This window comes from Anolis carolinensis, chromosome 2 (assembly GCF_035594765.1).
Source record: "Anolis carolinensis isolate JA03-04 chromosome 2, rAnoCar3.1.pri, whole genome shotgun sequence".
NCBI lineage: Eukaryota > Metazoa > Chordata > Lepidosauria > Squamata > Dactyloidae > Anolis > Anolis carolinensis.
In genome coordinates this window covers 210,831,448-210,960,390 of record NC_085842.1, presented here as the reverse complement: position 1 = coordinate 210,960,390, position 128,943 = coordinate 210,831,448, and the positions used below count along the sequence as shown (strand labels likewise).

General features: G+C 42.6%; 4 protein-coding genes and 1 long non-coding RNA gene across 8 annotated transcripts; 2 read left to right on the top strand and 3 right to left on the bottom strand.

Annotated features, from left to right (window-relative positions):
* Positions 1–25,456: 25,456 nt before the first annotated feature.
* LOC134296519 (uncharacterized) lies at positions 25,457–28,436 on the bottom strand. The gene is made up of 2 exons (XR_010003300.1): positions 27,925–28,436; positions 25,457–27,413 (listed from the first exon to the last, which is right to left on the bottom strand). It is a non-coding gene; the product is annotated as an uncharacterized LOC134296519 (long non-coding RNA).
* A 357-nt stretch (positions 28,437–28,793) lies between these two features.
* On the top strand, positions 28,794–36,503 carry abt1 (activator of basal transcription 1). Of its 2 annotated transcripts, none has more exons than XM_003216660.4 (4): positions 28,794–28,918; positions 31,321–31,690; positions 33,398–33,573; positions 34,941–36,503. In XM_003216660.4, exons 2-4 carry the CDS (start codon positions 31,372–31,374, stop codon positions 35,277–35,279), a joined length of 834 nt encoding a protein of 277 aa, XP_003216708.2. In that variant the 5' UTR covers positions 28,794–28,918; positions 31,321–31,371; the 3' UTR covers positions 35,280–36,503. The 2 variants fall into 2 exon arrangements, with proteins under 2 accessions (XP_003216708.2, XP_008101790.2); XM_008103583.2 differs by lacking the exon at positions 28,794–28,918 and adding an exon at positions 28,928–29,002.
* Positions 36,504–40,889: 4,386 nt separating this feature from the next.
* espl1 (extra spindle pole bodies like 1, separase) lies at positions 40,890–94,422 on the bottom strand. Its single transcript, XM_008103584.3, has 31 exons — positions 94,316–94,422; positions 90,630–90,718; positions 87,031–88,146; positions 85,897–86,001; positions 83,704–83,824; positions 82,181–82,317; positions 80,343–80,536; positions 76,213–76,455; positions 74,722–74,866; positions 67,008–67,164; positions 65,778–65,917; positions 64,477–64,611; positions 62,086–62,205; positions 61,147–61,318; positions 60,022–60,150; positions 57,836–57,992; positions 57,034–57,143; positions 54,607–55,754; positions 52,456–52,888; positions 51,042–51,197; positions 50,661–50,883; positions 49,983–50,170; positions 49,354–49,481; positions 48,903–49,025; positions 46,496–46,651; positions 45,951–46,124; positions 45,413–45,517; positions 43,802–43,917; positions 43,393–43,476; positions 42,534–42,692; positions 40,890–41,431 (listed from the first exon to the last, which is right to left on the bottom strand). Exons 2-31 carry the CDS (start codon positions 90,708–90,710, stop codon positions 41,230–41,232), a joined length of 6,657 nt encoding a protein of 2,218 aa, XP_008101791.2. The 5' UTR covers positions 90,711–90,718; positions 94,316–94,422; the 3' UTR covers positions 40,890–41,229.
* An 11,408-nt stretch (positions 94,423–105,830) lies between these two features.
* Positions 105,831–106,761, top strand: LOC100566213 (pseudouridine-5'-phosphatase-like). The gene has a single exon (XM_062971646.1). It carries the CDS (start codon positions 105,883–105,885, stop codon positions 106,651–106,653), a length of 771 nt encoding a protein of 256 aa, XP_062827716.1. The 5' UTR covers positions 105,831–105,882; the 3' UTR covers positions 106,654–106,761.
* A 6,079-nt stretch (positions 106,762–112,840) lies between these two features.
* Positions 112,841–119,249, bottom strand: mfsd5 (major facilitator superfamily domain containing 5). 3 transcript variants are annotated; one of them, XM_003216661.4, is made up of 2 exons: positions 119,104–119,249; positions 112,841–114,711 (listed from the first exon to the last, which is right to left on the bottom strand). In XM_003216661.4, exon 2 carries the CDS (start codon positions 114,660–114,662, stop codon positions 113,304–113,306), a length of 1,359 nt encoding a protein of 452 aa, XP_003216709.1. In that variant the 5' UTR covers positions 114,663–114,711; positions 119,104–119,249; the 3' UTR covers positions 112,841–113,303. The 3 variants fall into 3 exon arrangements, with proteins under 3 accessions (XP_003216709.1, XP_062827715.1, XP_062827714.1); XM_062971645.1 differs by lacking the exon at positions 119,104–119,249 and adding an exon at positions 118,533–119,078; XM_062971644.1 differs by lacking the exon at positions 119,104–119,249 and adding an exon at positions 115,040–115,061.
* Between the last annotated feature and the right edge of the window lie 9,694 nt (positions 119,250–128,943).

Below are 128,943 nucleotides of genomic sequence, written 5' to 3'. Positions count from 1 at the left end.
ATACACTTATCTCATTGGTTTTGAACAGTTTTACTATAGCCCATTTTGCATTAGGATTGCCCAGTGATTGTGGACATTGATGACTTGATGCTAATCAGAGATTATACCTGTATCCATCTCCAAGATCCTTCATGAGAGACATATGATCTAGTTATGATCTGTCTCCCAATCAGACCCCCTTAAGACCCACCTTAAAAGCCAGGCAGCTGCACGAAGGAAATTATGTAGTGCTGGCAAGAAGGGCATTGAAGGAGTGAGGCATCCAGCCACTTCCCACCACCAAGTTGCAGTGAATCTAGTTTACAACTAAATGGGTAATATATGCATAACTCAAAGATATATACAGTATTTCTTCAATTCTAATACACCATTGAATGTATGAAAAAGCTTTATGTATATATTAAAATGTATCCTATTTTTAGAAATGTTTATATGGGGGAAAGAGTGCCTTGGAATCAAGGAAATACAGCATTACTAATAAATTGATTGCAATATATGGACTGGAATTCACTAATGCAATTATGAATGCATAGCCTAGAGCAGTGGTTTTCAGCCTGTGGGTCCCCAGATGTGTTGTCCTTCAACTCCCAGAAATCTGGCTGGGATTTCTGGGAGTTATAGGCCAAAACACCTGGGAGGCCACAGGTTGAGAACCATTGGTCTAGAGTTACATATTCATGATTGGTTCGCACTCATGATCCCTGCAGAGTCACTGCTTTAGGGAATATGTAGGGATCATGAAAGTCCCCCGGTCTCCTCTTACTAAGCAGCAGCTGCTAAGATCAACAAGGGTCTGTTCCTCTGTTGACAGGTCATCAGTTGACTAATGTTTTCCCCACCCATGAGTGATCTCTGTTAGAGGACCCAGTTTCTAACCTATTGTAATGGAAATTGCTTACAGAAATAGTGGGAACATTAGTCCACTGCTTCTCTGTTGACAGAGGAAAAGACTCCCACCAATCACAGCAACTGCTGTCTAGTAAGTGTAGTTGAAGGGTCAGGAAAATAAATGCTGTGTAACTATCTTGCAATGGTAATTAATAGAGAATTGCAAGCATTGCAAGAATCATCAGATTATACTGTTGGGAAAAACCACAAGGATAACAACAACAACAACAACACTTTATTTATATTCTCCCCGAGGGGATGCAGAGTGGATTACAATATATAAACGAACACAGGCAAACATTCAATGCCTAGTTACAAATGAAAGTACAGTGAAACACAAATACACAGACAAAGGCAAAGGCTTCTCCTTTCATTTCCTGCTCTGGAGGAGGCGATTGTCTCTGGCTCTGGGGTATGTGCTCTTCTCTGTTTCCAAGACAAGGAGCCTGCATTGTCCATAGACACCTCCTGCTTGAAGCGTCTTTTGCCTTTTCCTGCCAAAGCGGTACCTATTTATCTACTCAGCAGCACAAGGGTTCAACATCCGCCATGCAAGAACCAAAACATTAATATAGTTGTGTAATGCTATTGGTGTACATGAAGAGTGAAGAACAGTTCTCTAGGTATTTTCCAGTACAACTCCCACAATTTTTTAACTAGGTTGGGCTGATGAGAGTTGTAGGCCAAAATATCAGAAGGATCAAGCCTTCCTCACTCCTGTCACACATGGTGTTTTATGGCCTTCCACACATGATGCGAATGGGGGTGTTTTCCCTAAGTGCGGTATGTGTGGAAGTGGATGGTGGGATTTTATTTGGGTTCATGGTGGGTGGGAACGTGATAAGGAATGAAGGGATTCAACCAGGCATAGGCAAACTTTGCCCCTCCAGGTGTTTTGGACTTCAACTCCCACAATTCCTAACAGCTGATTAAACCCTCTGCTTTCATTGTCTCGATTCTTGATGCAGATATCCTCCCTGTTCCAGATTTATAAGAACACTTCTTTAAAAAAATAAAAAGTAAGAGGACTTACAGTGGCGCATTTAATATTGTGTTGTTTCTTCATAACTTTCAGCTATGGGAGACACCACTGTGGGTTGGGAGTGAGGGGAAGAAAAAGGAGAGAGGAAAGTTACACAGAAAGAATATTAGATGGTGACCTCTGAATTGTTTTAATGAAAAATATCAAAAGAACAAAGCATTCAGAGACACTCTCTGAGGATTTTCTTTTTCAGGCGCCTCTCAATGTACAAGAGGATTTCATCCTTGGCCCTTAGAGAACATTCAGCAAAATGGTCCTCTGTCTAGCTTCTCAGTTTCTAAATACACTGGGGAATTCCAGTTGCAATGGCAAGAATCTTTTCAATTCCGGTGGCAGGTGATGTCTCTCATATAACTAGGGCAGGTATATTTAGTCCGGCATTTAGTCTGAGCCTTGAAAGAGCTATTCAAAGTCTTAGATTCTGAACTTCAGAAAGTGCCTTTACTGTTCAGACTCAAACCCAGAGTAGGTTCACTGCCCCTTGATGTAGGCGCCACCAGCCACAACTACTCCATACAAGTTAAGATCATTGGTTTTGGGTCTTACTTTCTCCATTTCTCCTATTTTTTTTAGTTTCATGGTGTGATTCTACCTATCTCTGAGGAGGTCAAGGCAGCATGAACCAAAAATTATCTCAAGAGAACTTCTTTTCCAGGAGCCTTTCTTTAAATGTTGGTGAGTTCTATAAGAATAATCCATAAAATGTCTCCCCTTATTTTGTACCTTTCAATAAGGTGCAGAATTTCTCAAGGTCTTTTGGTTGAGCAGTTTCACTTGGCAATATATAGTGCATAGCATAAAACAAAACTAAGAGGCTATATGTATTCTTCCTCAGGTTTCCTAAGTTTCTTAACCATCTGTTCTGTAGTTTCTTTTATGATGCATATACACTGTAAGGGAGCCATGGGGGAACAATGGGTTAAACCCCTGTGAACTATTAACCTGAAGCTTGGGTCGCTGACCTGAAGGTTGTTGGTTCAAATCCGTAGGACTGGGTGAGCTTCCATCTGTCAGCTCTAGCTTGCGGAGACATGAGAGAAGCCTCCTAGTAACACATCCGGGCATCCCCTGGACAACGTCTCTATAGACAGTCAATTTTCTCACAACAGAAGTGACTTGCAGTATGTTCTCAAGTCACTTCTGAAATGATAAAAAAATCTACACTGTAGAATTGACATGGTTTGACACCATTTTAGCTGCCATGACTTAATGTTCTGGAATAAAGGAACTTTTATATTAGCTTCTCTGCCAAAGCGTGCTGCTGCTTCACTAAATTACATATCTTATGATTCCACAGCATTTAGCCTAGCAAGTTAAAGTGGTGTCAAACTACATTAATTCTACATTGTAGACACACCTTTAGCTTTAAATAATCATTTTAATGTGAAGATAACTGATTTTAGTGTTTATGTATATTTATAGTTTATGTCCTGGCATTGGTTTGCTATTTATATGTTGTGCTCCGTCCTGGGTCACCTTCGGGATGAGAAGGGTGGAATATAAATGTTTTAAATAAATAATAAATACATTCATTTTTATTGCTGCCAACTATCCTTTAAAATGGCAAAGGCTGGCAGAAGTAGTATGCACATACAACACTATTGAGATAGATCTAATGGGCTCCACAGCTTAAAAATAAAAAGCTAAAGTTACATTTGAAGGTATGAAAAAAGGTAAGAGTGACTCCCAGTGAAAGTATGGCCTCCTGGAAAATAAAACTGGTAAAACATCTAAAGTCTCATTATATCAAAGGAAGAAATAAATAAAATAAAACAAACCCTGCTGAACAAGGTCAGCAGTTTACTAAAATTCAGCCAACTGAACTTTCTTAGAGCAATTAAATTCAGGGGGAAAAATCCTGAAAATGAATGGTACAACTCAGAACAAAACAGTATTCCACATTGTCATCTTGGTGCCCATCCCATATAGTCTTGAGTGAGGAGGACAAGAAAGGTCATTCTGAAGCCAGGTGGAAAAAGTGGAAAAGGGATCAGAAGGAAAACAACGCAGGGTTGTAAAGGAGTTCAAGGAATAACAGGCAGGTGGGCTGAGAACAGGCATCATCTGGGAGCTGAAAATCAGATCTATGCCACATGCGGTGCCAAAGTTTTGCTTAAACCACACCCATTAAAATTGTGTCCTTTTCTCACCCAACACAAAATGGTGTTGTTCTTTTATTACTTCTCTTCTTTTGTTAGTGGTAACTGGTGACTTTCATGACAGTGGGGTATGTATTTAAAAGAGCTTTCCAAGGTGCTGAAACCATTATATCTTTAAAAGGTTCTGCACCTTGGACTGCTATGCTAAATTTCTTTTCCGCGTACGTTACAGCACTTTGGATTGCCATCATCACTTTGGATCGCTATCAGATGAATACCCAGAGAAGACTCATGGTTTCGCTGATGTGGGGTCCATCAGCTGCCACTGCCTTCTAACCCTATGGCCATATTCAAATATTTTGAGCAGTAAATGACAGCGCCATCCAATATATGTTATCCTGAAGGAAGTCCCACTGGGTTTCATAAAGATTATTCCCAAGCAAGCATGCCCAGGATTGTTAGTTTGAGAAGGCCGGGTTGAACAAAAGATTTCACACAGAAATGGGAATATGACTGGGTATAAAGGCAAAGCAACAGGGAGACACAAAGCTGAAAGATAGGGTCCATCCAAGGCCCACCTCTCTCAGTGAAACTGCACAGCACTCAAGGCTAAACAGTAAAGTTTAGCATTTGAGGCAGAAAATCTCATCACTGTCTCTGTATTTGTTGCCTATTCGTGATACAAAAAAGTTGCTGCTGATTTTTCATCGTACTTAACAGTAAGGCTAGTTCTGCTATGTCAAGATGACAGGACTTTGTGCTGGTGATGGAAAGGGACAGGTTATCAAGAATCAGGTTCTGTGGGAAATGGCATACATATTAACTTTTTTTCGTGTCAGGAGAAACTGCAAGTCGCTTCTGGTGTGAGATAATTGGCGGTCTGCAATGACGTTGCCCAGGGGATGCCCGGATGTTTGATGTTTTAACCATCCTTGTGGGCGGCTTCTCTCATGTCTCTGCATGGAGCTGGAGCTGATAGAGGGAGCTCATCCACGCTCTCCCCGGGTTGGATTCAAACCGGCAACCTTCAGGTCAGCAACCCAACCTTCAAGTCATTAGTCCTGCTGGCACAAGGGTTTAACATACCACCACCGAGGGTTCTTTAGATATTAACTTGTATAGAAAGAAAGGGATTCTAGTTTGGCTCTGAAGCAATATGCCTAGATGGTAATGGAAGAGGTGTACTATTTTTTTACTGGGGTTTGAACTACTACAGAGTTATCTCTCTATGCACTTTGAAAGAGAGTTGGGTGCTTTCTCTTTTGGGGAATTTTCTGGAGATTCTTTGTCCCAGCACCACAGCTCTCCCAATTTGTGAATTACTTTGTGTCAACACCAGCTGTTTGGGATACCATTTAACTGAGAGGGAGAGTGAAAAGCAATTGCATTAATTCATCACTTAAAACAGGGCATGAATGGGATCTGTTCCAGGGCTAGAATCTGCCTGGCATTAAAAAAATATTTATAATTATCTACTCATCCATCTCCATTTCAATCCCAGTTCCAAAGTTCACTTGTGCTTTCACTTCCGTTGCTCCACATACAAATCCCGTTGTTTACCTGGATTCTATTTACATTCTTACTTGTGTACTTGCTTATCTGCAGTGAGATATACGGCATTCTCAAGTATATGTATGCAACAAGGCACAGTAGGATGTTTTAGGAACTGCCTTCCCTAAAGAGGTTAAAGATGGGTATCTGTGAGTTTTCCAGGCTGTGTGGTTATGTTCCAGAAGCATTCCTTCCTGACGTTTCGCCCACATCTATGGTAGGCATCCTCAGAGGTTGGGAGGTATATTGGAAACTAGGCAAGTGAGGTGGAATGTCCAGAGTGAGAGAAAGAACTCTTGTCTGTTGGAGGCAAGTTTGAATGTTGTAACTGGCCATCTTGATTAGCAGTGAACAGCCTTGCAGCTTCAAAGCCTGGCTGCTTCCTTCCTGAGAGAATCCTTTGTTGGGAGGTGTTAGCTGGCCCTGATTGTTTCCTGTCTGGAATTCCCCAGGTATTTGAATGTTGCTCTTTATTTACTGTCCTGATTTTGGAGTTTTTTTTAATACTGGTAGCAAGTTTTTATTCATTTTCATGGTTTCTTTCTGCTGAAATTGTCCACATGCCTATGGATTTCAATGGCTTCTCTGTGTAGTTTGACATGTTAATTATTAGAGTGATCCAGCATTTGTGTGTTCCCTAATAATATGCTGTGTTCAGGTTGGTTCATCAAGTGCTCTGCTATGGCTGACTTCTCTGGTGCCTTTCATGTTCCTCAATTCATGTTTGGGCATCACTGCCTGTGATGGTCCCTATGTAGACTTGTCCACAGCTGCATGGTATATGGTAGACTCCTGCAGAGTTGAGAGGATCCCTCTTGTCCTTTGCTGAATGTAGCATTTGTTGGATTTCCTTAGTGGGTCTGTAGATATCTGTTCATTTTAACACCGACTTACCTCACTCTGTATGTTGCAAATGACTTTCCTTTTGTTTTGTAATTGCCTCCAAAATGTGGATTTCTGATAGCTCAGGCACTGAAACTTTGCAGGAATTGCATGCTTCGAGTCCAAATAGTTGGAAATGTACATTTTTCTTATTGAGGGATTTATCCCTTAGTCAACATACTAGGCCCACTTAATAGAATTAATGGTTTTGGATTTTACTCCTTTCAGGGTTTTGCCTCTCCAAAATTGTCCTTCTGGTCTATATCTGTGTGTATTTATTTTTTAAAATAATGTTATGAAGTGTTGTGGGGACATAAATCAGAAGAGCAGCACTTTGGCGCAGCGGGTTAAATTGCTGAGCTGTTGAACTTGCTGACCAAAAGATTGGTGGTTTGAATCCAGGAAGCAGGGTGAGCTCCCATGGTTAGTCCCAGCTTCTGCCAACCTAGCAGTTCGAAAACATGCAAATGTGAGTAGATCAATAGGTACTGCTCTGATGGGAAGGTAACAGCGCTCCATGCAGTCATGCCAGCCACTTGACCTTGGAAGTGTCTACAGACAACGCCGGCTCTTCAGCTTAGAAATGGAGATGAGCACCAACCCCCAGTGTCAGACATGGGGAAAAACTTTACCTTTACCTTGTCCTTTATATAAAATGGCAGAACTGAGGTTTGCTTTTTGGATTTTTAAAAAACGTTTCAAGCTCTGGGTGGTTGAATCTATGGATACAGATCCCATAGATATGGAGGGCAGAATGCATATAGAAAATTGGGGGCCTCATCATGATTCATTCTAGAAAAATAATTGGCAAGTTGGAATATGTGATATCAATTTCTTTCAGCATTTATTCCTTTTTAAATGCAGTTTTATATATATAATCCTTTTCTTCCAATTTGGGGACTCAAAACAGCTCCGAACATGAAAAAATAAGCAATACCTAAAGGTACAATACATATATTAGCAAAATATGATTAAAGACATTAACATATTTCAAACATACAACAACAAAATTACTATAATTGCTTATATATATAATGCCATCAAATGTGCATGCCACTGTATAATAAAACAAGCACAAGTAATGGGTCCTGCCAAAGGCTTGTATTCCAAAATATTTGTATGCATACATATGCACACAGAGGGAAGGAGCAATAACAATCACAAATCCGTACAATATAACTGAAAACAATTTTAAACAATTTTAAATCGGTGGGAGCACGGCTTCCTCAACTCATTAAAAGCTGCTTAAGTCAGTTGCTAAATGTCCAATTGAGTAAAACAGAAGGCAAACAAGAGAGAAGGAAATTCCAAAATACATAGTCACTGCCAAAATGGTCCTTCTTGGTGTCCTCACTATTCATGTCCATGAGGTGCTGGGACTGAAAGAAGGATCTTGCCTAAAGATCTGAAGACTTGAAGGCCTGAAGCAGCCTGGACTCTTGTCTACATCAGTGGTTCTTAACCTGTGGGTCCCTAGATGTTTTGGCCTACAACTCCCAGAAATCCAAGCTAGTTTACCAGCTGTTAGGATTTCTGGGATTTGAAGGCCAAAACCTTTAGGGACCCACAGGTTGAGGACTACTGGTCTACATCATATTGGTTTTTGTAAATCATAAACAGTTACCATAATAGTTTGATAGCCAGAGAAGGTGCCATCAGAAGGAGGAAACTTGCACACCCTCTGTATTCATCTGAGGGAAGGGCGACTAGCACAGGCGGGTACAAGACATGGCACATGTAGAGTCAACACTGGTGGCAATGGTTTGGATCTGCTGAAATTTCTGAACACTGAGGCTGGCCTCAGATGCCTCGCCTCTAGTTCTCATGGCAAGAGGAAAGGATATCAGGACACTGATGCTCTCATTAAAAAGCACGTACATACAAACATTTTTAATTAATTAGACATAGTCTACTTACTTACTTAGGCAATCCCTCATTGTCTGAATATGATGGCCTTCCAAGTTCTTCCATGACATCCAAGTTTTTTTAATGTGTGGAAATTGGTGCACAGCTGATCAACACACAGTCTCCACAGAGTGAGGATCCCAACCAGTGGCATGGTTAACACGACAACAGTGGCATCTCAATCTGTTGCAGCCTTCTTCCTTCATAGCTATTGTAACATGTACCATGTTATCTTCCACCGGATCCGCCACTGAGGATTGTGCTTGGTCTGGAACCTCCTCTACCCCCCTCCCCCCCAGAGTACATTACTCCGGTGTTTATTCCCGCAGGTTTACTGGAACACCCTCACCACGATAAGGTGACAATCCATCAAGGGGTAACATATTTAAATGGCACACTGTGTGTAACTGTAGTTCAGGGCTTACTATGTCACACTTAATGGCTTCCCTATGCACTGCCCCTTGAAACATCATCTTTGCAACTTCAACCAGACCTGATAGCTCTAATATTATAAGATGGCATCCTTAAGCCTCAGGTTTTGGCCTTAAGATCTCTGGGCCTGGGACAGTTTTGGCAACCCTAACAGGAATGGAAACTGCTATCTGGAGGAGGGATGATTTCTCAAATGCATAGGTAGACAATTATAACAATAGACTAATAGTTTTGGACTGAACAGAGCCAAATAAGACGGATCAAGAACAGATAAGCATGTATACAATCACCAGACCCTCCCAATTTTATTTTCAAGAGAAGAGAAGAAAATAAAAAACATTGTGTTTTACAGGCATGACCTTTTAAGAGACCACAACCTTTTGGAAAACCAGAATCTCCATAACCTTTTGGATAAAAGTGGCATTCACAACCATTTGAAAATCATAACCATTTGTAAAAGTATGATCTTCCAGAGAAGAGCAAGAAACTTGTTTGAATAAATCTTCTCTTCAGTGGTATATATCTTTATGTACTTATGCAAGGCAATTTGGCTTTTCAGTTGTTAGACTGATAGCCTAGTTGTCTCTGATCTGTTAGGATCAGAAATTATGTCAATGCACAAAAATATAGCAGAGTTTCAGAAATGTTTCTTTTCAGTGACCAAAAAACATCTATTCTCCCATAAAATATCTTGTTTCTATGTCATGCTATCAAGAGAGAAAAATAAAGTAGACTTCATTAAACATAATATATTTGGTTTACTCACAACCTTCACGTATTCATCATTCAAGTACATAACTTGTCAATCCAGCTACAGATAGGTTTGAAGTGGTTTCTCTGTGCAGATAACACAGGGCATCTTTCATATAATCAACAGCAACATGAGTTTGCTCTTAACAGTTCAAAGTTTCATGGCGTCTCTGTGTCCTAAAATGGAGTCTGAGCTCTGAGTAGTCCCAGATGTGATCATGTGGTCTGCAGCTCCTCCCACAACCTCAAAAACATAGAATAAAGGGAAAGCTGCATACCAAAACATACATATACAATACAGTAAGCAAACAGAATCATATACAAAACCAATTACTACTATTCCTTTGTTTTAGATGAGATAAAAATGTTTTTTTTTCTTATTTTTCTTTTCTTTTCTTTAACATCATTTTGTGTATTAGACAACGATGGAAGAAGCTAATAATATAAGATGTTAAAAATTGTCCCTACCTTATATCTATTCCCACACGCCTCCCTATTTCTTTTATTTTATCAATAAAATTATATATTTTAAAAATAACAGATAAGCATGGTAGGTTCTACTATTCATACAACCACAGAGTTATAAGGTCTTCATAGGCCATCAAGCCCAACCCAAGCTCAGTTTAGGACCTCCAGCTAGACCACCCCAATAGATAGCTCTTCAACCTATTGCTGAAACCAGAAAAAGAGATCTTATCTTCTTCCTGGGCAATTGGTTCCATTGCCAAACCATGCAGATTATCAAGATGTTTCTTCTAATGTTCAATCAAAGCCTACCCTTCTATAACTTCAGACCATTAGACTTGGTCCTACTTTCTGGGGCAGCAGAGAATAAACCTGGACCTTAATTTCTCTAATAACCCTTGAGATTTTTAAAGACCGCACACATGCCACCCCCTCAATTTTTCCTAATATGTCGCCTTCGGCCAATTAGTCTACATCGTATTATTTGTCGGCTGCAAAACTGGACTAATTTCACAGGGTCTGGATTGATTTAAATGTTCATGGTATCTTAGGTCCGTTCCACACAGCTGAATAAAATCCCACATTTTCTGCTTTGAACTGGGATATATGGCAGTGTGGACTCAGATATCTCAGTTCAAAGCAGATAGTGTGGGATTTTCTGCCTCGATATTCTGGGTTGTATGGCTGTGTGGAAGGGTTCTTAGTCCCCTTCACTGATGGCAAAGCTTTCAAGAGACCGTGGGTCACCTGAGTTTCTCTGAGTTTCCTTCCTTTCCCCTCCCTTCACCTTTCCCCCAATTAAATCATCCCTCTTAATTACAATAAAAGCCCAACTGTTTACCCAGCTCGACATAATTAATATTTGCTGTGACCAGGGTTGCAAGCTTGGCTTTGCTAGCAGCCAGGGAGTTTGGGATGGGATTTGCCTGTATTAGCAAGGGAAGAGACAGCTGTCTCACTTACTGATACAGGGTTGGGGAGGTGAGGGGGGGCTGGATTAAAAAAGCAAAGGCCTGGAATTACACTGAATGGAGCCGTGCAGGAGCGGAGGGGAAATTATCCGCACAAGCACATCCTAGTCACAAGCCTAATTGAAACACCCATTATTCCTTATTACAAAAATATTTTTGGCTAAAGTGACATTCCCCCACCCCAAACCCAACAACTTCTGCATAGTGTGGTGTACTGGTCTGAACCACTGGACGACAACTATGAAGACTTGTTGAAATCCCACATTCAGCCATGAAACTATTGGGTGACTTTGGGCAAGTCACATACTCTCAGCCTCAGAGGAAGACAAAGGCAACCCCATCACTGAACAAATCTTGCCAAGGGCATCTTGTCTTCCAGGTATTTTAAACTTCAGATCCCATAATCTCTAACCACCGGCCAAAGTGGTTGTGGCTGCTGAGAGCTGAATTCCAAAGCATTTGGAGAACCAAAGTTTAGGAATTCCTAAGGGCAAAAAAGAACCTCACTTTTCAAAATATAGAAACCAGCCAGATGGGTTCTCAAATCTTTGCTTAACTATGGCGATGTGAGGGCACTCTTTGCTATATCTGAGGGTTAGCAAAGCTAGTGCAAAGGGATGCAAATGGAGACCCACAGCATATGCAGAGTGTAATCCTTTCCCAGTCCTAAAGGGAGAACCTGACCTAAGTCATTAACCAAATCAATGAGGAGTCTTCTAAATAACAATAGGTCAGAATAGGTGGATGTCCAATGAATTCCTCCAGGTTGCTGAATCTGTGGATGCAGAGAGACGGTTTTATGATAAAACAAATCCCTTTAGGGTCTCAGTATCAACACAGGGAGACAGGAGAGCAGGCATCTTGGCTGGCTGGTGCTAAATAAAGTGGAGCTGTAAGAGCCACACACTTCATTTTGAAATATATGTACTAATCACATTGACTGTCTGTTTGCAGTGGCCACTTTCCACATTTCCCCTTCTCAATGGTTGGTTTCTGTCACTAAGACGATTTTCTCTGACATGCCGTCTCCTCCCAGCACCAGTGTTCTTTGTGGGTTCCCCAGACATAATCCCATGTCCCCATCACAGCCATTTCCCGCCACATATCCACTCAGATGTCACGCAGGATTATGACCTCACATGAGGAAAGCAAAGAGTAAGAACTCCAGGATAATGGTAATCCTTCGGCTTCTCCTCCAATGAAAGATATTGGTGGCGATGGTAAATATTAGTATCTTGCTATTCACATGAAGGGGAAGCTGGGGTGGTGTGAGATTGATGGATTTATCTTTATGCTCATTAAGTAATGCAAAGTGCATAGCAGGAAGCAGAACTGTGGTGTCTGGATCCTGCAACCAGTCTGTAGTGACACAGAAAAAATCATGTCAGTCTCTTGTCTTTGTTACTAGAAGCCATCTGTAAAGTATTTTAGAAAGTGAACAATTCACATGTGGCATTGGCTAGGTCTATTGGGCCATCCCATCACTTTGCATGAAATGAGTATGTTCTGAAAAATAGCCACCAGTCTTTGCAATTGCAGTCTGCGGGAAAGACGGGAAGTAGAGTGCAAGTGAGCTACAATTCAAGACTAATGTGTTTGTCATTAAAGATTTGTCTTTGCATTGGAAAAGCTTCTGAGAAAGTCCTGGGTTTCCTAACACACACTACAAACTCTGCTGCTTTACTACTTGGAATAAAATCTTAAAAGCCAGGGTCCTAACCTCAACCATATTTCTAGTTCTGCTAATCCAGAGCTTCTTGTTATTGTATGCCTTCACATTGTTTCTGACTTAGGGCAACTTGAAAGTGACTTATCACAGGGTTTTGGGGGGCTGAGAGTACATGATTCTCCCAAGGTAACCAAACAGGTTTCCATGGTTGAATTGGGAATTGAACCCTGGTCTCCATATTTGCAATCCAGTGCTCAAAACAATATGTCATGCTGACTGTCATTGCAGAACTACATAGATCCATAGAGTTTTGTCTCATCGTCTTCTTATCTTCTGATTTGGATTCAATCTTCCTGTCTGGCCCAATCAATTTCTATACCCTGAGTTTATCTGAACTTCAGCATAATGCAGCAGCTGCGACTATCCCTGGTTAACTATTTCAGCACAAGGTGGCCTTTTGCAAGCCATTGTGCCTCAGCCCCACGGGGATAATAACAGTGACCTACTTTACAAGGTAGTTGTGAGGATTATTGGAAGAATGTATGCAAAGCACTGCATAAACATGGAGTATTAATATGCCTTCTCAGCTTGTCGAGTCTGCTATAGCAGGTCAATGGTGATGGGGAGTTGATTTAGCCAGCAAGCTGACTCATAACATTTGGATTGAATGCATCCAGGAATTTGTCTAAGTGACACCAGACACTGCATTGTGTTAAGCTTCCGTTTCCCTCTAAAAAAACCTAACAGTGTGGAAAGGCTTGAGATAAACCGCAGTTGTGTAGTCTGGGATTTTTCCCCCTATTGCTTCCCCACTTTCTGGTTGATGCCAGACATGACCATGTCCTCAAATAATGCTATTCTCTCAACTTGATCAATGGATTTGCTCTCTGCATGATTTTGCAACAGTATACATTCAGGGTGCGGAGTAGTAGCCCTCCAGATTCTGTTGGACTCTAACTCCCAGAAGCCTTAGCTAGCATAGACAAAGGTGATGAAGGCTGGGAAGAGCGGCTCAGTAACATTCAGAGGGCCATACATTCCTTGAGAAACTGGGAATAGGCAATTACTTCTTTTGGTGTACTTTGCTTTTGGCTTGCTTATTTAAATAATGAGCTATAAAGTTTGCACACAACCGAGCCTGCCATTCACCCAGGGAATTAGAAAAGCCGACTGGCAAATTTCCAAATCTTTATTTTAATCCACCAAGTGTCAAGCATGGCCTTAACCATCAAACAAATAGATATTGACAGGTGGTCAGCCTGATAGCCACTAGCAAGAAGAAATGTCATTATTCCACCTCAGGTACCAAAATCTGTTGCTCAATGTGAACTGTTTTCCAGAAAACCTGCAGTGTTCAAGTGACCCACTTCTACTTTCTATCAGGAAGTCTTATTGTTTTAAAAGTTTACCTGGAAAAGAATTCCAAAAGCAGTACCCAGGCATTGTTTTTCTTTGAGCCCATAAAAGGCCCTTATTGAAAAAACTTTGAACATTGGTACCCTTTAGCTTCTTCATTTCCTTCTGTGTCTCTGGCTCCCTAGTTTTTACTTTGAAGTAAACATTACATTGCAGCATTCATGGTGCATATATATATATATATATATATATATATACTCATATGGCGCCTTTTTTGTAATTTCTAAATCCTCTTTCCACATTGTTCCCTGTCTCTCAATGTAGATGACACCCTGCATTGGTAGCTCCTCAATCAGGGAGGTGGTGAATCCATGTTGGGTTATATTTTAAACTTTAAAGTAGCTAGCTAGCATCCCACATGTTGAATGTTGAAGGAGCTCTCCAAGGTCCTGTAACTACAGAAGTCTGGAACTTGAGGCTTTCAAGGGAGGCTGACTTGAATTACAAGGTCTCTTTTAGCAGACACCTGGGACTAGTAACTAAAAGTTTGGGAATATGCTTAGTCTGCTCTACTTCTCATTGCCTGCAGCAAATCTCATGTGATCCTATAAGAACTGAACTTGCCATGCAGCATGGATGGGGAACTTTGCAACTTCAAAAGTTTTGGTCTACAGTTCCTATTTGTTTATCCAGTACAGCTAGCAATATGGAATTATGGAAACTGTACTTGAAAAAATTGAAAGACTAGAAGGTTCGTCATTTCTACTGTAAAATATATAGCAGGAGTGGACAATTACATGAGGTGCAGGGACAGTTTTTCTGCCATGGACATCCCATTGGTGACCAGAAGTGACATTTCATCATTTCTGATCAGCATTTTGGGTGGATTTGTGAGTCAGGGATCAGGGTTTGCAGATGGACAAATCAAATGGGCCCCAAAATTTTAAAAATAGATGCCTCAAACAATTTTGGGGAGAAATCCCACATAGAGAATTCAACTTGCAGAAACATAAGCATGACCTATGATTTGCAGAAACATAAGGATGTGCTATAATTTAGTAGGGAGCCAGTGTGGTCTATGGGAGCCCACTGGGTGACTTCAGCATGTCACACTCTCTCAGCCTCAGAGGAGGGCAAGAGCAAAACTCTTGCCAAGAAAACCTTGTGACAGGTTCACCTTTTTTTGGAAATGACTTGAAGGCACACAGTAGCACAGGTCCTTCACAAAGGAAAGGACCCATGACCTATATACGGTACATTCCCAGACCGCCAGCCTGGGTAAAATGTTCCCTTCCATGATCTGTCTTTTCTTGGACCTTTAATAAGAGCAAGACAATGTCTGCAAAGAGCAACTGAAGTGAACATGGACTCACATGCCTACACACAGAGAGAAGATAGATTCATTCCTTCACCTTGATTTCCTGTTAATTGCTGTTGCTTGGATCCCTGCTTGAGTTTTGAAGGACTGTGGTGTCATTAATATGCATCTCAGTGGGATATAAGGTCTCCTGCCTGATTTTCATCTGTTAGCAATGGCAAACAAAGGAGGAAAGGGGTATGGAAAAATGGTTGTTGAGCTCCATCTAGTGATAGACAAGTGTATAGTTATTCCTGTCTGCAGGAATTTTTCTTTTAATCACCTGCCTCTTCACATATTCAGAGGTGGGCATTCAGCAGCCCTCTTGATGTTGAACTGCAACTCCCAGCAGTCAGAGACAACATTGCCTGTAGTGTATCGTTCCAGCCGAACAACTTCTAGTGAGCCAGCCAGTCCTGATTTCATACACGTTGTTTTGAAGTTACACATCCCTAAATTCCTTATGTGTCCTTAAGTCACCTGTTGAGTTATGGTGACCCTGTGAATTTCCCAGGGTTTACTTAGGCAGGGAATATTCAGAAGTGATTTTGTCAGTCGCCTCCGCTGAAATATAGCCTACAACGCCAAGGATTCATTGATGCTTTCCCATCCAAATACTGCCCAGGGCTGACTCTGCATAGGTTGTAAGATCAGATGAGATCTGATGTCTTTAGGGTATTTAAGCCTCTTTTACACAACTGATAATGGTACAGGTGGCTTGTCCTCTTTTTCCAGCTGACCATCCAGATTGACAAGGGTGTATATATATTTGGTGTTGCATTGTTTTAAATTTTTATATATTGTATTTTACTATGTTATTTAATTATTTTAACTGTTTTATTCTTATTTTATTGTATTATGATGTACTGGTAGTGATCCTATCAGTTGTGTAAGCCGCCCTGAGTCCCCTCGGGGAGAAGGGCGGGGTAGAAATATTGGAAATAATAAATAACTATTCTGCAATATGGACACCTTCATTCCAGTTTTTGCATTAAAAGAGATCCCTCAGTCCATCTACACTTGAGCTTATCCCTTGTTGCTAAAACCCCCAAATTTCCATTTGCCTCCCGAATTTTGTCCCCAGGCTCCTGATGAATCTTTTCTCTGAACGCATTTTGCTGGCATTGTTTTCATGACCTGTGTTGGTATGCCAGTTGTGCCTGTCTCCAATGACTCATTGACATGCAACAGTTCCTCCACTTGTTACATTTGACTTATCCCTGGAAACGCAGGAGATCTCAAAGGCAGATTCCACTTTGGTTGGTATGATTTCATTAAAATGCAAATTTAATTGTACTGCACACAGAGAAATACCACTGAGATTGGCGATGGCCAACTAATCATCTGAAGCTGCCGCAAAATTCTTTTGTGTTTATTGTCCTTTTTTTTCCTTTGGAAACCTGAATAATTTCTTTTCTCCTGTGGATTTCTCCCCTCTGCATAAACCCTTGGCTGTTGCTATTTATAGACATGCCTGTTCCAAGAACATCACACCAGGGCTGCATTTAATGAGGACCTCTGTAGTTTCATGATCCTGCTTCAAAGACTTTTTTCCCCATGCTCCATTTACTCTCATTTTTAGTTTTAAAAAGACAAAGAAAAAAGAATATTGCCCTTGATCCTCAAGCTCTTGATGTCCATGAACAAGGCTTTCCAGTTTTACAACATGGCTTCCATTCATTTTTCAATTACTTGCATTTCAATGAACTGGATCTGATTTGAAGCTTGGTATCTTGGCATTGCAGCCCAAACTATTTGATATAATTAAATTAAGGGAGATGTTACCTCAACCTGGAAATGAAGCGCTTCACAATGGTCCCTTTGTGTCACAGTGAAATATTGCAGTGTCAGATAAAGAGATCTTATGGATCTGGAGGTCTTTAGGGTATAAAATGTTTTGTTGCCCAGAGGTGGCATTTACCCTCTCTCAGTGGGCGTGTATAGGCTACAAAATTGGTATTATAACTAAAGAGAAATTATTTTCTCACAAACTTCGGAAATCCTGTGAGCAATCAGGGGCTTATGTAGTTTAATCAAATGTTCCCTAGACATTTGGTATCAGTGATGCACATTTTTATGAACTAAATTTAGAGGCATATAATTATGTCTCCTGAGAGGTAGCCTGGTTTAGTGGTTTTGATGTCAGACTAGGACACTGGGCTTGAATTCCTGTTTAGCCATGGAAGCCCAGTGTATGACCTTGGGAAAGTCATACTCTCTCAGCCTCAAGAAAATATCCACAGAATAAATCTCGCCAAGACAACCCTAGGAAAGGGTTACTGTATATTGGAGTTGTCCTGAAGGCACATAACAAGCACACAATTTTGTCTGCAGAGGTTTATTTCAAAGCAACAATGAGTCTGTGAGCCTGAGGACCAAAATTTCAAAAGATTTCAGCATTTCAGTGGTTGGTAAAGCTTCATATCCTTACTACTTGCAATGAAGTCATATGAGGCCTCTTCTACACTGTCATATAAAATCTGGAATATTTGATTTGAACTGGATTATTTTACACTGCTATATAATCCAGTTCAAAGCAGATAATCTGGAATTAATATGGCAGTGTAGAAAGGGCCTAAGAAACACGTTAGGATGCTAGACTAGAGGAAATCATAGACAAGCTGGTAAACATGAGACCAGTTTGAGATGCCAAAATAGATTGGTTTGGTTCCAGGTACTGAGGAATCTTATCCTGATTTCAGAGTGTGTAAGAATTCCCTGTTACTAAAAGAGTAGAGATAGGAAAGAAATTTTCCTGGAGAAAAAAACTTTGTAGCACCTATTTCCTCCGAAAACCATATACAAGTCTGGCACAGTGTCCTGGTGAAGCAAAAGAAGCAATCAAAATTAGGTGTCGATTTATAAATCATGCAGTTGAATTTGTATGTAAGTTGGAACAGGTACATTTTAAAGTGTAACTCCACTATATATATACACACACACACACACACACACATGTCAGAACCCTGCTACTAGAGCCTGGATGTGGCTCTGAGTTTCAGGGTCACTGACATTGATAAGACACCTGCGGCTCAGGACTTGGAGAAGAAACGGCTGCTGGACTTGGCGGGGAATTTGCGCGGGGTTTTACTGAGCGGGAAGAGACTGTTCAAATGAGGGGGAGGGTATATAAAGGAGGGTTGGCCGTAGTATCCCATTCTTGGCTTTTCTGATGTTCATGTTTCCTACAGTAAAAGTTTCTGGTGATATCACAGAGAGTCTTGTGTGTTCATTCAGGAGCGGCTGTGGTGAGCTGACACTAAGCCAAGAAATACGGACACCATCCCGCTGTAGCGGTGAGGTGTAACATGCAAGTGGAGGATGAAGAGCTCTTGGGCGCAGGAGGAGGAAGGTCGGAAAGGGCCACTCCCGAGCCGGACGCTGAGTTCCACCAGCTGGCGGCCCTGGCGTCATCCACCGCTTATGCCCAGCCAAATGGGGTAACCCAGAGGCGTGGAGTGGTGCGGGGAGACAGCACCAGAGGAGAGGAAGGTTCACCTTCCCCAGGCCCACAAAGGATGGTGTTTCTGGAGGAGAGGATGTCGGCGATGGAGACCACCCTGGCAGTGATGTCGAGGGCGATGGAGCGCCTGGCGGTTTTGGCGGAGCCGGAGAGAGGAAGGGAACTTCGGGCTAGCTCAATGTGGGACGTGAGCGTGGGAAGCAGCCAGGGCTTTGCAGACCTCCCAGCACCGAAGGGAAGGGAAATGCGAAAGGAGCCCGGTGCCCGGCCCAAGATCCAAACAAGCCTGACGCGGGTGGAGGAGAGTGACGACGAAGGGGAAAAGCCTCCGAGAATCCCGGCTACGCTCCCAACTGAGACCCTGGTGCCCCTGGCGAATGCCGGGCGTGGCACAGGGCCAAGAGAAGCAGCAGCGGGGCCCACTGGTCCGCAAGGGGGCTTGCGACGGGCGGAGAATTGGGGATTGCCACCACAGGGACCCCTACCGAGACGAGAGGAACTAAGGATCGAGTTTGGGGGAGAGTCCTCTGAACTGGATTTTTTCCTGACCACGGTGAGGGGCTATATGGAGGACAATGCTCACACTTTTAGAACGGAATCCAGCCGGGTACGGGCCATTGGTGCAGTGTTGAAGAGGGGAGCGGCCAGCTGGTACGTTCAACTGCACGCGCGGCGCGACCCATGTCTGGGGTCACTCCGACGCTTTATGGGGGCCCTGGAGACCCGTTTCCGAGATCCACTGGAGCAGATCCGGGCGAGGGAGAAGTTGAAGACCGTCTCCCAGGGGCAGAGGTCAGTATCTGAGTATGCGGAGGAGTTCCAATGCCTCGCTGAAAAGGTGCCGGAATGGTCTGCAGTAACAAAGATAGAACTATTCAAAGAGGGTCTCAGGCGGGAGATCCTCTCCTGGGCGGTGCATCGTGATGAGCCTGACACACTGCGCGGATGGATTCAGCTGGCGGGGCGCATCGAGACATCGCTGGCCCAGGCGAGGAGGCACCGAGGAGGGCTACAGCAGCGGCCGCAGATGAAAGAGGGGAGCCGGAAGGAGGGATCAACCCCAGCCGGGAGGAGAACGGAGCCGACAGGGAACGTGAGCACCAGCAGGAGGGGCTGCTTCGTGTGCGGCCGTTTGGGCCACAGGGCTGCCGAGTGCTGGCAGAGAAAAGGGGAAGGCGGAGGCCCGCCCAAACCAAGAGCCGTGGCAGGGAAACGCGCCGAGGAAGAACCACCGATGAGGCACCACTCGGGGGGGTTGGTAAGTCAGGACAAAGCCATGATAGTGGTCCCCATTCAGCTTGAAAGTGGCAGCAAACAAGCAACCTGCAAAGCATTTGTGGATTGTGGATGTTCCAGGAACATCATCTCCCCTGAATTAGCCGAGGGATTGGGATGCGAAAGAACGAACCTAGAATCCCCAATAGCTTTTTCGCAGTTGGACGGATCCACAGCATCGGGATCATTAGCTAAGTACAGTGCCGAAGATGTAAAGTGTAAGATAGGGAGTTGGGAAGGAAAGGTGTCATTTGTGATATCACAAATAGCCAGCTATAATGTTATACTAGGCATGCCGTGGCTGGGGCAGGCCAACCCGCAAATCAACTGGGAGGATAAGAGCATGATCTTCAGGATGAATTTGGAAGAAGGGAGCCAGGAAGGGGAGAGGGAGCCAGGGAAAAGGGGGGAGGAAGACTCTATCAGAATAGCAGAACTGGCAGATAAATTACCCCCAGAGTATCGGGATTTTGTGGACGTGTTTGATGAGAAGGAAGCAGACAGTTTCCCACCGAAGCGGAGAGTTGAAGTGAAGATAGAGCTAGTCCCAGGAGCAGAGCTTCCCAAGGCAAAAATATACCCAATGTCGGCTAGGGAAAAGGAGGAACTGAGAAAATACATTGATAAAAACCTAGCGAGGGGTTTCATAGAGCCTTCAAATTCCCCTCTAGGGGCGCCTGTGTTGTTCAGGCGGAAAAAGGACCAAACGCTGAGGCTCTGCATTGACTACAGGGGCCTGAATGCAATCAGTTCTGTAAATAAATACCCCCTACCCTTAGTGAAGGACTTGATCGCCCAGTTATCGGAGGGACAGATATTCACTAAATTGGACTTAATTGAAGCGTACCATAAATTGCAGATCAAACCAGAGGACAGGTGGAAGACGGCCTTCTCCTGTGCATTCGGATTATTCAATTATCGTGTGCTCCCCTTCGGTTTGTGCGGCGGAGGTGCCGCGTTCATGCAATTAATCAACGAAGTGTTGCATCCATTGTTGTACAAGGGGGTCTTTGTTTTTTTAGATGACATATTGATAATATCTCGGACTAAGGAGCAACACATAGAACTAGTCAGGGAAGTCCTGCAAAAGTTGAGAGAAGCAAAACTGTATGCGAAGCTTGCCAAGTGCGAGTTCAATAAAGACCAGATAGACTTTCTGGGGTATAGGATTTCCTCCCAGGGAGTGGCGATGGACCCTGCGAAGGTAGAAGACGTGAGGGGGTGGGAAGCCCCCAAAACACGGAAGCAGCTGCAATCCTTCCTAGGGTTCGCAAACTTCTATAGAACATTTATCAAGGACTTTGCGCGCCTCACTTTGCCATTAACGGATTTGTTAAAGACTAAAGGCAGGGGAGAAACAGCCAAAGTGAAGGCCCCAGGGGCCAAACTGACATGGACAATAGAATGCCAGGAAGCTTTCGAAGCCCTTAAAAAGCGTTTTACTGAGGAGCCTGTCCTACAGCACCCTGATATGTCTAAAGCCTTTGTATTACATTGCGATGCATCAGACCGGGCATATGGGGCAGTTCTGCTACAGAAAGACGAGGGGGGGAACCTGAAGCCATGTGGCTATCTGTCAAAAAAGTTTAGCGATACAGAAAAAAACTGGCCAATTTGGGAGAGAGAAGCCTTAGCTATTCTAAAAGCACTAGAGTGCTGGAGACACTTTCTGGAAGGAAGTGGAACACCGTTTGAGGTGTGGACTGATCATAGAAATTTACAGTATCTAAGATCCCCTCGTAAACTATCAGCGAAGCAAATTAGATGGGCCCAATATTTCAGCCGTTTTGATTTCAGACTCAGATTCTTCCAGGGGAAACATAACATACTCGCTGACGCTCTCTCTCGGATGCCTCAGCACGGGGGAGGAATTCAGGAATCTGAAGGGAGCCTATTCCTAGATAAGCAATGGGGCCTGGCAGTACTAACTCGAGCACAAGCGGCCAAAGAAAACAAACGTACTGCCATTTCCACGGGGGGAGGAGAAATATGGGAGGAAGAGTTGAAGCGAGCGTATGGAATGGACAAATGGTTACAAACTAACAAAGAAAAGGGAGAATTGTGTGGGGATTTGGTGTTTGTAAATAAGAAATTGTATATCCCTGAATGTTTAAGACGAGAAATGTTAAGGAAGTACCATGATAACAAAGGTGCGGGTCATCTAGGCCCCACCAGGACTATTAAACTGTTGGCCAGACAATGCTGGTGGCCCGGAATGAGGAAAGACGCCAGGGGGTACGTCACGCAGTGTGAATTATGTGCAGAGGGAAAAACACCACCGGGGAAGCCCCAGGGGCTATTGCAGAAGGTGGTGGAGCCCATGAGGCCATGGGAATGCGTAGCCATGGATTTTGTAGGCGAACTACCCCCCAGCAGAGGCCACAGATACATTTGGACAATATTGGACCTATTCTCAAAACAGGCACACTTTGTGGCCCTGCCAAAACTCCCTTCAGCTGAAAAACTTGCTGATTTGTATGTGAAGCATGTATATCGCCTACATGGGTGTCCCGACAAAATAATTAGCGACCGGGGAGTCCAATTTACTGCAAAATTTTGGGGAAAATTCTTACAGCTGTTAGGAGCAGAAAGGAACCTGAGCTCGGCCTTTCATCCCGCGACCAACGGGGGGGTCGAACGTACCCAACAGACACTGTGCCAATTTTTAAGGATGTACACCAATTATAGACAGGATGATTGGGCGGACCTTCTACCGTTTGCTGAGATGGCTTTTAACGGGGCCGTACATTCGGCCACAGGTCGTGCCCCATTCGAAATAGTATACGGACAGGAGGTGGCACCTTTCCCCAGGCTACCCGAGTGGAAGGAAGGGGAGGGCCAGACCGACGAGGAATGGCCGGCCAAAATCAAGCAAGGGTGGCAAACCGTGGTAGAGGCATTGCGGGAAACACAAAAGAAGTACAAGCTCTTTGCGGATCGTAGGCGCCGAGAGGGGGACAAATTGGGCGAAGGAGATCTGGTTTGGCTGAGCACAAAAAACCTAAAATTGGGATTCCCATCCAAGAAATTGGCTCCACGCTATATAGGACCATTCAGGGTAGCAAAAAGAATAAACGAAGTGACCTATGAGCTGAGGCTACCCAAGGACCTAGGAAAGATACACCCGGTATTCCATTGCAGCCTGTTAAAAAAGTATAAAGGAACTCTGGACGGCGGAGAACAATAGTTGTGTTTAATCTTTTCCTTCCAGGATGAAGGGGAGGAGGACGCCATGTCAGAACCCTGCTACTAGAGCCTGGATGTGGCTCTGAGTTTCAGGGTCACTGACATTGATAAGACACCTGCGGCTCAGGACTTGGAGAAGAAACGGCTGCTGGACTTGGCGGGGAATTTGCGCGGGGTTTTACTGAGCGGGAAGAGACTGTTCAAATGAGGGGGAGGGTATATAAAGGAGGGTTGGCCGTAGTATCCCATTCTTGGCTTTTCTGATGTTCATGTTTCCTACAGTAAAAGTTTCTGGTGATATCACAGAGAGTCTTGTGTGTTCATTCAGGAGCGGCTGTGGTGAGCTGACACACACACATATGGATAGCATAGGGAAGGGTTAACCTCTCAAATAGACTACTGCAATGCACTCTCCATGGGGTTGCCTTTAAAGACTGTTCAGAAGCTTCAAGTAGTCTAATGGATGGCAGCCAGGTTCCTTAATGCACTGGTGTTCAGGGAACACACAACTTCCCTGTTGCGTCAGCTCCACTGGCTGCCAGTCTGCTACCGAGAACAATTCAAAGTGCTGGCTTTGGCCTATAAATCCCTAAATGGTTCTGCTCCAGCTTACCTATCCAAACACATCTCCCTTTATGAGCCAGTTAGAGCATTAAGATCAGCCGGAGAGGTCCTGCTCTCAGTCCCGCTGCCGTTGCAACTGGCAGGGACAAGAGACAGGGCCTTCTCGGTGGTGGCTCCTCAGCTGTGGAACTCCCTCCCCAGTGAGATCAGATTGACCCCCCTCCCTCTTAGCATTTAGGAAGCATGTCAAGACCTAGTTATGCAAGCAGGCATTTGGCGATTGACAGAAATATGGAAAAATACCCGGGATTGATGCAATGGTTCAACAGCAGTATGTGTGAAAAAGATATTGGACAACAAGTTAAACATGAGCTAACAATGTGATGCGGCAGCTAAAAAAGCCAATGGGATTTTGGCCTGCATGCTACCCCACTATTTTGCCTTGTTTAGACCACACCTGGAATCAGACTGTGTCCAATTCTGGGCACCGCAATTGAAGAGAAATGTTAACAACCTGGAATGTTGTCTAAAGGGAGACTAAAATGATCAAGGGCCAGGAGAACAAGCCCTATGAGAAGTGGCTTAAATAACTGAGCATGTTTAATGTGTTGTCGAAGGCTTTCGTGGCCAGAATCACAGGGTTGTTGTGTGTTTTTCAGGCTGTATGGCCATGTTCCAGAACTATTCTCTCCTGATGTTTCGCCCACATCTATGACAGGCCTCCTCAGAGGTTGTGAAGCATGTTTAGCCTGCAGAAGAGAAGGCTGAGGAGGCATGACACTATGTATAAATATGTGAGGAGAAATCATAGGGAGGAGGGAGCAAGCTTTTTTTTTTCTGCTGTCCTGGTGACACAGAACAATGGCTTCAAACCACAGGAAAGGAGATTTCACCTGAACATTAGGAAGAACTTCCTGTGAGAAGAGCTGGGGTGCTATGAATGCGATTTCCTGCTTCTTGGCAGGGGGTTGGACTGGATGGCCCATGAGGTCTCTTCCAACTCTACTATTCTATGATCATCAGTGGAATTCTTTGTCTCAGAGTGTGGTGGCGGCTCCTTCTTTGGAGGCTTTTAAGCAGAAACTGGATGGTCGGAGGTGCTTTGAATGTGATTTTCCTGCTTCTTGGCAGGGGGGACTGGACTGGATGGCCCATGAGATATCTTTCAACTCTATGATTCTATGTTTTATGTTGTGTCTATGATTGCTATCAGTTGTATAGTTTTAATGGTTTTTATTCTATTGTTATATATTGTTGTTTGCTATTTGATGTTTATGTATGTGAGGCGTTGAATTTTGCCATTGATTATGCTGTGAACTGCATTGAGTCCCCTCAGAGGTGAGAAAAGCGGTATATAAATCAACAAATAAATAAATAAATAAATAAATAACAACCCTATGGTGTTTGTTTTGCTGTCTGTGCCTCTGTTCAGAAGATTTTACCTTATTTTCTGTCCCTGTGTTGTCGACCGCATTTCTGGGGGATCGGGCCCCTTAAGGAGAGAGCCGATCCGGTCCTGAGAGAACGGACCTTGGCGGAGCCAATAGGAGAATATGAGCCGCAATACAACCTGGAGCCGAAATGAAGAAGGTCCGCCAAAGTTGAAGGAAAATCCGCCAAGGAGTCTTTATTGAGCGATTCAGCTGAAAAGGACACTAGTAGCGATCATTCAGCCTACTAGCGTACCATATATCCAAAATAAAGCCATATTTATACAATGTTTCGGTCTGACAGCCCCTTGAATTTCCCGCCCCGCTCCCCCGCCCATCTGATCGCGGATAGGCTAGAGTGTTGAACGAGGCGGGCTTTCGTTTCCCGCCTTGCTCCGCATGGCCCAATAGGAAGCTGCTTTTTGTCTCTACCCGGGCCAATCAGGAAGGGGAAGGCGGGAGTTATTGGAACAATGAAGTGACAGGGCAGGAAAGATCAGATTAATTCCTGTCCGGCCGATTTCTAAAGGGATTAATGACAGCAATCAAGGGTTCCTGTCACGTATACAGATTTTAGATATGCCTTGGGGTGTCAGGGGGGAAGTGGTGATGGGTGTTGATGAGCCAAAATTGACAGGCTCCACAGGGCGCCTTCCTGAGGTGTCCTGGAATTTCCTTAGGATGAGATATGACAATGTTTGCCTTGGGGGCGAATCACCTTAGGACAACACTCCGAATTCAGTGACTCAAGCCTTATATTGTCCATGCAATCTGAATTAGATTGGGTTAAACTGTGGCAGATTATCCTTTTGTTTTTGGGAAGGGAAGTCTGGGTCATAGGATCTGGGGTTCATGTTGGGGTCAAAATATTTCCCATTTGATTTCATGATTTGACAAATTATATGAAATAAAATGAAAAATAAAATAAAGTTGGAACATAAACCCAGCTGGGAAAAACACATATCTTTCAGGGATCCCAAAGAGTACAAATACATATAGGCAGATAGATAGATTTCAAGGAAGTAAGGGAGAATCCATAGAGGTGGGTTACATTGCATAAAGGGGAATCATGAATGATATAAACAATTTGAAAACATTGGATAAACACGAAGTTCACAACATCTGGGGAACCCAATATGGAAATTCATAAAAGTGGAGTTTTAGCAGCATGATTTCACAATTCATGAAGTTAGCCCAACGATTAGAAATTCATACAACAGTGATTCATGAGGATGTCCAGGTACATAGAATATGAAAATTCACGGATACATGAGGAAAGGAGTCCATCTGTGGTGGAAGGAATTCATAGAGATGACATGGGGAAGGGGCACATGTGGGTTGCAGTCTTTGGAAGTATAAGATTTCATAAGTCCAGGGATAGGTCTGGGGAAGAGTGTTCTTCTCCTTCATAAAATTATGAAGGTATGAATGAAACGTGGAGGGCACCCGTCCAGGCACCCTCCTGGCAGCTGTAGAGAGGGTGAGAGTCCTTGGAGAACTATGTCTCCCAGCGGGAGAGCGATCCCCCCATCCCCAGTTCACAGAAAGGGGCCAGGGATCTCCTAAACCATCCCGCGGGTCGCGGGGAGAGGAAAGTCCGGGCTTAGGCTACAAGAGAGCAGCCCGGCTTGAAAAGAGCAGTCGGTTCCGTTTGACAGTCAGCTGATGAGGTGCCGAGAACTGGACCGATTTCGGTTCCGTTGGTGGTCTTCGAGTCAGGAGCCTTAGAAAGGGTTAGGACTAAAAGAGGAGCGTTCTAGGGGTAATTTTGATAAAGATATGAGCCGATTTGTATCGTCCGCCGTATTAATCTATGGCGGAGAAGCCTCAGCCAGAGTTAAAAGGACGGACGGGTTAGAGAGAGAGAGAGAGAGGATTTCATGCCAAAGAAGGAGTCAGGGAAAGACACAAAATAACCAGATAGAGAGTGTTACTGCTAAAATAAGTGCTACTTTTATTGGGGGATTTGTTACATAGTTCAGGGAAGGGGAAAGTGAAGAAAAAAAGATCTTTTAATAATAGTCTGCTGCGGTCCCGCTCCGTTCCTTTTGGTGATGGATCTGCGGAACTCTCCGCTGCGGGTTCAAATTAATTTGAAAGCCGGGGTCTCGGTCATCACCTGTGATTGCTAGATTTTGAAGAATCCAGGATTACTAATCAAGGTTCAGTGGAGATGCCTTTTCCCCATGATAACTCTTTCAGGAGTGAATTTCTCCCTTCCAAGGGGTAGATTTCTCTCCCTTCCTGTTGTCCCAGCATCGTTCTTAGCTATGAGTCATTTGTAAGTCAGTTGTTTATAAATAAATAATAAAACTTTATTTATATACTGCCCTATTTCCTCAGGGGACTCAGGGCGGTTTCCAACATAGCAAAGGAAACCATACAACTCAAAACTATAGAACTACTTAAACATAATACGAATAATGAACATTAGTATACAAAACATACAATTCAAAACAACCACAGCATTAAAACTAGTAACGAAATACTCCATAATTGGGCCAAGATATAGTGACCAGGGGGTTCAGCGTTGGGGTGGCCAACTATAAGGTGCGAGGCAGGTCTAGTGCAACAGTATGGCATATTTGTAACTAGGGGACTGTCTGTGATCAGTGAGTATATCATTTATATTCACTTACTTTTTCTCTATTCCTTTTCCTCCATTAATTTAGGATAGAAACATTCCTCCTTCCATATTATTTACTTTACAGCTTCCTTATACTCGTACCACTAGCTATGCTGGGTAGGGATGATGGGACTTGAAATCCAAAACTTTAGTGTCAAGGTTTGCCAATCCCTTTTTTAAATTACTACATCATGAATGAATGAATCCATTGAGTTCCTCCTTCTGCTTCCATTGTTTTCTCATATCCATTTGTCAAAAGTATTTCTAAACTACCATATAACAGTTTCGAGCAGGCATGAGCAGACTTAGGCTCTCCAGGTGTTTTGGACTTCAACTCCCACCATTCCTACTAACTGCCTCAGGCTCCTTCCTTTTCCTCCTCAGCCGCTTAAGCCTTAAGTGAACGGGGACTAACAGTGGCAGAGAGGAACTGGCGCATGCGCCTTCGGAAGACGAGGGAACCGTTGGGACTGTTAAGTCCTCGCGCATCAACATCAAGCTCGTGATTGGACGTTATCCACAGTCGTCTTTTCACCAGCCAATAGATAATGAGTAACCATAGACTTATTCAGAGAAAGAGTGACTTTGCACGTGTTATGACTCCAAGTAGTGTCTGAGTTATGGCGAACCGACCGAAGGGTTTCCTTGGGAATTTGCCTTTCCCTTCGTCTTCCTTCCCTTGAGGCTGAGATAGTGTGATAATGATAATGCCCCAAGCGGGGCCTCGAACCCAGCTCTTCAGAGTCACAAGCTCAGCGCTCAACCCACTGCACCATCCAAGTTCCCAATCCTCACGCGGCATTTAGAAGTGTGTTAAAGTCAATGGGGATCGCTCTCTGCAGTGTGCTGCGTGCCTATCACTCTTCCTGACATCGGAGCCTCGCGTCACTCTTTTTTTCCTTGCTCTGCCTTTTGCGGCAGTGGTCGCCAAGTAAGGTTGTCGTAAACCGTGGTTTCCTTGACGGCTGAGAGCAGGCTCGACGAGGCGTCTCTCTCTCTTTGGACGGGTAAGTCCACCTGCATCCGAAGTGCAATAAAGGGTTTGGATTTGGACCCCTGGCCAGCTGTGAACTGGAGCAGGGAGGAAAAAGGTCTGAAGGGAAAATGTTAAGTGTTTTTAACCTTTGAGTTTATGCCACGATTATTTTTTGGGTTACTGTGAGTTTTCCGAGCTGTATGGCTATGTTCCAGAAGCATTCTCTCCTGACGTTTCGCCCACATCTATGGCAGGCATCCTCAAAGATTGTGAGGTCTGTTGGAAACTAGGCAAGTGGGGTTTATATATTTGTTGAATAATGTCCAGGATGGGAGAAAGAACTCTTGCAGTTGACCACCTTGATTAGCATTATATGGCTTGGCTACTTCGTGCCTGGGGGAATCCTTTGTTGGGAGATATTAGCTGGTTCTGATTGATTCATCTTTGGAATTCCCCTGTTTTTGAGTGTTGTTCTTTATTTACTGTCCTGATTTTAGAGGTTTTTTTTAAAAATACTAGTAGCCAGATTTTGTTCATTCTCATGGTTTCCTCCTTTCTGTTGAAATTGTCCACATGCTTGTGGATCTCAGTGGCTTCTCTGTGTTAGATTGGTTCTGCAGACTAGCCATAGCAGAGCACTTGATGAGCCAACCTGGACACAGCATATTATTTGAGAACACAGAAATGCTCAATCGCTCTAACAACCACCATGCCAGACTACAGAGAGAAGCCACTGAAATCCACAAGCATGTGGGCAATTTCAACAGAAAGGGAGAAACCAGTATTTTTAAAAACTCTAAAATCAAGACAGTAAATAAAGAACAATACTCATAAACAGGGGATTTCAAGGCATGAAACAATCATGGCCAGCTAACACCTCCCAACAAAGTATTCCCCCAGGCAGGAAGCAGACAGGCTTTGAAGCTGAAAGGTCATTCAATGCTAATCAAGGTGGTCAATTGCAACATTCGCACTTGCCTCAAACAGGCAAGAGTTCTTTCTCCCACCCTAGATATTCTACAGATATATAAACCCCACTTCCTTAGTTTTCACCAGATCTCAACCTATGAGGATGCCTGCCATAGATGTGGGCGAAACGTCAGGAGATAATGTTTCTGGAACATGGCCATACAGCCTGGAAAACTCACAGCAACCCAGTGATTCAGGCCATGAAAGCCTTTGACAACACAGTTATTTATTGGTTTGAAATGTCCATTTTCTCAAAAAGGGACATCCTGTTTTAATAAGGGATTCTTGCCATCCATAGCTATAAGGGTCAAGTTTTCCAATCCTCAAATAAGGGGCACCATACGTATCTATGGGCCCTTCCACCCAGCCATATAACCCAGAATATCAAGGTAGATAATCCGCAATATCTGCTTTGAACTGGGTTATTGAGTCCACACTTCAGATATCATATGTTTAGCTCTATCTATATATAGATAAGGGATAGCTGGCAAGCCTGATCTGTCATTTCTTGTGTTCACTATCTAGTTTGTATGGTAGTACGGGTTCTCTGTCTGTGCCATCCATGATGCATTATAATAGTATTATCTAGATTGTGGAGCTAGAAAGTACAATACAGGCAGCAGGGTACCCTTCATTTTTTCCATAGTTAGGGCAAGAGGCTTTCTGGCTTTGTCCACGTGTGTCTCAGGCCCCATCTACACTGGTATATAAGGCAGCTTCAGAATGTACTTTGACTGCATTGAATTAGAATATATGAGTCTTTACCGCCATATAATGCCGTTCAGTGCTTTTAAACTGCATTCTGAGACTGCATTATATAGCAGTGTAGATGGGATCACAGAGTCCTGCTGTCTCATACTTGTTCAATCAATGCTGAAGGTTGGCTATTTGTGTGAGAAAGTACAGCAAACATATCAAAGTAACAGGATATATATATATCACACACACATATACATACCGTGTTTCCCCGAAAATAAGACAGTGTCTTATATTAATTTTTGCTCCCAAAGATGCGCTAGGTGTTATTTTCAGGGCATGTGTTTTTTTTTCCATGAAGAAGAATTCACATTTATTGTTGAAAAAAATGAACATTTATTATATACTGTACAGCAGTTGTCACCACAAACCAGCATAACCAGACAAACTGAATCCTATCAAGAATTTCTTGTTACTACCATTATTTCAATGTACAACAATCTATGATATGTACATTTACCAATCTTGCATGCTCTGGTGTTCTGTTTGGCAGGCATGCTTTCAAACAAAAACTTTGCTAGGTCTTAATTTCAGGAGAGGCCTTATATTTAGCAATTCAGCAAAAGCTTTACTAGGTCTTATTTTAGGTGATGTCTTATTTTCAAGGAAACAGGCTATATACATACCAAGACACTAGCGATGTGGAGGGGATTAAAATTGGGTATTGATAGGATTTATTCCCTTGATTGTTTATTCTCTTCCTTCCAGTTGTGCTACCCATCTCATACAACAAGTTTTAATAATAAGATTAATAACAGGATGGCTGATCAAGGTATAGAGGAGACTCTGCTGAGTCCTGCAGGTGAAGATGCAATAAAGGACAGTGATGAGGAGAGAGAAGTGCCTGTGACAGAGAACATTGAAGGAGAAGATGATCCCTGGGATCAAGATGTTGCCTCGCAGGACAAGGAAGGAGAAAGCAATGCTCAAATGGTTCTCCCTATTGAAGCTGGTGCCAAAAAAATTGTGCCTGGCATCATTTACCTTGGTCATATCCCTCCCCGCTTCCGGCCCCGACATGTCCGGAACCTGTTGAGCGTTCATGGTGAAGTGGGGCGCATTTTCCTACAACCTGAAGGTGAGCTGGAGAGTGTGCATTAGGGAGGAGTAGGGCGGTCTTAGTGTACATATGGATGGAAGAAGCAACCTTCTACAAGCCTCATATCCTAGTTATTTGTCATGTATATAATTCAGATTGCTTACTATATGTAAAGTAGAGTCTCACCTATCCAAGCTAAACGGGCCGGCAGAAGTTTGGATAAGTGAATATCTTGGATAATAAGGAGGGATTAAGGAAAAGCCTATTAAACATCAAATTAGGTTATGATTTTACAAATTAAGCACCAAGACATCATGTTATATAACAAATTTGACAGAAAAAAGTAGTTCAATACGCAGTAATGTTATGTTGTAATTACTGTATTTACGAATTTAGCACCAAAATATCACGATATATTGAAGACATTGACTCCAAAAATGGCTTGGATAATCCAGAAGCTTGGATAAGCGAGGCTTGGATAAATGAGACTCTACTGTATATGATTTAGTATGCAGTTTTTCCTTAACTCTGTTGTTTGAGATTGTGAGAGGGACTGCAGACCATGTGGGAGAGTAGATGTTTCTTTTGGGCAACTGAAATAATACTTCTGAAAATCTGCTATTTATTTTATGTATTGGCATATCTTTGTTTCTAACAGTTCAGAGAGATAACCAGGTATATCAGTCTAACCCCTGAGAAACCCAAACTGCCTTGCATGAATACTAATGGAAATTTACCACTAAGGAGAAGATTGACTCAAGCGAGTTTTTAACTCTTCTCAGGAAGATCATACTTTACAAAAAAGTTATTATTCCAAATAGTGTAAATGCCAACTGATCTCCAAAAAGGGCCATGCTTCCAAATGGCTATGGAAATTCTAGCTTTCCAAAAGGTTATGATCTCTAAAAAGTCATGCGTTTCCAAAAGAAGCAGAATGTGCAAGACATGATGCATGCACAGGTGCTCAATAGGGCCAGGTGTTATGAATGCAAAGGTGAAGCGCTTTGTTGAATGCAGTCTGTCTTTTGAATTGGGATCTGTATGGAGAAGTGGATGAAGAACGAAGAGACCCAGGTAGAATCATTTGCTTTAAGATTTCTTACATGGGACAACACGCATTTTGGTGCCTCAAATGTCAGCTCTGTTTCTGGGTATGTTTGGCCTTCTAATTCCAGAAATGGCACCAGTTTTCCCCCATCAGCTATAGTTTTTGAGTTACAGTACATATGCCATGTATCAATTGCTTTCTGCTCACCTATAGAAAACCATGATAATCATATCTAAGAAACTAGAGCTGATGCAGTCTATTTAATGCAACTTTCTGAATCAGTGTCCCAAATAACCCCAGAAATAGGCCTAAAAAACCAAGACACAAAGAAAATTGTGTTGTTGCTGGGCTGTGTTATTGAAGACATTCTGACTGAAGGGCTAAACAATTCTTATCTCCTCAAAGTTTAAAGAGTTTCTCTTGAATGAGTTACTCTTAATTTCTTTGATTTGTTTTGATATTGAATTGCTTTGCAATCTTGTAGCCGGGAAAATGCTGTAGAAATGGCCTTGAATAAATAATCAATAGTAGGCATATCTTCCATTTTATATATGGAAGATACAGCAGCTGAGTTACAGTGACATATCCATAAGTCAACAGATTTAAAAGTTTGACCTGAGATTCTAAGGTCTACTACTCCCAAGACTGCACAACATATAACCAATTTCTCTCTCTTTCTTTCTATCTCCCTCTCTCAGAACGATTTATACGAAAGAAAAAGAAGAAAGCTGGAAGCAATGCCAAGAATTTCACAGAAGGCTGGGTTGAATTCCGGGATAAACGTGTGGCCAAATTGGTTGCTGCTAGTTTGCACAATACACCTATGGGTACCCGCAGGAGGAGTAAATTCCATTATGATCTCTGGAATATGAAGGTGTGTGTATGTATGTGTGTGTTTGGGGAGAGGGAGCGTTGGGAGCTGCTCATAAGGATGTTCAGATTTTCCCTCTCGTCCATTCTTAATTTTTCCTATAACATACCAACAACAACAAAAGCATTCTTGGTGTCTTGGTTTCTAGGGTTATCTGGAACTCTTATTCAGAAAATTGCATTGGATATGCTACATTAGTTCTAGTTTATATAGATTAAGGGGACATGACTGTTTGATGGTGCCTGCATGAAGTGGAGGAGTTGGAATTTATCCAGAAGATGGAATAGCTCCTAGCCTTGCATTGGTCTTTAACATTATTTTATGTGGCATATGTAGTTAAAATGTTTCTTTGACAATACAGTGCTCATATTTAATGATGCTGCAATTAGATATCTTGCCCATTATATCCTTTCTAAGAAAAGCAAACAAATAATGGGTAAACTGAATATGTTTTGGAAGAGCAAGAAATTGCTACCATATGGGCTTCTTCTCAGAATTATGTTAATTTCTTAGCTCTGTTTCGACTCTTCTTGATAGGAGTAGTGGAAGAGCCTTCTTTGGAGGCTTTTAAACAGGTTGGATGGCCATCTGTCAGGGGCACTTTGATTGGCTTTTCCTACATGGTAGGGAGTTGGACTAGATGACCCATGCAGTCACTTCCAACTTTAAAATGCTATTATCCGTCATATGATTCTAGTAGGCACATTTATCTGGGAAAATCTTATTGGTCTGGATGCCTTTTGATGCAGTTCTTCTCAACCTGGGGTCCCCAGGTGTTTTGGCCTACAATTCCCCAACCAGTTTACCAGCTGTTAGGATTTCTGGGAGTTGAAGGCCAAAGCATCTGAGGATCCACAGGATGATTTCCCTTCAGAGCAGGATATTAGACCAGAAGCCGGCTATGGATGGGAATAAAGATATTAATGGATGGGCTACTCTTTTTCCTCTATTCTTGATGAAGTGAAATACCATTCTCGGCAGAGATGTGGTCTGTTTGCTTGCTGATTGTGTCTCAATTTAGGTCAAGGGCTGCAAGAAATTAAATGGAGGACCACAGATTGCCTACCTTTTTTGTAAAAACATTACTACCAACTGTTATAGTCTAACTAGTTATGGAGAAAGGGCCCATTTTACTTTGGCCCCTAGACTAATGCGTGGAGGACAGTGACTTCTGAGAATACGAAAGCTGTCCTACTCTTGGTTACATTATTTCCATATCTTATACCAAGGATGGGCAATGGTGGCCTTCCATACCTTGTTAGATTGCTCTGGCCAAAGCCACAATTTGCCCAGCCTTGTTTTAGACCATAATGTGGTGTTCTTTGAAGTTTCATGAAGCCTTAAGCCATTTCCTCATCTCTTGCTCCTAGTACTTGCACCGCTTCAAATGGACTCACCTGAGTGAACGGCTCGCATATGAAAGACAAGTGCGGCAGCAGCGGATGCGTGCTGAGGTTTCACAAGCCAAGCGCGAGACTAATTTCTACCTCCAGAATGTAGAGAAGAGCAAGCACTTCGCAGCGAAGGGCAGTCAGAGAGGACAAGAGGAAAAGAATTGGGGCTTTGTCCAGCGCCGTACTGAGGAAGAAATCCAGACCAGCAAAGAGAAGAAAGGTCTGAAGCAGCAACTGGCCCGTGCTGCTGAGATACAGCAAAAATCCCAGTCGAACAGTTCCCTGTTATCCAAAATCTTCAATGTCCAGCAGTAGCAATGGCTTGCTTCCTATCCTGATTTAGCTTTGGCAAGTTGAGGAGACTTAAGACTTCCATAGATCCTATGAGAAGTAAAAATGGTCATGTTTTGTTTGGCCCATTTTATGTATACACTGTGATCTACATTTACTGGTCTTTCTGCTGTGCAGAGCCTCTCTTGCCAGGCAATGACCAGAATTAAAGGTTTCTCTTGTTGGGATTAGAGTGAACTCTTTTGGCCTTTCCTTTGGTGTCTGGAGTTGGTCTGTTGCATCCTGGAGCTAAAGCCATAAAGGACTGTGGCTGTATAAGGCAGATGACTCTGAAGGGGAACTGAAACGTATTAGGATCCAGTTGCTTATACAAACCACAGATTTCTAGAAAGCTAAGGGTGAGGGTTAAATAAAATGGTCAAAGTTTCTTTCCCAGAGTTCCTTGTGGTCTGTAAAATACCAAAACACATTAGTCTTTACCTCTCTTTGGAAGACTGATCCCAAATACAGTAGAGTCTCACTTATCCAAGCTAAACGGGCCGGCAGAAGCTTGGATAAGCGAATATCTTGGATAATAAGGAGGGATTAAGGAAAAGCCTATTAAACATCAAACTAGGTTATGATTTTACAAATTAAGTGCCAAAACATCATGTTATACAACAAATTTGACAGAAAAAGTAGTTCAATACGCAGTAATGTTATGTTGTGATTACTGTATTTATGAATTTAGCACCAAAATATAATGATATATTGAAAACATTGACTACAAAAATGGCTTGGATAATCCAGAAGCTTGGATAAGTGAGACTCTACTGTACTGTTAAATGGGCAATATCAAACATCAATGATAGGTGCTGTGAAGATGCTAAGATAGTAAGTGAATATGCATCACTGGATGTTTTAGATGGGGTATTGTGAGCTGCAGAACCACCAAAAAGTCAGAGGTACGATCCTGGGAGCGGGAAGGTAACAGCACTCCATGCAGTCATGCCAGCCACATGACCTTGGAGGTGTCTACGGACAAGGCTGGCTCTTCAGTTTAGAAATGGAGATGAGCACCAATCCCCAGAGTCGGACATGACTAAACTTAAATGTTAGGGGAAAACCTTTACCTTTATCTATTGTGTAATCTGCAAGGAATATTATAATAGAACATATTTTTCTCAAAAACTGTATTGCATTCAAGATTGCTAATTTTCCTAAAATATTGTTAAAAACATGTTTATTAAATTAAAATTTTAAAAAATGTTTTTCATCCTGTTTATTTCAGTTGTGAAATATCTGGAAATTTGGAGAGCATTTTTGAAAGAATTGTGGGAAATTTCTAATAGAGTTGTTTTTTCAAGGAGGTACTATAACTGATTAAAAATATCCAGCCTCTATCTGGTAATTTAATCCTTGGTTGATAATACAAGCCATGATCAAGGGACTGGACCACTATAGAGACGGCTATAGTATTTGGAGAAGTGGTTTGAGTGTTAGACTGGAGATCAGGCTCGAATTTCCTGCTTGGCCATGAAAACTCGAGCAGGGAATTAGAGCCTGATCAGCCTTGGGCAAGCCATACCCTCTTAATCTCAGAACTTTATGATAGGGTCACTGTTGGGTGGTCATAAGTCAACAACAGTGATGAGATATAGAGATGGAAGGGGTTAAAATGCATCAATGGGATTTGCCTGCAGACCTTAAAGGTAAAAAGAAGCCCTTGGTCCACTATCCACGAGTACCTTAAAATGTGACTACTTGCTATCTGGACATGTAGGATTGCTTAATCAGACCTGGTTACACAGTGCCTGGGATTCAACCTTAACTGCACCATCCGCTCTGTAATACAAGAGAAGTAAGAGGTCCTCAAAAATCCTCTTTCTTGCCTAGTTGAATTGGTTAAATCAGAAGGCCTGGAAATTTTGAGATTTCCTATGGACGAAAAATGATGGTGTATAAGGATGCTTGCATCCCAAATCAACATAACATTTGGATCCAGAAAATTTGTCCATGTATCTCAGTGAATTGTTTTCATCATTGTGAAAGAATACAATTTGCATTGCTGGGAAGCAGATATTTGATTAAATGCTTCAGGAGAAATTGAGGCATGCTCATATACTATGAGATAATTACAAGATAGCCATCATGGATAAAAAAGTATGAGCAGATTCTCTAATCTCTCAGGCCATCTCAGTAATACGGCACCTCCCTGCCTCTTACCTGTTGAATATATTGTACTTATATGCCACACCAGAAGTCTGCGTGAAAAGTAATTTAGGAATATTCAGATTGTTTAAAAAAAGACTGAAGACAACATAATAGATTTGGCTCCCTTTCTAGCGTTTCATGGGCTGTCTTTTCCAAACTCCTATTGCCTAAGGAATGGAGGTGAGGGACCCTACTGTGCCAAGCAGATTCTTACTGTGTCAAGAGAAATCACAGACACAAACTACACTAGCATACAAGGAAACAATTCTATGAACCTCACCTCACTGATAGTTTTTATTCCTTATTATTCGACTCCTTTTAAATAAATTAAAATTAAAAGCTACCTCAAGGATAAGAGTAGAGCAGTGATTCCCAAAGTGGGCGCTACTGCCCCCTGGTGGGCGCAGTAGCAATCCAGGGGGGCGGTGATGGCACCTATTAGGACACGGGGCCAGGGGAAAGGCGAGGCCTCTTCCCAAGTGCTGGAGACAGGGCTGAGCACCTGAGGCATCTGTTAGGACACGGGGCAGAGCTAGAGGAGTGGGTGTGGCTTCTTCCCAAGAGCCCGAGACAGGGCTGAGAATCTATACCTCTCCTGAGGCACTTGTTGGGACACAGAGGGCGGAGCTAGGGAAGGGGGTGGGGCCTCCTTCCAAGAGCCCGAGACAGGGCTGAGCCTCTATACCTCTCTTGAGAGGCCTTTTAGGACTAAAGGGTGGGACTAGGGGCAGGGGTGGGGCCTTTTCCCAAGAGTGCGAGACAGGGCTGAGCCTCTGTATACCTCCCCTGAGGCGCTTGTTAGAACATGGGGGTGGGGTATAGAGATTCAGCCCCGTCAGGAACTTGGAAAGAGGCCCCACCCCCTGTGTCCTGGCAGGTGCTGCAGGACAGGGTTAGAAGCTCAGCCCTGCCTCAGAGCTTGTAACTCCTGCCATCCCAGTCCTGGCCTCCCATTTGTGGCTCTGCCCACCTCCCCCTCCAAGCCCTGCATCTTGGACTAGGGGAGAGGCTCAGTCCCGCCCTCTTGAGCAGGAGTCAGGCCTACCCCTCTAAGCCACGCCCCCCTTTCCAGGGGGAGCTGAGTAATATTTTTCTGGAAAGGGGGCGGTAGGCCAAATAAATTTGGGAACCACTGATTTATACTTTTATGTTTGTATGAATTATTTAAGTTTTATCTTTGATTATTTTTGTTTGTTATTAAGTTTAAAGTTAGGCTGCCTATATATTACTTGATACGATCTGTTTTGTGGTAACTTGCTTCTATGTTTTCCCTTTTTGGCATTGAATGTTTGCCATATATGTTGGAAACCGCCCTGAGTCGCTCCGGGAGATAGTGGTCTACAAATAATGAATAATAATAATAATAATAATAATAATAATAATAATAATAATAATAATAATAATCTGGCTGGGCTGCTCCTTAATGCTCATTTTCATAGCAAACCTAGATGTCACCAGCTATCTACCATAAGGGTAGATAAGTTAGGTACCCTAACTTAAGTAAGCCCACACAGAATGCTCGGCAAGGTTTTATTTTGTTTTTATTTTTTAAAAAACATTGTACAGCTTACTGTAAACCATAAAAGACTGAGGGTCCTGGCATCTTGGTTAATGTACAGGCAGTCCCCAAGTTACAAATAAAGATTCTGTAGATTTGTTCTTAAATCAAATGTGTATGTAAACAGGTAGATTTTTTTTAAGTGTAACTCCAACCAAATATATATACCTTTTGGATAGATAGAGAAGGGTTAACACCCCCATGGTGTTTGTTTTGCTGTCTGTGCCCCTGTTCAGAAGATTTCACCTCACTTTCTGTGACTGATAATTGGATTCTGAAAAATTTGGCTTGTGGAAACAAGGATTGGTGAGAAAGCTTCATGGAGACCCCTTTTCTCCATGATAACTCTTCTAGAAATTTCCCTTCCGAGGAGTAGACTTCTCTCACTTTTTGTTTTCTCACCCCTGTTCTTAACTAGGCATTGGGTGAGCCTCTCCCCTAGTCCAAGATGCAGGGCTTGGAGGGGGAGGTGGGCGGAGCCACAAATGGGAGGCCAGGACTGAGATGGGCGGAGTTACAAGCTCTGAGGCAGGGCGGAGCTTCTATCCCTGTCCTGCGGCAGCTGCCAGGACACAGGGGGCGGGGCTAGAGGAGGGGGCGGGGCCTCTTCCCAAGTGCTTGACGGGGCTGAACCTCTATACCCCACCCCCATGTTCTAATAAGCGCCTCAGGGGAGGTATACAGAGGCTCAGCTCTGTCTCGCACTCTTGGGAAAAGGCCCCGCCCCTGCCCCTAGCTCAGCCCTTTAGTCCTAAAAGGCCTCTCAGGAGAGGTATAGAGGCTCAGCCCTGTCTCGGGCTCTTGGAAGGAGGCCCCACCCCCTTCCCTAGCTCCGCCCTCTGTGTCCCAACAAGCGTCTCAGGAGAGGTATAGATTCTCAGCCCTGTCTCGGGCTCTTGGGAAGAAGCCACGCCCACTCCTCTAGCTCTGCCCCTGTGTCCTAACAGATGCCTCAGGTGCTCAGCCCTGTCTCCGGCACTTGGGAAGAGGCCCCGCCTTTCCCCTGGCCCCGGCCCTGTGTCCTAATAGGTGCCATCACCGCCCCCCTGGATCACTGCAGCGCCCACCAAGAAGGGGGCGGTAGCGCCCACTTTGGGAATCACTGGTATAAATTCATCAATAGGTAAAAACATCTAGATAAATAACCTTTACAGAAAAATGAGATTTGCCATAACCAGCAGGCTGAAGTAAATTCCAGTATCTAGGCAAGATTTAACATATCTAGGTGAGGATGTAAGTCAAGAGGTGTTTTACACATTAAACATAAATCACAGCACCAATGGCCTGTTTTACATCCCACAGATTCTAAGATTCCCCCTCTCAATGTTCTACAGCATTTGAGGAAAAATAATAGGAGTGAAAAATCATTTTTCCCTGCTCCTGAAATGATCAAGGATTTGGAATTCATGGTTTGAGATTCAACCAAAACTAGAAGTGGCTACCCAGTCACCACGAGTTTCCATTTTTCACAAGTTTAAAAACATTCTTTAGAACCTCTAGGACTGGTGCAGCTCATGAAGGATTCTGGAGAAAATATCTAGCCTCACCTCACCAAAACTACCTGTTATGAAATCAAAGAAAGTAATGCTTAAAACCTCTTGTTAAAAATGAAAGCAATAGACATTGTGCTAGCCTACCCTGACACAAAATCACGTCTTTTGTTATTTTCATTCCAATTTTTAATCCCTGTTATTCTTTTCTCACTTTCCTTGATTGAATTTAATGGCAAGACTGGAAATGTTAGCAAAAGTAGATTGGCCAGGACAAAATCAGTGATTTAAATTTAGAACTAGAAAGACAGCAATCAAAGATTAGATATAACTTCTCAAGAATCATAGGCCAATGATAATAGTGCATGATTCATGTGCAAACACACAGAAGGGGAGATTTGCTTTAAACTTTATTTAGGCTTTGAAACATTAAAATTCAAATAGCTTTTAAGAAACATTCATAATACTCTCTGAAATTCAAAATTTGTACATTGTGCAAATATTAAATATTTGAAAGAGCAGCCTAGGCAGAAACATTTTATCTAAAAACAATATAGGCCTTCAACAAAATATAGCCATTTTAGTGATCAAAATAATTTGCTTAGGGCACATTTTTATCATTTCTCTCCAAATGCAGTTTGCAGTTAAGGTACTCAAAAGTCAAGAAAAGTTCATCCAAATCCTTCCTAACCTCTCCCATCAGACTCCAGAAATCAGGTTCTTCTCATCTTTGCTACTGTAGAAAAACGGGGAGTCCATAGGCTATGGGAGCAGCACCAATCATGTATTTGAGTCTGGGTGCATGACGTGACTGAATGATGTACTGGAGCAGAGGGGCTCCAGAGCCTGCCTTCAGCCAGTTCTTTAGAAGAGCGTGCATGAACCGGTCAATGTCTCGGTCAGTCACATCCCATAAATTGCCCAGCACAAGGGGACTAGAAAACAAAGGGCAGGGGAAAAAGAAGACATATTTATTCTATTGATATCCTGCCTTTCTCCCACAGTGGGACTCAAAAAGACTTACAATGCAAGCTAAAACATAATAGCTAAAGAATTATGTGGTGCAAAAGTTATAGCATTAAACAAGTAATCCATCAAAGATGCTATTTAGCAATTTAAAAATAAAAACCAGATTTTGACTTAACAGCACATCCATATCTGACTACCACAACCAGTTAAAGACTGAAGACCTGTTTCAGTAGTAAGGACGTTGCCTCTTGGCAAAAAGAGGATAGAGAAGAGATCAACCAAACTCCCCACAGGAGAGAGTACCATAGACTAGAAGCAGCCTCTGAGAGGACTCTTTCTTGTGTGTTCATGAGACAAGCCTTAGCGGGTGATCAGACAGAGAGAAAGCCACCTATTGAATATCGTAAGACTCAGGCAGACTCATATAAACAGACATGGGTTCTTGAAATAGCCTGTGTCTAAGCCTTATAGACCTTTAAATATCATATCCAACACTTCAAACTGTGCCTGGAAAGAGATCACTATCTAATCAAGCTCCCGGAAAGTAAGGCAAATACACTCGCAAAGGTGGAAATTTCCATCTTCTCATTTAAGGTATCACAGTGTTTAAGGACAAATCACTTGTGTTCTAGACAACAGGAATAGTTTGATTCTCCAGCATTAATCTACTGGAATGCAGGCTAAAGTGGGGAACCACATCATGCCCAATCCCCCTATGCCAGTGGTTCCCAACCTTTGGGCCTCCAGGTGTTTTGGACTTCAAACTCCCAGGAATCCCAGCCAGTTTACCAGCTTGTTAGGAACTGTGGGAGCTGAAGTCCAAAACACCTGGAAACCCAAAGGTTGGGAACCACTGCCCTACGCATATACGTACTGGCAGATAATGTTGTATGAGATCTCCCTCCTCTAGCATGCATAAGATGAGGAAGGCATTCTGTATAACAGTTTCATTTTTTTCACATCACTCTTCGCACAACAAGTCATATAGAAATCACTGCCCAAAATTTATAGGCCTCATAGGGGATTCCAGATTAGAGGGGAGAAAGACTGACAGGCAAATCAACTTACCATCCTGCCATGAGGAACCTGAGGACCGCACCAGTTCCCTCCAGATTGCCTTGCACTGCAAGGACAGCACTGCTGCATCCAAAGAGAAGAGCCACAGACCTGCAGTCCATTTTAAGGATGGAGTCTACAAAACGTGCACCAGCACCATGCCCAGCATAACTAAAAGAAAGAGCAAGAACAAAACCCAGCACATAAAGAGGAGCAGCTTGATTGTGAATTAATTCCAGCCCATATTTAGGATATTCTTTAAACTCTGCCTATTTGTACAGTGAAAAAAATGACTTGCCTCCCTAAACATTTTCCCTCTTCCCTTGAATTTCAGCCCGTTGATTTGAATGAAGCCTGGGGGCAAGGACAACTCTCATTCTGAGTTTTCCACAATTTGAATAGGGTAGACGCACAATAAATACCACTAATGAACATGCAGAGTTTTCTAGGTTGAATTCTCCTTTTTAAAATATAAAATGAAGGGTATTATAATGCCATTAAGTTTGCTGTCATAAAGTATAAATGGCCATACAAGTGAAATTTCATCTGTTTTTGTTTTTACCATGTGATTTGGTTTTGAAATCTTATTTTCACAAAACCACTTTCTGGAATTTCAAAACTTCAAAATAAAATAGTGAAAGGACAAGGCAGCATTCTTCAGGCGGAATACTGATCTGTAACTTGGAATTCTTTCCTTCTTGCTGCTTTGGTCAATTTGTTCTCTAAGAACTGCAATGGTCTTTGTGAGAATACACATCTCATACGCTTCGGAGATGTTTGGCTTTTAGGCTTCCCCAATCCATCACGCAAAAAGCATTTCCTTTCATTTTCTTCATCAGCTTAACTGTGAGTTCTATTAAAATATACTCACATGTAGAGATCACGTTCTTCAAGGGCCAAAGGTACTTGGTCTGGAGCAGGAGTCTTTCCCACAACTCCAGTCCATCCAGGTTCACTGCCAGGTAGGTGATCAGAAGGAGAAATATGAGTCAGGAAGTGCTAATTTGTTCAGCTCAAGAAACTCCCCAAATGCCCACCTACAACGGAAACAAGGCTAGGGAGCTGCCTTGCATACAAGGTATCCAAGACCTTGCCATCGAATGTGCAAAATGACTTTGCTCTGGAAAACTGGGATTATTTGCACTACAGTTCCCAGAATCCTCAGGCCTCTAACACAAATGACTATATAACAGGGAAATTCTGGACCATAATCCAAAAAGCAGCATTTTAAAATTCTGTGAATATGTACATACATTGAACATGTGTGTGCAAACACATACCTCTGAAACCACTCATCAAACAACTTTGCTGTTCCTGGGAGGTTTCCATGAGGATTCAAGATGTAAAAGGTCTTGGTGCTATTGACGCCACAATTGAGGATTGCCTCTTTGCGATACTGTTGAAAGGGGATCAAAGAGTTGCTTTATTAGTTGAGAGAGACGCATGGACTCAGGATTTCAACCTGGAAAGATTTTCACTATCCATGGTCTGTATCTGCGGAGCAACAGTAGAAAACAACTGAAAAAAGAAAGCACACAATGATGTGAAGTGTTCCTTCATCTCAGGTGTCAGTACCATAAAAGGCTCGGTGCACTCCTCTAGTAATTAACAGCAGACTACACTGATCCAGCTAAACCTTTGTGCTGGCTCTACACATCACAAATGGAGTACAGAATCTTGCTTATATTTAGTATCAATTTATTGGTCTTCTTGCCAGACATAGAATTCCAAACAGAATCAGAACTAGAACATAGGAGTGGAACTAAGTGGTAAGTGGATAAGGTATTACTATATGTAATATTTTACAACATGCACCTCTTGTTTTTCTTGTGCAGTGCCAGGACACAAACTACTATATATATTGTGTACTTTGAAGACAGGCTTTTAAAAGATTTATACAAGAGTATATAAAGAATGTTTGGATTATTCCTTTACTGTAAAATTATTAGTGCTCATTGTGATTTTATCATGCTTGGATGTGCATAAGAACAACCTACGAATGCTTTTGGGGCTGGCACAAAGAAAACAACTCAAATGCTGTGGATTGTTCCTCCATCCAGACTATAAATATATACCCCAATAGTACACAAATATGCTTATACCAAATCAGCTAAAAGTCTCATTTAGAATCAGAGTCAGAAAACAATCTTCTAGTTCAGTAATTGGCAATGTGTACCTTTACAGATGCTGTTTAACTATAAATCCTGCCTTCCCCAACTATGTTAGCCAGGACTGATCCAAGTTGGGATTTACTAGTGTCTGAAGAACACACTCTTCACTAGTCTAGATCACTGCTTCTTAAACTGTGGGTTGCAACCTCAAATGAGGTTCCCAGTAAAAATAAAAGTTGGTCACAGTAAGAGTTTTCTGAACATCACCAAATGGCTATTTTAAACATTTACATGAATGTGTTATGTGGTGTTTACAGTTGGCTCTGTGGAAGATGCCTCAATTACACTTCTTAAAAGGACAATCAGCCTGTTTGACAAGTCTTACAAATGCTGATTTTGCATCCCTAAGGTTTTATTTTTATACCTATTTTAGGTATAAAATAGGTACTGTATCATTTGGCCAAAAACGGTCCCAAATGGAAAAGCTTAAGAAGCCCTGGTCTCTATCAAACATTGCCAGCCATAACCTCTTCTTATCTCTCCCCAAAAATATCCAGCTGAGTCAAACTTCCCGCTACAAAAGAAACAAGAGTACTCTTATCCACTCCATAAGATCTTTTGAAAATGGGTGTAGCATCTATTAAAAACTCCCCCCCACCAAAGATACCACCAAGAATCCGGACACTTATACATGTAGAACAGACACAATATTACCTATTCTACTACTAAAATTACTTTTTAGAAAATGATGTGGTTTCTGTGCTCTCATAGATTTATTACCTTTTTTGTAAGTGAACAGCTAAGCAAGAAATGCAAAGATGGCAACCGGGTCACAGGGTGGGATCTCAGGCATGGGATGTTTTCCCAGGGGAGCTTCTGCAAGTGCTGGAAAGAATGATAAGCAGTTAACTGTTAGTGTGATTGGGGTGTTGTGTATTAGCTGAGTGTCACATTTATTCAACAGTCCTGAATGAAACTGAGCACTGAAAAAAACAGAGTAACACAGGACAGTGAATCTAGGCTGGGATAATTACACAGCCTCAGACTCGACAGTGTGATTATCAATATCTTCCAGCTCTTGAAAATGAAGCTGTCCTTAGTGTCTGGGATTTAATGAAATGCAAACCCAATAAAAGAAAAGAAAAACCACAAACATACACAGGGAACCTGGCAGGTTTTTCTCTCTCATTGACAACCAGAGGGACTTTTCAGATGCGAAGTAATCACTGGCTACACTATTCAGAGGATCTGGAGAACTGCATTCCAAACAACTAATTTTCTAAGATCTAAAACATCATAAAAGATATCTTGCACCCACTTTATCCAGCACAAGGACGACGTGGCCATTTGATGCCAAACCAGTGCGGCCTCCCAGTTTGTCCACTGATTCCTGTAGGAGGTTTTGTGCTTTCTCAGGTTGAACTGGGTTGAACCCCTGTGCCAAACTCCACACATGTTGTGGGGTCAAGAGATGCGACCCATTCAGCATTGCCTGTTGGAGGACAACAGAAGTTTGATATGTGCCATTTCCGTCATGCAATCTCCACATTGTGCTGTATCTTACAGTGATAGTATGAACAAGAGCAAAAAGGACAAACTGACAGGAAAAAAAAAGAAAACTGAGACACAGGCTTAGGGAACATATCCTGTGAATGAAAATGGAAAAGCTCTAAATGTTGTAGGGAGGTAGGTAGATGACAGGGGGAAAGATAAAAATAAGTATTGTATAGGGAATTTCCCAACAATTAGAGATAATTACTCCATTTCATATTCTGCTTCTGAGAACCAAAAGGCAGGATTTTTCATCTGATTGAAAAATTCACCCACTGCTAGCTCAACTGGATTTTTTTTAACTCTCCTCACCTTGAGCAATGCCAATTCCACCTCCTCACAGCCACACTCCTTGAGACACATTTGCAAGCGGGCAGCTTCTTCTACCAGGCTGGGGTCCTCACAGGTAGGTAGTAGGGCACCCTTCCAGCAGCCCAGGATGTGTGTTTCCAGGGACTCTGTCAAAGCCTGTGGAATGGAAGAATAGCCCCGCAAAAAGTGATAGCAAGATGTACAAAATAATAGAGAATTGGTTAAACAGGATATGGGTGATAGTTCTATCAGAAAAGCTAACCTATACATTAAGATTAGCATTAAGGGGAATTGAAAGAAAATCTATTTAATAAAACTTGGAAACTATTTATTAGCAATGGCAAATTTAAACCACCAAATGTCCAAGAAGGATTGTGGTTGAGCAATTGAAAAGAACATATTGCAATAATTATATTGTAACAGATAAAATTAGAATAATGTAGAAGTCATAGAATTGAAGTTTGTTTTTATAATGCTACTAGATGTGCCCGGCCACGCGTTGCTGTGGCGAAGTGTGGTGGTATGAAAAATAAAGTATTGAGGAATTGGTGGTAGTTAGTATATGTTATTTCCTAAAGCTTGTGAATATACAATATTTCTAGTTGTTCCTTTTTTTTATCTGTTGGGGAAAGTATGAATGCTGCAATTAGCCAGAATGATTAGCATGTAATGGCCTTTCAGCTTCAAAGCCTGGCTGCTTCTTTCCTGGGGGAATCCTTTGTTGGGAAGTGTTAGCTGGCCCTGATTGTTTCCTGTCTGGAATTCCCGTTTTCAGAGTGTTGTTCTTTATTTACTGTCCTGATTTTAGAGATTATATTGTTCTGTTTTATTATACCACAGAATTTTTTTTATATATTTATGATCTTATATTATTTGCTTTGAAATGGATGATATGAGGCCCCATTCTACACAAGTGTATAAAGTCTACACTGAACTGGATTATATGGCAGTGTGGACTCAAGATAATCCAGTTCAAAGCAGATTTTGTGGATTATCTGCCTTGGCATTCTGGGTTATATAGCTATGTGGAAGGGCCTTGAGTCTACACTGCCATATAATGCAGTTCAAATCAGATAATAGGCAGTGTAAACCCTGCCCGTCTCCCGGGTGCCATTGTGGCTGAGGGGGTTGCTATGACTTGAAAGGGGCAGGGCCTAAAGAAGGCGGGGCCTACCCTTCTGACTGGCAGCAGGGGAGGAGAAAGACATAGATTGGATGACTATGTCTTTTGTGGCCAAATTTGCTTCAGCGGTTTTGTTGTTTACTCCATAGGAAAAACGCACATTACATTATTATATATATATAGATGTAAGTAATGAAAGAATTGGGAATACAGATCTGGGAATAGAACTTGTGATAAAAAATAAAAACATCACTGTAATTCAGTGGTTCCCAACCTATGGTCCATGGACACCAGTGGTCCACAAGAACCAAAATATGGTCCAAACCTCACTGTTACTACTACAAATAATAATACAGCCCAAACAAAAAAAAATTCTTGGTGTCTTCGTTTTTAGGCCTGTTCCTGGGGTTATTAGGGGTGCTGATTCAGAAAATTGGTTAGACCACATCAGCTCTAGATTAAATATGGTTTTTTGTGGGCGAGCAGATGGTGACTACTGGATGGCATATGTTCTGTATCAGAAACAGAGCCGATGTGGTCTATCCAATGCAGTTTTCTGAATCAGCACCCCAAATAATCAAATCAAATCTAAAGTTGATCAAAAGCTGATTTGTAATCCTTTTGGTACTAATGTTGAAGAGTGGTTCCTGGTCAAAAAAAGGTTGGGCACCACTGTAGTAAATTAGATAATACATTTTTAAAATAAGAAATATATACAGAAAAAGATGTTTAAGAACCAAATGAATTGGGAGATGCTATTCCCTTACCCAACAATTTTTTATAAACATTGCCTTTGAGTCACACTGCAAGTCAAAATTCAAAAACAACTGCAGTAGTTTTCTATGGATAGAAAGAGCCTAAAACAGTGGGGTCCAAACCTTTGGTCTTCCAAGGGTTTTTGACTTTTGCTCCCACAATTCCTGAGCACTGGACAAGCTGGCTAGGGCTTCTGGGAGTTGGAATCACAAACACCTGGAGGGCCAAAAGTTGGACATCACTGTGCTAGAACATTTTCTGGACCAAATAAGCCTGTAAAACCACAGGAGCAGAAGTTTACTTCTTTCTTGAGGGAACAGTCAGGTGAAAGTTGCCATGATTTACAATTGTGTAGATAACCATGGTGACAGTAGACAGTTTCACAGGGGTGGAGCCCCAAAACTGAGCTGGAGACATATATGCCGGTCCTGATTCGGCATTTCTTTTTGGCTAGTGGAGCTAGTCGGTTTCATACAGAGGCAATGTTAAGTGCCAACACATCATCTCCTGGAAACTCTCATATCTTACCTTCATTCTTTTGTCCAATGCAATCCGACCAGTCCACCAGTCCTCCTTTTCAGTGAAATTAGAGATCTCTTTCTGCTTCTCTAAGATGGCATCCAATTCACTGAGTGCTGCACTTAAAGATACCTAAGAAAGAAAAGAAAAGGGCTCGGGCTGTGGCGCAGGCTGGAGAGCAGCTGCAATGAATCACTGCAATGAATCACTCTGACCAGGAGGTCATGAGTTCGAGGCCCGCTCGGAGCCTATGTTTGTCCTGTCTTTGTTCTATGTTAAAAGGCATTGAATGTTTGCCTATATGTGTAATGTGATCCGCCCTGAGTCCCCTTCGGGGTGAGAAGGGCAGAATATAAATGCTGTAAATAAATAAATAATAAATAAATTAGCGGAAGGAAAAAACAACAACCTTACAACACATTCAAAAGGAATGTAAAAATTTCCTTTACATTATGTTTACCTGGGCATGCATGGTCTGTATCTGGATGGTCACAGGGTCAGCATCCTTCTCCAACTTTGTCAGCAAAAGGGTGTCCCCAATAGCATCAGGCTGGATGCTTACTGCAGTCAATATGCACATTGTCACCCCTGTGATGGAAAAGCATAGCAACGTTTAAAATAACAGTACTGTACTTTTAATTGTGTTACTGAACTGCATGATGGTTAAATCATTCCTTAATTTGCCAATGCTCAATATGGGCATAATCTTTTTTTCAGACCCAGCCAGGCTGGTCAGTGATCAGGTATAATGGCAGCTGCAATTCAACATTCAGAAAGCCACAAGTTCCCCAATCATACTCCAATTCTTGTTCCCCAAACTTTATCTGTTCCCTAAGACTCTATGCTAAATAAAACATCACAAATTCAAATACTTGCATCAAGTAACAAACTTGTCGTTCAACATTTCAGTACTCATTTGGAATACATAATTTACATTTTAAATTGCAGGCCATAGAATTGCAGACTACAAATTCATCAACAAAGTCTTCTGCCATAACAGCACAGAAGCCATAAGAGAGCCAGAGACCGATCTTGCCGTCAGAAAGTGCAAGTATCATCTTCACTCCTAAAATGAAGTTAATGGTTTACCATGGGGGATTTGTTGCAGCTGTTCTTTCCAGTTCTCTGCCTCCAGGTTCACTGGATTGTGGCAGTTGAATCTGAAGAGGCTTTCCAGCTCTGAGAGATGCTGGTAGCGAGCATCCCCTTTTCCTTCTTGCAGGCTAAGTGCCTCCAGCTGCTTGGCAGCACTGGGCACAAATGCCTTGTTCATTTTGCTAAGGATAAAAAAAGAGGAAAGGGGTTTGAGATGCTGGGCATCAAAGGATGCAAACCAGAGCATGAAGAAAATGAGAAGTCATTTAATTTCACAGAACTACTACTACACACCCACCACCCTCTTTCCACACATTCCTCGGATGTGTACAATAAAATTAGCGTACTGTACATGACAGATGTGTACAATAAAATGTATGTTAAATTCACAGGATTATGTCAGCAGCTTCTGTTAGAATAGATTTTCAAAGGGTTAAATGTTGAATATATACTTCCGCAGGTCTGCTTAAGGTATTTTGCTGCCTGAGGTTGAAGACAAGATAATCCCACAATCCTTACTCACTGATTGCAGCAGATGTGATACAGACATTGATCCTTAAGGCAACTTTGAAACTACACACTGGATACGAGCTGCTGATCCTTATAGAACTGTTAACAAAATTATCTTTGCCAGACCATGCCTCTTCCCCTTTCCCTGACCTCAGTTCTTACTTGAGTTTCCTGTTGGTGATAGTGAGTATCTGATGGCGAAGAGTGACAGCAACCGACTCAGAAACCAAGTAAGCAGTGCACAGTGGATCCTTGCTCCCAATGCAGAGAGCCATGAGCTGACAGAGATGGCTGTAGAGGGTCCCTGGAGGGTAATGACCAACTGCGTGGAAGGCGGTTTGTAGGGAGTCATAGACTGCGTCCATGGACAAAGAGCCCGTTATAGCTGCAATTACAAAATAATCTTGTGTCACATAATTTGTCAAGATGGCAGGTTTCAGAAGACCTGCTTTTAAGGTTTTCTCCATACAATTATACCCAATCTTTAAGTAATCATTAAGCTTTCAGGAATAAGGGGATTGGGGAGAAGACTATGGTCCTTACTGGCAGGTGTGTCCAAAGGGGTTGCAAGAGCATCCAAGTTGAATGGATCTTCACAGCTTCTCTTGTCTGCAGCCTTTAAAATCTCCCGCAAATCACCAGCATTATCTCTCCGGAGAATCTCTTGGCCATCTTCAGTGTTAAACTTCCTTCTGCCCTCTGCAGACAAAAGAATCATGCCTTTATGATCTGTGAACCAATCTCTGCCAATCCAGCAGTCATTATGAGGTGGAGAAAAAATCTGATCAAACTCAGTAGAAAAATCTTATGACATTCTTAAAAGTACAACAAAGAGTTCTACAACTCAGAACCTCCTTCCACGCTGCACTAGCATGGCTATTGTTGCTGGGATGATGAAAGGTAGACGAGCATTGGGTAGGACTATTCAGTTAACCCAGCAGTAAGCATTAATTGATTAAACCTTTCAGACGCATGAAGACCATGGAGATGTATTGTGCCAGAACACCTAAGACCCCTAGCGGAACTGGTCACTGAAAAGTATGATATAATATTGTACTATACCACAATACTGCAATACTATTAGTAACACTACATGTAATATATAATATACAATTATTATATATTATTATATTGTATTATTAATATTATATTGTATTATGTTATAGTATTATTATTATTATTATTATTATTATTATTAAAATATAATAGTATATGGATATATACACAATTATGAATATGCTATATAAAAATATAATATAATTACATTATTGGGGTTGTGGTGTGTTTTCCAAGCTGTATGGCCATGTTCCAGAAGTATTCTCACCTGATGTTTCGCCCACATCTATGGCAGGCATCCTCAGAGGCTGTGAGGTCTGTTGGAAACTAGGCAAGTGGAGTTCTTTCTTCCACCCAGAACATTATTCCACAGATATATAAACCTCGCTTGCCTAGTTTTCAAGGAGAGAATGGAACATGGCCATACACACAAGCCTTTGACAGCACAATTACATTATCTATCTATCTATCTATCTATCTATCTATCTATCTATCTATCTATCTATCTATCTATCTATCTATCTATTTCACATCTTCACAATTGCACCTATACACATGAAAGCATACAGTCAACATCTTGCTCCAATAACTTGATTCAGGAGTCTTATTGTGGAACTACCACCTCAGATTCATTGTCCAACAAACTACAGCACATATTTTACGTTTCTATTTAAACCTCATTTTGTCCTCCTCCTGCTTTGCCCAAGGCGTCTGTCACCCAACCCAAGTCTGACCAACTTCACCGGTAATCCTGAGTCCATCTGTCTCTCTCTCCTGAACTATAGTACAATAAAAACTTGGTAGAATGGGTTTCATAGGGGCTGGGAGGGACACAAATGACTTCAAAGGACTGAAAGTTGCCACCTGAAATGTCAAGGTTTCTCAGGTAGCCCAAGCTTACTTTTAATGACATCATCTTCATCAGAACACCGTAAGACTTTGAAGTTGGCCTCAAGTCCTTCCTCAATGGTCCTCATTATCTCCTTTTCTTCTTCAGCATTTTTTTCTTCTTGCTCAGCCTGAGCTCTGCAAGCGCTCCCTTTAGAAGCAGCTTTCTGGGTTACCTCAAAATGTTTTCCTTGCCTAGTGACTCTCTTGGCACACGATCTTCCAGGTTGGGATTTTGTCTTTTCCATCTGAGACCCATTGTCTGAAGAGCTCACATTACAACCCGCCATCTTGGCAGAGGTCACCTTAGATGCCTTTCGGCTAGAGGCTGCTGTCTTCTGTCTTGGTTTGCGGGTAGCAGCCACTGGTTCTTTGGCAGTGGGGAACTGGGGTTCCTGCCTAGTTTCTGGAGTATCTTCAACATCACTGTCGTCACTGAATATTACCTAGGGAAGACAAAGGTATTTACTTCTCCTCTACTCACCTGCCCCAGATTTCTTCCAGCAGAAATGGAAGTCACTGCCAAAGTTTGTAATGAAAGTAATTAACTTAAGATAGATTTTAAAAGGAAATTTGAGAAATTTCCACTAATAAAGACCACTAACTACCAAAGCTGTGTGCTGGTTAAAAACAAAATCCACTTACAAGAAAATGAAAGGATGTTGTGATTGCTCTTTCTATAGGTATCCATTTTTTCCTCTGGAGACCAATTCCCCAAATCCACGAGCAACATGGCTATTGGCCATGCTAATTGAGGGTTCTGGGAATTTTTTAAAAGTGATTTCTCCATGTGCTGGGAGAAATTTTTCAGGTATCATTTGACACAATGCTGCCAAAGAGTACTAAAAGGCTATATATGAACTGTCCAAGAAATGGGAACAGCTAAATAGCTGTTAATACAGTAGAGTCTTAATTATCCAAGCTAAACGGGCTTGGATAAGCGAATATCTTAAATAATAAGGAGGGATTAAGGAAAAGCCTATTAAACATCAAATTAGGTTATGATTTTACAATTAAGCACCAAAACATCATGTTTGACAACAAATTTGACAGAAAAAGTAGTTCAATACGCAGTAATGTTATGTTGTAATTACTGTATATACGAATTTAGCACCAAAATATAATGATATATTGAAAACATTGACTACAAAAATGGCTTGGATAATCTAGAACCTTGGATAAGCAAGGCTTGGATAAGTGAGACTCTACTGTACATGTTTTCTCTCCAAACACACTCAGAAAATGTCTCAATACTACCCTTGCTTTGCCTCTCAATGTATTAATTTGCCTCACATCAAACTGGCATTCTCTACTCGGACTGCAGCCAGTGCTTCTCCAGGTTTTCAGAACCTGGGGTCATCTACCTGCATAGTATCTGCTCTGCCACTGAATTACAGCTTGAGCATTTAAGTAGCAGCTACTTAAAACAAAACACTGACATTATTGAATTTAAAATGGGTTATGTCCTCATTATGCAAGGCAATTTGGAAAGTCTCTATATAATAGGCTTGAAGAATTTAAACTGATTTATTTTGTAAAAATTGTTAAAATAAAAATGTATTGCCTTTTAGACTATTTTAAAAACCGATTTAATGTTTAAAATACAAAGTAGCATTATCCGGCTGACTTAAAATCTGAAACAAATGTATTTTTTCTAAAGCAGGCATGAGCAATCTGTGGTCTTTCGGGTGTTGTTGTACTAGCGCTATCATCTTTAATCCCTGGCCGTTCTTGCTGGGGCTGATGGAAATTGAAGCTCAATAACATCAGGAGAAGATTCACACAAAATGATCCTCTAGGAATCAGTTACAGTACATGCATCAGAAAACCTGGTGGTTCTACCAATGAAAATAATTAATCCCAGACCCTACTTTGGCCTACAGACAGGGCCCCACCTTGCACTTTACCCACTTCCCAAGCAATTCGATCAACTAAAATTTGATCAGCCTCTAATACATGGCAATACATATTCTTTGTGTACCATTTCAAAAGGACTTTTTTCCCCTCCCTCATTTGTAAGACAATGCAGAGATGTGGCTAAAACTTAATTAAAACTTAAATTTAAGAGCAAGATCTCTAAACTTGGACATCAGCCATGTCAGATACAGATATCCCCGTTCTTGCTAGCTTCCTGAACCAGTCACCATGCTATCTATCCTGTTACCTTAATTCTAGATTTCATTCTTCTGGTCACTTTGGGAGCATTTGGAAGTTCAGTTTTCAGCTTTGGAGAAGCTTCCTCAAAAACTGCAAATGGAGCTTTGAGGGAGAGAATTGGCTTGGCAGTGGAAGACTGGCTTGTTTTGGAGACTGGAAGAGATCGTGGGGCTGGGGTTCGGAGTTCTGCTGGAGGCCTAAGGCGAACTTGAGGAGCTTCTGAGTCAGAGTCAGGCAAGGCAAACACATCATTAGTTTTGACCACAGGTTGTAATTTCATTCCTTTGACCCTCTTTGGTTTTGCTTTAGGGGCAGCTCCTACCTGCCTCTGTTTTTTACTTTTGGGGGCCAACCTATGGAGTTCATCTGATATCTTCTTTGCTGCTGGCTTGCCTTCTTGGCTCTCCTGAAGAGATAATGGGAGATTCCAGGACCATGTGTTAAAAACTGTGTTGCCTGCACAGCCATCTTGGCCAGAGGCTAAAACAGAGATAGTAGCCACTGCTTTGACAAGCAACAGCCTAGCCCTTTCATATTCAAGCCCAGACCTCCGTGATCGATTGGAAGCCAGAAAAGTCAAGCCAGTCTCCAGAAACTTCCAAAGTTTTTTCTCTGGTCCGTTGGCATTCATGCTTTGTTTTGCAAGTGTCACATAGATATGGGCTACCAAATCATCAAGAAATCTGACTGAGGGCTGCCTTGGGGCCACAAATTCCTTGTCTTTGCCTTCAGAAATGGCTGCCACCATGCTTGAAATGCGCAGAGCCACCACGGCACATCGCTGCAGAGCAGCTTCCAAGAGACGCCACCCATCCGTCCTGTTCCCATAAGTCAGTTCCCCCTCTGCAGAGATGATCAGCCAACAGAGGCAGACAGCTGAGAGAACCACGTCTGAGCACAGAGAGCAATGGCATCCTTCCAAATGGTTTAAAAAGCTGGGTAGCTTCTTCAGTTTTGGCTTCAGCACCGGTGAAGTGGTGAGCACATTCTCCTGCTGTGCAGAGATGGTATCGACAAACTCCAGGGACACTTCCTTGAGGAAAGACCTCTCTTCCGGTGAAGACTCCACGTTCTGGTATTGAGGTTTCTTGTCCTGGCATCCTGCTTTCTTCGGCTTTATTTTTACATCACCTTTTCTTCCATTATTTTCAAAAACTGCAAGCAGGAAGGAAGAGTTAGTTTAATGTTCCTTCCCCAGTGGTCAAGACAACCCCTCCTAAACACACACACTTTTGGCTCCCAAATGCTCTCTTAGTGGCATGGGAACTGTGCTGGAACTATTTAAGTTCCAGTTCCTTTTGTTAGGCTGACTCACCCACAGCTTTAGAGTAGCCATTTTTATGTTATTTTTATGAGAATGGAGTTTAAGAAAACCCTTTCTGCTTTTTATCAGTAAATTTGCCCTTCCCTTTGCCTGAGGAAAGAGAGCAATTTTAGATCAGTTATTACCACCAAGGAGTCTTGGATGTGAGATGTGCCTGCAGTTAGTCCCAACAAATTCCAGGCTTGGACAACCCATTTCAAGTCAATATTTAAACCAATAATTAGTTAACCAATAACACCTTGGGCACTGGGTGCCTCAGAGGTCCCTATACCAGAGACAGCAAGCAAGGAAAACTTTCATCTATTCTCCTCAGGAATCATCCACTACCAACAGCCTTCAGAACAATCAGTTACCCTTCAAATTTTAAGTATGGACTTTGTTGTGGGAAAATCAAGTTAGTGCCTGGGTGGAGATAGACCCAAGACCAGCTAATAAATCATTACCATTTCCTCAAAGCAATAGCGTGGACATTGATTCTGTGGGGTTCCTTGCTCAAATAGGAAGGCAATCCAGGATCCCCCAAGCTAACAGAAAGTTAGAGTTTCATGCTAAAGACCATTAAACAGCTTGGGTGCAGTAGTACAAGGATGTTTAGTCTTGGGGGGGAAAAAGAGTAAAATGAATCACTTGCTTTTTTAAAAAAGGGTTTTGTCAAGCTTAAAGTGATCATATAGCTACGTGTGTCTAAGAAATATCACAAAACGTCACCAGACATCTTAGAGGACAACTAGAGGTGAATAATTTATTTTTTTCCAGTGGTGGAGTGCATCCTTTCAAGATCTTCTAGGGTGGTAATGTGGTCCCCTGGCCTCCCACAGTTGCCCATCTCTGCTAAAAAGCAACAACAATTCCATCTCTTTTCTTGGCTCATCCTTGCTCAAGAGCACTCCTCACACTTCAGATGAGATATTGTCTTAAATGTCCAGGAACATGACACACCTCTATCACTTCCGATCTTGTTTTCCCAACTCAAGAAAGATCTATCCTTCAAGATGGAATCCAATCCACCACCCACATACTTCATTAAATTCAGTCATGGAGCAGAAGACCCACTGCTTCCTTTTCTCACTGCAACCCCAAACTCCACCGTTGCCCTTGACCTAGCCTCACCTGTGCTCGATTCAAGAAGGAAAAGGACTTGCTCGAGATCTGAGCGACACAATTGCACATCACTGCGCTGCAATTCCAGGCTGCTTTTCAAGATCAGAAAGCGAGCACACCTGAAGGGAAAGAGCAAACAAGGCATGTCATTCAGCAGCCAGCAACAGACTCTATTGTCTGAGCCAAATGTGGACCTCTTTGTCTTCAGCCCTAGAAAATTGGTACCTTTTAAGTGGCAGAAGCTTATTGGCAGGAGCAAGCATTCTGTAGTGGTTTGAGCATTGGATTGCCATTCTGAATCCTTACTCGGCCATACAAACCTACTTGGACAAGTCACACACTCTCAGCTTCAGAATAAGTGAAAGCCAAACTCTCTCTGAAGAAATCTTGCCAATACCAATAAAATTATGTCTTAGAGCCGCTGCAGGACGGAAACAACTTGAAGGCACACAACAATCCTGTTACTTGAACTTGTAGCACTCTAGAAGGGGAGTCTTTGCTCACTTTACTCATACAAGTACCATATCTCTGGTTGTATATGCTTGTAGGCATGTAGAAAAATCCAACAGGAGTTAATTTTGGCCTTAATCCAGTTGTTCACATTAATGAGAACAGATCCATTTTAATCAATGGAAATTATGAATGTGTTGACTAACTTTCTATTGATTCATCAGTTTACCGTACTTGGGACTAACAATGGAGTGTAGGCCTTTGATTTCAAGTCTATGTTTTTCCCACCCACGGCTGTGCCTTTACAAAAAAGTGTTATATGTGAATATGATTATAAAGAGTCAAAACGAAGATTCCATACCATCGAATTGATTGCAGCTTCATTGAGATTTTGAGTGCTTCCAGACAAAAGGCTTTTGCATCACTTATAGTTTCAATCTTGCCAAGGAGAGACACAAAGCTCTCAGAACAAACAAACATGTCAGCCAGAACTTGCCATTTCTGCACCAGATTGTCTCCTGAAAAAAACCAATGCCAAGTTAAGTAAATGTGGATCTGCTTAGTTGCACATTCAAGTACATCCTGCTTAAAATTACTAGAGATGTGCTGAGGTCTGAACACATTTTTATCCTCTTGGGATAAAAATAGCTATCACCTGTACTTCATCATCAACAGATGTAGTTAATGCCCTCAAAAAATCAAGACATCTTATAAAAGTTAAAACACACATTTCTGTATTTTTAAAAAAAACAAAACAAAACAAAACAAAAAAGAAACACCTCCCTCCCCAAATACGGAGCTCGTTCCATAAGATACCAAATTCATCTGAACAAATTTTACAGGAATAAAGTAATGTGTTGGAGATATGTATTCTTTTGCTATAGAATATCATTTTCAAGTGATTTGATATACTTTGATATTTTTGAAATGCACATAATATTATACTCTCAGAGTAACTTTGAATGAAATATTTTTAAAGGGTTGTTGTATGTCTTTCGGGCTGTGTGGCCATGTTCCAGAAGCATTCTCTCCTGACGTTTCGCCCACATCTATGGCAGGCATCCTCAGAGGTTGTGAGGTATGGATAAACTAAGTCAGGAAAGGAAAGAATATATATCCGTGTAGAGTCCAAGGTGTGGCAAGAGTTCTTTGTCACTGGGAGCCAGCATTAATGTTTCAGTTAATCACCCTAATTGGCACTGGAAATGTTTTGTCCCTTGCCTGGGGGCATCCTTTGTTCAGTCAAGTCCTCATTGTGTTGGTTCCCATCTACTGTTTTGATTTTGGAGTTTTGTAATACTGGTAGCCAGATTTTGTTCATTTTCATGGTTTCTTCCTTTCTGTTGAAGTTGTCCACATGCTTGTGGATTTCAATGGCTTCTCTGTGTAGTCTGACATGATAGTTGTTAGAACTATCTCTAACAACTATCATGTCTAGAACTATCTCTAACAACTATCACTAGCCAACTACCTGGGCTCTACAGGCCAATGGATACTCCACCACAGACATCAGAAGAGCTGCAAGGCCAAGAACAAGCCATGAGAGTCAAGACAAAGATCCACCCAGAGGAAAGGTGTTCTTACCATACATCAAGGGAACTACTGACCGCATAGGGAAGCTGATGAAGAAGCACAACCTACAAACTATCTACAGACCCACGAAGAAAATCCAACAAATGCTACGGTCAGCGAAGGACAAGAGGGATCCTCTCTCTTCTGCAGGAGTCTACCGGATACCATGCAGCTGTGGACAAGTCTACATAGGGACCACCAAACGCAGCGCCCAAACAAGAGTCAAAGAACATGAAAGGCACTGCAGACTAATTCAACCAGAGAAATCAGCCATAGCAGAGCATTTGATGAACCAGCCTGGACACAGAATACTATTTGAGAACACAAAAATGCTGGACCATTCTAACAACTATCATGTCAGACTACACAGAGAAGCCATTGAAATCCACAAGCATGTGGACAACTTCAACAGAAAGGAAGAAACCATGAAAATGAACAAAATCTGGCTACCAGTATTACAAAACTCCAAAATCAAAACAGTAGATGGGAACCAACACAATGAGGACTTGACTGAACAAAGGATGCCCCCAGGCAAGGGACAAAACATTTCCAGTGCCAATTAGGGTGATTAACTGAAACATTAATGCTGGCTCCCAGTGACAAAGAACTCTTGCCACACCTTGGACTCTACACGGATATATATTCTTTCCTTTCCTGACTTAGTTTATCCATACCTCACAACCTCTGAGGATGCCTGCCATAGATGTGGGCGAAACGTCAGGAGAGAATGCTTCTGGAACATGGCCACACAGCCCGAAAGACATACAACAACCCTGTGATTCTGGCCATGAAAGCCTTCGACAACACAATTATTTTTAAAGTCTGGTTAAAAGGAACCAGCAAATGGAAGGAAAATTCCAAGTCTGGATTTCTTTGTATAGTTTAAAAATTTAGAATTAAAAAAAATCAAGAATGCAGACATAGCAACAGTTTCTATTAACGTCAAAGGAAAACGATCACCCCCTTTATTTTTACCATGATCTACAAATGGATGTTCTGGACCATCTTTAGAAGATGTTTCACAACTAATTAGAGAGAAGTTCAATAGAATGCTGCGGTAGAGCCTGTGTGAGTTACTCAAAGCCATTTCAGGAGTCTTCCATCCTGTAAAAAGGGAGACAAAATTGACTGTACATTAGCTCCCGCTGCTTCTCAATCTTCCTAGGTTTAGGGATACATTGGGAGTCCTTTTGGAAAGAGAAGCAGGCTATAAATATGCAAATGATTCCATAATATTTGGCAGATTGGTTTTCCTGTTTAAATAAAAAGTGCTCTAGTCCCAAAAGTGTTGCCCTATAATTTTTTTGACATTTATTTAATTATTTATTTATTTCCCTGATTTCTATCCCGCCCTTCTCATCTGAAGGGACTCAAGACAGCTCACAATCTGGCAAAAATTCAATGCCAATATACAATACAAGAAGATAAAACATAAGCAATTAAAACAATAGAATATTTAACAAAATACAATAAATACATTAAAAACCATACAGTATAAAATCCTTGAATCATTCGTCTGCAAAACCTTGTACATAAACCTTCATCCGGACCAAGTCGAAGCCAAACGCTTGCCCACACAGCCAGGTCTTCACTTTTTCCCTAAAACTCAGATGGGATGAAACCTGCCGAATATCACTGGGGAGGGAGTTCCACAGCCGAGGAGCCACCACTGAGAAGGCCATCCCTCGTTCCCACCAGCCGTGCCTGTGAGGTGGGTGGGACCGAGAGCAGGGCCTCTCCAGACGATCTTAGTGTTCTTGATGGTTCATAGAAGGAGATACGTTCAGACAGGTAAGTTGGACCAGAATAGTTTAGGGCTTTGTAGGTCAAAACCAGCACTTTGTATCCTTCTGCTTGCAGCTCTCATCATATTGAAAGATAACAGCCAATATTATCAAAGCTAGGTGAAATGATATAATCTGTCATTGAATCTCAAATTGACTGCCTTGACAATCTTGATAAAGTCATAGCCACTCTGTTGAACACTTAGGATCTTCAAACCCCTTTAATCCACAATTCATTTATCTTATCATCTGTTATAAAGTATCAGGCAAGTTGGATTAACAACGAGGAGGAGGCGGGCAAATTTTCCATTCCTACCTTGAGCAAAGAGCTTCTGCCTCAGTGCCAGTGGGAGCATGGAAGGAGGCAGGCCAAGGTAAGCAGCTGTTAAGTGGAGAGCGCTGGCTCGGAGCAGGCACCAGACTTTAGAGGACCTCTGCAAAGCAAGGCTTTGCAGAACTTCTGTTAGAAGAAGAATACCTTCTTCAATCTTTCCATGAAAGAGAAATAAAACAAGGCAAAAAATCAATTGCCTAGAAAACTGCTTCCCAGACTAGCAAGTGCATCAGACATGGTTTTAAATAGCTCATGGGTAAGATTGTTTACTCTCAAACAGAGAGAGATTTCTGTAATGCAGAAATATTCTGTAATGTAAAATATTCTAGTACAGCCCAGATACAGTGGAGACAATAAGAGCCCTAATTACTTGCAGCCAGTTCTGTGGTGTCAGTTTGACTACAGAAAAAAATACTGGCCTGGGTAAACACTGCCTCCTGGCACAAAACAGAGGTGTCAAACATGGGCTTCCGTGTATTTTGAACTTCAGCTCCCAAAATTCCTGGCCATTTGGACAAGTTGGTTAGGGCCTCTGGGAGCTGGAGGCTCAAACACAAGTTTGACAGCTCTGGAGGGACACAAGTTTGACAGCTCTGGTTTAGATCATTTAAATTTGACACCCTGTTACAGGTACAACTAAATTAACAATACATCATTGCACGGCAAACTGAACTGGGAAGGAGGAGGATAATAATAATATCTTTATTTATATCCTGCTTTTCTCCCTCATGGGACCCAAAGTGGGTACACATCCCAATTGCAATTGTGCCCAGAAGCAGTGTCTACCTAGGTCGGTATTTTTTTTCTATAGTCAAATGATGGGTTCAGGAGGAAGCTTTAGACTACTGGGTATTCTGAGGAAAATTACAAGATGTACAAAAGGGAACTGAAGGGAATAGCTGTTGGTGCTAAGAAAGATACCTTGTAGCTTGCTAAGCATAACTTGCTAGAGAGCACAGCTAGTGTTTGCTTTGTCAGCAGGTAAGAATCATGATTGCTATCTACATTCTGCAGGCAGGATTCAGCTTCTTTTAAAATGATCTAAAAGAAATAGAAAAGATGACAAAATTACTAAGAGCCCATTGGAGTTTTAATAGAAGATTTCAGTCAGGATTTGTCCCATGATTATCTATTTATCATCCCAGTGAACCTGAGAAAGTTGTCAAAAAAGATAAATTCAACACACTTAATATCGCTTTTCTTATTATCTTCATATTCTGGGGTTCTACAGTATACTCTGTGGTTTTGCTACATATGGCTTCAGTTATGTTAACTAGCCTTAAAACAGTTTGGGACCGCTTTCTCAAAGGGGCTTTTCCCTATATACTCACATTCATCCAACAGGCAGGAACACAGGGATAGGAGTCTCTATCACAGTTCTCTACCGCTTTCCTGAGGGAGCCTTGCCAATCTCTATCCCTCCCAGCCTTCAGCAAAACAGTGAGAGTTTTGAACATTCACTTATAACCAGTTATAAAGAAGATTTGTTTTATCCATGGCAAAGGAAGAAACAGGTTGAATGGACCAGCCAATTGCCAGTTCACAGTGAGCCCTGATGCAGCAAGTAGCCTGGCTTATTGTTATGTTCAAATGTTGTCCAGAACACTTTGGCAGATTACTGGAAAAATGATTACACAAGCCAACAAGTATTTTTCATTGGATATAATTTTTGATCATTGGGGCGATGCAACCACCAAAGACGCAGGGAGATGTTTACTTTTACTTTAAAGGGTAGCGTAACTTGGCTTAGAATGTATGTAACACAGGCTTGGATGTTGAAAACCAGTAACAAGTTTATTCAGGTACATAAGCTTAGCCGTTTCAATGTTACTTCTCACTTAGAGGTACTCTTCTTCAACAGTTACAATGATAACATGTGATGAAACAACTGTCAAAAGGATTATTTCTTCCCTTGAGCAGTTTAAACTTTTTTCCTTCCAACTGATGTTCTTAATTTAACTGATCACTACAGAATCAACTGGGATTTCTTTCCCTTTATTACTCAGACTCCATTGCTAACTCAAATAAGTCACTTGACCTATTTAAACCGACACAAGCTAGAGATCTGAACTTCCCTGATTCTCACTATTTTGGAACCAGTCTTCCCTGTGATTCCCTGATCACAGACTGACTCTCTTTTCAAAATCTGCTCTCTTACCAAATGGCAGTTGGCTCCGCCTATGTTTCTATGGCAACCTGGCCTCAGAATACTGAGCTGGCTACCATCCCCCATGCACTGATAACTCTAATACTTACCCATTCCAAACATATACCTATAATTAAACATAACAACTGTAAACCAAAATTCACACTTCACCACAATCATTCTTATAGTTTTTATGCGTTGAATTCAGATCTGTGCTTATTTTTTCTCTATCATGTGTAGTTTTTGTGATGCGGCTAATCGAATTAATGCATTTATGTACTGATATCAATTAGATTCTATTGACATCAGTACGTAAATGCATTAATTATTCAATTAGCCTCACTGCAAAAATAAACACAGATCTGAATTCAGCACAAACCTCTATAAGAATGACCTAAAATTATATCTGATGAAAAACACTTGTTGGCCTGTATTACACGAATATGATGCAAAATGTGCAGACTTCACCGTAGTCTGCTGCAATGTACCATTCGTCATATTTTAAAATGTTGACATGATGGGGAAAAATAAAGACATATTTAAAACTGGCATAAAAATTGAATTAAACTATGCTACTCTCATTTCTGATGATTACAAAAAGTTTAATTTTCTTGGCTGGTGTTACCTTTGGCAGTGACCCAGCTTTGATTTGGAGTGGTGGTGCGGGGGCAACTCTGCTATACTTTGTAATTCCTTATTTGTTTTTGACATTTTCATTCTTGTTTCTCTTAAGAGAACTGTTAACAATGTTGGGAACCTAGTGGCAGTGCCTCGACTGTGTGTTCTGCATTGCCGGGGGGGGGGGGGGGGGTTCCTTTCCAACCCTGATTCTACAGAGATGGAAGAAAAGCCCATACCTACACAATTAATCTATCTTGCAGAATCCCACTCAAATCCTACATCTTCAAGGTAAGTGTCAGCAGGAGCCTAAGACCTTAAGAAACCACACCACCATGTCAGAACCCATGTTTTATATGACTAATGTCCCATGCTCAGTTCAGTTTAATTTGGGTCTAGTTATAGTTTAACACAGAAAAAAGACTTAAATCCAGACAAAGATATACAGAGACAGGTATTCCTCTGTTGTTAGCTACTGACAGTCAAGCTATGCAGAACTATTGACTATAAGAGGTCTAAATACAAGCAACTAATTTTTTTATGCCCACCTCAGCGTAACTGGGGCATTCCAGCTGGAAAAGTAACTTGGTGATTTGGCACAAGGCATTGGTCTTCCCCACGACATCTTTAAGTGCACTGGACAGAGTTGCAATCAGGAAGTAGCTCTCCATGGCCTGCAATGGCTGCAGAATACAATGGAGAGAAAGCATTTAGATACATGAGTGAAGGGTTGCAAGGGAGAGAATGCAACCACAAGACAGTACGGGAGAGAAGAAACGGCCAACCATGTTGTTCTGGAAAAGTTGTAAAGAAGGAGTGGTAGGCATGGAGCCCTGCAGATGGAACTTCATCTCCCAGCAGCCCTAGCGAACACAGGGTGAGATAACGCTGAGAGCTGCACCCATCATTTGAAAAGCCATATGATTTCTTCCCCTGCTGTAAAGATTGGCTCTAAAAATGACTTACTGGGATCCCTGAAAATGTATCTTTCTGAAAATAAGTTCTGAGTTTCCTTGGGGGAAGTTACACAACTCAACTATCTCAATTGTCACAGTCCTGAAATCTCTCTCTTTCTGTATGAGACAAGACAGATTTTGAGAACTGAAAAGTTAAGAGCGTTTTGCTTTAGAAGGCACTCAACACAAAACATTCCTCATATCTTGAGCTTTCAACAGCCCAGCACGGGGAGCTGCCACTTCCTGCTAGTAGGAATCTTTATGCTTTCTTTCTGTGGGGCTATGCAAGCAAGCACCACTCAGCCTCTTTCCCCTCTGCTTGTATAAATTACTTTAACCATCAGCTATAGTAGTAGTGAAAGACCATGAAAATTAAAAGTTCTTATCTTCAATCATTTCAAGTTTGTGTGTGGTTGAGTTGATACTCCTGAAAGGATACATATCTGTATATATTCTTGTTAAGCTGCCACAACTAGCATATGAAAGTTAATCTCCCACAATACATAAAAAATGCATGATTAGCCCATACCTACTGCTACAATTTGATTGTAAATCTATGGGCAGAAGATACCTTACCCACACAACACCAACCATAAGTGGCAACAGGTTCCACCTAAGAAGTGTGAACAATGCACTTTTCTGTGATTTTATATCTTCTAGTTTGGGAAAGAGGTCTCTGAGATGGAACAAGCGGAAGAAGAAGTCGGGGTTTATGGGACTTTACATGTGAAGAAGAGTGCATTTCAGTATGGAGGCTTAATTTTTCTTTCCTTGTGTCATTTCATGGCTACCACAGCAGCATCCAAGGAGGGAAAAAGACATAAGAGAAAGCAAGAAAGAAGCTGAAGGAAAATCACAACAAATATGCAGATGTGCAAAACATCTCTCATTACCTTCCCCATGACCCTGTATAAAGCTGCCATCATGTGCAGAGATGCTGTTGTCTGCTCAATGCTACGGACAGTTGGGATCCTACTTTTGGATATGAGGTCTTTCCACAAGGCAAGAGCATCATCTAAGCACTTTGACTGCACTGCAAAGAAAGCAAAGTGTTGGACAACAGAAACTGTAGATGCAAATCATCTTCTGACAGGCCTAAGATTGGTCAAAATTCAGTTCATTCTACAGCAGCAGATAATTCTTTCATGCACACATTTAAATCTTAGCCTTCTGCCTAGAGCAACTATACAAATAGAGAGTACTAAGCAGTAGTATTGCTTTCACTTGTTCCTTCTGAGCAGAACAAAGGTTAATATTTTAAAATACTATGCCAACAATAAATCTGCCCTAAACACAACAGAGTTTCCCAGCATTTGGCTCCTGGACCATTTTGATTTGTAGTACAAGGTTCAATTCCAACATAACATGGGACCCAAATGGCTCACGAATGAAGAATCTTGTTTTCCAGATTATTTAATCACAACTCTCACAACCCCTTACCATTGGTCAGATCAGGCTGACAGGGAATTTAGACCAAAACATCTAAAGCATGCATAGGCAAACTTCAGCCCTCCGGGTGTTTTTGACTTTTACTCTTACAATTCCTAGCAGCTGGTAGACTGTTAGGAATTGTGGGAGTTAAAGTCCAAAAAACCTGGAGGGTTGAAGTTTGCCCATGCCTGCTCTAGAGTCAAAGATTATCCTGCTATAAGGTAGTAACTGGTCTGCTTTGTGTCCTACACCAATTTGCCAGGAAGATGGAAAAGTCGGGGCCTTTTCCTCCTGCTTTAGGTGTTAAGTGGTCTTTGTCATTTCTGGAATGTTCCTCCGAGAGGCTCACCTGGTGGTTACTCTGTAGTCATTTCAGAATCTGGCAAGAAATATCTCCACATATGCGATTTTAAGCCTTTCTCACAGTAGAGTTGTTAGCTATTCTTATAATTGCTGTATTATGACAATGAATTTTTTCTTTGCTGTGTGGCATTTAAATTTTGTTTCACCTTTTGAAAATGGCAGTGGCCCTGGTTCAGTGACTACATTTGTTTGTGAAGAATTCCATCTAATGGTATGGGGCAAAATTATCAAGTCCCTATTAGTCTTACTATATCTTTTACTCTTCTATATTTACATTATTAGAGTTCAGTAAATACAGTTGCTCTTACTTCAGTAGCAAATGACCTTACCAGAGTCTGCCGATAAGTTGAAGGAAATGCCAAGATACAGGAACCTGTCATCGTGGCTCTTATTTTCATATTCCAGATCATTGGTCTCAAAGCCTTCAAATACTTCTGTGTCCTTTTGCCTCTGGTTATTTTTTATCCTCTGTTCCTGCTTGATGCTCTGTGTTTAAAAAAACCCCAACAATTTGTAAAACTTATATGAGAGAGTTAGTATTTAAGCAGAAAGATGTTCTGCTTCTATTCTAATATAACTTCTTTGTTATGATGAAACAACTGAAGACAAACTATTCTCAAACCTTAACTAAAATTACTCTAAGTCCAGTACACATAGTACTTCTATGGGTAACTGTGGCAATTGTAACCCTGCAAGCAAAAGGCAAGGATAAAATCATGTAACAAGGCCTCAATATGCTGGGTGCTGGCACAAGCATGCAAAGACATGGTTAGAGTTAGGAAACAATGAAAGCACCAAAGACTTCAAGAATAAGTAATATGTGTTGCCTTTATTTAAAATTTACAAAGATTACAGTTTTGGCTGCATAAGCCAACAACTGTTTGTAAGTATTAATTTTATATATATATATATATATATATATATATATATATATATATATGCCATATTTATATGCCACCCTTCTCACCCCTAAGGGAACTAAGAGTGGTGAAAATGTCAAGGACAGAACGCCACAAGATTCAAAGTAACAGAGTTTATTAGATTACAGAACTCAAAAATGCCCGTAAAACACAAGGGCCAGGCAGTTTTTGCCTTTAGGAGCAAAAAGGGGCAAAAGTAAATGTTCAAAAGATAAACCGGATTAAACCGGAGTTTAATCCGGGTAAAAACAAACTGCTTGCGTCAGCCTGGGTATAAACGAAACGAAAGCCAAGGAACAAAAGATACAAAGAATGCAACTAATTGGCAGCAGATTCCTCTCTGCTGCCAACACTGTGCTTAGAGTAACTTGCGTCGCTCCCCCACACACACAGCAGACAGGATCTCCAACACGAGTAAATCAGCCAAGGATTGTAGCAGTTGAGTAGACCAGTTCCGTTCCGTAGATCAAAGCCAGAAGCAGACGTTTGTAGTTTTTCCAAGTCCAAGAAGGGGGGGAAGACAAGCCGTGGTCAGTTCAGTCCGAGTTCTCAAAGCAGGAGATGGCGTCCGTCAAGAAGACGACGGAGGGTCAAGCTAATAAGAGTAAGCACAGGTTTGCACAAACAAATGCCCACACAATCCCTCCCGCCGTCTGACCCTGGATTCCAATCAACTTACGTCACAGCACAGGAAAGCACACAAGTCTTCAGGGAAGCGTCCCACACACACACGGATCCCAAGCGTTTGCCCAGATTACCTTGCCCAACGCAATTTGCAATTGCTCCCAAGCCCCATTTTATGCCAGTTACAAATCTTCATCACTGTCAGCTGTCCTCCTTAACCCGGGCGTTTCCTCATCACTTTCCTCGTCAGAGCTGGAACACCTCTGACTACGCCCAACAGCATCTCCAGCTGTGGATCCCGTCCCATCCCTCCAGCTAAACCATGGGTCTAATCCTGAAGGTCCCCATTCATCTTCTATCCCATCATGGCCAGTGGCACCCACTTCCTCCCTTACCCGAGTCCAATCCATCTCATCCTCCTCTGAGCTAACCAGCCCCTCCTCCATTCTTTCCGTAAACCCTTCGAAAGACTCCTCGTCAGATGGTGCTGCAAATATGTCTCGCAGTCTTTTTCTCTCTCGCTCCTCGAGAGTATCTGACTCTCGAGGAGTCTTACGCCCACGTCTGTCAGTAACAGAGCCATGAGGCTCAATCATAACACTATCCCCTCTCACAAAGGCCTCCTCCCCCGATGGCGGAGAAGTGGCAGTGATACCCTCCGCTATAGCACCACGACGACTAGAGGTATCAAGTTTCAACAGCGAACGATGAAAGACTGGATGGACCTTTAAACTAGACGGTAAACGCAAACGAAACGCAACAGAAGAAATCTTTTTAACGATAGGAAAGGGACCCAAATACCGAGGCGCAAACTTTCCCCCAGCCTGTTTAATATGTTTGGAAGATAACCACACCAAATCCCCTTCTTCCAACTCCTCCCCTGCCTGCCTGTGGCGGTCAGCCTGAGTCTTCTGCGTTGCCTTAGCTTCCAACAGTAAGCGACGGGCAACATCATGCAATGCAGCCATTTCCGAAGAGCGGTACACAGGGTCCGAAGAGACCACATTGGTCGACGGCGCCACACCTCCCCGTGGGTGAAAACCATAAGTTAGCTCAAATGGCGTATGCTGACTAGACGTGTGCACCGCATTGTTGTAAGCAAATTCCGCCACCGGTAACCACTTTACCCAAGCCGTGGGTTGATCTAAACAAAAACAACGCAGATACTGCTCTAAGAGCCCATTAACCCGTTCCGACTGTCCATCCGTTTGCGGATGGAAAGCTGAAGACACGTTTAACTTAGTCCCCAAACACTCATGGAAGTGTTTCCAAAAGCGTGACACAAATTGCGGAGCCCTATCTGAAATAATCACCTCGGGTGCTCCGTGCAAACGATAGATGTGCTTTGTAAATAGTAAGGCCAACGTAGGGGCCGCCGGAATGGTTGAACAAGGAATAAAATGAGCCAGTTTACTAAATAAATCCACCACCACCCAAATACAAGTATAACCCCCAGACTTAGGCAAATCTGAAATAAAATCCATGGAAATGATTTGCCATGGCCTCTCCGGAACAGGTAAAGACGATAACAACCCTCTAGGGCGCCCCACAGGCGTCTTACTCTGCTGACAAACGGCGCAGCTGTCACAAAAGCGCAGAATGTCTTGCCGCATCTTTGGCCACCAGTAGCTCCTGGTGATAAGCTGTACGGTCTTGAACCTGCCAAAGTGCCCAGCCATGGGTTCGTCATGGTGGGCTCTAATCACCTCCAGCCTGAGGGTCCCCACCGGTACGTAAACCTGCCCCCTACGCACCAATACCCCGTCTTGATCCTGGAGATGCGGCAGTATGGTACGGTTGCCTGCAGAGAGCAGCATCAGTTGCTCCTGAGTCCACACATCATCCTTCTGAGCCTCAAGGATCTGGTCATGTAACCCAAGCTCATTATCTACAACACACAGAGAGGCAGTAGGCAAGATGGTCTGACATACTACCTGCTCATTGGTCTTAAATTCCGGCTTGCGGGATAAAGCATCGGCCCGCAAGTTTGCCTTCCCCTCCACGAACTGCACCTTGAAGTTAAACCTGGAGAAAAACAAAGCCCAGCGGATTTGACGCTGGTTTAACTTCTTTGCTGTTTGCAAGTGCTCTAAGTTCTTGTGATCAGATCTGACCACGATCTGGTGCCGTGCCCCTTCAAGCCAGTGCCGCCACACCTCAAACGCCACCTTAATCGCCAACAACTCCTTCTCCCATATGGTATAGTTCTGCTCGAAGGGTGTTAGTTGCCGCGAGTAAAATCCACAGGGACGCAAGGTCCCTGAGGAATCCTTCTGAGACAATACAGCCCCCAACGCGTAGCTAGAAGCGTCCGCTTCTACCACGAACGGTCTGTCAACATCAGGATGGGTTAGTATGTTGTCCGATTGAAAACTAGACTTTAGTTGTAGAAACGCCTCGTGAGCTTCCCGCCCCCACACAAATGGCTGTTTCTTGCGCAGAAGCTGCGTCAAAGGTACCGTGAGCTTTGCAAAATTCGGAATAAACTCCCGGTAGTAATTAGCGAAACCCAAGAACCTTTGTACATCCTTCTTAGTCTTCAGCTCCTGCCATGAGTTGACGGCGTCAACCTTATGTGGGTCCATTTTAAGTTCCCTACCTGACACTACATGACCTAGGAACTCCACTTCAGGCACATGAAAGACGCACTTGGAAGCCTTGGCGAAAAGCCCATTAGCCCGCAGTCGGTGCAGAACCTGCTTGACATGTTGACGATGTTCTTTCTCGTCCTTAGAAAAAATCAAGATATCATCCAAATAAATCACTAAAAATTGGTCAATTAGGTCCCTGAACACATCGTTCATGAACCTCTGGAATACCGCAGGAGCATTACAAAGCCCAAAAGGCATGACTCGGAACTCGTGGCATCCGAAACACGTGTTAAATGCCGTCTTCCATTCATCCCCTTCCCGTATACGGATTAAGTTATAGGCCCCCCGCAGGTCAAGCTTGGTAAAGACCTTAGCCCCTTGCACCCTTGATAACAGTTCCGAGATTAAAGGGAGCGGGTACCTATCCCGAATGGTGTATTTGTTTAGGATCCGATAGTCACAGACCAGCCTAAGTTCCCCAGTCTTTTTGGCTACAAAGAATACTGGTGCCGCAGTTGGAGAACTAGATGGGCGAATAAACCCCTTGGCTAGATTTTCATCTAGAAACTCCCGCAAAGCTTGCCTTTCCGGTACAGTCAAGGCATACAGCCTCCCTGCTGGCAGTTTCGCACCTTCTGCCAACTTGATGGCGCAATCATATGGCCTGTGCGGTGGTAATTTGTCCGCTTCTCTTTTACAAAATACATCAGAGAACTCCCCATACTCAGCAGGCACTCCCTCCATATCAGAATGAGTAACATTTAGAGTGCAACAATCCTGCCTCTTTAAGATCACTTTACGTGTTGCCCAATCTACTTGTGGGTTTACTACAGCTAGCCAATCCATCCCCAGGATCACATCATATCTAGGCAAGCTCGTAATATCCCACACAAACGTTCCCGTTACTCCCTGCACCTCCCACGTTACTGCTGAGGTTTCATGGTTAACCACCCCAGTCTCCAGCAGTCTCCCATCTGCTCCTTCCACCCACACGTCGCATGCCTTGCGCACTCTAGGAATGCCATGCTTCTTAGCAAACTCAATATCTACATAGGAGACCGTAGCCCCTGAGTCCAGCAGTGCCAAAGTAGAAACAAGTTCCCTTCCCCCAACAGATAATGTAATGGGTACGAAAACATGCTTCCTCCCCTCAGTTGACTGCTTGAGGAGCCCTAGTGCGTTGGACTCACGTCGCACTAGGGCTGGCCTTTTCCCGAAAGCTGGGAAGGTTTCACATTACAACTTTTGGCAAAATGCCCAGCATTCCCACAGTACAAACACAAGCCCAGCTGCCTCCTACGGCTCTTTTCCTCTGTAGACAGCTTTTTAAAGACCCCAAGCTCCATGGGCTCTTCCCCCATCACCACAGGTGCCCTGGTTACATGCATGGGTGGCGCACACATTGCTTTTGAGTGTTTACGAGCCTCGAACCTTGCGTCTAAACGCAGCACCTTAGCTACTAAGGCGTCCCAGCTTTCAGCCGGCTCCAAGCGTGCTAATTCATCCTGGAGCATATCACTTAACCCGGCAGTAAATAAAAGCATGAATGCATTTTCCCCCCAATCCAGCTGGTGGCGATACAGGTTAAACTTATTTAAGTAATCCAAAACAGTCCCCTTTCCCTGTTTCAACCGATACAGAGCCCACCCAGCGTTCTCCGTGCGGAGAGGATCCCCAAAAGTATCAGTTAACAACTTTTTGAAATTATTCAAATTGTCCTTGACTGGGTCATTTCCCAAAGTTAAATTAGTGGCCCATTGTCCTGCGGGACCGGTCAACAAACTCAAAATAAAGGCCACCTTGCTAGTGTCTGTAGGAAAAGCATGAGCACTGAGCTGAGAAAAATAAAGCTCCACTTGTGCCAAAAAGGTTGGCAACTTGCACCTGGTTCCGTCAAAGCGTTCAGGAGTCAAAACATGTCCTTTCACAGCCTGAGCTGTTTGGCTAACGGTAAAAGCCGTTTGCAATTGGTCTACTTTGGCCCTTAACTCATCCATCGTCTTCCTGACGGGTTTATTGCTGCAATAAACTTTTTATAGGCGTTGGGCAATCTGTCAAGGACAGAACGCCACAAGATTCAAAGTAACAGAGTTTATTAGATTACAGAACTCAAAAATGCCCGTAAAACACAAGGGCCAGGCAGTTTTTGCCTTTAGGAGCAAAAAGGGGCAAAAGTAAATGTTCAAAAGATAAACCGGATTAAACCGGAGTTTAATCCGGGTAAAAACAAACTGCTTGCGTCAGCCTGGGTATAAACGAAACGAAAGCCAAGGAACAAAAGATACAAAGAATGCAACTAATTGGCAGCAGATTCCTCTCTGCTGCCAACACTGTGCTTAGAGTAACTTGCGTCGCTCCCCCACACACACAGCAGACAGGATCTCCAACACGAGTAAATCAGCCAAGGATTGTAGCAGTTGAGTAGACCAGTTCCGTTCCGTAGATCAAAGCCAGAAGCAGACGTTTGTAGTTTTTCCAAGTCCAAGAAGGGGGGAAGACAAGCCGTGGTCAGTTCAGTCCGAGTTCTCAAAGCAGGAGATGGCGTCCGTCAAGAAGACGACGGAGGGTCAAGCTAATAAGAGTAAGCACAGGTTTGCACAAACAAATGCCCACACAATCCCTCCCGCCGTCTGACCCTGGATTCCAATCAACTTACGTCACAGCACAGGAAAGCACACAAGTCTTCAGGGAAGCGTCCCACACACACACGGATCCCAAGCGTTTGCCCAGATTACCTTGCCCAACGCAATTTGCAATTGCTCCCAAGCCCCATTTTATGCCAGTTACAAATCTTCATCACTGTCAGCTGTCCTCCTTAACCCGGGCGTTTCCTCATCACTTTCCTCGTCAGAGCTGGAACACCTCTGACTACGCCCAACAGCATCTCCAGCTGTGGATCCCGTCCCATCCCTCCAGCTAAACCATGGGTCTAATCCTGAAGGTCCCCATTCATCTTCTATCCCATCATGGCCAGTGGCACCCACTTCCTCCCTTACCCGAGTCCAATCCATCTCATCCTCCTCTGAGCTAACCAGCCCCTCCTCCATTCTTTCCGTAAACCCTTCGAAAGACTCCTCGTCAGATGGTGCTGCAAATATGTCTCGCAGTCTTTTTCTCTCTCGCTCCTCGAGAGTATCTGACTCTCGAGGAGTCTTACGCCCACGTCTGTCAGTAACAGAGCCATGAGGCTCAATCATAACAGAAAATGAGAAGCTAAGGTACAGAAACCTTGGTTTAAACAGCTAATTTTAAAGTAGATATAACTGATTTTAATGTTTAATGTTTTTAATGTTTGTGTATATTTAGAATGATTTTATGTCCCAGCATGGAATTCTTGCTGCATATTTGTTGTGCTCTGCTCTCAGTCCCCTTCAGGGTGAGAAGGGCGGAATATAAGTGTTTTAAATAAATAAATAAACAACTGGATTTGGCATCATAGAGATTTCTCTTTTAATGAAAATCTCCCTAACTGTAGCCATTATTACTGATAACTGTGGAGGTTCTGAATGCTCACATAAACTTTATATGGGACTTAAAAACTGCAATAGAACAAGAGCAGCAACAACACAAAATGTGGCAGCAAACAGTATTCAAGTTTCTTAGGAAATCATCATGAGTTTTTGTTAATCTCCAAAAAAGAGAGAAAGAATCTTAGTGCTTATAATTAAAAGGACATATATAAAAACATACTGGCAATGCCTGGCAAAATCTTGGATTTGGGGATGGGGGGAGGTTCTGAAGCTAAACAGCAGGAAACAAAATAATAACACTACGCACAGATTAGGGATTATGTAAGCAGAAAAAACTGGAAGTTCACACAAGGTACACCATTGTTTCTTATATTCAGAATACACACTGTCCTAATTTTAGCTAAAGGTTTTTGTGCTGCTTGATTTATTGCTACTTACTTCGTGCACTTTGTCCTCAATTGTACAAATGTAAAGCCAGAGGAAGGCTTGGGCCTTGTCATCCTGGAGCTGCTCTTTATTTTGAGGAGTCTCTGGCACTGAATCCAACAGCCGCAGGGCTTCATGTATAGAGTCCAAGGCAGAGCTACAGAAAGAAAGACTACAGTTTAGGCCAAATTGGCACAGTTGCTGTAGAGAAATGGACAGCATGGCCAGAGATGACACATCACAACATATCTTTAAACCTTCAACTAATAGCATTTCACCCTTTGAGAGGCACTTGACCCTTTGTTTGATTGAATTATTTGTTTGATTGAATACCAGCAGGATGAACCTGGAATCAAGGTTAAGAGTCTGCCAATTGCTTCCAGCATTCAGTACAGACTGCTCTGGAGTTTAACCAAGTCTTAACGCAGGATGTCAACGTGGCCCCCTTCCACACAGCTGAATAAAATCCAATATTTTCTGCTTTGAACTGGAATATATGGCAGCGTGGACTCAGATAACACAGTTCAAAGCAGATATTGTGGGATATTCTACCTTGATACTCTGGGTTATATGGGCTGTGTGGAAGGGCCCTCAGATGTTTTGAAGCAATGTTAGAAATATTTAGAATATTGAGTAATTTTATAAAATAACTGAACACTATTAACTTTATATTCTCATTAACTACTGCCCTTGTTAGAAAATCTCAGTGATTTTTAAAAATCTAATAATTTAATGAATTACCTAATCAATCAAACAATATCAGAGTTGTTTTCCTACTAGTTCTAGGTCACCATACTAGGAATCCTGTAAGGTAACTAACATTTCAAAGCTTTGAAGGTTTCAGGAACAAAGAAGAAGCAAGAGGTTTCAGGAATGCAACATGTATGGTGATCACAGATTTTAAGACAAATCTACAAATAATCTTATTCCATACTAAAGATAAGGGTTGGGAGGTGCAACTCGAACAGAAGTTGGCTTATACAAAGATGGGGTTTCAAGTTAAACTGAGATTTTCTCACATCGGGGAGAAACAACCTCTGCCACATCTACAGAATAGGCACAAAGCCCATGCTGGTCTCTACCCTGTTTCTCCTAAAATAAGACATCCCCAGAAAATAAGACCTAGTAGAGGTTTTGCTGAACTGCTAAATATAAGGCCTCTCCCGAAATTAAGACCTAGCAAAGTTTTTGTTTGAAAGCATGCCCGCCAAACAGAACACCAGAGCATGCAAGATTGGTAAATGTACATATCATAGATTGTTGTACATTGAAATAATGGTAGTAACAAGAAATTCTTGATAGGATTCAGTGTTTGTCTGGTTATGCTGGTTTGTGATAACTACTATAAAGTATATAATAAATGTTCACTTTTTGTTCAACAATAAATGTGAATTCTTCTTCATGGAAAAATAAAACATCCCCTAAAAATAAGACCTAGCGCATCTTTGGGAGCAAAAATTAATATAAGACACTGACTTAAATTCAGGGAAACACGGTACTCACCATTCTGTATGTTCATTGTAGTCATGATAACACAACACCTGAGCCAGTTCCACCAGGATCACAGCCCGCTTATGGGTGCAATTACCACCATCAGGACACATATCTAGCAGGTCACAGATCACATTGAAACGTTCCTGACCAGTGTCTACCCGCACCATCTTGTAGGCTTTCAGCTCCTCCAACAGCACTTCCAAAAGAATCTCAGCATCCAAATTGTAGTTTTCCAGACCCTCCTTCAAAGTCCTGTGATTAACATACAAGCTAATCAGAAGGAGTGATGTTGAGCTACTGTCAAAGTATGGTCTTTTTAATGTGTAGAACAGTGATTCTCAACCTGTGGGTCCCCAGATGTTTTGGCCTTCAGCTCCCAGAAATCCTAACGGATGGTAAACTGGCTGGGATTTCTGGGAGTTGTAGACCAAAACACCTGGGGACCCACAAGTTGAGAACCACTGGTGTAGGAGAAGTTGGAATTTTGATATGATTGAATGGTACTGAGAACAACGGCACACAATCCTGCTTCTGGATAAACTCCACCACAGAAAGAGATGGTGTTTTTTAACAAGCATGCAGGAATGTCTTGTTGGATCAAACCATGAATAAGTTCTGTTTCCAGATACCTCTGAGAGCTGAGAAACAAACATGGAAAGTATTATCTTCTTGTTTGGCTCCATCATCTAGTACAGGGGTCCCCAAACTTTTTAAACAGGGGGCCAGTTCACGATCCTTCGGACCGTTGGAGGGCCGGACTATAGTTGGCCATCGAGCAATAATAATAATAATAATAATAATAATAATAATAATAATAATAAAGAGGGTTGGAAGAGACCCCTTGGGCCATTGAGTCCAATCCCCTTTGTGCATCAAAATCACTAGCAAAGCACCCCCGACCGATGGCCTACCAGCCTCAATGTTGTTGTTAATAATAATAATAATAATAATAATAATAATAATAATAATAATAATAGAGGGTTGGAAGAGACCCCTTGGGCCATTGAGTCTAATCCCCTTCTGCCTTTGTGCACCAAAAGCACAAGCAAAGCATCTCTGACAGATGGTCAACCAGCCTCAATGATGATGATGATGATGATGATGATAATAATAATAATAATAATAATAATAATAATAATAATAGGGGTTTTAAGAGAAGAAGAGACCCCTTGGGTCATTTAGCCCAACCCCCTTCTGCCCTTGTGCCGTAGGGGCCAGATAAATGGCTTCGATGGGCCGCATCCGGCCCCCGGGCCTTAGTTTGGGGACCCCTGATCTAGTATGTAGGGGTTAGCAGCCTCTGCTCATGGAGACTGCACAAAAAATAACTATTATATCTATACTCTGTCCATTCATCCTGTTTTAAGGCACCATAACCATATCCTATAGCAATCTATTTTATTACATAAAATTGTCTGAGGAAAAAGACAAGATTGCAAATGTAAAAAATGAAACTTCATTGCGTTTAAGCATAGATAATCAGCTTTCCCTTCTTCTTGTGCTGTTCCTTTTTAAAATACCTCATAAGAAGTACCGGTACATCTTTTCCTATACTTTCCTCGAACTTCAGTCTTTCTCCATATAGAAAGTGCTGTAGCTACTTCATCATTACTGCTGCTATTTTCTATACTTTTCCCCTCAATCCCAATAACCATCTGATGTCTCTCACGTAAAAATGCATAAGAAATCTTTGTTTAAATGTGACTCCTGTACAGATGTAATCGCTACACAAAGTTACAGTAAGTTACTATCTTTGTAGGTCAAACAAATATATGTTGGACATTATCAGCTATGAATATGGGAAGAGGTGTGTGAGCTTCCATGAGCTATTTATTTATTTCCAGCATTTATGCCCCGCCCTTCTCACCCGGGGGGAACTCAGGGCGGCTTACAACAGTTGGCAACATTTAATGCTAAGAACATAATAATAAGACAAAAACAGTACATATAATCAATTAAAACTATAAAAATACATCATTAAAATACATTATAACAATTAAAACATATGTAAATTAGATCCATTTGTCTAAAAACCTCATGCTTCAGCCTTCAATTGGACCATGTTGACGTTATCGTATTACTCGTTAAAAGCTAGTGCACACAGCCATGTTTTCACAGCCTTTCTAAAACCCAGAAGAGTTGGGGCTTGTCGGATATTTGTGGGGTGGGTGATCCACAGCCGGGGAGCCACCACCGAGAAGGCCCTGTCCCTTGTTCCGACCAGCCGCGCCTGCAAGGCAGGCGGGACCGAGAGCAGGGGCTCTCCAGATGATCTTATTGTCTTGCTGGCAACTGTCATCCTCTTGCATAAGTAAACAAATGATGGACCATTATGCTCCATCAGGACTGAACTTTCCCACTTCATTTAAGCACAATTGAAAAAGGACTATGTGTTGTCGAAGGCTTTAATGGCTGGAATCACTGGGTAGTTGTGCATTTTCCGGGCTATATGGCCATGTTCCAGAAGTATTCCCTCCTGACATTTCACCCACATCTGTGGCAGACATCCTCAGAGGATGTAAGGTATACTGGAAAAAGTAAGCAAGGAAGGTTTATATATCTGTGGAAGGTCCAGGGTGGGAGAAAGAACTCTTGTCTGTTGGAAGCCAGTGTGAATGAATCACCTTGATTAGCATTAATGGCCTTGCCAGCTTCATGTCATGGTTTCTTGCCTGGGAGAATCCTTTGTTCAGAGGTGTTAGCTGCCCCTGATTGATTCATGTCTGGAATTCCTCTATTTTCAGAGTGTTGTTCCTTATTTACTGTTCTGATTTTAGAGTTCTTAAATACTGGTAGCCAGATTTTGTTCATTTTCATGGTTTTCTCCTTTCTGTTGAAATGGTCCACATGCTTGTGGATTTCAATGGCTTCTCTGTGTAGTCTGACAGGATAGTCTGATATGACAGCTGCATGGAATGCGGTAGACTCCTGCAGAGGTGAGAAAATCCCTCTTGTCTTTTGCTGAACGTAGCATTTGTTGGATTTTCTTAATGAGTCTGTAGATAGTTTGTAGGTTGTGTTTCTTCATCAACTTCCCTATGCGGTCAGTGGTTCCCTTTAAGTATGGCAAGAACACTTTTCCTCTGGGTGGATTTCTGTCTTTACTTTCATGGCTTGTTCTTGGCCTTGCAGCTCTTCTGATGTCTGTGGTGGAGTATCCATTGGCCTGTAGAGCCCAGATTAGACAGGAAGAAGCCAGGCCTTGAAGTTGGCAAGGCCATTAATGCTAATCAAGGTGATTAATTACAACATTCACACTGGCCTCCAAAATACAAAAGTTCTTTCTCCCACCCTGGACCTTCCACAGATATATAAACCTCCCTTGCTTAGTTTTCCAATATACCTCATAACCTCTGGGGATGCCAGATGTGGGTGAAACATCAGGAGATAATGCTTCTGGAACATGGCCATACAGCCTGGAAAATGCACAACAACCTACTGAGAAAGGACTCTTGTTCTATAACAAGAGTTTCTCTCACAGGAATTGCAAAAACATCAATGCACTTTATTGTTGAACTACAGCACCAAATGTTGACTGGTGCTGAAGGATGAGAGCCTTAAAAGGCAAAGAGTATATTAGCAGCCTCATTTTCCTGTCTTCTTTACTATCAGCATGCCAGTTAAGACATGCTTTTTTCAATGCTGTGTTTCCTTTACCCCAATGGAAATAAAGGGAGTCTTAAATCTCTTGCATGAAAACAGAATAACCAAATAATAATAATAATAATAATAATAATAATAATAACAATAACAATAAAACTTTATTTATACCCCACCACCATCTCCCCATGGGGACTCGGGGCGGCTTACATGGGGCAGAGGCTCAAACAACACAAGGACAAAAACCAAGCCACAGATACAAGGATCTGGACTATTTTGGTAATTTGTAATCTGCTGTGGTCATCTTAGTCTAAAACAGACATTGCATACTTTGTTTTTAAAAGGGATGCAGAAAGTTTTGGGCTCTTATGTTAAAATTGAAAGGCACTGTATAAAAACCTCTGATTCCCTTAGACACAGAGGCCAAACAATAAACAATTTGTAAGCACCACCACCAAGAAATTGCCACTCTGAAGCATGGACTGGGAAACAGCAATCCACCATTTTAAGAATTGCATACTCATCTCTCGAGTCCTTACTTCAGTCTCAGGTCATCTGCCCCACTTTTGCCGGCATCAATTTTGACTTTGACCCAGGAGGAGATTGGTTCTGCCATGTGTTCTGTGATCTTGCTATGATAAGAAGCCAGCCAGCGTACCACAGCCTGCAGAGCTTCTTCTGTCAAGCCCAATTTTCTATAGTTTTCCACTTGCAATTTAAAACAATTGTGTAGCTGTAAGGGAAGAGAAAAGATTTCAAGTGGCATGGAATGAAGCAAATAGCTGGAAGAGAAAGGAAAGAAAACCCTTTTAATCCTCAAACTCTTATTAACTACAGCATGAGTTGCCAAATTTCTCCGAAGTAAGACTTTAAATGATGAGATCACTGAGCCACCTTGCCCAATAATGTCTTCATCAACTGACATAAACAGAAGTTAAAGAGTTTCTAAGAATTCCAGGAAACTTCATATACAAATAACTACATTTGTGTTCAATCTTTCCATCAAGGGGGGTCTTTCCATCAAGGGAAAGACGATTAGTGAGTCCCTATTACAAGATTACTCCACACCTAATATTATGGATTCGCTGTCCTGGCAAAAACCTTCTAGATATCATTGGATAAAATATCAATAGAAAATGGAAGTGAAGGAGGCGGGGGCATAGGGCAGCATTTGAAGAATGGGTCATAATATCACTCATGTGCAATAATGACTGGAATGGCCTTGACTATAATTTCCGATTGTGTGGTTTTAATAACTGGTTTTAATGTTTTATGCTGCTTTTTAACTTAATGTTTTAAAGTATGTTATTTCTATTGTTTGCTCATATGGCATCGAATTGCTACCTATTGTAAGGCTGCTCTGAGTTCCCTTCAAGGTGAGAAGGGCGGAGTACAAATATCATAAATAAATAATAATGTTCCCATAGAAAAAGGTCAAAAATCTGTAAACATACTGGCTGATCCAATCTTCAGCTCCAGGATCTTCTTATGTCATTTTATCTCAATCACTGTGAGATGCTAGTACAGGTTGAACACCCCTTATCTGGAATTTCGGAATCTGAAATACTCCGAAGTCCAAAATAGTCTAAGTGGGTGCCTGAGATAGTGGCACCTTTGCTTGCTCATGGTTTAATAGACAAAGACTTTGTTTCATACATAAAAATTATCAAAAATGTATGTAAAATTGCTCTCTGGTGATGTGTGTAAAGTCTGTATGAAACATACATGAATGCTGTGTTTAAACTTGGGTCCCACTCCAAGATATCTCGTGTGTGAGTGTGTATGTGTGTATATAAAACATGCGTATTGCAACATCTTAAAAGCTCCAAAATCTCAAACCTGCCTGGTCCCAAGCATTTTGGATAAGAGATGCTCAACCTGTATATGGCTGCCATCCTACGCTCCGAAGATATAGAATGTGTTGTCTTCCATATGTCGTAAAACTGAAACACTCACAAATTGTCAGCATTTGATGTACTGGCTGAGGTTGACTGAACATGCAGTTCAATATTTGGAGGTCCATACTTCCCCCCTACCTCCCTATAACTATTTACATGCTTGTAAAACCCTTTTCATTCAGAAGAACCTGGTTCTCTGACAAAAAAAGCATATTGATAGCTGAAAAGAGTAATTTGACAAAGCTCCCCCTACTCCAAGCCTTCTACATATATGAACTCTGGTTCAATGCCAATATTTAATTAACACATTATACCATATCTGAGGGGTGTTTTTTTTTTTTACACAAAATTAGTCTCTCTTTTTTACTTTTTCAAGGATAATACAATAATCTTCCTAACAGATCATCTTGTCTTTCAAATGTCATGCAGGCTTCTTTCATGCCAGCTTATCAAACTACAAATAAAATTTGCTTAGTTACCTTTTCAGACAAAAGGTCTGGATATTGGGAAAACACCTTCTTAGACATCCATTTGCATAAGAGATCTGCCACCAAGTTAGATTCTGCGTACATCTTATGAAAGTAAAAGCTATATGCTAGCCGTGACACACAATAGGCTGTTAAAAGAAGAAAACAAAGATTTAAACCCAACATTTTGAGCAAAGAACTGCTAAATTAATTAATGACTCGTCTCCTCAGTATAGCCAATTGACTTTTGTATGCAGCAATAAACTTTTAGCAAAAGGTTCTCTGTCTTTGTACTGAGAAGGAAGATGAGAGTCGTTATATCATAAACACCCTTCCTTGGCATGGATGGATTTTGTGTATCATGGTACTCCACAGTAGACAGAATTATAAGCTTTCTTTGCTACAACTACACCCGCCACAGCTATTAATCCTCAACAGTATATTTTTGTTTCAGTGCAGTAGTTTACACTCCTGGGAAGATTTGGAATGGATTCAGTCCCACCCCTTATGTTTTCTGTTAGGGCTGACATCTGAGGAGCAGAACCTCACACCAAGAGATTCCCAATCTTGAATTCCCAGATGTTATTTGATCTTTCAGGTTTTGTCAACATGATCAGGGATCATGGAATGGAGGGCTGGGCTGGGAACCACTGCTCTAGCAAAACATTAATCACATCACCGAGATGGATTATGAAACATTGAGATTGCTTGCATCTCAAAGAGAAGAAAGTGTACCTAATGAAATGGGCCCTTTGGGCTAAACAGGCCTCCACAGTACCTAAGCTCAAATTCTGGCTTTAATACTATAAAAGCAGCAGCAACAACGTATATTCTCTCCGACTTCCTCCATGATTTAGCTGTTCAACACAAATTATCAGGATCTAAGAATAACAATGACATCAAATCATTTCAGTTGGTTAGAGGGGAAAAGCAGTGGTGGAAGAGCTCCCAAACAATCCCTACAATCTAGGAATGGACATTTAAAATACAAACAAATATAATTCAGTACAAAAAAAGATGGAGCAAAAAAGATCTTGTTCTCACATATATCATAGTATCAGAGTTACTAATGGGTGTCTAAGAAGGGAATCTTGGAACTCTAATGGAAATGTTCTTGGAATTAACATGGAAGCATGAAACCATAAATAATAGGAAACACTGTTGAAATGAACACCTATGAAAGCATACCAAAGAACTGTGGCAGAAAATGTCAAAAATGTCTAGAGACCATCTTTTTTGGATGAGAGTAAATGAAATTGTTGGTACTCATTTGATGGATGAAGGGATCACGTACTGCTCACAGCAGCTAAAAAAGATATTGGTTGCTCTGAACACCAAGCATATATGGCTATATAGACTTTTGGGTCAACATGGCTCTTAAGTTCTTACAAATTTCCTGACTGAAATATTTACTAATTGTGACAACACATTCTTTTTCCTCTCATTATGAAGGACAATGACCTCTAAATGACAGTACATTGCAGCATCTAAATGTGATAATAATGCAAATCATTTCTCTTATCTTGGATAACAACCTGAGTGATCCAGGTATTCAGTTTGTTCCCTCTCAGAAAGATCATCCACCCTATCCAGAAATCCATTAACAATGCTTTGAAGAGGCGCCAATAACTCTGACAGCCTAGTAACCTCTGGTTCCTGTGAGAAACAAAATACAGGTTTTAGGATCAGAAATAGAAGGAAGGACTCTTAAAACCCAAGCAACATTTTGGCACAGTATAAAAGACAGTGACACACTACTTCGATGCACCTTTGACATACACTTGCACTCACATCTTCTTGTCTCTAAAATACACATACAAATGTAAACTTGGAATAATGATTGCCATCTGAAACTGAGATGCTGAAACAGAGATTAAGTTTAGTCATGTCGGACTCTGGGGATTGACGCTCATCTCCATTTCTAAGCCGAAGAGCCGACTTTGTCCATAGATGCCTCCAAGGTCATGTGGCCGGCATGACTGCATGGAGCGCCAGAGCAGTACTTATTGATCTACTCACATTTGTATGTTTTCGAACTGCTAGGCTGGCAGAAGCTGGGGCTAACAGCAGGAGCTCACCCCGCTCCCCAGATTCAAACCTGACAACCGAAAGTAGCTCAGTTGTTTAAGCCACTGTGCCACCAGGGGCTCTGTGATACTAGTTTTTACTAAATGCTGAGTCTTGCATGGCACATTGCTATTTGTTCAGGCAGTAGGGTACACTGCCATTTTCACAAATGGAACATTGTGTGTACAAAACAGTGTATGACGTAACAGACAGTAGACTTCAAATTCAAGCCCAAATTGTCTATCTCATTTACTGAACTCAAAAAATTACAATTTCTAAGGAGCAGTATATCAAAACCTTAGCAAGCAGTTAGACCCGGTTCTGCGTTCTATCAAAGCAAATTTCACATTGTTGTCTTCTCCAGGGTAAGCTCCTTTTCTGGGCAGCAATTACAACCTGACTTATGGACATGCTGTCAGGGGCTTGACAAATGTTTTCCAGTGCACTAGATTTTTTTATTTATCTTGTGGAAAAATTTATCTAGATTAGAGGTGTCAAACTTGTGGCCTTCCAGGTGTTTTGGAATTCAGCTCCCAGAATTCCTGGTCACTGGACAAGTTGACTGAGGCTTATGGGAGTTGAGAGGTCCAAGCATCTGGAGGGCCACAAGTTTGACACCTCTGATATAGAAAAAAAATTCTGTAAGATAGATTAAAAAATCTAGTGCACTGGAAAACATTTGTCAAGCCCCTGACAGCATATCCAAAAGTCAGGTTGTAAAGCTTGGCATACTCCAAAAATCTGGGGCCTAGTTCCCTTTGTCCATGATCCACTAGGAGCTGCACTGACCCCATTTTTGATTTTAAATAGAAAAAAAACTGGAAATATCTAAGTATTCACCTCCAATCCTCTCTCTCTCTCTCTCTCTCTCTCTCTCTCTCTCTCTTTTGCCAAAAAAGCTATTCATGGTACAAAATATGTGTATTCAGAATGAAAATCTATTATTCCCTTGGATTCCAGAAGATATTCCTTATTTGAAAAGAAAACAGTGACAGTAAGGAATCAGGTGTGTGTGTGCACGCGCAAAACGTCTTTGGACTACGGAAGCCACATTCCTAATCTAGAGTTCACAGAGATGGGAAGGTAATGTCCGTCCTTCCATATGTTGTTGGACTCAACCTCATAATACTATATGACTTGCCATTCTGCAAAAAGCTGATGGCAGGAAGAGCTCAACAACATTTGGAAGGTAACAGTTTCTCTAGTCTCCAGGCAGGGGATAAGAGTATTGCCATCCCTGTCAGATCATGAGATCTGGTGAACAGCAGCAATTCAGTACATCTCCGGGCAAGGCTTTATCACAGCAATACTATTAAGACTATTACTTGACATTTTGGCAGAAGATGTTGGAGACTACATGAATACACAGCACGTGCATAGTGACCATCCATTAAAAAGTCATAACAAAGCCAAAAACTAAGTGACTCATAACTTTTTTTTAAAAAAGTATTTCTTCTTTCAATCCAAAGATGAAAACACGGGTTTTTATGGCCAAGAAAGGATTTGAACATTTGTCTCCCAGAGCCCAGTCCAACACCCAAACCAGTATAACAGCTGGCCCTCTACTCAATTTATTTGTGATGCCTCTTTGTCTTTAATTCAGAAGTTCTCTTATCTATGAATATTCCATAGAACATATGCTGCTTCTTCATTTCTCATACCTGTAGAGTCTGAAGAGAGTCATAGACTACAGTGGTATACAACTGAAAGTAATGATACAGTAATTTCATCAGAGCTTGCTTCTGTTTCACATTGTCTGGGGAAACCTGTGGATGAGAAGCGAGACATGAGGTTCTAGGCCAACCTCTGATGATGTTATTTAGTCTTGAATTGGTTACAATTCTAATAAAAATAATACATAAACATATAGGGATAGCTGTGAATTTTCCAGGCTGTATGGCCATATTCCAGAAGCATTCTCCTCTGATGTTTCACCCACATCTATGGCAGACATCCTTGAAGGTTGTGAGGTTTGTTGGAAATTAGGCAAGTGGGGTTTATATATCTATGGAATGTCCAGGGTTGGAGAAAGAACTCGTCTGTTTTAGGCAAGTGTAAATGTTGCAATTGATCACCTTGATTAGCACTGAATAGCTTTGCAGCGTCAAAGCTTGGCTGCTTCCTGCCTAGGGGAATCCTTTCTTGAGAGGTGATTAGCTGGCCCTGATTGTTTCCTCAGACAAGAGTTCTTTCTCCCAACCTGGACAATCCAGATATATAAACCTCACCTGCCTAGTTTCCAATAGACCTCACACCTCTGAGGATGCCTGCCATAGATGTGGGTGAAACATCAGGAAAAATGCTTCTTGAACATGACTATACAGCACAGAAAACTCACAGTAACCCAGTGATTCTGGCCATGAAAGCCTTTGACAACACATATAGGGATAACTTTATGGACAGCAGGGGAAAGGGATTTTCTAACTTATTCTGATACTTATTAAATGAAATTTACAAAGCTATTACAGCAGCTTTGTTGTGAAATGCAATGGATGAGAACTAAAAAAACAGATTTCAAAAAAATAAGGATTCCTGAAAAGTAGCCCAAATTGTTGCATTTGGTAAATATAACTACACAACACACTTTGCCAAAGACTCTGTTTTTAAAACATTTGTTCCATTAAATCTTGCTAGTATCCCTAACCAATCAACTTATCCACCCACACTTCCATGAGAAAATTGTTTTTGTCAGAACAATACAGTTACACTTATATTTAGGAAAAGCACGACAGATTAAATCCCAACCATGTAGTATGCTAACCCAGAGTTACCCAATACAGGGGAGATTGACTTACCATTTTTATCAACTTGCCGAACATTGTGAGGTAACTTTCCATGAAGGCAGAGACACCTAGAATTTCTTCCAAGCTGAAATGCCTCCATTTATTCTTCCTCACATGTCCATACAAAGGAGTTACAAGCAACTGGCAGCTTTCAACCAGCAGTTTTAGCAATGGTTCTTCAATATCTTGTAAGGAAGCTATCCCCTCAGCAATCAGACTGAAGAAAGACCCTACTAATCCCTCGCCAAGAAGCAGCTTTCTACTTACTACAAGTCCAGTTGAAAGAATATTAAAAATTACAGCAAACCAACGCTTCGTGAAGCTAGATCTGCTGAAGTAGTTGCTGGATTGACAGAGAATTTCTTTGCATTCTCTGAAGCAGCCACTTTTGCAAAGGTAGCGGGCCCTTATGATGGCTAGTTCACAGATACAGAGGCAGTCCTGGAAGGTCAAAGGCTCCTCCTTGCTCTTCCTTTCCAAAATGGCTTCAATAAGGTGGTGGAAGAGCTGGTCACTGAGAAAACAAGCTTCTTCCCCGCTCAGCGGGTTCTGCTGGGCCTCAAATACAGCAGCTGCAGCCGAGGCATGCCGAGCCACCATGGTGGTAAAGAATGGAGGCTGCTGGACCAACAAGGCAGCAGCATCATGATCTAAAAGCACCAAGAACCGGATAGCTTGAACTTGAGTAGAGAGCATGATCCTGAGTTCCAGTGGAGTCTTGTCTGTTTTAGACATGGCATCTGTACTTTTCCACAGTACACTGAAGGCACTTTTGGCAATGGATGTATAGTCATCAGCAGGCACTTGGGGAGGCTGGTACTTTGACAGGTCCTCATAGAGAAGACCAGCAAATCTCATGCAAGCATCAGACGGGCCCCAGGCAGCAGCACCCTTCAGCAAATGATAAAGCAGCCTTTCCAAATAGAGTGGAACATATTGTGGCCTGGCTTTAACATAGCCATGATAAGCCACCTCAGCTAAGGCCTGAAGGTTGTTTAAGTGAGCAGGGAAGTCCAACTTTGTCCCAAATCTGTGAATGCAAGCCCGGAGGATCTGATCGCACACTGTTGTCTGTTTGGCGGCTTGGCTTGTAGTTTGTGCATTTTTTGCTTCAGAGATGAGACATTCCTGAAATCAAGATAAAGCCTTAAATGTAAGCAGGCAGGATTCCAAATATGTATTCCTACACACTCCAAATGCTCATCATCCTCAACAGGCTGGTATAATGGAAGTTGGGAGACCAGCACATATGAAAGCACCCATTTTGGGAGGAATGGGCATACAGTATTTCCTAAACTGTGCAGTGCACTTTCCTTATTACAGTTGAGTGAAAACATGTGCATGGAAAAATTGTGTTTAACAGAAACTTGCACTATCCCATACCATCCCAGATTGCTGTAGTGCCCCAATGACAATCACATTTCTTCTCCTATACAATTACCACATTTTGATCCATGCTAGCAAGCTACTAGCCCCCATATACCAGCTTAAACTAGACAATGCAAAAGTCCAACAGAAAATTTAGGAACCTTCTTTAGTAGAAATAAAAACTTTGGATGAGAAAATTAAGATGACGTGTCAGTTGTTCTATTATGCTAACATTTTTGCCAGCTACTCCCTGAAGCCTCTACAACTTTAGCTAATGCCAAGTGAGTGGCCTCTATTGATGTTATGACTTGTATAACCTGGGCTTTTGGTTAAGTTTGTCATTAGTATATGTATGGTCTGGCAACAGAATGTAAAGAGGAGCCAACACCAACTTCTGTTTAAATGAATCTCCAGTCTGTTAAATGTAAATACAGTAGAGTCTCACTTATCCAACACTCGCTTATCCAATGTTCTGGATTATCCAACGCATTTTTGTAGTCAATGTTTTCAATATATAGTGATATTTTGGTGCTAAATTCGTAAATACTGTAATTACTACATAGCATTACTGTGTATTGAACTACTTTTTCTGTCAAATTCGTTGTATAACATGTTTTGGTGCTTAATTTGTAAAATCATAACCTAATTTAATGTTTAATAGGCTTTTCCTTAATCTCTCCTTATCTAACATATTCGCTTATCCAACGTTCTGCCGGCCCGTTTACGTTGGATATGCGAGACTCTACTGTATTGACAATTAGTCATCAGAAAAACTTGGAAGGCGCTGAACAGACTGCGCTCTGGCACCACAAGATGCAGAGCTAATCTTAAGAAATGGGTCTACAAAGTAAAATCCACAACATGTGTGGAGAGGAGCAGACCACAGACCACTTGCTACAGTGCGGCCTGAGCCCTGCCACATACACAGTGGAGGACCTTCTCGCAGCGACACTGGAGGCACTCCAAGTGGCCAGCTTCTGATCAAGGAAAATCTAATATAACGTCAAGTTTTTGACTTTGTGTGATTTTAAAATACATTATAACTGTACCCTCAGTTCACTTCTGACACGATAAATATCAGAAAAACTATTAGTTTGTCTAGATGCACAGACCAGATACAAGTGTAATTAATTAGAAGTGCATGACCATCAGCAAATAGGCGTGAGAAAATGCATGCAAGTCCAGGAGGGCTTTGCTTACTAAAAGGCCTGATTAACTGCCCTAGGAGAGCTTGACACAAACCAGAAGAGCCAGCAATAGGCTGTGTATTAACACAAGCCTGGATTCCTCTACTGTTGTTTCTCCAGATTGTCAATGGCTGAATGAAATTGTCAAGTGGGATTTGCTCCAAGTATTCTCCAAGTATTTTAACATGTGTAAATGTTACCTGTCATTTAAAAAACCTGTCACACCTTGAATTGACTGCTGTGTATACCTCTCCACTCAAAAGAACCAGCCAGTTGATCACAGATTCCAATTTCAATCAGCATGGCCAAATATTAGTCACAATGACAACTGTAGATCAACAGCATGAAGGGAGCGCAGGATCCCCATTTCTGACCCTCAGAATTACCCCCAAGCACTCGTTTTCAGCAGAACCAGCTTTGCCTTTAGGCAGACAAACCAGCTTTTTGGGCAGCAGATGTCAGGTAACAGCTCCAATGGGACCTCTTGAGCTTTCCAGGTGTTCTTGCTATTAGAGGGCAGAGCACTATATGCCACATTGTTTGTCCTTGCTATCTAGACCAGCGGGTCACAAACTGTTCCACAGAACTCTAGCATTTCACGAAAACATGGGGGTTCCTCTAAAAAAATCTTTAACTTTTTAAAAGTCCATGTCAGAGTATTAAGATTATTGAAATCCAATGTTCTTCTGCTTTAAAAACAAAATTTGAATCCCTTTATTTCCAAACCTACAATATTTAAAACACCCAGGCAATAAGAGTAGGTGAAAGAAAGAAATATTTTGTGGATTTACAATGCTGAAGATTCCACCGGGGAGTGTCTTCTGAAGGGTTATATGACTAAAACAGTTTGGAAACCACTGATCTAGACTAGCCTAGGTATGGAGGAGGCTACCACTGTACATGTTCCCAAGGAGAAGAGCCACTACCTTGTCTCAGGAGGCAATTTGCCTCTATGTCTACAGGTAGTGTGTTCTCCTATCACTGTTAATATCCATTAAAAGCCCATTTTCCAAAACCACCCAGACCAGAAGGTATCAACTCATCTTGGAGGCTCACCTTCACCTCTGACAACAAAGCCAGAGTTTCTTCAGGAGTACTGGTCCGTGCCACAAAATCTATATCTTTAAGGAGCTTCATTTTGCATCCTACAGAAAAAGACACACAACTGATTAACCATACATAAAGGTGAGACGGGTACTTCTAGTCTAAATCTACTCCTCTATCTCCTAGCTCTAACTTACCACAGTACTGAGCTAGCATTGTCTTTTTGGTCATATATTTCCTTTACCAGCTCTATAGCAACATTTCTTTAGACTCAAATAGTGGACTTGAACCTACCAGTGTGCTGAGAGAAACTTGAAAGACAAGAAGTCAAAGAGATAGTTAAATTAAACTTCCAACAGACCATGCTGTTAAATCTCTTGCCTTTGCAAGAATTCTCATCACAGTTTGTCAAAGCTTTCTCACCTGCTGGAGCCTATTCAAATGAGGGGACATTGTAGATAAGTCTGAAATACGAATGATTCTATGTTATGTAAAGACTGAGATACTATGAGTCAAAGTCTACAAAATGTGAGTACACAGTAAACTTAACCCCACTTAGCTACCATGTAAGATTATGACAAATAGCCTCAAGCCCAAATTCATCCTTCTTGCCTCATACTACCCTCCCTCTCAGACACTTTGCATCATTCTTCTACAAGAAACAGGTGTACACACAGAACACTTCCTCTAGTTCTGTGGTGTTCAACCTTTGGTCCTCCAGGTGCCTGGGACTCTCAGAAGCCTTGGACAGCCACTCCAATGGTCAGGAATTCTAGGAGCTGAAGTTCAAAACACTTGGAAGACAAAAGGCTATAGTCACACCTTTCCTCATTATCAACTTCATGTTGTTTTTTTTAGACTATGTGTCCCATGTGACCTGTTCTCCCTTTCCTTGTGCAGCACCATATAGGTAGAGGTGTGTATGTATGTGCCTTCATGTTGCCTGTTGACTTACGAAGACCACGTGAAATTTCACAGGTATAACTGCCAGTTCCTTCCTCTGAAATATAGCCTACAGCACCTGAGATCCTCTGGCAGTCGCCTATCTTTGCTTACCTTCCAAGATCAGACTGAGCGTTTAAGCTATACATGTAGACAGAGCTATATATACAGTACTGGCATTTCCCAAGTTATGAACAAGATCGGTTCTGTAGGTTTGTTCTTTAGTTGAATGTGTATGCAAGTTGGAACAGGTACATTTTTAAAGTGTAATTCCCATACATATATAAGCTTTGGATAGCATAGGGAAGGGTTAACACCCTTGTGGTGTTTGTTTTGCTTTCTGTCCCCCTGTTCAGATGATTTCGCATCACTATCCATCACTGTGAGAATTGGAGCCTCCGCTGGCCTAGGGGATAAGCCTCGTGACTTGAAGGTTGGGTTGCTGACCTGAAGGCTGCCAGGTTCGAATCCCACCCAGGGAGAGCGCGGATGAGCTCCCTCTATCAGCTCCAGCTCCATGCGGGGACATGAGAGAAGCCTCCCACAAGGATGGTAAAACATCAAAACATCCAGGCATCCCCTGGGCAATGTCCTTTCAGACGACCAATTCTCTCACTCCAGAAGCAACTCCGGGTGCTCCTGACACAAAAAAACCCCAAAAACCTAGAATTGGATTTGGAAAAAAATGGCTTGTTGTGGAAACAAGGATTGGCGCTAAAACTTTAGTGGAGATAGCTTTTCCCCATGATAATAACTCTTCCAGGACTGGATTTCCCTTCCGAAAAGATTTCCCTAATTACCTGTTGTCTCACCCCCGCTTTTAACTAGGAGTCATTTGTAAGTCAGATGCTTGTAACTCAGGAACTGCCTGTAAATGTATTCATGTATTACATTTTTCCAAGCTGCACTTGGAATTAGAATTAACAGCCAGAAGTGAAATCAGTCTACAAGTGGCATATATGTTGCAGTCAGTTCATGCAAAGTAGCTGTTCCCTAAGGCAACGTTACTCTTCAGATACTAGGCTCTTCCACAACACAATAGCTCAACCCATTTCCTGTAGTCCCTCATTTCTGACTTCAGGTGAACATCTGGGGAGCCACTCACACTACCTACTTTACAAACACCTGCTGTTTCCCAACTAATACCTCATACCACACTGAATCCCACAACAGTTCAACCTGACAAAATTAAAACTGGTTTAATTATGTATAAGTAACAGCACCAGCTTGTCCCTCATGCTTCTCATAGGCCTGCGATTTTAAAAAAAACCCTTTTCAATATTGCAGCTGTTTGAAATGTATTTGAGTTCCTGTTTTTTGTTTTTTTTAAAAAAAATAAACACACAAACACGATGAAAGATAGTACAGGATTTTCACAAATTCCATTATTATTTTATTCACCTGTTACAACACAGAACAGTCAAAACCAGTCCAGGGGGTGGGGGCAAATTTTTTGGATTTGGGACCCTTCCACACAGCCATGTAACCCAGAATATCAAGGTAGATAATCCACAATATCTGCTTTGAATTAGGTTACCTGAGTCCACACTGTCATATAATTCAGTTAAATGTATTGTTTATACAGCTGTGTGAAAGGGCCTTAGAAAGCAAGCTTCCTATAAAACCAGCATAATTTTAAATGCTTTAGGAACTTCAATTTGCTGGCCCTTTTTATATTTATAATAAATATAAATAAGTAATACAAATAATAAATATCAAAATAAATAAATAAATAAAATAAGACAAATTATTACTTATTTAACTAAATAATAATAATAAATATAAGTGGGTTGCTGTGAGTTTTCCAGATTGTATGGCCATGTTCCAGGAGCATTATCTCCTGATGTTTCGCCCACATTTATGGCAGGCTCTTGCCATAAACAGAAAAGAGTTCTTTCTCTCACCTTGGATATTCCACAGAGTAGCACTGAGTAGCCTTGCAGCTACAAAGCCTGGCTGATTCCTGCCTGGGGGAATCATTATTTGGGAGGTGTCAACTGGCACTTGATTGTTTGCTGTTTGGAATTCCCCTGTTTTTGAGTGGTGTTCTTTATTTGCTGTCTTAATCCTGGCGTTTTTTTAATAATGGTAGCCAGATTTTGTTCATTTTCATGGTTCCTTCCTTTCTGTTGAAATTGTCCACATGCTTGTGGATTTCAATGGCTTCTCTGTATAACCTAACACGGTGGTTGTGAGAGTGGTCCAGCATTTCTGTGTTCTCAAATAATATTCTGTGCCTAGGTAGGTTCAACAAGTGCTCTGCTATGGCTGACTTCACTGGTTGAGTTAGTCGGCAGTGCCTTTCCTGTTCCTTGATTCGTGTTTGGGCACTGCCTTTGGTGGATAATAAATAAAGAACAACACTCAGAAACAGGGGAAACATGAAACAATCAGAGCTAGCGAACACCTCCCAACAAAGGATTCCCCCAGGCAGAAAGCAACCAGGCTTTGAAACTGCTGGGCTGCTCAATGCTAATCAAGGTGGCCACACAAGGAGGCAATCACACTTGCCTCCAACAGACGAGAATTCTTTCTCCCACCCTGGACATTATTCCAGGGATATATAAACCCCACTGTTTCCAACAGACCTCACAACGTCAGGAGAAACGTCAGGAGAAAATGCTTCTGGAACATGGCCATACAGGCCGGAAAACTCTCAGCAACCCAGCCATGAAAGCCTTCGACAACACAATCAATATACCGTAGCTAATTAAATATCATGACTAAAGCTAGCGCCCACTCCAGTCCTTACGTACCCACTGGAAGGAAGCCTTTCCGCCAAACAGTCACAGCCACGAAGCAACCACCACACTGGAAAGCAGGCCCCGCGCCCTGTTCAAATCCACGCCGACGACCAATCAGCGCCCTCCCCTGCGCCCCGCCCCCGCCCTCGCATGTTGCACTCTGGGAAATCCCACTGTAAACACCTTCTGAAATTCCCTCAGTGCCAGAAAGAGAGTCAGATTGGAGAAGGAATGAATGAATGAATGAATGAATGAATGAATGAATGAATGAATGGTGGTGGCACCACTTGGATTGCCATGGCTCAATGCTGTGGAGTCCTGGGAACTGTTTGTTGGCAGACCTTTTAGAAACTCCATACAACCTCCCAGGATCTGATAGCATCGAGCCATCGCAGTTCAGAGAGAGTGTCGAAACTGCCTTCGTTCCACACAGCGACTGATCACACTTTAAATGACCATTTTGGGGCGAAGGGTTGAGGCACATTGTGGCTTCGAGTTTCTCTTTCCTACCCTTGGGGTTCTGTTAGAGCGTGTCTACATTGGAGAAAGGGGCTGCCCTTTAATGTCCCCTAGTGTAGGAAAGTGCCCTTGTATTGACAAAAAGATGTGTCTGTTGTGGAGGAGCAAAAGAAGCAGACATTGATGTGAGTAGTGTACTGTGCGTCGTTGGGCGAGTAAGTTTAAAGATGTTGAGGTGGGGACATCTGACTTGCGTGACAAAGACTTGGACGTCCTGTGACAGCAACCACTGAGTTTCACAAGCAAAAGGTTGATAGATTGATTCAGGATGATCGTCGTATCACTCAGAGAGAAATTTCAAGCATTATCGGCATTTCACAAGAACGCGTCGATCACATTATTGCTTTGCTTGGCTATCGGAAGATCTGTGCACAATGGGTACCCAGGATGCTGACGCCTGAAATGAAAGCGCACAGACTTGAAATTTGCCAGGAACTCCTCTCGCATTACGAGAATGAAGGTGATGCATTTCTCCTTTGGGGTGACACCTTCTGCTGTCAAGAATTCAATGACTGCACGTTGCTTAAGTCTCATTGACCACTGTCTGCACAGGGTTCCATATTTTGCACTTTTAACAACACAACTGTTCAATGCTAAGGCTTCCTGCCAAATGGAACTGTAGAGGAGAGTCTACTGAACAAGCCAGTACCTGCCGCATACCAGGTTACGAAGGTGGAGGCATTACTTTTCATTCAACCCTCGTGTATTCCCTATCTGTAGTGTATGTATATATATCTATAAATATCATCTATCTAGTGCGTACGTGTGTGTGTGTATATCCATATATATCTTCTATCTAGCTATCTGTAAGGTAAAGGTAAAGGTTTTCCCCTGACATTAAGTCTGGGGGGGGGGGGGGTTGGTGCTCATCTCCATTTCTCAGACGAAGAACTGGCAATGTCTGTAGACACCTCCAAGCAGCTGGCATGACTGCATGGAGCACCGTTACCTTATCACCAGAGCGGTACCTATTTATCTACTCACATTTGTATGTTTTCAAACTGCTAGGTGCATATCATTTTATATCCTCTATCTATCTCTCTGTGTGTATATATATGTATATCCATATATACCCTCCATCTATCTGTAGTGTGTGTGTGTGTGTATACACACACACGTTGTTTATTCCTTCAGTCACTTATGACTTTGTGACCACATGGACCAGTCCACGCCAGAGCTCCCTGTCAGCCTTCGCCATCCCCAGCTCCTTCAAGGTCAAGCCAGTCATTTTAAGGATACCATCCATCAATCTTGGCCTTTGCCGACTCCTTTTCCTTTTTCCTTCTATTTTCCCCAACATCATTATCTTCTCCAAGTTTTTCTGTCTTCTCATTATGTGACCAAAGTACTTCATTTTTGCCTCTATCTATCTATCTATCTATCTATCTATCTATCTATCTATCTATCTATCTATCTGTAGAGTGATTTCAAAATGTTCTTATTCTAATCAACATTTTTGTGAAATTTTAAGTTATAGATTTGATTATATAGTTTCATTTATTTTTACCTATGTAATTATTTAATAGTTTTTGAAATATTAAAACACGTGAACATATACATTTGATTTGATTAAGTCTATATAAAAATATAGAATGAACCATATAATTTAATTTTTTGTGTTATGGAACTACTCTTCATGATTCACTACAAAAAAGTTTCACACACCCCCCCCCCCCCCCCCAGAATTTTCTTTCTGGTTACAGCCCTTTGAAGTGTATGTATGTATTTCCATATACCGTATATCCTCTATTATTGTTATTATTATATTTATTTATACCCTGCTTTATCTCCCCAAAGGGGGACTCAAAGTGGCTTGACATAAAAGCATTGACATACAATTTAAAATATAAAAATATACAAATATTAAAAAAGAATTAAATATAAACAATATCTTAAAAATTCATAGTTAAAAACCATTAAAACATATTCAAAGTTAAAAACCACAGCACTCTCTGAATTAATCTTTAAAACCTTCTTCTTTAAAAGCCTGTCTGAATAAAAAGGTTTTATATTGCCACAGGAAGGACAGCAGGGAGAAGGCCATCTATTTGTTTGTTTGTTATTATTTATTTACTACGTATTTACCCCATTCTATCTCACCCCAAAATGGACTTAGGGCAGTTTCAAACTTGGCAACAATTCAATGCCATTCAAACAAACATACAAATACAATAAACATATACCTTAAAAACTGTAAAAATTAAAAGATCATAACATCTATACATTAAAATCAAGTATTAAAACCACACAGTATACCTGTCCTTGGCATCTTGAGGAGAACAGTGAACAGAAGTACTGTACTACATTAGTGAAATGGAATTAGAACAAAATGAGATGAGAGTCTTGCTTATCCAACATAAACAGGCCGGCAGAATGTTGGATAAGTAAAAATGTTGGATAATGAGGGATTAAGAAAAAGCCTATTAAATGTCAAATTACATTATGATCTTACAAATTAAGCACCGAAACATCATGTTTTACATCGTCTGCTAGTTGTTTGGGAGCGTGGCTGCAGTTGTGTCGTTGGCCTGTTGTGCGTTGCTGCTTGAGAAACAGCTGTGGATCTGGGCAGGAGGCAGACTGCGTTGCATAATACAGAATGTTGGATGAGTGAAGGTTTGATAAACAAGACTCTACTGTATCTAAAATATTGACTAAAGTAGAGATAACCATTCACTCCACTGTGAACATAGCCACAACTCAAAAGTTTGCACATTTGACAATGTCAATTCTGAAAAATGACATGATCAGCACCTTGCATGTGGTGTGCATTCTCAATCAGTATTGGCAGTTTGTGTAGCATTGTCACATGTTTCTGTGTTGTGGTCTTGTGAAGAGTCTAGGTCAGTGGTTCTCAACCTGTGGGTCCCCAGATGTTTTGGCCTTCAACTCCCAGAAATGCTAACAGCTGGTAAACTGGCTTGGATTTCTGGGAGTTGTAGGTCAAAACACCTGGGAATCCACAGACAGGGCCAGCCCTAGGTAATTTTCAAGTGTAGGCGAACAGAATTTTGGTGCCCCCCCCCCCCCAAACCAATCACTGAAAAATAAAAGCGCTGGATAAGCGAAAATGTTGGATAATATGTAGGGATTAAGGAAAAGCCTAAATAAAGAACAACACTCTGAAAACAGGGGAATTCCAGACAGGAAACAATCAGGGCCAGCTAACACCTCCCAACCAAGGATGCCCCCAGGGAGAAAGCCACCAGGCTTTGAATCTACAAGGCCATTAAATGCTACTCAAGCTGGCCAATTGCAACATTCACACTAGCCTCAGACAGAAAAGAGCTCTTTCTCCCACCCTGGACTTTCCACAGATATATAAACCCCACTTACCTAGATTCCAACAGTCTCACAACCTCTGAGGATGCCTGCCAAGGCTGGGCAAAGGCCGGGTGCAGGCCCCGAAACCAAGTGGGCTGAGAGAGGGAAGCTGAGAGGAGGCGGGGTGTGCGTGCCCGTGCACCCTCGCCTCCTCTTGGTTTCTGTCTGTCAGCCAACTCGGCTTCGGCCTGCGAGCGGGCTGAGAGACAGAAGCTGAGATGAGGCCGGGGGGGGGGGGGTGCCCACTAGGCTTCAATGGCGCCCCCAACAGAATGGCACCACAGGCAAGTGCCTAGTTGGCCTGGCGGTTGAACCGCCTCTGCCCACAGATTGAGAACCACTGGTCTAGGTGATGCTCATTGCATAAACTGCACTCTCTATGTCACTTGCAGAGCAGTCCCCTGTGGAATTGTGATGACCCATGGGCCTTGTAGTCCTGCTCAGGACATTGTAATTCCTGATGAAGATGAAAACTTGGGTTTTTTACCTTCCCAGTCTGAACTGGATTCCTCTCTGCTAGATCTTTCCCAGGCAGATCTGGGAACCTTGCACCTGCAAGAAAGTTGTCTCCCAGAAGTATGTCAAACAAGCCCAGAGCCTACTTCTCCCGTATTCTTGCGCCGGGAGTTTTGTAAACAACAGAGAAGTTTGGATTCAGCTTCGCGCAGGAGTGCGAGGATTGCAGCTAAGAATGTGGCCAATTAAGACTGCTTCTCGTGAGAATCTTTGGGGAGTCTCACATCTGGTCTCAGAGTTAGCTTTCGGTTCTGATTCCCAGAGAACTGCTTCGGCGGGAAGCTAGACTCTATTTAGGTGTTTTACCCGCGTAGTAACTTCGCGGAGTCAATTCGTCAGCCTACGGAGCGAGTTGTGTCTGGACAGCGCGCTCCGGTTCAAGCCTCGCTCCTGCTCAAGCCTTGCCTTGTTATCCAGCCTTCGCCTTGCTTCCCAGCCTTTGTTTATCTACGGACTTTGCCTTGTTTCCCAGGATCAATCCTTGCCTTGTTCCACGGATTTATCAAGTTATTCCACGGACCTTGTTCTTGTTCTTAGTTACCTTGTTCCACGTTCAAGCCTTGTTTCAAGTATCAAGTTATTTCTTAGCCTCGCTCAAGTTTCATGGACTAAAGGACCTTGTCATCTCCCCTCACTTTGCTTGGCAAAGTGAGTGTTTCGGTTATTGGATTACAACTTTGGACCTTAATATTTCTTATTGGACATTGCTTTTTTGGACTAATTCTGACCTTTCCTGGAAGGTCTAATTCTGGACTATTTTCTACACTTGTTTTTATTAACTTTATATATTCCTACAATAAAGATATTAGATAGATTCTGGCCTCTGTGTATGGTTATTGGTGCTCTGCAGCCTGGGTCGTGACAGTTTGACTCCGCCACCCTAAGCACCAATTAACCTCGGCCAGAATGTCTACCGGAACCGTACCTGGGCCGAGCGGCCAGCCGATTACCTACACCATCGACAAGGAAGAGGTGGACCGAATCCGTGATAAGCTCAATGCACAGGATGGAGAAATAAGGGGTTTGAAGGAACGCGGAGTTCGTCTTCCGGCCATGGCGTTGCCAACCAAGTTTACTGGAGAAGCTTCTAAGGTTCATGTCTTCCGTCGCCAATGTCAAGCTTATCTGGAGGCCCGTGCTGCCGAGTTTCCCCAAGAAGACATCAAAGTGGCATGGGTTTACAGTCTTCTAGACGGGCCAGCGGCCAGCTGGGCGACGGCACTGTTCGACCAAGCCTCTCCACACCTAAGATCAGCGCAACACTTCTTGGACCACCTCAAGGAGACTTGGGGAATCGAGGACAATTTGGAGGCAGCCGGTCACAAACTCCGTCGCCTTTTCCAAGGAGACAGACCTATGTCTCAGTATATAGCCGAGTTCCGAGTGCTGGCCCACAACACCGGCTGGAACGATGTAGCCCTCAGGGGACAATTCCGGGAGGGTCTCAACATTGAAATGCTGGAAGAAATCTCCAAGGTGGATCCTCCCCAGACCCTCGAGGCACTCATTGATCAATGTTTACGGGCTGAAGTCATGATTGCCAACAGGAAACAGTGGGTTCGAGGCCAGGGCAGTAGAGCCGGGGCAAAACCCCCCGCTCCCGCCAGCGTTCAGCCACGTCCGGTGTGGAGACCCCCACCGCCAACCCCATACCCCAGAGGAGGCGAGGAGGTGCTGATGCAGTTGGGCAATGTGCGTCCCAGACTAGATGCCGCCGAGAAGGCCCGTCGTCAACGCTTAAACCTCTGCTGGTACTGCGGGAACGGGGGCCACTTCGCCAGAGAGTGCCCAGCCAAAGGGAAGCCTGCCGCCCGTCTTGCGGCGTCGTCCTCCACGGAGACGAAGGCGTCTGAGCCGACTGGCACACAGCCGGCGGGGGAAGCCAACGACCGGGTGTAGAGGGGCTCGCCAACCCGGTCAAAAAATCCATCCAAGAGCCGCCAACCGGGGTCCTGTTCCTTCTCGTGGTCACATTATGGTCAGCAAAAAGGGGACCCGTCATGATCCACGCCATGATAGACTCTGGAGCTACCAACAATTTCATCGATAGAGAGTATGCCGACTCTCTGGGATTACAATATCATGATTTCAAGAATGCCCGTGTGGTGCAAGCCATAGACGGCCGTCCCCTCAAGACGGGCCCCGTAAGTCAGTGGTCGGAACCCACCAGGATGTGGATAAGGGAACATATGGAAGAGATTTCCTTCTTTGTTACCGAGGTCCCCCATTTCCCTGTGATTTTGGGAATTCCATGGCTGACTCTCCACGACCCTAACATCTCCTGGTCCAACAGAGAACTGCAGTTTGCTTCACCGTACTGCCAAAACCATTGCCTCGTAGCCAAGGTATGCCATGCCACAGACACCGAGCCCATCATCACCTTGCCAAAGAAGTACTCCGAGTATTGGGATGTATTCAATGAGAAAGAAGCCGAAAAATTACCCCCACATAGACCTTATGACTGTGCCATTGACTTGGTGGAGGGGGCCCCGATCCCGCGAGGGCATCTCTACTCCCTGACTGAACCAGAGCAAGAAGCTCTCAGGGAATTCCTAGAGACAAACCTTCGCAAGGGATTCATCAGACCCTCTCAATCCCCAGCCGCCTCCCCAGTGATGTTTGTGAAGAAGAAGTCAGGGGAACTACGCTTGGTGGTGGACTACAGAGCATTGAACAATATCACCAAGCGGAACAGCTATCCCCTGCCTTTAATCTCGGATCTACTGGATCGGCTTCGAGGAGCCAAGGTTTACACCAAGCTGGATCTTCGGGGGGCTTACAACTTAGTTCGCATCAGGGAAGGGGACGAGTGGAAGACCGCCTTCCAGACCAAATTCGGATTATTTGAGTCCCGAGTTATGAATTTCGGTTTATGCGGAGCCCCCGCAACGTTCCAGCATTTTGTCAATGACATTTTTCAGGACTATCTAGACAGGTTCTTGATAATCTACCTGGACGATTTTTTGGTGTTTTCCAGATCACAATCAGAACATGAGAACCACGTCAAAATGGTGTTACAACGATTGCGGGATCATGGACTTTATGCCAAGCTGGAAAAATGCGCTTTTGATCTACAAGAGGTAGATTTCCTTGGTTACCGCATCTCGCCTCTAGGGCTTTCCATGGATCCAGCCAAAGTTTCAGCAGTATTGGAATGGCGGGCGCCAACTAACAAGAAAGAGGTGCAGCGTTTCTTGGGGTTCGCGAACTACTACCGCAAGTTCATTCCAGATTTTGCCCGCTGGTCCGACCCCATCACTAGCTGCATCCGTGGAAAGCAGCCTTTCCGCTGGACTGATCAAGCAGAGAAAGGGTTCCAGCAACTAAAGAAACTATTCACCTCCCAGCCAATTCTACAGCACCCAAATCCTGGAACCCCTTTTGTGGTGCAAGCGGACGCCTCTGATGTGGCAATTGGGGCTGTACTCTTACAACCGGTGGGAGATCACCTCCACCCCTGTGCCTTTTATTCTCGTCAACTAACCACACCAGAGAGGAATTACACCATTTGGGAAAAAGAACTACTGGCCATAAAGGCAGCCTTTGAAACTTGGAGACATTGGCTAGAAGGGGCCAAATTTCCCATTGAAGTCCACACTGATCATCGTAATCTAGAACATCTAAGAACTGCCCGCAAACTAAATCAGAGGCAGCAACGTTGGGCTTTATTCTTTGAACGTTTCAACTTCCAGATCCATTATGTGACCCCAGCCCAAACCAAGCAAGCAGACGCCCTGTCACGTAAACCGGAATACGCTGCAGGACGCAAGGAGACCTTTGAATCCCAACTGCTACAACCTGAGAACTTTGCCACGCTCACGGTGGGGAACACCAAATCCATTCCCATTGGTTCAACTTCCCCTACTCCAGGACCCATCTGTGCTCAAGAAATCAGGGCTAGTCAGCAAGCAGATGCCTGGGCGCAGGACCAACTTCGCCAAGGTCTGCATTTCCCCTTTTCGCTTAAAGATGGGCTGCTCTGCTATAGAAATCATGTCTATATCCCACCCGGACCGGGCAGGGAAAAAGCGCTTCGTCTGTGTCATGACTGCAAACCAGCAGGACACTTCGGACTATTTAAAACTATGCATTTGATCCTAAGGGATTTTTGGTGGCCCAAGATCCGCAAGGATGTGGAAAAATATGTCAACACCTGCCCAGTATGCCAGCGCTCCAAGATACGAAGGGAGAAGCCCTCAGGGCTTTTACACCCCCTTCCTACCCCATCTCGCCCATGGGAAATAATTTCCGCGGATTTCATCACTGACCTACCACCTTCCTGTGGATTCACCATTCTTAGTGGTGGTGGACCTATTCACCAAGTTAGCCCATTTCATTCCCTGCGAAGGCCTCCCCACGGCCAAGGAAACTGCGGATCTATTTCTTCAACATGTCTTCAGACTACATGGATTGCCCAAGAGTTTAGTCACAGACCGTGGATCTCAATTCACCTCTCGTTTTTGGAAAGCACTACAAAAACTATTGGGCATAGACTCTCGCTTATCTTCAGCTCATCATCCCCAAACAGATGGGCAAACGGAGCGCACCAATGCCACTTTGGAGCAGTATCTTCGCTGTTATGTAAACTATCAACAGGACAATTGGGCTTCTCTGTTACCACTGTCTGAGTTTGCCTACAACAATGGAGTTCAAGCTTCTACAAAAGAAACGCCGTTCTTTGCAAACTACGGCTTCCATCCACGTTTCTTTCCCCCTGTCATTGAAACTTCAGAGGTTCCCGCAGCAGAGGATTGGCTGCAGGAACTCACAGCGGTGCAACAACTTTTGCTCCAGCAACTGGACCAAGCCAAGGAGGACTATAAACGCCACGCTGACAAACATCGCCAGCCGGGCCCCGAAATCAAGGTAGGAGATCGGGTTTTCCTGTCCACTCGCTTTCTGCCCTCCCACCGCCCTTGCCGGAAGTTAGATGCCCGTTTCATTGGCCCCTATCCAGTGGTGGCGCAATTAAACCCCGTGACTTTCAAACTCCAACTTCCGCGTTCAATGCGCATTCACCCAGTGTTTCACCGTTCCCTGCTCCTTCCGGCGGATGGTGTGCGTCCTGATACAGACCAACCGGCCCCCCCTCCTGTTTTGATGAATGGGGAGGAGGAGTTCGAGGTTGAGGACATTTTGGATTCTCGCTTTCACCGCCGCCGCCTACAATATCTCATTGACTGGGTGGGTTTTGGCCCTGAGGAACGCTCCTGGGAAGACGCCTCCACAGTCCATGCTCCTGATCTAACCCGTCGCTTTCATCAGACCTATCCCACCAAACCGCGACCTCGCGCCTCGGGGAGAGGGCCCCAGTTTGGGAGGGGCCTTGAGGAGGGGGATAGTGTGATGACCCATGGGCCTTGTAGTCCTGCTCAGGACATTGTAATTCCTGATGAAGATGAAAACTTGGGTTTTTTACCTTCCCAGTCTGAACTGGATTCCTCTCTGCTAGATCTTTCCCAGGCAGATCTGGGAACCTTGCACCTGCAAGAAAGTTGTCTCCCAGAAGTATGTCAAACAAGCCCAGAGCCTACTTCTCCCGTATTCTTGCGCCGGGAGTTTTGTAAACAACAGAGAAGTTTGGATTCAGCTTCGCGCAGGAGTGCGAGGATTGCAGCTAAGAATGTGGCCAATTAAGACTGCTTCTCGTGAGAATCTTTGGGGAGTCTCACATCTGGTCTCAGAGTTAGCTTTCGGTTCTGATTCCCAGAGAACTGCTTCGGCGGGAAGCTAGACTCTATTTAGGTGTTTTACCCGCGTAGTAACTTCGCGGAGTCAATTCGTCAGCCTACGGAGCGAGTTGTGTCTGGACAGCGCGCTCCGGTTCAAGCCTCGCTCCTGCTCAAGCCTTGCCTTGTTATCCAGCCTTCGCCTTGCTTCCCAGCCTTTGTTTATCTACGGACTTTGCCTTGTTTCCCAGGATCAATCCTTGCCTTGTTCCACGGATTTATCAAGTTATTCCACGGACCTTGTTCTTGTTCTTAGTTACCTTGTTCCACGTTCAAGCCTTGTTTCAAGTATCAAGTTATTTCTTAGCCTCGCTCAAGTTTCATGGACTAAAGGACCTTGTCATCTCCCCTCACTTTGCTTGGCAAAGTGAGTGTTTCGGTTATTGGATTACAACTTTGGACCTTAATATTTCTTATTGGACATTGCTTTTTTGGACTAATTCTGACCTTTCCTGGAAGGTCTAATTCTGGACTATTTTCTACACTTGTTTTTATTAACTTTATATATTCCTACAATAAAGATATTAGATAGATTCTGGCCTCTGTGTATGGTTATTGGTGCTCTGCAGCCTGGGTCGTGACAGGAATGTATTGCGGTAGTGCGGTTGCAATGTTATGGGTGCCAAGTTATTCCTGTACAAAAAAAAGGGGGAGCACTGAGACAGGAGGAATCCACATCCTGGGTTTTTCCCATCGCTGCCCAGAGACAGACAGCAAACTGTTGAAGTATCACAATATCCAAATAAAAAAACCGAATTACTCTCAGCTTGAACATCACAGTCTTCAGTTCTTTCTCTTGCTTGTGCCCAGAGCAGAACTCCTTTTCCGCTCCATTTCTTCCTTTCTTTTACATGTTCTTGTTCTTTCTTCTACCTTGTTCTCTTCCATTTTTCCATTGCTGTCTTATATATTTGCCTTCCTGTCTATATGTTTTGTGTGTGTGTGTGTGTGTAGGAATATATGTGTGTGTGTGTGTATGTATGTGTATGGATATATGTATATGTGTTTGTGTGTATGGATATATTTATTTGCTTCATTTATATGCCGCTCTTCTCACCCCTTGGGAGACTCAGAGCGGCATACATCATACATCTAGGCAAACATTCAATGCCTCAATTATACACACACTGAAAAATATAACGTAATATCATTAAAACAATAGACATAAAATACAATTTAAATCCATTAAATATATGGAACATTATATATCCAACACACAAATAAGGCATTGCACAACTAATACTACATATTTCTATCTATCTGTCTATGGACATTCTTGGCTCTTATTTAAGACGCTGTTGTTTTGGGGTTTCTTTGCTATTCGCCACAGACTACAGCTGTTTCTCCTCAACTTCATAATTAGCGTGCGGGAGGGAATCAGCAAATGATGTCCTTCTTAACAGCCATGTTTTGAAACCAAGCCAGAATCCTGACAGGAATTCTACAGAGGCAGGTGAACTCATAGAAACCGCCGCGGCGACGGCAGTGTGCATGTGCCGTCTGCTTGGCCTGCTTGCCTGTCTGCCTCCTCGCCTGGCTCCTTCCCTTCCCTATGGCAGCACCATGACAGCCTGTGTTTGTAAGCCCCAGCAGCCCATCACGCATGTCATTTTTGACCTGGATGGCACCCTTTTGAACACCGAGACCCTCTACACAGCGGTGCTGGAAGAAGTCTGCAGCCGCCATGGGAAGAAATTCACTTGGGAGCAGAAAGAGGTCATCATGGGCAGAAGAGAATTGGAGGGTCTAGATATGCTTCGGAAGATCCTTAACATCCCCTTGACGGCTGAGCAAATGATTCAAGAAGCTGACAAGAAAAAGAAAGAATTGTTTCCCACTGCTCAGCTCATGCCTGGAGCCGAAAGGCTGGTCCACCATCTACACCAGCACAAGATCCCCATTGCGGTGGGCTCCAGCTCCCTCCGAGAGCCATACGAATTGAAAACTGGCCACCACAAGGCCTTCTTTGGCTTGTTCCATCACATCACGTTGGGAGACGATCCGGAAGTGAAAAATGGAAAGCCGCACCCAGATATTTTCCTGATCTGCGCCAAAAGATTTGACCCTCCAGCGTCTCCGGCCAAGTGCCTCGTATTTGAAGATGCTCCCAATGGGGTCAAAGCTGCCAAAGAGGCTGGGATGCAAGTGATCATGATTCCCGATGAACACCTGAATAAAGAGCTCACTAAAGAAGCCACTTTGGTCCTCCAGTCTATGAAGGACTTCAAGCCAGAAATGTTCGGCCTACCAAAACTTGACTGAGAAGAGTCCGTGCCTCTTTTTGCCAAACGCTTCTTGAGTACTCATCAGCAACTGTCCAAAGGATTCAGAGCCCCTCTTGTAATAACATGCTCGGTTTCTGTGTGACAAGCTTGCATGGTAGCTCTTCTATTCAAATCAACCTGGCTACTAGATGGAAAGGTGGGCTTTGGCTGTCCCTTTGGTGGAGATCAAATGTGAACATTTCACAATGATCCTATAGGAGTTAAAACATCATTGTGACCTACACCTAGTTGTTAGCCACAGCTAAGAGCACACTCACTGAATATGTGGGATTTATTAAGGGTTTAACTAAGTAATTGGTTTAATAGTTCTCGTCGAACACTTAACCGTTGGCTTTGGCCCGTTTTATTATAGTGTTCAGAAATATAAGTCATAAACACAGCTTTCCCCCTCCTTATTACACACTACACAATTTGCTTATTTATATTTTCACAGCCTGCTAGGGCCCCAGAAGTAAAATGTAAAAGATTAAACAAAATTTTAGGAAAATAACAGTTTTTAAAAAGCACAGACAAAACAGTCCTAGGGCCCTACCACATAGCCCTATATCCCACAATATCTGCTTTGAACTGGGTTGTCAGATAATGTGGGATTTTCTGCATTGATATTCTGGGCTAAAGGGCTGCATGGAAGGGCCCCTAACTACTAACTCTGGTTTTAAGGACACGAAGGGCCCTTCCACACAATCATATAACTCAGACTATCAAGGCAGATGATGCACAATATCTGCTTTGAACTGGGCTAAGTCCACACTGCCAGATAATCAAGTTCAGTGTGGATACAGGTGTGTAAGGGGCCAAAGACACACAAAACAGTACAATTTGAGACTGTTCAGCAGAATCTTGAAAAGGATGGATCAACTCGTGAGTTTCCTCGGAGGGATTTCCATAACTAAGGTGCCACTTGCCAAAGAGTCCTCTCTTATGTACTCTCCAACCTAGCCTCTTGAGGTAGTGAACAAACAATAGGGTTTATGTTGAGGATCTTAAATTCCAACTAGAGGAAGCTCATTGTAACAATTGATGTTTTGCTAGCACACATTTTGTGTGTTTCACCATCCTGAATCCAAGACAGATAAGATACAAATTTATCTTGAAATTATCAGTGTTTAGTGTGTATGTTGTGTCACTAGGATTGTCATATATTCTATGCACAAAAACTGGCACTTAAGACATAGCGCCTCTGAGCTTCTGCAGAGTGCTATTTCTCATTGGGTATGAGAAGCAGTCAATCTTGCTTCTTGTAATTTTGTAATTTCTTGTAATCTTGTAATTTCAAAAAAGAAAAAGCATTTAAAAAGGAAAATCAGCAAGAACAGTCGCAGCGTTTTAACAAATAAGAAGCTTCTTGAGGTAGCAGTAGAGTAAATGAGCTTCAACAATTACAGGAGTACAGTTAAACTTTAAAAGTTACAAAAGACTATTGAAAGGACTACATTTCTAGATAGGAAAGTCAGGGCCTATCTCTCTGGAGACATCTTGCCTTTCTCCATGATCATGCAGCCATATAACCTAGAATATCAAGGCAGAATCATAGAATCGTAGAGTTGGAAGAGACCTCATGGGCCATCCAGTCCAACCCCCTGCAAGAAGCAGGAAAATCTCATTCAAAGCACCCTCGACAGATGGCCATCCAGCCTCTGCTTAAAAGCCTCCAAAGAAGGAGCCTCCACCACAGTCCGGGGCAGAGAGTTCCACTGCAAAACAGCTCTCACTGTGAGGAAGTTCTTCCTGATGTTCAGGTGGAGTCACCTTTCCTGTAGTTTGAAGCCATTGTTCTGCGTCCTAGTCTGCAGGGCAGCAGAAAACAAGCTTGCTCCCTCCTCCCTATGACTTCCCTTCATGTTTTTGTACGTGGCTATCATGTCTCCTCTTAGCCTTCTCTTCTACAGGCTAAACATGCCCAGTTCTTTAAGCCTCTCCTCATAGGGCTTGTTCTCCAGACCTTTGATCATTTTAGTTGCCCTCCTCTGGACACATTCCAGCTTGTCAACATCTCCCTTCAACTGTGGTGCCCAGAATTGGACACAGTGTGATTCCAGGTGTGGTCTGACCAAGGCAGAATAGAAGGGAAGCATGACTTCCCTGGATCTAGACGCTATACCCCTATTGATGCAGGCCAAAATCCCGTTGGCTTTCTTAGCAGCCGCATCACAATGCTGGCTCATGTTTAACTTGTTGTCCACAAGGACTCCAAGGTGTTTTTCACATCTACTGCTGTCTAGCCAGGCGTCCCCCATTCTGTATCTTTGCATTCCATTTTTTCTGCTGAAGTGAAGTATCTTGCATTTATCCCTGTTGAACTTCATTTTGTTAGTTTCGGCCCATCTCTCTAGTCTGTTAAGTTCGTTTTGAATTCTGCTCCTTTCTTCTGGAGTGTTGGCTATCCCTCCCAGTTTGGTGTCATCTGCAAACTTGATGATCGTGCCTTCTAGCCCTTCGTCTAAGTTGTTAATAAAGATGTTGAACAGAACCAGGCCCAGGACGGAACCCTGCGGCACTCCACTCGTGACTTCTTTCCAAGATGAAGATGACACATTGGTGAGCACCCTTTGGGTTCGTTTGCTTAGCCAATTACAGATCCACCTAACCGTAGTTTTGTCTAGCCCACATTTTACTAGTTTGTTTGCCAGAAGGTCGTGAGGGACTTTGTCAAAGGCCTTACTGAAATCTAGGTATGCTACATCCACGGCATTCCCTGTATCGACCCAACTCGTAACTCTATCGAAAAAAGAGATCAGATTAATCTGGCATGACTTGTTTTTGGTAAATCTGTGTTGACTATTAGCAATGATTACATTTGTTTCTAAGTGTTTCCAGACCACTTCCTTAATGATCTTTTCCAGAATCTTGCCTGGTATTGATGTGAGGTGGACCGGATGGTAATTGTTTGGGTCGTCCTTTTTTCCCCTTCTTGAAGATAGGGACCACATTTGCCCTCCTCCCATCTTCTGGGACTTCTCCCGTTCTCCAAGAACTCTCGAAGATAATTGCCAGTGGTTCTGAAATAACCTCAGCTAGTTCCTTCAATACTCTTGGATGTAGCTGATCTGGCCCTGGGGACTTGAATTCGTTTAGAGTGGCCAGGTGTTCCTGGACAACTTGTTTCCTTATTTGGGGTTGGATTTCCCCGAATCCTTCGTCCATTTCATGTTGCTGAGGTTGAAGATGGCTTAAAGAGAGTTAAAGAGAGTAGTAGGGATACCTTGAAAGCCAAATGATCACACCCCCTTCAATTATTGACTCTCCGAACCTTTCTAGAAAGCTGTCTCCTAACATCTACATTTTTTGTTTTCTTTAAGAGTTGCAACAGGCTTTGTACTACTGGGTTTTATGTCCACTCAAACCATTCATCTTGGAAACAGGCAAATTACATCCTTCTCAGGCTGCTTGGGTTTTAAGTCTTTCTCTATTCCAAGAAGGTTGGGGATCAAATTAATTCATCACCCTGCCAGTACTAGTCATTTCATTGCTGATTTTATCTCCACTTTGGAGTCTGGCACAGGAAACATTATCAGGGTACATCTAGATTGCCATCCAAGGGAAGGTTTTTAACAAGCCCAGTTATAACAAATTGTTCTGAAGGGAGCATCTTGTTCTTTTATTTTATGTGATATAGGGACACAGAGCTGTGTAATTTGAACATGTAATATCCCTATTCTTTGAATACACATATCCTTGGCATGTCATGGCTAGAAAGCATGTTAGATACCATACCATTCCTCCCAGCAGAAAGCCAGGTACATAAATGTGGAAACCTTCTAAAACAACAAAACTGCATATTTTTCAATTTAATTAGATGTTAAATGTTGAAAAGTCCTACTGCAGTGTCATGACAGGGGAGTCACAAAACCAGAATTCCTTTCTTCCTTCTTTTTAAAAACCAGAATTAGCTTCACTTACTGTTGATTTCAGCTTACCTTCCACTTTGTCCTAATAGGCTCCAGAAGCCATTCATAGGGAGTATGATTATTTGGCCTTTACGTTGACTCAAACACACTTTTCATGTGCTATTGATGAAGTGGAAAAATACAACTTCAGATCAATGTTAGCCTGTTGCATCAATAATAGTAGCCAAGCAAGATTTTAGGTCAAATTGAAACTTTGTTGAGTGAGGTGAAATCATAAAAGCTAAATGTCAATAGAAGTGCAACTAGATTGCTTGATTTCTTGGTTTGCCCACCCTGAGGTTTTGGCTTTGTGGTACTTTATTTACCAAGTTTTTATTTACCTTGTTGTCATAAAATGATGGCTGATGTGACAAGCCACTGCAGCCTATCATGACACACTTATCTTGTGAGGGCTTGTAAAACAGGAAGGTGTACAAATTGCAACATGGATACTCGACTCTGCATGATTCGAAATGATACCTCGGGTTCAAGTAGATGCATCCAGTCCTTTCCTTCATTGACATTGCACAAACATAACACAAAGACAAACATCTTTATACTGAGTCAGAGATCCCTGGCGTCAGCTAGGAATGGGTGGGGATGAGTACCGAAATATCAACGCCATCGCACATACAAAAATCAAATTTCCACATCTTTCACAGCCACTTACCTGGAGATGTTTCCAAATCTGGACACCCAGAAAGGTACAATTCCGAGATTTCATTGAGAACTCTAGCATCTGCCCTAGGTATGGGGGGTGGGATTGTGATGCAGGGTATATAAACATTAGTTTCTTTTTCAGTCATGAAAACTGAGTTGTACTATTAATGTTCATGCAAATAGGGAACTGAAGTCTAGTAACCATCTTCTGGCATATTCCAGCTGCTGTCTGATGCAAAGAACTTCCTTCAGTTCCATGAACAAAAGCTGACTGGACAGCAGTTGAATCTTTGGTGCTGGAATCTGATATTTTGGTGCTGGATCTGACATAAGGTAGCTACAGAGATGGAGGTGAAACCACGACACTCTCCTCCAGTAACTTATTGCTGCCTCTCAGAATATGGTGCCAGAAGCAGCAGCCTAATCTGCCCAATGGTAGCAATTGCGCTGTGTAGGGGCTAGCTTGCTAATTAGGTTTATGCCAAAAGGCAGGTATCTGCATTGTGTATGAAAGAGGAGGACCTAGTCTCCCAGAAGGACTTGGATCATATTGGCAAGATAAGACTTCTACCACACAGGTACCTTCCACATGCCCTAACATGTGAGTTGTTGTATCATTGTGCATTGGGACAAGGCCAACCTTATTTCTAACATAGGATAGTGATGTGTGGGTGTTAAGAATTTTCCAGAACATTTGCCACCAGCAGTAACACAGACTAAGCATTCAGGTTCATCAAGTATTGCAACTTTCAGAAATCCTTGTACTACAGTGATGCTAAACAAACAGACATATTTCCAAGACAAGCAGTAGAATTTGGCAGCTTGCAACTGCAGACACAAGATGTGTGAAGGTGTGGCCTAGGGCAGGGCAGAGAGTGTGAAATTGGCCCCTCCTAGCTTGCTGAAGTTGCCCATCTGTAAAGCTGTAGTTTTAGATTTCTAGAATCCGCAGATTAGACTAGATGAGTTTTGAGATCCCTTCAAAATCTATTGTTCTCACAAGCAGACGGGCTAGATTACAAACCCAGACGCACTACAAAGGGTAATGTGCTTCCTATTGTTTGCTTAAAAAACCCTTCCATTCTTAGCATTCCTAGTTTGTGACTTTGTTTAGAGCATTTTATTTTGCTTTTCCAATTCAAAGTGGTTAACAATGCCAGTCCTAAAGGGATACATTCTTTTTGTTTTGTTTTGCTCTTCTATACAAAACTGGGGACAGACAACTGATGATCCTCCAGATATTGCTGCAAATGCATCTCCGATAACTACTTGTTATGCTGGTTAGGTCTGATGGGATGTGAAGTTTAACAACAGTTGGAGGGCCACAAATTGCCACTCCTGCTGTACCTGGAACCAGATGTTATATAGAGGGAAGAAGAAACACCTTGATAACATGGAAATTAGAAGCAACAGATATTCTTATCCACAGCAATACTCTAAAACAGATGCCTAGCATAAGTGAAAAGCTAAAATACAGACTGCAAAAATCCTGATACCTCACATTCCAGGGACATAGAAAATTGATGTCTGCATCTTAAAAGTCAACATATTACAGATGTGAAATATTTGCCAAGGTAAGGTCATACATCTCCAAAATTAATACCAAATCAGGAGAGATGTGTTACATGTACATTTTTTATTGTAAAAGAACAGGAGGTTCAATAATATAGAACTTGGCTGAGATGGCATTATTGAAATGGATGATCAACTAATCAACCTTCCTGTTCATTTTTAAAAAGAGAGATGTGTCTTTTTTAACCCATTACCTGCCACCATCTATCCAGGATGAAGTGGTAGAAAGCAGTTTCCCCTCCCCAAGTTTTGCTAGCAGAGGTCAAGAGGTTTCAAAAAGTCAGTTAACTCCAGGCTGCAAAAGGAAAAATATGCTTGCTACAGACTGAGTTAAGTTGATGTGTGCTGTCTGTATTCTTCATTGCCATTCATGGGCAAAAGAGACACTCAGGACTCAGTAGAGGCTCAGAGTTCTCTTTGCAGAGTCCTTGCCTATATACAGTTTCAGTGCTATGATGTGTTATGGACAGCTGACTAGAGCACATCTCCCCCAAAGGTTCACAACACATCAGAGCTCAGGAGAAGGGCTCTCAGTCTGACCCGATGGACTGGGCAACCGGAGCTCTGTGTTGTTACGGACCACAGTGAAGAGGCTTACAACAGCCAAAAGGGCCATCACCATCATTACAGAGCAGATGGTGAACATATTCCGGGTGCCTGTCTTATAGTCACTGTCGTGGAGAATTAGCAAGCCCAAGCAGGCCAGAAGGTTCAGGGGAACACGGAACCAGTGCATCACGCCTGCCTGGTCCTTCTCAGGGATCACTTTCTGCCGGAGGAATCCCATTGAAGGGAAGTAGAGCCCGCAGGAGAGCTCAATGAGCAGGAAGGCCAAGAATGATTCCGAAGGGTTCTCTTGCCCAGGATTGGTAGAGAAAGTCAACATGAAGAGAGAGAAGAAAACCATCAGGACTGAAAGGGAAAGAATATGCATGGGCTGCAAATGATACTTCTTTGAAGTTGCAATGCGGTAGAGTGATGAGCCCACCATACTGGCTGCCATGAAGCTGGAGAAGACGATGCCCAGGGGTGGGTTGTAGGGGTCCAGGACAGGCGTCCAGAGAAAAATAAAGATGTAGATGACACTTTCAAATAAGGCCTGGATGGTCCCCAGGAGCAGGACGCGGCGGTCAGAGAGGAGGCACTTCAAGCCATCTGTGCAAGTCCTGGACAATGCCCTCTTCTTGCCATAATTTTCATCCCAGTTCTTTATAGCCAGAACTCCAACCAGCATGAGGAAGGGAATGGAGACCATGAAGGGGGCCACGGGACCCAAGCCCAGCCATTCAGCAAAGACATTGGCTACCACCCCAGCTCCAACAGCAATGACACTATTCCAGAAGGAAGCCTTGGAAAAAGTGGCAGGGATCCACTCGGCTGGGAAGTCATAGCGCTCCACATGTTCATGCACATACCATGCCTCAAAGGCAGAGAACAACAAGGCAGTGGAAAGGCCACCTAATATCCTCCCAACAACAAGCACAAAATAGTCCCAGGAGAGTTTAGTGAGGCAGCAAATGGAATAAGTCAAGGAGAAAAGGATGCAGGATTTCTTGCGGCCTAAACGGTCCACCAAGGAATTGGAGACCAGCCCAAACAACACACTTGAGGCAAAGCCACAGACATAAATGATGGCAATCTGAGCCTCCAAGAAATGGTAATGTTGGTATAGTTTGTAAAGATATGGACCTTGTAACCAGTCAGCTGCAAGAGCCAAGAAGTAGACCTGGTAATAGTCTAGTTGGAACCGCAGAAAGGCTGGGTTGGAGCAAGACCTGCCGGTGAGCTTGGAGCGGCAGGCAGAGAACTCCAAGCTGATGCATATCACCAGGAGGAAAGCAAAAGCGACATAGGCAGCAATCAGCATGGTGCTTCAAATCATCATGTGCGTCGCCCGAGATCAACTCTCAATGTACCTGAAAGAGATGAGTATATCAGACATGGAAGAAACATTCACAAATCTTGGGGGCACTCTTATTTCCAAAGGTTTTCCTTGGCCTCTTAATACATGCTCTTGTGCATATTTGATTCTGGAATCCTGATAAAGATTCTAATTCCGAAAACAAGAAACATATTCAGTAAAGGTTTATTACAGACTTTCTGTCTGATCACCTGCAACAAGTAAGAAACACATCAAGGTGAACAGAAAGAAAATATTTTAAAAACTGGAAGTGGGCAGAATCATTCTTCTTTGATGGCATGATGCTCTACATATTTATGGTGTATTTGTATTTGCAGTTCTACCTCACGTAATGACGAGATGTGTTCCTGGACATCACTTCTTTAACAGAAACTTTGACACCTGAGGCAAAAATAACATAGAAAGAACAGGGATTTGTTCCTATATCACAAAACGAAGAGCATTTCAATTGTTGTTCTGTACTCTCAAGCTGTTTCTGAACCAAGACAACCCTAAGGAAATCTTATCACAGGCTTTCTTAGCAAGACATGTTCAGAAGAGGTTTGCAATTGTCATCTTCTGAGACTAGGAGTGTGATTTTCTAATGCCAAATGTAGGAATTCATGCTGTGGTCTTCAGAGTCATAGTCCAATACTCAAACTAATATATCACACTGGCTCTCAGTTCAATATATTTCAGCAAACCCTTTACTTAAAACTAACAATATGGAAAGATCAAAGGTCAGGTAAGTCAGCAGGAATATTTTGAAACTTCTAAAGACTTGAAAGCTTCCTCCAAACTGCATTGAGGCCAAGTTTATAGATTTATATATTTTTAAACAAATGCTGATGTAACTGATGAGGCAGGCTTACTTGCTCCCCCCTTTCCCCTCTGTTTTGTTATTCATGAATTCTCAGTAAAGGATTCTGGAGACAGCTGCTATATACCTGCCTGTTGTGGGGAGGCAAAGAGAAAGGTCACGGTAATGTGGAGATCTAGAGTTTACCAGAGGATGTTAGGTTTAAGTATTTCTTGTGCTGTTTTACTACATGAGCACTGTAAAACAAGATCTACCAGCTGGACTAGCCATGTTTCTTCCACTACCACTTTGGGAGGAAGCAATAGCAGTATTTTTCTGGATCCAAATGATATCTCTTTAGGACATATTTTTGAGCCCATAGTTAAAATGTCTTTACAGCCAGGAAGAAAAACTATTACGAAAAAACAATTACTGTACTTAAAAAACAACAACTAAAAAAACCCCAAAAATTCACATGACCAAAGTGGTATTCTTGTAGTAATCCTGAATGAAAGTTTCTACACAATCCTCCTTACAACCTGAATGTTCAGTTTTTGGCCTTGAGTCAGACCCTTTCCAAATCAACACCCCAGCTAAATCACATAAAAATATTTATGAGGAAAACCGGAAAGAAAAGAATTGTTCCCACACGCATACCTGCCATTTTCCATCAATCACCTATCAAAATCAGTTCTCACAGATTCCTGCAAATGATTCGTTACAGGTCAAACTTATCATATTCAAGTTTTAAAGCAACACTGAACTCTTTATCAGTTTCATGAACCACTAGGCCACTGGTCAATAACAGCTCAAACATATACTAGGTGACAAATCTGTTGGCTTTGGACAGAAAATATTTTGGCTTCTCTTCCTCTGTTTTAAAACATGAATAGTCACCTAGCTTATATGAATGCAAAGAAGGTGAAAATGAGAGCTTTTCCCTATTGTGACCATTAAAAAGCACCCTTCACAGCTAAGAAAGCCTAAATCCTGTCATTTTTACAATGACAATGCATAAACATCCAGGTAACCGAATTAATGAAATATCCTAAGTTCTTCAGCTTTTTAGGAAACCTTTCCTAGTTTTAAAAAGCATGCATTGCTTGCGAAACACACTTGACAGAACAGGTAATTCCATGGCATGCACCTGAAAGCAGAACATACGCCATGTCAACCAAGTTTTTCTCTTTCCTCCTCCCACCCCTTTCTCCACTTTCCCTTCCTCAGATACATACCTCAAGTGTGCAAAGTTGCCTAGATGCCTAACCAAAGGAAACCAAATTGAAAAAAATGGGGTGTGTGTGTGCTATTTTCTGCTTCGTATGTACTCATTAAAGCCATCACAACCTTCCATATGAGGCCCCTTCCACACAGCAGTATAAAATCCACATTGAACTGGATTATATGGCAGTGTAAACTCAGATAACTCAGTTCAAAACAGTTATTGTGGATTATCTGCCTTGATATTCCGGGTTATATGGCTGTGTGGAAGAGCCCTGAGAGGCAGGTTAAGGTACTACTGTTGGCTACTCCCAACTACAGTTGACACATTAATTCAGTTGTTGTGAAGGGAATCAACACATATGAGCATTCAACCAACTAATGGTCTTATATCCCAGGCCAGTTTGGACTTCAGTTCCCAGAATTCCTGGCAATTGGCCAAACTGCCTGACATTTCTGGAGGACCTATGGGAAAGTCAGGCTCACAATATATAGTCTTCCCCTCTCTAGGTACACTGGCATTTGACCTCTAGAATTAATGCATCACTGTCTTCCCAAACTGCAATCCCCATTTCTTGAAGATTCAGGGTGCATATACACTATGAAATTAATGTAGTTTTTATTTATTTATTTTTCAATTTTTTATTGAATGAAATTAATGGGATACAAAATATTAAAAAGGAGAAACACCTATAGATAATCAAATACATCTAATGCAGGTATCTCATTCCCCAAACAAATACACAATATTCTATTCAACTCCCCCTCCCCGACACACACACACCCATGACTTCCGACACTACTCACTGTAAGTCCCATATCTCATAAAATTTACCCTTATATCTACTTTAGTAAATTCTACTTGCGGCTATTTTAAAGTCCACATTTGTCTTCCTTTCAAGAAGTTTGCAAGGAGACATGGAAGTCTATACCCCCACCCCCGGGACCTGGGAAGCACACTTTCAAGACCTATACATGGATCACTCTGCTGGGAATGCCAGTTTCACCCAAGATATTGAAAATCTTCCTTCATGGCCTCCTGTCACATTGACAGAGACTAAGAACCTTGTCAGCCAATTAAGGGAAAGGAAGTTCTCAGGAGAAGATCTGATTCCTTTGAAAGTCATCATGAACAATCTGGACTTTTGGGCACCTATTCTAGCACTAGTTTTTACCTGCATTGACAAGTATGGTCAAATCCCGAAGGATTGGGGGCTGGCCATTATTGTCCCCATTTACAAAAAGAAACTAAAAAGAGATAACACAGCTAAATATAGACTAATCAGCCTACTTAACACCATCAGCAAAATATATGCAAGACACCTAAAGTGGAAACTACAGAGAGATGATAACCATATATAAATATGTGAAAGGATGCCATAAGGAAGAGGGAGCAGGCTTGTTTTCTGCTGCTCTTGAAACTAGGAATCAGAGCAATGGGTTCAAATTACAGGAAAGGGGATTCTATCTGAACATTAGGAAGAACTTCCTGACTGTAGGAGCTGTTCAACAGTGGAACTCTCTGCCTCAAAGTGTGGTGGAAGCTTCTTCTTTGGAAACTTTTAAACAGAGGCTGGATGGCCATCTGTCAGGGATACTTTAATTATGTTTTTCCTGCATGGCAGGGGGTTAGACTAGATGGCCCATGTGGTCTCTTCCAACTCTATTATTCTATGATTCTATTCAAATGCCAGCCTCCATTTTTTTAAACATGCTCTTCATTATTTCCTCCCCAGATACCATTAGATCGCATGGCCAGTGAAATACACTCTAATGCCATTTCTCTCCAATCCTTTTTAAGATCGTTCCTTTCCCACCTTTCCATGATTTCGCTAGTGACCGTATAGGTAAAGGTTTCCCCTGACGTTAAGTCCAGTCATGTCTGACTCTGGGGGTTGGTGCTCATCTCCATTTCTAAGCCGAAGAGCCGCCGTTGTCCGTAGACACCTCCAAGGTCATGTGGCCGGCATGACTGCATGAAGCGCCGTTAGTATAGCGGCCACAAAACTCTATTGGGAATTAATATTGCTTTGCGACCACTTGAACTGCCAGGGCTCAATGAGAGGGAAGTATGAGGTTTGGAATTTGGTGAGGCAACAGCAAAGGAGAGAAAATGCCTTGTAAGACTACAACCCCTAGGATTCAATAGCATTGAGCGATGGTAGCGAAAGTCGTGTGAAACTGCATTCCTTCTACAGTGTAGTTCCATTTTTCAACTCCATTCTCCTCCCAGAAATGGCTTGGTCTGCACCGAGGCCGAACCCGCGCCGCCCGCTTAGCTTTCGCAAGAGCTCCCTCCTACAACTCGCCTGAGCCTAGGCCTCCAGCCCGCTTTGTACCCCATTCCCACCCTTCCTTGGGAACTCTTTTCCCCGCCATGACACCCACCTGCCCACTGGCGACCTCTCACTCGCTCACGCCGCGCATCCAACGCTCCGGTTCCGGTTCCGGTTCCCCTTGGTGAGACTTCCCTTAGAGCAGCCATGCTGCCCGTCACGTGACTAGAGAGGGCCTGCCGCACGTCACGTGACTAAGGCGGTAGGCGGTAGGCGCGCGCCCCTCGCAGATCTCCCCAAGCAGGAGCTTCCTTTCCTGCTGCGGGAACTACTCTTGTTTTCTGGGAGATCATAACAGGTTTGAGAGGTCAGCCATCGCGGAATGGTAGGTCCTAATTGAAAAACACCGACCCAGTGTGCAGTCACTCATTTACCCGCTTAGGGCTCATCTGTAGAATTAATGCAGTTTGACCCCACTTTAGCATTGGTTCATGCCATGAGATCCTGGGAACTGTAGAATCATAGAGCTGGAAGAGACCTCAAGGGCCACCCAGTCCAACCCCTGCCAAGAAACAGGAAAATCGCATTCAAAGCACCCCCGACAAATGGCCATCCAGCCTCTGCTTAAAAGCCTCCAAAGAAGGAGCCTCTACCACACTCCAGGGCAGAGAGTTCCACTGCTGAACAGCTCTCTCTCACAATTGGGAAGTTCTTCCTCATGTTCAGGTGGATTCTCCTTTCCTGTAGTTTGAAGCCACTGTTCCATGTCCTAGTCTTCAGGGCAGCAGAAAACAGGCTTCCTCCCTCCTCCCTATGACTTCCTCTCACATATTTATCCATGGCCCTCATCATGTCTCCTCGCAGCCTTCTCTTCTGAAGGATAAACATGCCCAGTTCTTTAAGTCGCTCCTCATAGGGCTTGTTCTCCAGGCCCTTGATCGTTTTAGTCGCCCTCCTCTGGACACATTCCAGCTTGTCAACATCTCCCTTCAACTGCGGTGCCCAGAATTGGACACAGTGTGATTCCAGGTGTGGCCTGACCAAGGCAGAATAGAGGGGTAGCATGACTTCCCTGGATCTAGACTCTATGCTATTTATGCAGGCCAAAATCCCATTGACTTTTTTAGCTGCTGCTGGCTCATGTTTAACTTGTTGCCCACAAGGACTCCATGATCTTTTTCACACATACTGCTGTTGAGCCAGGAGTCCCCCATTCTGTATCTTTGCATTTCATCTAACAGCACTCTGAACTGCACCAACGATGGACCTGGAACTAACTTGGCAGACATACCCAATGTGGCCAACTGTAAATACTGGTGGACTTTGGAGTGATTGACCTTGGCATCAGAGAGTTATTCGTTCACCTGTACTCAGAAAACACTGAACCCAGCAGATGATGGATCTGGACCACACTTGTTATAGAGACCCAACTGTGAATAATGGCAGGGTTTGGAAAGGATTGACCTACGATTCTGCAAATTGTAGTTCACCCGCGTTCATTTTCTAACGGGAGCATTCATAAAAAAAAAAGCAAAGACTGGCCTTTTCAAATAAATAGTGTTACAAATGACCAAACTTATAAGAACTCACATCCAAAAATAAACAATGCCTTTCTCAAATAACTCAGGCATTGCCAGGTCCCCATGCTAGTAGGATATAAGAGAGAGTGATCCAGGTTAAAAACATTACTTTCTATTGAATTCTATGGTTCTGCACCAAACCCCATAGGATACAAGAGTGTTCCAAGTCAAAGCGATTGCTTTCCATGGGATCCTATTGTTCTGCATCAAAGCCCATAGGATACAAGAGGCAATGATCCAGGTTAAAACCACTTCTTTCCATGGGATAATATTTATTTATCGTGTCAGAAGGGAACCAAGGGTACAGTTGTAATGTATTTAGGAACATAAAGTTAGAAACTTGGCATTATACTAAATGCCCTTTGACCAGTAGCTGGCCACTTGGAGTGCCTCTGGTGTTGCTATAAGAAGGTCCTCCATTGTGCATGTGGCAGGGCTCAGACTGCATTGTAACAGGTGGTCTTTGGTTTGCTCTTCTCCACACTCGCATGTTGTGGACTACACTTTGTGGCCCAGGTTGGCTCTGGGTCTCGTACCAGAGTGCAGTCTGCTTAGCGCCTTCCAAGTCGCCCAGGCTTCTGTGTGCCCAGGGAGGAGTCTCATTCAGTATCAGCCATAGATTGAGGTTTGTTCTGCATCAAACCCATAGGATACAAGAGACAGTGGTCCAGGTTAAAACCATTGCTTTCCATGGGATAATATTGGCCTGCATCAAACCCCATAGAATATTAGAAAGAGTGATCCAGGTTAAAACCATTGCTTTTCATGGGATCCTGGTTCTGCCCCAAACCCATAGGATTCAAGAGGCAGTGCTCCAGGTCAAAACCATTGCTTTCCATGGAATATTTATTTATTTATTTATTTACAGCATTTATATTCCGCCCTTCTCACCCCGAAGGGGACTGAGGGCGGATCACACTACCCATATAGGCAAACTTTCAATGCCTTTTAACATAGAACAAAGACAAGACAAACATAGGCTGCGAGCGGGCCTTGAACTCATGACCTCCTGGTCAGAGTGATTCATTGCAGCTGGTTGCAGCTGGCTTGCTCTCCAGCCTGCACCACATCCATTTATAATATTATTCAGTCAGTCAGTCAGTCAGTAGCCTTTATTTCGGTCAACAAACCATTGGCTAGGATCAAGTTATAGTACAGATGTAGTACAGATCAAGTACAGATGGAATACAGCATTTGAGTAATTTATGACAATTGCATTTGACTTATGGTTAATAACAGGTATGTGCAAACTCTATTGGCTATTTGACTAACTTTATAAGCTAAAACAAAAACTGTTTGCAGATTAGTAAACTGTCCCCTAGATATTCTTTGTTATACTCTCAACACTTACAGATTTTTCATGAAGCACTTGCGGCTTTTTGCCGCTGAAAAGAGAAATTTAGCCACCTGCTCCGTTATCCTTTTGTCAAAGTCAGACAGTAAATAACTGCGGTACCAATTTAGGGTTCTTCCTGGCCATTTAGTGAGTAGAGGTGATATTAACCTTAATCTATCATCTTTGTAAATTGTACAAATAAAAAGTACATGTATAACAGTTTCGACATTTCCCTCCCCGCAAGGGCATGCTCTGTGTTCGTGTTTAATGCCTTTGTATCTGCCCTCTAGTATGGCTGATTTGAGTGCATTGAATCTGGCCCAGCTAAAAGCAAGGCGAAACTTTGGTATATTTAAGTTTTCTAGATATTTAGCACCTCCCATAGAATTAAATGTTAGGCCTAGAGTCAATGGGGAGCATGTGGAGCGCGCCTGAGTCATTGAGGTTTGTTTGTCTATGTCACTAATTCGCTCTGCTAAGATCTTCACAGTCTTTTTATACTCAAAACCCCTCAGTATATTCTCTGAAAGCCCCAATTGCCTAAACTTCTCATTTAATGCTTTGATTTGGTGGGATTTGAAGAGGTCTTTTTGAATCAAATATATATATCCTGCTTCAGGTCCTTTATATATCCTCTCAATCCAATATCCTAGGGCCCTTCTCCAAGCTGTTGATTCCAATGAGGCTGTTCCTGATTCAAGTCTTAAAACAGCAGATGGAACACAATTGGGGACAGCGAACAGTTTTCTAAGGAACCCTGATTGAACTTGTTCAGCTTTAGATGAGAAGCCTGTGATCCAAACAGGAATTGCGTAAAGTAGCTGGGCTGTTACCTTTGCTTGGAAAACCTTTATTGCAGCGGGGATATATTGACCACCTTTTGTGTAGAAAAAGCGTATTATAGCTTTACTACTGGATAAAGCATTTTGTATTGCCATTTTTTGATGACAACCCCAGGAGCCTGAGGCCTGAAAGGTCACCCCCAGGTATTTAAAGGAAGAAACTTGTTGTATTAAGTTTTCTCCTATATACCAGTTGTGTCTGGCTCGCTTTTTTGAGAAAATCATGATTTTGGTTTTACTGTAGTTTATCTTTAGCTGATTTTTCTCACAATATTCGTAGAATGCCCTCAGCACTCGCTTGAGTCCTACCATGGTGTAGGATATGAGGGCAGCATCATCTGCATACAGCAATAGGGGTATATTGGTGGATGAAATTTTAGGGGGATGTCCATTTGGTAGTGAAACATGGGTGGCCAAGTCATTCAGGTATAAATTAAACAAAATAGGGGCCAGGATACAGCCCTGGCGCACCCCCCTGTTGACAGCTATTGGTTTTGAGAGGTTGCCTTGTACACCACATCTTACTTGTGTTGTAGTGTCTGAGTATAAGCTCTTGATCAGCCAGAGCAATCTTTTGTCGATTGTGGTCTCCTGCAGTTTTTGCCACAGCAAATTTCTTGGGACAGAGTCAAACGCGGCTTTTAGATCGATGAAAGCAGTATATAGTCCCTTGTAGGGACTTTTTTGGTATTTTTCAGCTAGGTGGTTTAGCACAATACAGTGGTCTATGGTAGACCTCCCTTTTCTAAAGCCTGCCTGTTCCTCGCCTATTATTTTTTCGGAGTCCAACCAGTCTAGGAGCCTGTTATATAAGTGGCGAGAATAAAGTTTTCCCACCACCGAGAGCAGGCTGATGGGACGGTAGTTTGCTGGGTCGTTTTTGTCCCCTTTTTTATAAATTGGGATTATAATAGATTTTGACCACGGGGCAGGAATTAGGGCTGTGCGGTTAATGTGTGTGAAGAGGGGGGCCAGAAAGGCTGTCCACCATGAGATGTTGTTTTTTAGATGTTCGGGGGCTATTTGATCTGGGCCTGGGGCTTTACCGTTTTTCAGTGATGAAATCAAACTTTTAATCTCCCTACCGGTCACCGGGGACCATTGTGGTGCATCTGTGCTACCGAAGGAGATCACTGGATTTTCTTCCCACTCCCTTCTGGGTATCTCTTCATTTGACCCATATAGTATAGTAAAATACTTTTCCCACACCTGAACTGGTATATGGCATTTGGGAGAGGTTTTCCCAGATCCCAGCATTCCCGTGACCAGGGTCCAGAATTGCTTGGAGTTGTTGTTTAAGGAAGCATCTACCAGGGCATCCCATCTTCTATTCATTTTCTCCCTCTTGTTTCTCACTAACATGGCTTTGTATTGTTTTTTGATTGTATAGTACATTTTGGGGAGATTCTGGGAGTTTTCTGCTCTATAGGACTGGTAAATCTGGTTTAGCTTCTTTTTTAGTATTGCACATTCCTTCTGTGTATCTGTTGTCCCCTCTCCTTGGCTTTGGGTCCTAAATCTGCCTACTAATTTTTTTCCTGAGACTATTAATTCTTCTGTGAGATGTGAGTATTTTGATATTGCTTCCTCCGCACTTTCTGTTTCTGCTATGATCTTTCCCAACTCCGCCAGCAAGAAGGGGTCTGAAGTTGCTGGAGGTTTGTTTTGCTTCTTTGTATCCCATCTAAGTCTGTTTCGTCTTATGTCTAGGGTGGAATTATCTAGATAGTGTTGTGGACTTAAGCGTTGCGCATTAGGAAGACTTACTATATAAGAAATCGGGAGATGGTCACTTTCTGTTCTGGATACTGTGGTGAAATTCTCTATATGTTTATACATGTGATTAGCTACCAGAACGTAATCTATCACACTGCTGCCACTTCCTGATATATAGGTAAATTCGGCACATCTCTCAAATTTAGGGTCTCCATTTATTATGTTTAGGGCTAGTCTTGATGTCAACTGCGCTAAGCATATCCCAGCTAAGTTGATCTTGTTATCCTTAGATTTCCTGTCAATCTTGTTTAAGTGGTCTTCCAACTCTTCCAGGTGCCATAACTTAGAGGCAAATAAGGTTGTATTATCAGGGCCCAGACGAGCATTAAAATCTCCTGTAACAATTAGTTTAGATTTTGGGAAGCGTGATTCCAACATTACTATGTAATCTTCCAGTTCCTCCCAAGTGCGGGTAAGCTCTAGCTTTTTGGGGCTGGGGGGAATATATACGTTGACCAGGAGTATCTGTGTAGGCCCATATTCTATGTGACAAGCCATAGCTATATGGCTGCAATTGTCAACTGATTGGATTTTTGCCCCAAGGGATGTGGACAGCAGAATGGCCAGGCCTGCTTTCGGTCGCCCTCTATCTTTTTCCATTTTAGCCGGGGAGTCAATTATAGTGTATCCGTTGAAATCTATAGGCCCTTTACTCCATGTCTCCTGAAGCGAGATCACATCAAACTTCCTCAAAAATTTGCTTACCCCTTCCTCTTTACTTCTGGTCTGCCATCCTGCTATGTTCCAAGATAGACAGTTCAGGTTAGATGATTTTGTTTGCAATGTTTTCACTTTTGGGACTGTTGGAGGTTGCGGAATGATGGACTGGGTGGGACGTGTTTCATTTTTTAGTATATTCCTGACTAGTCAGTGATCACCCTTAGAATGGCTCACTGGTTCTGTTTGTCGCCCTCCTCTAGCCCTTCCATACGTCATGTCCGTCTCTGCTAGATCCCCTATGCAATGTCCTGGCTCAGGTTGAATTTTATCCCCCTTGGTCATCCTGCTGAGAAGCTCTGCCCGTAGCAAAGTCAGTCTGTCTATTATTTCCCTTTGACTTAATTGTGGCAAGCATTGGAATGTTTCCAGCAGGTCACTTTCCTCATCTATGTATAGCTCACTAAAGGGTGTTTCAGTTATGAGCCAATTGGGCACTGATTCCAGCTGCTTTGCTAGAGGGAACTGTTTTAGAGGTTTAGGGGTATCTGTTAGATCTATGAGATTGGCTTCATTGCAATGGATTTGGTTAGACCTGGAGAGTTGTTTAGGTTCCTGTTTGAATAGTGGGAAGGGAGGGGAGCTGTTAATAAAGTACCGAGAGATGGACATCCCGAGCTCCATAAGTTTTTCCTTAAGGCAATACAGTTTGTTAGTTACTTGCTTGTTTGTACATGTTATAACTGCCCGGGCATGTGAGTAGTTGTAAAAGAGGTATTCTATCTGGGTTATTTCAGCTAGACTAATGACATTGCACCCCACAACTTCTAAAACCCTTAGAAGGTGGCCTTTCCGTTCTGCTGGTGAGAGGAGGCCCAGGGGCTTAGGGTAGTTAGAGATCACCAACTTGTTTGGCACAAGTATCATCTCCCAATCCCCCACATCTGGAACATCAAAGTTCTTTACCCATTTCTTTTCATTGTTGTCCTTGTTTTCCTTTCCTTTAGCAAAGACGGTTTCCCAGGGATCCTGTGTGACTTGTGGGTCTGCTAGTATTGCTGGGTCACACAGAAGGGGTGTCGCTTGATTGACTTCCAGGACATCAAGAACTGTTCTTTGCTTGATCTGATTTATTGATGTCTCATTTTTAGATTCCGGTTTACAATTTATTTTGTCTATCTTATCTTTAGGGGGCTTCGCAGTAGTACCTCGATCTTTCTTCTTATCTGTGTGTTTATACTTGAGGATCTTTTGAGAGTTTAAATTTGATTGTTTTACTGTGGATGTGGCCACTTTCTTCCTTTCTTGATCTTTTTGAAGACTTCTGCATTTGTACTTTATCCTTTTGTGAGCCTTGCTGTGTTTGGGGGGACTTATTGTGTTGTTGTTTTTGTTCCTTGCCTTTTTTCCAAGATGCCCTTTTATGCTGGAGTCGTTGACCTCCGTGTCTTGATTTAAAGTTGGGAAGGTTTTCTCCTTGCTTGCTTCCTGTTTGACCATAAATTGAGTTATTGTAATCAGGAGGGCATTGGTTTCTGCAAGGTAAATCTTTATAGCCTGAATATCAGCGTTCAAACTGGTTAATTGATTGACCAGATCCTCTGCAATGAGTGGTTTTTTGAAGGCCTCTGATGTTAGATTTGTCTCTAGATCGCCCTCTGTTATATTCATAGGGACCTCCACCACGTCTTCATTGGGGGATGTTAAAACATGCCTCCTGTGCCCTCTCCTACTATCCAGATTATCCAAATTGTCAGTAGCGAAGGCAAACTCCTCAGCAATACTTATGCCTGAGTTCTCATAAGGATTAAAAATTACCCGACAGTGATCTAGGGTCCAGTCGAGAGGCGAAGCTGAGGGGGTGTTCTGTTCCTGCTCCAGCTCCTGTATTTTGACTATGGGAGAGAAGTAAGTTTTTATCTCTGTTTGTTTTGTTTTCTTTCTTTTCCCAAACGGGGGAGATGAGATTAGCGGAGACAGGGACTTGTCACTGTTTCTGTAGGTCTGTCTTGTTCTGATTACCATGGTTCTTTTAAAATGAAGTCACAGAGTCTTTAAGCAACCAAGAGTTTTAGGTACTAGTTAATAACTGTTAGTTGGTATTTGATAGAGATTGCTGCAATGACTTTGATAAAGCACGCCAATATATCTTGATATGTTTTAATACTTGGCCTTTATCTGCAGTCCTTATATCATCTACTGTTTTGTTCCTTGCAGTTTGTACCTATTTAGCAGAGATTAGTGCTTTGAAAGAGCTCTGAAGTAAAACAGCTCAAAGAGTGTTCCTTGAGTCAGCAGCCTTGAGTAGTAGAGGGCTCTCTGCTTCCTAGTATGTACTCCAGGGTAGCAGCCAGCAAACAAAAGGAGACCAGGAAAAAAAAGTAAAAAGTAAAAAAAAAATATTTTAAAAAAACCTTTGGAAAACTGGAACACTGCAAGCCATCCAGCCAGCCGGGAAGAAAGCAGTTTGAGGCAAGCAGAGATTCAGCAATGTGATCCTCTTCTTACCTTCCCTCCTTCAAGGGAGGCTTAGGCTTAGGTGTTTTCCAAACAGTTGCCGATAAAATCTTTAAAACTGCATTAGCTTCATATGAACAGTCTTTAGTAAAAGCAAGGAGTTCAAGGGCAACAGTCTTCAATTAAAATTGAGAGTTTAAGATAATATAAAAGCAATAAGATAACAGCTTCAGAACTTGCCCTTGAGCACGGCTGACGCTGCTCCTCCCGTTGCTCCACCGGCTTATAATATTATTCTTGTTGGAAGTAGGTCACCTTATTAACCCTCCTCTGTTTAATGATTTGTCTTTATATAATATGTTGTTTTATTATTGAAGTGTATGTGTGTTCTTTGGTATGCAGTTTTTCCTAACCCAGTGGTTCTTAACCTGTGGGTCCCCAGATGTTTTGGTCTTCAACTCCCAGAAATCCTAATAGTTGGTAAACTGGCTGGGATTTCTGGGAGTTATACGCCAAAACACCTGGGGACCCACAGATCGAGAACCACTGTTCCATGTTATTGAGGCAGTGGGAAGGAGGTGCAGACCATGTGACCAGTTCAGGGACTGTTTAGAACACAGTTTTAAAAGATCAGTTGAGGGATGACTATTGAAGATGACAGTTGGAAGTAGACAGTTATGAGAGTTGTATAAAACTGTATAGTGTTGAAGAGACTGATAAAGACCGAAATGTTTTAAAGTTTAAACTGATGAAAAATGTACCTATATTTTTAAATACATGAAGTTGTAAAACAGACATATTATTTTAAAGAAGGCTACTTGAATTTTGTCTCCTGAGAGTATGAAACAGAAACAAGATATTTATGAAGAGTAGATGATTTTGAACTCTAAACAACACTTCTGAAGATCTGCTAAATAAATAAATACATGTGGAAACCATTTCTTTTCTTAAAAGATATAAAGGTTATGGTTTTCCCAATTGGTCATAACCCAATAGTTTATGATCCTTACAGGTCATAATCATTCATTTGGTTATGTGACCAGTGAATAACCAATTGGCAATAGATAATGGTCTCTAACAAGATCATGCCTATCCAATAGGTTATGTAATAGGTTATGACCCTAACAGGTCATAATCCTCCAATAGTTCTGCATCAAAGCCCACAGGATGCAACAGACTGCTGATGGTTGGACAATGAAACAGGACGGGAAACTTTTGGTGGTTCCCATCCCACCTGTTTTTCAGTGGTAAACATGGGAGTAAAGTGTGATAACAGGTAAGAGCTCTGAACACAACTGCTAGGC

Coding starts and splice junctions, on each gene's coding strand:
- abt1 (XM_003216660.4), top strand. CDS start 31,372: ATGGCTGATCAAGGTATAGAGGAGACTCTGCTGAGTCCTGCAGGTGAA. Junction 31,691..33,397: donor CATTTTCCTACAACCTGAAG/GTGAGCTGGAGA, acceptor TCCCTCTCTCAG/AACGATTTATACGAAAGAAA. Junction 33,574..34,940: donor ATGATCTCTGGAATATGAAG/GTGTGTGTATGT, acceptor TCTTGCTCCTAG/TACTTGCACCGCTTCAAATG.
- espl1 (XM_008103584.3), bottom strand. CDS start 90,710: ATGAAGCTCCTTAAAGATATAGATTTTGTGGCACGGACCAGTACTCCT. Junction 64,612..65,777: donor TATACAGGGTCATGGGGAAG/GTAATGAGAGAT, acceptor TGTATTCTGCAG/CCATTGCAGGCCATGGAGAG. Junction 46,652..48,902: donor CATTGGACAAAAGAATGAAG/GTAAGATATGAG, acceptor TCCATTCCACAG/GCTTTGACAGAGTCCCTGGA.
- LOC100566213 (XM_062971646.1), top strand. CDS start 105,883: ATGTGCCGTCTGCTTGGCCTGCTTGCCTGTCTGCCTCCTCGCCTGGCT.
- mfsd5 (XM_003216661.4), bottom strand. CDS start 114,662: ATGCTGATTGCTGCCTATGTCGCTTTTGCTTTCCTCCTGGTGATATGC.